Source organism: Arachis ipaensis, chromosome B4 (assembly GCF_059453495.1).
Source record: "Arachis ipaensis isolate K30076 ecotype BB chromosome B4, ASM5945349v1, whole genome shotgun sequence".
Classification (NCBI taxonomy): domain Eukaryota; kingdom Viridiplantae; phylum Streptophyta; class Magnoliopsida; order Fabales; family Fabaceae; genus Arachis; species Arachis ipaensis.
The window spans coordinates 145,374,246-145,478,434 of NC_142439.1; the positions used below are offsets into that span (position 1 = coordinate 145,374,246).

Below are 104,189 nucleotides of genomic sequence, written 5' to 3' on the forward strand. Positions count from 1 at the left end.
TTAGGTTTATAAATTAAAAAAAAAAAGAAAAAAAATAATTTTAAGGGTCAGTTTAAATGAATAATTTAATTAATTTTTTTAAAAAAAATATAAAATATAAAGGTTTGTATTAAAAATAATTTATAAATAAATTATTTTGTATTTGAATTTTTATGATAGAAATACTTATTTTAAAATTATTTTAATAAGAATAATGCTACACGTCTAAATCTTTTTATTATTTATGTCTAATCAAATTAGTCTAATATAACGAAAATCAGTTATGACTAATATTATTCCAAATCTTATTAATAAACTTGACTGAACTTGTTTGTTAAAAGATTTGGATGTGTAATATTATCTATAAAGCACGATACTTTTCTAATTTGTGGTGTCCGTGTGTCATATACATTTTGAACACGACACCCAAATATTATCACCTGGTGTCGAATCTCATTCTTAACATGTATTTTTAAAATAAGTTTAAAAATAGTATATATTAATTATTAAAACAAAAAATATTTTAAATATTTTGTATAGTTAAAAAAATATTAAAAATAATTAAAAATTTAATTTATATTTTAATATTAATAAAAAACTAAAATATCATTATAATTTATCGTGTTGTGTTTCGATATCCATGCATTAGAGCATTACTCATTTAGATAAAAATCAAAATTTTGAGAATAAAAATAATAAAATAATTTTTGAAAATGAAAGAACAAAAATTCTTAAATAATGTTTTAAAAATTAAAAAAAATATATTCAAAAAATTACATCAAATAATATTAGTATAATTTTTCGTAAGTCAAACAAAAAAAAGTTGAAGCTTCCCAAAGTAGTCTTTAATTCTTATCTATCTCACATTGAAAATGAATTTTTTTAATTTTTTTTTAATAATTGAGAGAATAAAGTGTGATTTTTTATTATTAATTTTTTAAATAAGATAAAAATAAATATAAGAGAAAGCAATAAAAAGTTAAAGATTATATTTTACCTTTTAAATTTTTTTTTAACAATTAAAAAGATCTATTATCCACATTCTTTGTATCTATAAAACCACTTGACATCAACACCAATCAAAGTAACTGCATGCATGCAGATGGAGATAATGGCAAACACAACACAGTTAGATGATGAACAACCTTTTCACTTCCCACTTGCAAACTTCAAAGTACTCCCTGATCCTCCAAAGTTCTTCTCTGAAAACCTTCTCTCTTCTCCTTTGCCTACACACTCATTCTTCCAGAACTTCGTCCTCAACGATGGCAACATACAAGAGTATATTCATCCTTACCTCATCAAACCCTCTGATTCCTCTCTTTCTCTCTGCTACCCTTCTCTCTCTGTCTCCTCTCTTTCCATGCACCAAGTCTTCACTCCTGATCTCACTATCTCTTCCTCAACAGGTTTTCATTCCAGCCATGTTATATCTTCCTTCAGTGATCTCAGTGTCACTCTGGAGTTTCCGTCTTCCAACCTCACTTTCTTCCTTGTGAGGGGAAGCCCTTATGTTACTGTTTCTCTGTCTCAATATGGATCTCTTTCTATAACCTCTATCCATAGTATCTCTTATTTTTCTTCAAATGGTTCACTAAAATATACTCTTACCCTTGACAATGGTCAGAAATGGCTTATTTATACTTCTTCACCAACCAAATTTAGTTTCAGCCGTGACATGGATATCGCTTTCTCCAATATTTCTAATGATGGGGTTCCTCTGATGCTTCGGATAGCAATGCTGTCAGATTCAAGCTCAGAAAACGAGGCTGTTCTTGACAGGTACAGCTCTTGTTACCCCCTTTCTGGAGATGCTTTGTTCACTAAGGCATATTGCGTTGAATACAAATGGCAGAAGAAAGGGCTTGGTACTTTGTTGATGTTAGCTCACCCTCTTCATCTTCAGCTTTTGTCTAAAGATGAGGGTAATGTGACTGTTCTTAAACATTTTAAGTATCGAAGCATTGATGGGGACCTTGTCGGTGTTGTTGGAGATTCATGGTTGTTGGAAGCAGAACATGTTCCTGTAACTTGGCACTCTACTAGAGGTGTCAATAAAGACTCCTATGATGAAATCAAACAAGCTCTTTGTAGAGATGTTGGTGCTCTTTGTTCTTCAAAAATAGCTACTCCTTCATTTTACCATTATGGCAAATCGATTGCAAGGGCAGCAAGGTTTGCATTGATAGCTGAGGAAGTTGGTTTTCTTGACTTGATTTCACTTGTTACGAAATTCTTGAAAGAAACCATTCAGCCATGGTTAGATGGGGCTTTTAAAGGGAATAGATTTTTGTATGAAAAGCAATGGGGAGGGCTTATTACTAAACTAGGTTCTGATGATATTGAAGAGGACTTTGAGTTTGGATTTTACAACTATCGTCATTCTCTTCTGGGGTACTTTGTGTATGGAATCGCAGTCCTTGCGAAGATCGATCCGAATTGGGGTAACAAGTATAGGTCAGAATCATATTCACTCATGGAAGATTTCATGAACTTGGGAGGAAAAGATTCAAAATCTAAATATACACGTTTAAGGTGTTTTGATCTGTTCATGTTACACTCTTGGGATTCAGGGCTAGACGATAGTGCTGATGGAAGAGATCAAACGGATAGTGGTGAAGCTGTGAATGCATATTATTCAGCAGCGTTGATGGGTTTGGCATATGATGATGCAAATCTTGTTGCTCTTGGTTCAACTCTTGTATCGTTGGAAATTCATGCTGCTCAAATGTGGCGCCATTTAAAGATGGATGATAGTAAATGTAGTGATGAGTTTACAAAGGAGAATAGGTTAATGGGGATTCTATGGTCTAACAAGAGGGAAAGTAGAACTTGGTTTGCTCCACCGGTTTCAAAAGAGCATAGGCTTGGCATTCATGTTCTTCCAATTCTGCCTATTACGGAGTTCTTGTTTTCCAATGTTGCTTTTGTGAAGGAGGTTGTGGAGTGGACTATGCCTTGTTTGAATAGGGATGGTGTTGAAGAAAAATGGAAGTGGTTGGTTTATGCAATGGAAGGAATTTATGATAATGAAGCTGCATTGAAGAAGATTAGGGAGTTGACAAGTTTTGATGATGAAGGGAACTCATTGAGCAATCTGTTATGGTGGCTGCACAGCAGAAGAGGCCATGGAGATCATCATCAAGTTTCTTGTATTTAAAACAATGTTGGTCCTGTCATTGTTCCTGTGGTTTCAATGTTGAAAACTTAGTATTACTATGTTATTATTTCTTGAATTGCACCCATTAATAGTTTAAGGACTTAGGTTATTCAAATTTAATGATCAAGTCATGCAAATCAGGAGTATATTTTAATTATGCATGCCTTTTAATCTTTGTCAAGATTACTTATGAAGTTTGGAATTTGGATTCTGTATGCATGCTATTCATAGAGTTAGGTTTTTCTTTCAAAATAGACTATAATTATTAAGCATTTCTGAATCTGAACAAATAGATTGAAAACTTGAGAGTTTCCTTTGATTATATTCTTGCTTTGTTTGAATGAAAGTTCAGTAAAGATGCCTAGTGGAGAAAGAGATTCCTATGGTGAATTTATTTCAACACTTTTCAGAAGATGTGGAGGGTCTTAATTCTCAACTCTAAGTGCCTCTACAATAGAATTATATGGAGCATGGTGTACACATTTAGCTATATTGACCAAGATCTTAGAATAGAGTATATGTAACACATTTTGTTCTATGCTGAGAACTGTTTTAGTGTTTTTCATCACAGAATTCCTCTATTCTGTTTTCCATAAGCCTCTGCTATGAATCCACGATAGCAAATTACTAAATGAGTTCCCATCATCAAAACCCTTCAGGCTTCAAATTGTGGAAGAATATTTCTTTCATGCAAATTAGGAGGAAATTTTAGCTATGCAAGCTAAGATTAACTTTGAAGTTTTAAATTTATTGTGTGCTATTCATAGATTTTCTTTTGGTCAGAGTATAATTATTGAGCATTTCTGAAATTGTACAAAGAGATTATTATCTTCTGAGATAAGAACTTGTTTTGTGTAGAAAGTAAGTTTAACAAGGCATCACAAACCTAATGAATCTTAAAAATTTAAGGTTATTTCAAGCTCAATTAACATTTAACTAAGATGTAAGAGAATATATTATTGTACTGCAAATGACTTTTCTCTGACACCAAATTATGCAGCTACTGTATTTTAAGAGCTGAGGGTTTTGTATGCTACGGTTGGTTTTTCTTTCAAATTAGACAGACTATCATTTAAGCATGTCTGAAAATGTACAAAGAGATTATTATCTTTTGAGGTAAGATCTTGTTTGTGCAGAAAATAAATTTAACAAGACAAACACAACCCAATAAAATCTTGATAATTTGTTCATGGTACCTAAAAGCTCAATTAAGATTCAACTAACATGCAAGAGTTCAGGATAATTATACAATATTTTTTTTCTACAACTCATATACAATGAATAGGCAAATATAATATTTTCGGCAAGATTCATTTTTATTCAAATACCACAATTTTATGATAATTATAGTACTACAAAAGATTAGACGATAACCAAAAATTATGATCGGTATGTAAACCTACCTTGTACTATTTGAGAAAGTAGACATTTAAGTAAAGACTTCAAAACGTCATTACATAAAGATGGTTGATCTTGTCTATTAAATAAATTATCATGTATTAATTTTTGACAATGACATAGATTAAAAGTAATATCTTTATTAAAAAGTGTTGTTATATTATTAAAATTGTTATTTTGACTCTGATATAAATTTTTTAATTTGTTTAAAATTTAAATTTTTAACAAAAAATTTATTAGAAAATTATTTTATTTTTTATTATTTTTTATAAATTTTATGATATTATGTTTTTTTTTCATTATCATTTTAATACTTTTTTATTTTAATTTAATAAATTTTACGAGTTGAATTTTTATTTAAAATTTTTAATAATTTATTTTATTTTTGAAAATTTATATTTTAATCTACTAATTCTTATTACTAATTATTCTATTTTTAGTCTAGTAATTATTATTTATTTTTAAATTCCTTGAATAAAAATTTATTGCGAAATTCAAATTTTAAAAAATATTGTTTGTATTAATTTAAGAAATCCAATTTGTGGTTTGAATTAATATTAGTTAGAATTATTAATATAATTATTTCTTCTTTTAGATCTAATTTAGTTGTTGATTCAATCCTATTCATAATTTATATTTTTATTATTAATTTATGTTTTTTAGAAGTTAGAACATATTTTTAGATGTGGCTAAATAAACAACTTAAAAAAAAAAGTTGTTTTTACCATCTTTATACAAGTGGTGTCCATTTGAGAATTATTTGCTTTCTATTTGTCTAAAAGATAATTTACCTATCAGTTTAGTTATTAATTACTTAATTATCTCACTCTTTGATCTAATATAAGGCTAAAACAGTAACTATTCTTCAGATTTCTCTATATTGTAATTTAGTCTTTGATTAAGTCAAATGGGTAATGTTAGGTAGACAAAAAAAACAGGCAGAACTTGCCTTATTTAACATTAATTAATTATCTCAACAATTAATGAATATTAAATAAGGCAAGTTAGGCTGTTTTTGGCTGGTTACCAAACATTTCCAATAAAATAAAATACATGTTAACAAAATCCTTTCATCAAGCAATTTTTAAGATGCCACCAAACTCTTGTAAATATACTCCGATTACCCAGATCTGATTATTGCTAAATATATTAGGGTATTAGTACATAGAAAATCCAAAAGGCTCACTTGAGAGTAATTATAGTAATTAAATTAAAATGAGTCTAAGTTATCTTTTCTGGGTTAAAGAAGAGGAAGAGGCAAAGAGTGATCTTAAAAGTGTTAGTTATTTCACATTCCCTCGTTATATATATAATAATATATTCCTTCTGTGGTACCTAAATTTCAGACTAGAATTCAAAGTCACTGCATGCATGCAGATGCAGATAATGGCAAAGGCAAACACAAGATAGTTAGATGATGAACAACCTTTTCACTTCCCACTAACAAAATCCAAAGTGCTCCCTGACCCTTCAAAGTTCTTCTCTAAAAACCTTCTCGCTTCTCCATTGCCTACAAACTCATTCTTCCAGAACTTTGTCCTCGGCGATGGCAATATTCAAGAGTACATTCACCCTTACCTCATCAAACCCTCTGATTCCTCTCTTTCTCTCTGCTACCCTTCTCTCTCTGTCTCCTCTCATTCCATACACCAAGTCTTCACTCCTGATCTCACTATCTCTTCCTCAACAAGTACTCCTTCCCACCATGTTATATCTTCCTTCAGTGATCTCAGTGTCACTCTCGATTTTCCTGCATCTAATTTCACTTTCTTCCTTGTTAGGGGAAGCCCCTATGTTACTGCTTTTTTGTCCCAGCATGCATCTTTTTCTATAACCTCCATCCATAAAATATCTTCTTTTTCTTCAAAAGCTTCACCAAATAAGTATACTCTTCAGCTTGACAATGGTCAGAAATGGCTTATCTATACTTCTTCACCAACCATATTTAGTTTCAGCTTTGACATGAAACTCACTTTCTCCAACATTTCTTCTTATGAGGCTCCTGTGATGGTTCGGATTGCAGTTATGCCAGATTCAAGCTCAGAAAACGAGGCTGTTCTTGACAGGTACAGCTCTTGCTACCCTCTTTCTGGAGATGCTTTGTTCACTAAGCCATATTGTGTTGAATACAAATGGCAGAAGAATGGGCTTGGTAATTTGTTGATGTTAGCTCATCCTCTCCATCTTCAACTTCTGTCTAAAGATGAGGGTAATGTGACTGTTCTTAAACATTTTAAGTACAGAAGCATTGATGGTGGCCTTGTTGGTGTTGTTGGTGATTCATGGATGTTGGAAGCAGAACATGTTCCTGTAACTTGGCACTCTACTAGAGGTGTCAATCAAGACTACTATGATGAAATCAAACAAGCTCTTTGTAGAGATGTTCGTGCTCTTTGTTCTTCAAAAATAGCTACTACTACATTTTTCTGTTATGGCAAATGGATTGCAAAGGCAGCAAGGCTTGCAATGATAGCTGAGGAAGTTGGTTTTCTTGACTTGATTTCACTCGTTAAGAAATTCTTGAAAGAAACCATTCAGCCATGGTTAGATGGGACTTTTGAAGGGAATGGATTTTTGTATGAAAAGCAATGGGGAGGGCTTATTACTAAACAAGATGCTGATAGTTCAGGAGCAGAAACTGGGTTTGCATTTTACGACATTCATCATGTTCAACTGGGGCACTTTGTGTACGGAATTGCAGTTCTTGCGAAGATTGATCCGAATTGGGGTAAGAAGTATAGGTCAGAAGCATATTCAGTCATGGAAGATTTCATGAACTTGGGAGGAAAAGATTCAAAATCTAAGAATACACGTTTAAGGTGTTTTGATATGTTCATGTTACATTCTTGGGATTCAGGGCTAGAGGAGAGGACTGATGGAAGAGATCAAACGGATAGTGGTGAAGCTGTGAGTGCATATTATTCAGCAGCGTTGATGGGTTTGGCATATAATGATGCAAATCTTGTTGCTATTGGTTCAACTCTTGCTGCATTGGAAATTCATGCTGCTCAAATGTGGTGCCATTTAAAGATGGATGATAGTAAATGTAGTGATGAGTTTACAAAGGAGAATAGGTTAATGGGGATTCTCTGGTCTAACAAGAGGGAAAGTATGACTTGGTTAGCTCCACTGGCTTGGAAAGAGCATAGGCTTGGCAATCATGTTCTTCCAATTCTTCCTATTACGGAGTTCTTGTTTTCCAATGTTGGTTTTGTGAAGGAGGTTGTGGAGTGGACTCTGCCTTGTTTGAATAGGGATGGTGTTGAAGAAAAATGGAAGTGGCTGGTTTATGCAATGGAAGGAATTTATGATAATGAAGATGCATTGAAGAAGATTATGGAGTTGACAAGTTTTGATGATGATGAAGGGAATTCATTGAGCAATCTGTTATGGTGGCTGCACAGCAGAAGAGGCCATGGAGATCATCATCAAGATTCTTGTAATTAAAACAACGTTGGTCCTGTCATTGTTCCTGTGGTTTCAATGTTGAAAACTTACTATTAATGTCTTATTATTTCTTGAATTGCACCCTTTAATAGTTTAAGGACTTAGGTTATTCAAATTTAATGTTCTAAGTGGAACAATATTTCTAGGATGCAAATCAGGAGGATATTTTAGTTATGCAAGTCTTTTAATCTTTCTCAAGATTAACTTTGAAGTTTGAAATTTGGAGTCTGGATGCTATTCATAGAGTTAGGTTTTTCTCTGAAATTAGACTATAATTATTAAGCATTTCTGAATCTGAACAAATAAATTGCAAGGCTTCACTTCATGTTTGTTTGAATGAAAGTTTAGTAAACTGCCTAGTGGAGAAAGAGATTCCTATGGTGAATTTATTTCATCACTTTTCAGAAGATGTGGAGGGTCTTAACTCTTAACTCATAAGTGCTTCTAGAATTGAATTATATGGAGCATGGTATACACATTTAGCTTTATTGACCAAGATCTTAGAATAGAGTATATGTAACACATTTTATTCTATATGCTGATATCTGTTTTTTTTTTTTTTTCATCACAGAATTCCTCTATTCTGTTTTCCATAAGTCTCTGCTATGAATCTACCATAGCAAATTACTAAATGGGTTCCCATCATCAAAACCCTTCAAGCTTCAAATTGGGAAGAATATCTTTTTCATGCAAATTAGGAGGAAATTTTAACTATGCAAGCTAAGATTAACTTTGAAATTTTAAATTTATTTTGTGTCTATTCATAGTTTTTCTTTTTTTAAGTGAGAGTATAATTATTGAGCATTTCTGTAATTGTACAAAGAGATTATTATCCTCTGAGGTAAGAACTTGTTTTGTGTAGAAAATAAGTTTAACAAGGCAAGCACAAACCTAATAAATCTTGAAAATTTAATGTTATTTTATGTTTCAATTAACACACAAATAAGATGTAAATTCCAAATAACTTCTTTTCTAAATTATGCAGTTACTGTATTTTAAGATCTAAGAGAATATATTATTTCAATTTATCAATTTATAGAGGTCCAAAATCAAAACTCAAGCAATTTTAATTGGGATTTAGAGGCATGATCAAATAAGGGATCAGACCGCTCCCGGTGTTCGAACAAGTCATTAATGGTCGGCTTCATTGGTATCCTTTCGATATGCGTTGCGAACACTTTCATTTTTAGCGTCTCATCTTCTCTAGAGAAGCGAAACTCGAACGGATAAAGTGGATGGTCCAACTACATAACTTTTTCTTTTTCATTACTTCTATGGTCATGCCTCGTGGCACGCCAGCACCCTTACTATTGAAATGGTTCGTCAGTAGAGATGAAAACTCCACTACTTAATCCACTAGCGTGGTGCTACTGGATGCTTCTGATCAATAGAACAGTAAGAGGGGGGAATCAAACTTATGATGAGCATCTATTTGAGTCAATCATTTCCAAGATTTAATTCCAGCTTATTCTTATGTAGTAGAAAGGCCTTACAATCTGAAGTTTTACGCTTAGGGAAAGAATTTTTCTTGGTGGATGCAAGACCTGGGACCCCCAGAATTTGTATGAAAGAAGAGCCTACAGGAGTGCCAATCAACCGAGCCACCAGGTTTGAGAATAAGGTGGGATCCCTGGATCTAGTGAAGTAGTACCGTGAGGGAAGGGTGAAAAGAACCCCCATCGGGGAGTGAAATAGAACATGAAACCGTAAGCTCCCAAGCAGTGGGAGGAGCTCAGCCCAGGGCTCTAACCGCGTGCCTGTTGAAGAATGAGCCAGCGACTCATAGGCAATGGCTTGGTCAAGGAAAACCACCGGAGAGAACTATAGGCTTTAGCCCAAAGACAGAGTTAGGGATTTCTTAACAATCTAGTCCCTCCTGAAATAAGACAACACAGGACTAATTCTGCTTCATTCCGTTAAGCTATACCTTGCCTTGAACCAGACCCCGTGCTTGCCCTAGAAATCTTCACTCCTTTCCTTCCCTTCATTCTATAGGGCGAGTGATTTCATATCATCTGTATCGTGCTATTACTCCTCGAGTAAGTTCTTTCAAACCTTCCTCTAAGAAGGAAGCAAGTTGACTTGTAGCAAGCAATTGAATACCTTCGTTAGGGTCAGGGGCGGGCTGGCCATAGGTTCGAATCCTGCCACCTTTCTTGTGGATCATCTTGTGGTTATCGGATGATGGGAATAACAAAGCAGAATTTTTTTTAATAAGCACACACAGCACGAAATGTCAATAATATATGAATTATTTCATTATTCGTTATTTCCGGGTCTTTTCGTTGCATTCACTTACAACAAGAAAGAACCACCAGCGTTTGGTGCAGCACCTGCATTTTGGTGCATTCTTCTTTCTTTCTTTGGTCTTTCTTTCCGTCATATTCCTAATAACTTATCAAATTACAACGTATTAACCGCTAATGCACCTTTCTTTTATCAAATCTCAGGGACATGGTCTAATCATGAGGGTAGTATTTTATCATGGTGTCGGATCCCCGTTTTTATAGATTCCTTCTTTGTTACCGGGACCCCAAAGCTATAATGTCTCAAAACGGATTTACCAAATATTTTCATATTCTTCTCTTATTTGTTATATTTCAAGCATAGTCTCTTCATCCTCACCTAAAGATTTTGGATTCGAGTCTCACTACTAACGTTGAAAAAAAAAAATTATCGATGATTTTAACTAAATATTAATCAAATTCCTTTAATTGTTCCCCCACTATCTCTTTTTTTTCTCTCTCTCTCTTACCTATTTTTCATTTTCAATAAGTAAAACAATGAATAATAATAATTAATATAATCAAATTAAATTTATATTTATAATAAATTTATATAAAAGTACAAACATATTATAATAATTGAATTTTATATTGGTAAAAATTTAATTATTTTATTGTAAAAAATTTAATCAACCTGTTAAAGTATTAGTAGTTTTAGTATAAATTATTCTGCTTAAAAGTAAGCGAAATGATTGAATTAAAATTTTTAAAATTTAATATTGTACAAAAAAATATTATTTAAATATTAAAATTAGTAGTTTTAATATATATATATATATATATATATATATATATATTATTTTAATAATTAATTTTAATGTATATCTAATATGATTATTATAAACAGATGGAGCAATTATTATTACAATTATTCTCTACATACAAGTCATTTTGTCATATAAGTCCATACAAGTCATTTTACTCTAATTCACCTCATGCGCCTCTTAATCTAACTAACTTTTCAATTAGTGCGTGAATATATAACTGTCTTTTTCGAAATGATTTCGTTTCCATTTATAAATTTTCTTAACGTTTTCGATCTACGTTCTCTTCCATCTCTGCGTGTCTCTTCGTTCGTTCTCTATGTTTTTGAAATCAAACTCTAAAATTAGTTTTGAACAGTTATCTCGTTGTTGAAGATAATAAATAATTCAAGTTCAGATTGTCAATTGAACGAGAACTAAGTTGATTATTGTTTTGAATCCAATCAAATGGTTGACGTGTGGTTCGATTCTAGTCAATGTTTTCGTTATTAGTTTATGATTCTATAGGTGAATAATGTTGTTTTTGTTTGTGAAAATTATTGTTCATCGTTGCTGATTTGAATTGAATGTAATGTAAAAGTTTTGCATTAAAAAATTTTTTTCTGTATTTGCAGCAAATTTCAGTGTAACACGAAGATATTTGAGTGTGTTATTTAAGAATTTTCGGTGTATGTGTGTTGATAAGTTCTACATAATTCAAAACTCTTTTTCTTCCTCGTCCTCATCTTTTGTTGCTTCTTCTTTTTCTTTTTCATCATCATCATTATCATCTTCTTTTTTTATTTATCTTTTTTTTTCTTCTTATTTTATCTTCTCAAGTTTCTTCTTATTTTACTCTCTTAACAAGAATAAAAACAAAACAAATCAAACAAAAAAAAAGAAGAAACACATAATGCTACAAAATTACTTGGAAGAGGATGAACTTATATTCATTCAACTAAAAGAAAGAAAGAAAGAAATTAAAAAAAAAAGAAAAAAATGCAGCATTAGAGGAAACATTTTTCTGTATTTGCAGCAAATTTGGGTGTAAAATGAAGATATTTGCGTGCAACACGAAGATATCTGAGTGTATTGTCTAAGAATTTTTGGTGTATGTGTACTGCTAAGTTCTGCATAATTCAAAACTCTTCATTTTTCTCATTCTCATCTTCTGCTACTTCTTCTTCTTTTTTTTTTTCCATCATCATTACCATCTTATTATTTTTTTCTTATTCATCTTTTTTTTTCGTTTTACCTTCTCAAGTCTTTTCTTGTTTTACTCTTTTAACAAAAATAAAAACAAAAAAGTCAAACAAAGAAGAAGAAGAAACATATAATGCTATAAAATTACTTGAAAAATAATGAACTTACATTCATTCAACAAAAAGAAAGAAAGAAATAAGAAAAAAAAGAAGAAAAAATGTAGTATTAGATAAAATATTTTTCTGTATTTGCAGCAAATTTAGGTGTAACACGAAGATATTTGAATGTATTGTTCAAGAATTTTCGGTGTATGTGTGCTGATAAGTTCTGCATAATTCAAACTCTTTCTCTTCCTCCTGATCATCTTCTACTGCTTCGTCTTCTTTTTTTCATCATCATCACCATCTTCTTCTTTTTTTTAATTCATCTTTTCCTTTTTATTTTGCCTTCTCAAGTTTTTTTTTGTTTTACTCTTTTAATAATAATAAAAGCAAAAAAAAAACAAAGAAGAAAAAGAAACACAAAATGTTGTAAAATTACTTGAAAGATGATTAAATTACATTCATTTAACTAAAAGAAAGAAAGAAATAAGAAAAAAAAAAGAAAAAATGCAGCATTAGAGAACATTTTTTTCTGTATTTAGGTATAATACAAAGATATTTGAGTGTATTATTTAAGAATTTTTTGTGTATATGTGCTAATAAGTTCGGCATAATTTAAAACTCTTCATCTTCTTTCTTCTCATCTTCTGTTACTTCTTCATCTTCTTATTTTATATTCTCATAATTTTTTTTGGGAGGACAAAATTAAATAAAAAATATATATAATTTGTAAAATCAATAGAAAGAGGAAGAGAAAAAAAAAATATAACAACAATAATAGTAATAAAAAAACGACAATAAAAATAAAACACGTCAAGAAAAGGGGAAAAAAATATAAAAAAAAAAGAGAAAAAAAAAAAAAAAGGAAGAACACATTATAAAAAGAAAAACAACGTAATTTTGTGTAGCAGTACTAATTGTACTCTTTAAAAAAAAAAAACAAATTTAACCTATCTAATCCATTAAATACTAACTTCTTCAATACGAAAAAGGATTAATTGGTAACGTCCCGTCAAAGAATAAAGGAGTAACTTGTCACGTTCAATCGTTCATCACTAAGCTTTCACCCATCACACACGTATTCACGTAACCATCCACATTAATTATTAATTATCATAATATTATAGGAATATAAATTTTTCAAAATTATGGTCCACTTTATTCTGATAGTATAAGTTATACATGATACAAAAGATTTATAAAATTAAATTATTTTTATAACAAAAGTTGTAGATTGACAAAAGTCTGTAACTAAGAAGACCAAAACATCTATAGATAAAAAATCAAATAATAAAATTTTTAGTTATTATTTTTATATGAAAAAGTTTAATTTTTTATTCATAATTAATTTTAATATTCGTTATCTAAAATTTAAAATAATTTAATGTGTATAATTTTACCTTTAATTAGATAAATGTTAAGTCTGTTGTACAAATAGAAATAATTAATTTTTATACTTGCTATTTAAAAATAATATTTTTTCTCTATGTATATAAAAATATAATTAGATATTAGTATAAAAAAAATTATATTGATAGTTATAAAATTAACTCAAAATTAATTTTTTTTAAACAATTAAATCTTGATTCTAACTTTTAATTATAATATTAGTATTCTTTTCAAATTATATGTAATAAATATTTGAAAGAAGAGAAATAAAAATATAAATTAAAAAGATAAGCGGTAAAAATTTAAAACTAAACAAAAAATTAAAAAATTATATAATAATAATAATAATAATAATAATAATAATAATAATAATAATAATAATAATTTTTATTTGAATTATATTATTTTTTAATTTTATTTTATGTAGAACAGAAAGATAGAAAAAATAGAGAATGAGAAAAATAGAAAGAAAAATAAAGATGAAGAATGAGAGTGAGCGGGAGAATTTGTTAATTTTGGAAGAAAAAAATTTATTTTAATTGTAAAAAAATATTGGATAATATATTTTGATTTGTCAAATTATATTACTAATATAAAATATAAATTATAAATTATATAGAATAAAAATAATAGAGAGAAATAGAAAAATGGAGAGAGATAGATGAGAGAATTTAGGAAGGGAGTTTATTAATTTAAAAAAAAACATTTTTCTCAATTTTAATAAGAGAGTGTCATGTGACACCTTTGATTACTAAATTAGATAGTAATATATGATACATAATATAGGTATATTTCAATTTCAAATTTAATATTTTAATTTTAATTTTAATGCAATTAAAGAATGTCATGTTGCACATTTTAATTGTTAAATTAGTAATCAGTCATTGATATTGATAATTATATATAAAATAGATAGAGTGGTTGAAGGAATGAGAAAAATAGATAAAGAAAGAAGGAGGAAGAAAGAACTCTTTAATTTTAGAGGAAAAAAATTTGATTTCAATTATAATGAGAAAGTGACATGTGGTACATTTTAGTTGTAAAATTAGTAAAAAGGAATGAAGAATTCTTTAGTTTTAGAAAGAAAGATTTAATATCAATTATAATGAGAGAGTGATATGTGACCTATTTTGGTAGTAAATTTAGTAAGGAAAAGAGGAAAATTCCTTAATTTTAAAAGAAAAAATTTGATACTAATTAGTAATTACAATGAAAAAGTGACATCTGCTAGTTGTAAAATTAGTGATAAATCTAAAATATCTTATTTAAATATAATAGAATATATAATTGATTTGTTTAAAGGGTTTACACTTCAAATCCTCAGTCTTCATCGTCTTAGTTTCTCAGCTATAAAAACCAGAGCTTTAACCTCCATACTCATCAAAATAAAAAAATGGATTCAACAAAAGATGAACCTTTCTTGTTCCCAACAACAATGTATGAACGTGATTGCTTTCACCCTTCTAAGTTCTTTTCTGCGAACCTTCTTTCATCTCCATTACCAACTAACTCTTTCTTCCAAAACTTCCTTCTCTGCAATGGCGACAACCCTGAGTACATTCACCCATACCTCATCAAACCCTCAGCTTCCTCTCTTTCTCTCTGCTACCCTTCTCTCTCTGTTCATTCTAATTGCATTTACCAAGACTTCAACCCTGATCTCACTGTTTCTTCCTCAACAAGTTCTGAATCCCACCATGTTATATCTTCCTTCACTGGTCTCAGTGTTACTCTGGATTTTCCTTCTTCCAGTCTTAGTTTCTTTCTTGTTAGGGGATGCCCTTATGTTACTTTCTCTGTCTCTCATCAAACACCATTATTTTCAATAACCACTGTTCACAAATTCTCTTCCTTTACTTCAAATTCCTCACTCACCAAGTATGCCCTCAAGCTTGACAATGGTCAAGCATGGCTTTTGTATGCTTCTTTACCAATCAAGGTTAGTAACAGCTATGAGACTATGATCTCTTTCTCAAAAAAATTTACTTCTCGTGATCATGGGGTTCCTCTGGTAGGGAGGATAGCATTGTTGCCAAATTCAAGTTCAGAACTTGAGGATGTTCTTGACAGGTACAGCACTTGTTACCCTGTATCTGGTGATGCTTTGTTTACTAAGCCATATTGTGTTGAATATAAGTGGGAGAAGAGAGGGTTTGGTAATGGTGATTTGTTAATGTTAGCACACCCTCTCCATCTTCAACTTTTATCCAAGGATGAGGGCAATGTTACTGTTCTTCAAGATTTTAAGTATAGGAGCATTGATGGGGACCTTGTTGGTGTTGTTGGAGATTCATGGTTGCTGAAAGCAGATCATGTTCCTATGAATTGGTATTCTACTAGAGGTGTCAAAGAAGAATCTTTTGATGAAATCAAATCAGCTCTTTCCAAAGATGTTGCTGCTCTTTGTTCTTCTGAGATAACAACAATTTCAGCTTACTATTATGGGAAATTTATTGCAAGGGCAGCAAGGTTGGCTTTGATAGCCGAGGAGATTGGTTTTCTTGAAGTGATCCCATCCGTGAAGAAGTTCTTGCATGAAACAATTCAGCCATGGTTGGATGGGACTTTTGATGACAATGGATTTCTATATGATGCAAATTGGGGTGGAATTGTTACCAAAGAACGTTCATATCAAGATTTTGACTATCATAAATATGGTTGCCACCATTATCATTTAGGATACTTTCTCTATGGAATTGCAGTGCTTGCAAAGATTGATCCATCATGGGGTATGAAGTATAAGCCTCATGCCTATTCTATTATGGCAGATTTCATGAACTTAGGTGGAGAACATGATTTGAACTCAAAGAATTATACGCGTCTAAGGTGTTTTGATCTATACACATTGCATTCTTGGGGTGGAGAGACTTTCCCTGATCAAGGAAGGGAACAAGACAGCACCAGTGAAGCAGTAAATGCTTACTATTCGGCGGCATTGATGGGTGTTGTATATGGTGACAACAATCTTTCTGCCATTGGATCAACTCTTGCATCATTGGAAATTCATGCTGCTAAGATGTGGTGGCATGTGAAAGAGGGTGATAATATGTATGAAGAAGATTTTACTACAGAAAACAAGTTAGTTGGTTATCATTCAGTTAACATGAGAAATAGGAAAATGCGGTATTGTTATACTAGTAAGGAGAGTAAGATTGCACTTCATGTTTTACCCTTGTTGCCTATTTCTGAGTGTTTGTTCTCCAATGTTGATTTTGTTAAGGAGCTTGTGGAATGGACAGAGTCTGGATATGGAGATGGTCCTGCAGATGGAGATGGAGATGGGTGGAAGGGGTTTGTCTATGCACTTGAAGGAATTTATGACAATCAAATTGCTTTGAAGAAGATTAGAAGCTTGAAGTGTTTTGATTGTGGCAACTCATTGAGTAATCTGTTATGGTGGATTCACAGCAGAGATGATGAGGAGAAATTCAATTGTGGTCATGGGAGCCATGAGAATTGACAATGACTTCAATGTTAACATAAGATTAAGCTATGGTAGATTAGATTAGTTGTGTTTTTGCTTGTGTCCTTTACTTAATTACCACTCTTTAAACTTATGGCTTGTTCATTTAGGATTTACCATTGGTATTAATATATTTACTTTTGGGTGAAATCATTTTTTTACTTTTCTGTTAATGACAAGGGCTATTATTGTTATCATCATAAATTCTGCCCAAATCAATATTAAGATGCCAATTTGTCTACTGTATTTTAAGAGCTAAGAGATATTATTTCAATTTATATCTTTTTATAGTTCCAAAATCAAGACTCAAGCCACTTACCAAATATTTTCATACGCTCTCCTATTTTTCATTTTCGATAAGCATTTTTAATGGAGCTTTTAATGCATATTGATAAAATTATTAAACAATTAATGTATCATTCTTGTAAAATTACAAACACATTAATTATAACTTTTTTTTTATATTTTTAATAAAATGACAATTATGATTATTATTGAGATTTTTTTATGACGTACAATTTACATGTTCTATTAATATATAAATTATTAAAATTATTAATTTTGTTTATAAATTCTAATTAATTAATAAATTTAAATTTTATTTATTTTAATTATTTATTTGATATTATAATTCATCTCATAATACTTGTTTTATATGTTATTTTTTTATTTTAAAAATTAACTATATTATAAGTAATATCGAATAACATACCATTTATTCCATCTATAACATACCACTTAATTCTAAATAATTAAAAACAATATCGAATTCAAGTAAAAAATATATAGATAATTATAAGTCATCATAAATTGTGGCTTAATTTTACCTTAACTTTTATGTTGGTTGCTCAGTCAATCTCTAAATTTGTCATTAATAACTTGTTTAGCTATTAAAATTTTTCTAATCATCCCAAAGTTTTTTTTTTGTCTTGATTGTTAAATTGATTGCTAATATTTTATTTAAATATCACTCATTTTTACTTAGAAAATATCTAATCGATCACAAAATCGATGGTATAATAGATTAAAATATATTTTTTACATAACGCATTTGGTTTTTCTATTATAAATGCCAATAATATACATTATGATAGACTGATACTTAATTGAGTGTTTACTCGAAGCAATTATGAGTATCGGTCATTTGAGCCATAGTTCATAATAAAACACTAATAGCATGATACAGTAATAAAATTAGTAAAGATATAATAATTTAGATTAGATCTGCCGATAAATTTAATTATTTTTAGTCGACATATAATTCGAGATGAAATTTGATATGAACTTAAAGGAGTTATTATGGTTTAATCTATCATTTTTAGACATTAAATATTTCAGCCAATTATTATATAATTTATTGTTGAATTGGTTGTTCAAACTTATAAATTCGTCACTAGTCTTAATAGAATGTATTTTTGTCTTTTTAAAAGTAACTAATACAATATTTAAATATTTTAAATTAAAATTAAAATTTTGTTTTCTATAGCTAGTTGATTTAAATTACCTAATTCTAAAGCTCTTAAATAAATAATGACGCAAACATGTAAATATTAGTTGAGAGTTAATATTTATAATTAATATAATAATATATTGGTATCAACGATAGCCTAAACTAAATTAGGTTATATGTATATCTCGTTTACAATTCTATGTAAATCGATTTTATTTATATGTAAATAGCGTAAATCGAATCAATTAGATTTGATTTATATAAAGTTATAAATGAGACATGCATATAATCTAATCCAGTTTAAGATATTGGCGTAATTTTATTTGATTTACCATATATATTGTACCAGTAGTAAATTGAATAAGTCTAATTTGATTTATTACTAGTACATATTATTGATATTTTTTACTTTTAAGTTAATTATTTATTTATTTTTTATTAACTTTAAAACATAAATATCAATAAAAAATATCCATATTTATATTCAAATAAAATAAAAAAAAATCAAAACAAATAAAAATAAAAATTCAACTTTTGTATTTTAGTTCAAATAATTAAAAAAATAAAACAAAAAAGAGAAAGACGCTTATTTTTAATTAATCTTTAAATATATATTTTAAAACTAATTCTCAAAAGTAGTAATTTTATCATTCTAAATTCAAATATAAATTTTTAATATTTAAAATAAACAAACAAATTTAATTTTAAAAAAAATATTTTTGTATTTTAAAAATTAACTAATATTACAGGTTATTTTTTTAAAATTAAATCATATTTTTAATTCAAATTAAATAATTTTAATTTTAAATTATATTTTAGTATTTTAAAATTAACTGTAAAAAGATATTCTTATTTTATTAGTTTTTTTTACCTTTTATTTTTGTTTTTATTATAATAGTTTGATATCAATTTCAAAATAAAATAGTCCAAAATGAAAATAATAAAACCAAAAAATTCTAATCCAAACAAATTTTAAATAAAAAATTATAAAAATATTTTTTATTGCTACAGTTTTTAATTTTAACTCACTATAATTTTAAATAAAAAAATTAATTCTAACTTAAAAAATAGATTTGAGACAAAAAGAACGTAAAATAAATTTTAATGATCTAATATTAAAACACTATTGAATTTAGCCCAAAATAAAATAAAAATTAATAATTTTTTTCTCTCTCTTCTTATTTAAGAACTTTTAAAATTTTAATTGAAAACTTTACTCTTTCTTTTTACCATGGAGTTTTAAACTCCGCACCTAATAGCGTCCCATTCTGACACGTGAGTTATCTTACGTGTACGAATATAATGGTTTAAACGCGATACTATAACTACCCAAAGGAAGAAAGAAAGAAAGAGAGAAAGAAAAAGCGCAAAGTTGAAGTACCAGTATACCATATCACTGATAGAGTAACGATTAAGCTGAACTGAATTAGTTAAGCTTGTAGCTGAGTCAGCAGAGAGTTAGTTACAATCTCTCTCAATTAGATTAGTTACAATTAGTTACGCAGCTATTAGTGAAATCTCTTTTTTTCTCTTCTCTCCACTACCATTCTTCTTCTCTGTTCAATTTGGCACCGATACCTTTCAACCAAACAGGAGAAACTGAAGAAGCAGAAAGGGAAAAAAGAGAAATTTTCAAGGAACTTTTCGATATTGAGGAAATCATTGAAGAACCGTCAGAAAACTGCAACCTGATCCAGAAGGCCTTTTTCTCCAATATTGTACGGTGGACGCTGGAATCCAGGTCGATCCTTGGGGGGAAGGTCCTCCCGTATTTGCTGAGGTCCATCTCCCCGCGAGAATTTTAGTATGGTTCGTAAATTCATAGATCTTAAGTTTTCACCAAGACAACACTATTAGAATATCATAATTAGGAAACAAAATCAAGAAAATATCAAAGAGGATTAGAAAAAAATCAATGTAATTTATTAGGATATTATCCATAACGAGTGTACTCTTGATCTATATTAGTATTATTTTTATTATTCATATTTCTCACCTGTGATTACAAGGTTCTTACCAATATATAGATCAAGAGTACACTCGTTATGGAATAATATCCTAATAAATTACATTGATTTTTTTCTAATCCTCTTTGATATTTTCCTGATTTTGTTTCCTAATTATGATATTCTAATACTCAGCTTGGTTAGAACTTTAGCAAGGGCTTGTCTTAAAACTGTTTTAGTTAGAATGTCAGCCAACTGATCTTCTGATCTCACAAAGGGGAGCTCAATAATGTCATTCTCAATTTTTTCTTTGATAAAGTATTGATCCACCTCAACATGTTTTGTTCTATCATCAGATTTTCTGAAATGCTGATTGCGGCTTTATTGTCACATTTCAACTGACTTGGCAATTGTGGTGGAAACCCAATCTCAGTCATTAATTGTCTTATTCATAATACTTCAGTTATGCCTTTAACGATCCCTCGAAATTCTGCCTCTGCGCTTGAAAGAGCTACAACTTTCTTCTTCTTACTTTTTCAAGTTACCAGGTTGCCTCCAACAAGTGTAAAGTAACCAGCTGTTGATCTTCTATCATTTGGGTTGCCCGCCCAATCTGCGTCAGTGTATGCCTCAACCTTCAAATGACCATTCCTTTTGAAAATGATTCTACTTCATGGAGCTCCCTTCAAATATCGAACTATCTTCATGGCAGCTTCCATATGATCTTCTTGTAGCTTATGCATAAACTGACTTACTATTCCCACAGCATAAGCTATGTCAGGCCGAGTATGTGATAAGTAAATTAGTTTTCCAACTAGTCGTTGGTACCTTTCCTTATCTGCTAGGGTGGCACCTTTTACTATCTTCAACTTGTGATTAACTTGCATGGGCGTATCTATTGATTTGCAATCCACCATTCCTGTTTCTGCCAGAAGGTCCAAAATGTACTTTCTTTGGGAGATAAAGATTCCTTTGCTAGATCGTTGAACCTTTATTCCTAAGAAATATTTTAGTCCTCCCAAATCCTTCATTTCGAAGTCTGTAAATAGGTTCCTTCTTAAATTTGCAATTTCTTCAGCATCACTTCTCGTTATGATCATATCATCCACATAGATTATTAGGCAAGTGATTAAATCTCCTCGTTTTTTCAAAAAAATGGTATGATCAGAGTTGCTTTGCTTGTACCCATACCTTTTTATGGCAACTGTAAATCTTCTAAACCAGGCACGTGAAGATTGTTTAAGCCCATAAAGAGCCTTCTTTAACCGGCAAACTTCATGTTTTCTAAATCCCGTTGAGAAACCTGGAGGAGCATCTATGTACACTTCTTCTTTCAACTCTCCATGCAAGAAAGCATTCTTGACGTCAAATTGATGGAGTAGCCAATCTTCATTTGCTGCTATTGAAAACAACACCCTGATAGTATTAATCTTTGCAACCGGTGAAAAAGTATCAGTGTAGTCGATACCATAGGTCTGTGTATAACCTTTGGCCACCAACCTTGCCTTGTACCGTTCAATAGTACCATCTGCCTTGTGTTTAATGGTGAAAACCCATTTGCACCCGACTGGATTTTTTCCTGTCGGTAGGATACACTTCTCCCAAGTTCCGTTCTTCTCTAGAGCTTCCATTTCTGTATTCATGGCTTTTCGCCATTTAGCTTTCTCATTAGCTTTTCGGACAGTTCTTGGAATGTCTTCTGTTAAGAGTCTGGTGGAAAAAGCCTTTTCAACATCTGCTATTCCTTCTCTAGCCACTCTTATCGGATATCTTGAGTTACGAGGAACATGTTCTGGTGAGTACCGATCAGGAGGCATCCCTCTGTTTCTTCTTGGAGGAAGAGTAAAGGTATTGGGCTCTGGTTCTTCATGTTCCAGTACTATACTGTTATTGTTAGTGGCCTCATTAAAAACAGGGAGTAAATTATCAGGTTGACAATTACTTACCTTTTGTCTGACATTCTCAAGAGGACTCTCACTGGTTGTATGTACCGAGTTGTTTTCTACGTTGAGTGAAGTATGCTCGGTGGCTCCATCTACTTGCTCTGTTTAAACAGTTTCTGGGCAACAAAGATTATTTAGCCAACTTGGTGGTTCATTATTGTTCTCCCCCTGAATGCCATGTTGGCGGCTGAAGTAAAATTCGGATTCTAAAAAATCACAATCCATGGTCACATGAATACGACGAGTGATTGAATTGTAGCACCTATACCCCTTTTAGTGTGTAGCATACCCAACGAAAACACATTTATCTGCACAAGGATCAAGTTTGGTTCTATTGACTTTGGGAATATGGACAAAGACGGAACATCCAAATACTCGAGGTGGTAAGGTTAGAATAGGCGGGATTGTGGTCTGAGTAGCCAAGACTTGCAAGAGTGTTTTGTGGTGGAGAACTTGGGTAGGTAGGCGATTTAGTAAGTAGGCAGAAGTCGCTATAGCTTCAGGCCAAAATTTTTTTTGGAGCTTGTGCATCAAAAAGCATGGCTCGAGTCATCTCAAGTAACTTACGATTTTGTCGCTCAGCCACACCATTTTGTTGGGTGTATTTGGGCAGGAGATTTGATGGATAAGACCATTTTTCATAAAAAAATTGCGCATTGATTGTTTTATAAATTCCCCACCATTATCTGAGCAAAGTACTTGGATTTTTTGTTGAATTGAGTTTGAATCATTTGGTAGAAAGCAAAGAACTTATCAGGTACTTCAAATTTGTGTTTTAAAAAATATACCCAAGTCATGCAAGAAAAATCATCCACAAATAACACAAAATATTAAAAATTATTATGGGAAATAGGAGCTGGACCCCACACATCAGAGTGTATTAGAGAAAATTGGAATTGACTATAATGTTGGTTGGAGGAAAAGAAACTGTGATTTTTTGCACGAATACAAGTTTCACATTTGAGGGGTTCAGTACTACTTGTAAAAAGACTAGGAAATAGTAATTTGAGGTACCCAAATGAAGGATGTCCGAGACGCCTGTGCCATAACCAAAGTTGCCTTGTAACCGTTCCGTAAGCATGACATGACCCTGGTGTGCTACTTCATCAACGTAGTAAAGGCCTTCTCGCTCAGTACCACGCCCAATGATCTCCTTCGTAAGAATGTCTTGTAAAAGACAAAAGGTAGAGTACATGAATACTACACAATTTAGTTCCTTTGTTACTTGCCTAACACACAATAATTTTGATGATAGTGCAGGGACATAGAGACAATTTTTTAATTTCAATTTTTCTGAAATAGTAATGGAGCCTCCTCATTTAACATCAATTAATTCTCCACTAGCTGTTTCAATATGGGCTTTTGAGGGTATAGTCAAGCTGTTAAGATCATGAAGGTCATGAGTCATAGTATCGGTAGCCCCACAATCGAAAATCCATTCATTTATCTTTTTAATTGGATTCTGATTTTGGGTCTCCCCTTTGTATTGAGTCGCGGTCTGGGCTGAGCAGCCAAGGAGTTCGGTAGTCCTTGCCCTTACTGCTGCTGCCGCCTTGCCATCGTGACTTGTTTCCTCTCTTCTGGCCTCGCCACCGGTGACCTCTCGGATGCTCACAGTGGCGGCTCCCTTACTCTGATTTCTTGATGACTTAGGATTGTTTTTCCACAAATCTGGTTAACCCACAGTCTTAATGCAGTTTTCTTTAGTGTGTTTCTTCTTTCTTCTTCCACCAATTTCTTTTCCCATCAGAGTTGCCCATAATGGATAATTATATCCGTTTAGTTTGAAACCAATTGACAAATTGTCAGAATTGGTTTGTGACGATCGCATGCCAAAACTATTGCATGGCATATGTGCAATTTGTAATGTGAATTCGTCAGAATTTTGAATCCCTAGAACCTAACTCTGCTCTGATACCATGTTACCATGGTACAAAGAGTTTCTAAACGAAAAATTATTTAGAAAAGTATTATTTTTATTATTCATATTTCTGTAATTACAAGGTTCTTACCAATATATAGATCAAGAGTACGCTAAGAGTACACTCGTTATGTAATAATATCCTAATAAATTACATTGATTTTTTTCTAATTTTTTTGATATTTTCCTGATTTTGTTTCCTAATTATGATATTCTAATAAACACCAAGAAGAAAGTGCTAATGTCCGATCAATGATTCTCAAATGGACCCTTGAATTAAGCGAAGGAATGCTCAGCGAAATTTTTGACAGAGTAGCCATTGAAGAAGGACATTCTTCTTCTGCTTTGGTTGCTTATAAGAAGATGACTATTGATCAATTTTTGAAAAACAGCAATAAAAGTAGCATAACTTTTGAATTCGGCGTCTTTTGCGAGGATCCGCATAAGAGCCATTGGCGCCGCAGGTAAGCTCTCAAAGGTTCTAACTCAATACCTCTTCCTGTTGTCCAAAATTAACGACGAACACGCTACTATGACCAAGGTCATGACGAATTTGACTACATTGATAGAAAATATCAACAACAAAATTGCTCGAAAATTTATTATTGTCATGGAGTCAACCATCGGTTTCATATCAAAGGAAGAGAAAAAGGAAAAGGTGGACTCCAATGAAGACTTTGAGACGATTGATCGTATTTTCAAGCATATTTATAGATCTATTTGTGTTCTTAGCTATATTCTGTGGGATGAGGTTGTTCCCGAGAAGAATCCGATGGTTAACGAGCCTGGGTTCGAGTAGAGGTCATTCTCGGTCAAATTCTTTTCAATTTGGAAGGAATCAAGAATTCTATTGGAATGAACAATCATACTGATGTCGAATCATGAAGCAACTCAAGAAACTAATTGCTACTGTCTGGGTACTCTTAGCGTACTCTTAATCTATATATTTGGTAAGAACTTTGTAATCACATATGAGAAATATGAATAATAAAAATAATACTTTTTTAAATAATTTTTCGTTTCTTCCTAAACTTTTTGTACCATGGTAACATTTTTTTTAGAAAAGTAATATTTTTATTATTCATATTTCTCATCTGTGATTACAAGGTTCTTACCAATATATAGATCAAGAGTACGCTAAGCGTACACTCGTTATGGAATAATATCATAATAAATTACATTGATTTTTTTCTAATCCTCTTTGATATTTTTCTGATTTTATTTCCTAATTATGATATTCTAATACCTTCAACACCATCTCTATCCAAAGCAGGCATCGTCCATTTCACAACCACCTTCACAAAACTGTTGTTAGAAAATAAGAATTCGGATACCAATGACAAAATCTCAATCCCAAGCCTAAACTCTTTCCACACAAGAGGAGCAAACCATAATCCATGGTCTCTCTTATTAGACCATAAAACCCCAATTAACTTGTTCTCTTTTACAAAGTGTTCTTCATACATATTACTATCTCCTCCTCCATTCACATGTCACCACATTTTAGCTAATTTTAATAACTGATTTTGGTATACAATAACATTTTTAATAGTTTTATCATCAAACAAGTGAAACAACCTATCACTGTGTATGCTAGGTATATATTTGCTATATATGTGAGTATTGGCGAATGGCGAATACAAAATTGTCTTTTCCGGAGATTATATTTTGAAACTTATTAAAAAAATTAATATATTTAATTAATTTATTATCTAATAATTATTAATTATTATTTTTATATAAAAATAAATTTATTTAAGTAGCTATTTTTCTAAGTATGAGTTTAATTTTATTATATTAATAGTGTAAAATATTTTACACAATTAATTAATTCCATCTATTTTTTTAAATTATCATTCATGTTATTAATATAAAAAAAACAGTTATTTTTATTAATGCAAAACTACTTAATTGGATACTACATAATTCAATTGTTCTTTAATTAGAAAAAAGGCTGCAAACTTTAACATCATCATTTTTGTTCCATTATGCAACAATGTCAGTCCTCATAAAGAACCATACATTCAACATTCAACACTCTCAATCACAATAACCTAACCTTAAAAAATTAGTGCAGCCCATCTCATCAACAAAAAAGAAAACAAATATTTTATCCAATGCAACATTGTTTCTCATGACAGGATCCCATTTTTCTATAATCATGTCTGCTGTGAATCCACCACAAGAGATTGCTCAATGTGTTGCCAGCATCAAAACGCTTTAAGCTTCTAATCTTCTCCAATGCAACTTTATTGTTATAAATTCCTTCAAGTGCATACACAAACCCCATCCATCCGTCTCCTACTGTATACAGAGATGGTGACCACTTCACAAGGTCCTTAACAAAATCAACATTGGAGAATAAGAACTCAGTAATAGACAATAAGGGTAAAACATGAAAGCCAATCTTACACTCCCTCTCACTTTGATAACAGCGTATTAGATCAAGTCTATGGTTAGCAGCAAGATAACCAACTAACTTATTGTCTTTTGCAAAATCATCTTCATAGAGATTATCACCCTCTTTCACATGCCACCACATCTTAGCAGCATGAATCTCCAATGATGCAAGAGTTGATCCAATGGAAGCAAGATGCAGGTCACCATAAGCTAGTCCCATCAATGCAGCAGAATAGTAAATATTTACAGCTTCACTGTTGCTGTCTTGTTGCCATCCACGTTCCCAATGACAAAGATCTACATATAAAGGAAGATATAACATGGCGGGAATGAGAACCTGTTGAGGAAGAGATAGTGAGATCAGGTGTGAAGACTTGTTGCATAGAATGAGAGGAGACAGAGAGAGAAGGGTAGCAGAGAGAAAGAGAGGAATCAGAGGGTTTGATGAGGTAAGGATGAATATACTCTTGTATGTTGCCATCGTTGAGGACGAAGTTCTGGAAGAATGAGTTTGTAGACAAAGAAGAAGAGAAAAAAAGGTTTTTAGAGAAGAACTTTGAAGGGTCAGGGAGCACTCTGGAGTTTGTAAGTGGGAAGAGAAAAGGTTGTTCATCATCTAACTGTCTTGTGTTTGCCATTATCTGCATTTGCATGCATGCACTGATTTTGAGTGGTGTTCATGTGAAGTTGTTTTATATATATAATGAGAGAATGTGTAGTGTCCAATAGGAACTCATTCTAATTTTTATTTATAGTTTACGTGTCATAAAAAGTAACTCCACATCAGCTTTTATGTCATTACCAGTAAATAGAAACTCAAAGAATCTCTCTCTTCTCCGTTAGAAGGAACTAATTTTAGTTCTTATTGTGGTTCCATTTAATTATTTAAATTTATAAATTCAAAATAATTTAATATTATAAAATATTAAAATAAATAACTTAAACTTGGTTAGTATTTTAAATTTTATAAATAAAAATAAATAATTCAACTAAAAATTATTTTATAATATGTAAAAATTAAATTTATTTTTTATGTAAAATAAATAATTAATTATGATTTAATATAACAATATAAATAATATTTGATATTAATTTAACATAATTATTTATATTAATTATAATTTAATATAACTAATTATTAAATAATTAATATAAATAATTAATTAAATAGATATATAAGTATTTAATATAATAAATTATTATAATTATTAATAAATTAATAATAATTTAATTATTTAATATATTTTTTATTTTTTTTATTAACTTACCACATAACATAATTTTATTAGTTATTGCAAGTCCCTGTTTAGAGGAATTCTCAATTTTGATCCACGTGAAGAGTTCTCCTTCCCTTTTCACTCCAATGGTAATTGAGTCCCCATATGTCAGAAGAGGGACTCTATTTTTTAGCATTGGAGTTGCTCTTAAGACTTAAAATCAGTTTTTGCCTTTTCCTCTTCTTGACTTCTTCAACACAGAAAAGATAACTTAAACCCATTTTAATTTAATCACTAAAATTATTCTTAACACTACGTTGGTTTCTATGAAAAATGAGTGAAAAGAAAATAAATGAAAAGACAATGAATAAAAAATAATATTTTTTTTTATTTAGTTATCAAAAAAATAGGAAGGAAAGAAAATTTTTGTATAAATCTCACTACTAACAAAATTTTCTTTTCATTGCAAGCAAAAAAATAAAAATAAAAAATGCTATATTTTTATATTTTCAATACAATTCTTAATTATATTATTATTAATAATTATTAATATAAATTTAGTTTTAATATATTATTATCATAAAAATTTATATTTAAATATTATATATATTAGATAAATAATTTAAATCAAATATATAAAATTATAATATTTTTAAAATGTAATAAAATATGAATAAATAAAAATATTTATATTTTATTTTATATTAAAGGTATTAATAAAATTTTATACTATTATAATTTTTTATTTTTATTTTTTTTCTATTCAGATTAAAAAAAATTATTTTTTTTTATCTATTTTCTATTCATTCAAACAACATATAAATAACTTAACTTTTTTTTTTATTTTCTTTCTAACGTCTAAACAAAGTGTAAGTGAACCTGTTTGATTTTTGGATTTAGATTTTCTAAATTTTGAATTTTATTTTTTAGGGTAAAGTATGATTTATTACTATTTATTTTATAGGTGTGATTAAGAGAAAATATGAGAGAAAAAATATTTAATGGTGATTTCACTTTATGGGAAAATAAGAGTATACAGGAATAAATCGTATTTTATTTTTGGAAAATAGTTATTATTTTAATTTATAATTAAAAATTTTTTTGTTTAATATGATTTATTTCGGTGTAATCGTGTATTTTTGGAGACGATAATAATAATTACTATTGTTAAATATGACTTATTTATTGTCTACATTAGTCACTAACAAAATTTTGTGCAGGTTCTTCATTTTCCTCCTCAACGACAAAAGGGAAAGAAAAGAAAAAGAATGTTAGTATTGGCGTAGACAAAACTAGTTAAGAATGATGATTATGTGATACTTGTCACTAAGTGATGATTTTAGTTGATTACTGTTAATCATTATTTCTATGTTATACTCCATTGGTATTTTGGATAGTGTGTAATTTCTATTTCTAGAGGAAGCTATGATTAAGGGAAGTAATGTTAACATTGAGGGAAGTAACACATACTCTAAATGCCATAAAAAAAAAGTGTTCTCAACTCATTTAAATTATTGTTTATTTTTAATTATCTTCTTTTATCATGTTTGTTATTAAGGGAAAGATTGCTGACCTTAATTTGATTTTAGGTTTGGGTTAACCATCAAAAATATCTCCGAATTATTTAAACGCTGACAAAAATATACTCGAATTTTACTATCAACAAAAATGTCTTTAAATAATTTAAAAACACAACAACAATATCCAATAAAAAATATATTTTTAAAACATACTTTAGAGATTGAATTTTGACGCAATTTTTTGCAAGCATGATCACAAAAATAAGATATTATTATACAAAAAAATTGGTGATTTTTCGTTAAGTATATATTTTTTTATAATTTTTTTAACAACTAATAATACTTTTAAAAAATTCCAAAACAATATATACTTAACAAAAAATTATCAAATTTTAAAAAATAATAATATTTTATTTTTTTTAATCATAGATGCAAGAAATTGCATTAAAATTCAATCTTTAATGTATTTTTGAAGAAATACATATTTAATGTTAGTTTTTTTTTTTTTTTTTGCAAGATTATCCAACATAAAATATGTATTTCTCAAACAATACATTAGAGATTGAATTTTGATGCAATTTTGTGCAAGTATGATTAAAAAATGAGATATTATTATTCTTAAAATTTGGTAATTTTTTATTGAGTATATATTTTTTTGTGAAAAAATCACAAAAAAATATATACTTAGAAAAAAATCACTAAATTTTAAGTATAATAATATCTCATTTTTTTAATTATGCTTGTAAAAAATCACGTCAAAAATCAATCTCTAAGGTATTTTTTAAAAATATATATTTACTGTTGAGTATTGTTGTGTTTTTAAATTATTTAAAGACATTTTTGTCGATAGTAAAATTTGAGTGCATTGTTATCAGTGTTTGAATATTTCGGAGACGTTTTTAGTGGTTAACCCTTTGGTTTTTATAAATGATGACAAACATTATTTGAGTTAAAAGCCCAATTATTTGTCTAACGTGTGTGCTGAGTAATGCATGCCCATCTATGTATTACTTCAACCCAAATGAGTGTTGCCTCAGAAACTTAATGTATTATAGCTCCATCATTTAAACTCATTACTTGCTAATGAATAATATATCAGTATATGAACTAAGGGAGAGAGCACCGAATCAAAAGGAAGAAAGAGAAGGATATCTGTCAACAACAAGGACAGCTGTAGTTCTAATAAAGCAACAAGACATAAGGACACTCTCATTTTTCCAAGGACATCAGCAGAACAACATTCAGAATTTGGTGAAGTAAAACACAAAGTTGCAAGAGAACAAAGGTGGTGGTGTAGCTCCTCGAATAGCAGGGATAATGGAACAAAAGAAAAAGGTGATGCAAGCCAAAGAAGAAAGCAAAGCCAAGGACAACAGAGGTGGTGGACGGGTTCCTCAACCAGCAGAGTTAGTGGAGCAAAATGAAAAAAAAGGACTGCATGCCAACAGAGACAGCTCCAACCAGTGACGGATCCAGAAAATTTTGATAGTGGGGTAAAATATAATAATAATAATAATAATAATAATAATAATAATAAAAATATTATGTGTATATAAAAATTAGTTATCAAATTATTTATTAATCATTATGTATTCGTATATAAATATATGTATTGTTTAATTTATTTTTAATATGTATTTTTTATTTTATATATATACAGGTAGTTATTTTCGATGTAAATCTAACATGATTAGTTTTTATAATATCTAATTTTACAAATTAAAACACTAAAATTATCATTTATAAATAGGATAAAGTATATTTTTTATCTTAAAGTTTGACAAAAATTTCAAAAATATCCCTAAGTTTTATTTTGTTTTAATTTTGTCCCAAAAGTTTTCGATTTGCATCAAATATACCCTTGACGGCTAATTTTTAAAAAAATTTAAGATCGATTCAACAACAATTACATAAGAACAACCCCTCAACACAAGCAAATCAAGCATAATTTTCATGCATCATTGTTATATTGGTCTTAAATTTTTTGAAAATTTAGCTTTCAAGGATATATTTGATGCAAATAGAAAATTTTTGGGAGAAAATTGAAACAAAATAAAACTTAGGGGTACTTTTAAAACTTTTGCCAAACTTCAGAGAAAAAAAATATACTTTACCCTTATAAATATATGTCTTTTTATATAGGATAATGCTACATATTCATATTTTTTTGTTAACCAAGTCCAATTAAATTTGTCTAAGACAACAAAAATCAGTTATGACTAATATTATTTTAAGTTTTATTGTTTAACTTGCATGAATAGAGTTAGTTCATAAAAAAACTTGGATGTGTAGTATTTCTTTTACATATATATAAGAAAATACTTATTTAGAAATTTATTTCTTATACAATTAGAAGTCAATTTTTATTGAGATTCATAGTTGAAAAAGTTCTTTCAATTAATGTAGCTGTTACAAAAAAAATTAAAACTAATATGAAAAAAGATAAACAACACTCTTTCGAGTTAATTTCTAAGGAAAAACACAAATTTCATTTAATTTGAGAATTGATCATTCTCATGATATCTAATATGAAATTTTTAAATTACTTATGAAATACCAAAAATTGAGTAAAAAATTATTGTGGGGTCAAATTTAATAATTTAGTGGGGGCAAATAAATATTATTATCATATACTACTCAAAAAAATTTCAAATCATAGTGGGGGCGATTGCCCCCACACTCCAATGCATACATCCGTCCCTGGCTCCAACGAGTAGCTGGTATAAGAAATGGATGATAAATTTAGAAAACTCCAAAATTAATATGATGATGATCACACATTATTAAAATATTTAATTACAAAATTATTAAGTTGAATTTAATGCACATTTGTTGATTAATAATTTTGTCATTATGCAGATTTTATGGATGGGCTTGAAAAAAATTGATCTAGCCCAATGTAATAATAATAATCAACCTTGGTGCAAGAATGATATATAATATATGGCTAAATTATTATAGTTGGGCCAGAACTTTGGTAAACAAGTCCAAAATAAAATATTTGTTGCAAGACCAAAGCTTGGTCCGAAACTAAAATTGGAAGAAAGCAAAGTTTCATGCTTCCCGCGGTTACATTACCCCACTAAGGAATGGAATTCAAAATCATTGAATTTAGTTTAATTGCCTTGGTAACATGAAATAAAAAATGCAAGTGATTTGATGACATTAAATGGGTTTTACACGTTACTAGACAAAAAGCATGGAAAGTTGGTTTTAATTGATTTTAATTGATTTCATTTATTACTACCAAAACTTTTCTTTTCTCTTCTCTCCCTCTTTTCTCTCTTCAGATTCGGTCACATCCATCAGAGGAAGATGGAAGATGGAAGGAAGAACAAACTATCAGACGAAGGAAGAAGAAGCTAGAAGAAAGAAAATGGCTAAGGTGATAATGTCCTTAGCATAAAGAAAATCTACAGTATGGTGTGGCTGAGATCTTTGTGACTAATGGTAAGATGTGGTGAAGAAGTCTCAAGCTCTCCATAACCAAAAATGGAAGAAATCCAACTCGGTCAGAGAAGAAGATCCCTTGGGTATGGCTCATCTCTACTTTTGCTCATCCATAACAGGAGGTAGCTACTGTAGTTACATAGGGAAGAAGCAGAAGAAAGAGCAGATGGAGCTGTCAAGCATCAGGGACTCATCAGGGGTCAGGATTCCTTCTTGGGATGCAAGTCAAGATAAAAGGCCCAGATTGATGAAGCTTGGTGAGAAGGGATGAAAGTGCGGTAATTGCATGTTGGATTTTGCATTCGGTTTTCTCTCATCTCTCTCTGTCCGAACCGGTTTGATTTTTGAAGAAGAATAAGTTGGCTCGATTCAACCATTTCAACCTTAGAGGCTTCCCCTTCTATAATAAGGGTGAACAGCCAAGCCTTGAAGTAAGGAGAAAAGGAGTGAAAGCGTAGAGTTCTTATAGCTACCCAAACTAACAGAAATTCTTCTCCTTCAATGTTTTTCATGTTGTATTTTTCTGTTTAGTTTTGTCTGTCTTGAGTCTCATGGAAAAAGGCAAACAGTGAGATTTGTATGAAAAATTCATAGAGCGGAAAAAAGCAGAGTATACAAAATTAAAAGAAAAAGCCGTAGATGTCCTAGAGGTCCTTTGTACATCTGTGTTGTGTTTCATGATTCTGTGGGAATCCCCTTACAAGTTGGGTTAGCACTTAGCAGTTGAAAGTTTGGTAGGTGACCAAGTCAAGTTCAGGACTGGGGATAGATTGGATACTTCTTTGTGTGATTCTCTCTCTCTTCTACTCCATTTCAGTTTCTGTTGCTAAGGAGACAAAATTGAAAATTATCTCCTAACTGGGTACGAGACAAAGAAAATGTCTCGTGTCTGATTATGAAACAAAACGTAGAAAAATCTCCAGAAGTTAATTTTAAAGGCAGCAAGTATTACTCAGTGAAAAATGGACTAAGATTCAACCCTCCTTCTCTTAGGCACTGATTACCATCAATGGAATAAGCAAAATTGAAGGGCAAACTGAAGACATATAAGAAGTCTCACTCCAACATTTGAAGGCAACAAAAAGAGAACAAATTCAGAGCATCATCAATTCACACTTGAGCTGAATTCTTTTTCTTCTACTAGTGCTTAATTTTTTATTTTTTTTTATGGCTATCTTATGTCATCTTTTGTATTGAGAAAAAAGGTTGAAAATGTGAGGAAAAAAAAAGTCATGAGAGAAAAGGCAAAAGAAGCAAGAAAGATCCACTGAATTTCTGTGTATTTAAGTTGTTGAACTAGGATTAGTTCTCCTTACTAAATTGGGTTAGCACTTGGAGAGTTTGAATATGTTTAGATTCTCCTTTCAAGTTGGGACAGCACTTTGGGTAGCTGAACTTTGGTGAAAAAAGTTTAGTAGTAGATACTAGTTGAATTAGATTGAAATTCAACAGTATTGGTGATTGTGGATTATAGTAGAAATTCCACTATGGTTTGTGGTGGAGACTGAATGTAGAATTCATTGTACTTAGAATCAGAATCAGAATTAGGATACATGCTGGTCTCGTTCTCTTCTTCTGTTTTCTGTTACTTTTCTGCACATAAGACAAAACAAAAAAATGTCCGACATTTCTAACTTCCGCAAAAACAGAACTTGAAATGTTCAATTTTGAGTTAACTTGATTCAACCCCACTTCTCGAGTTATATTAGTACCATGAGAGTTGAGGAAGAGAGAGTGAGATCAGCTTTAAATACCTGGTATATGGAACATGATTCAACACGGCGAGATGGATAGCAGAGAGAAACACAGGAAGCTGATGATTTGCTGAGGTAAGGGTGAATGTACACTGAGTTGTGGCCATCTGCTTCAACAAAGTTGTGGAAGAAAGAATGTGTGGGTAAAGGCGATGAAAGAAGGTCTGAAGAGAAGAATTTGGGAGGGTCACCTTGATAATCCATTGATGGCAACAGAAAAGGTTCATCTTTTTCTCCTGTGAGAGCCATTTTGATAGGAAGAACTTGTTAACTTGAGTGAGAGACTGAGAGTTTTAGATGCAAATGTTTTTTCTAATTATTTATAAGAGTTGTGTTATAATACGATGAATGTCATTGTTGCGTATCCATGGTTTTTTTTATTAGAGAAAACTATGCTGATGCCTCTTTAGAGAAGACAAGGGATAATTTTAGTTACATGTTGGCTTTTAGACTGTGTTATAAGCTTTGGCTTTTGAAGATACAACCAAACCATATGATAGATCGAAAGACTTGATTGCTATATGTTATAGGTGAGGGATACATGTGGAAGCATTTTGGATTTGCATTGACATGTGTTTTGTCTTTTCTATTTTATGGTTAAGTTTAGTTAATATTTGAAGTTATCCATCTGACTATAATAATTTCATCATCTGATTATTTTCATGTGCTAAAGTTCATTAGCTACTTTGGGTAAAAAAAAAAAAAACTACTGCTATACTAGCTAGAGCACTTAGCTCAAAAATTAGAACATGATTTTCAATTTATTGTTCAAAATCCTGATTTTCCTATAAGAGGCTCAACTATCCTCGTTCTCTTTACTCTTATTTTGCCAAGTGATGGAAAAAGGTTTATGCATCTTGTCTATCTTCCTAGTTATCCACTTTTTATAACATTCATATTTGCTATAATGTTGTTATTTCCAATATTTTCTAAATTAGATAGAAACATGTGTTAGCAATTATCAACAAATATATCTCTAAAATTTCAGTTCAAAATTTCAAAGAAAACATCCCCATTTTAAAATGATCAGTATTTCTGATATCCTTTTTCGTAATTTCCTTTTCGAATCTTTGCTGATTTATTTTCACAAGAGTAAACAGAAGCCTTATGTTTTTTTTTCCACATTGAGTAAAGGAAAAGAGGTTACAATATACTAAACTTATACATAGTATCATCACTTTATGATAAAATTGAAATCATCATAAATGGTTGGAAATAAGGCAGTAATGACCGAATAAGTTGCCATCATAATCAAAACTACTTACTACTACCTCTGCTATGAATCCACCAAAGCAAATTACTAAATGAGTTGCCATTACCAAAATGCTTCAAGCTTCTAATCTTCTCCAAAGCACTTTCATTATCATAAACTCCTTCCAATGCATACACAAACCCCTTCCACCCTTCTCCAACACCATCTCTATCCAAAGCAGGCATTGTCCACTGCACAATCTCCTTCACAAAACTCTCATCGGAAAATAAGAATTCAGAAACAGGTATCAATGGTAAAAGCTGAACCGCAAGCCTACACTCTTTCCACAGAGGAGGTGCAAACCATAATCGACTTTCTCTCTTATTAGACCATAGAATCCCAATTAACTTATTCTCTTCTACAAAACCTTTTTCATACATATTACTATCTCCTTCTCCATTTACATGCCACCACATCTTAGCTGCATGAATTTCCAATGCTGCCAGAGTTGATCCTAATATAACAAGTTCTGTATCATTATATGCCAAACCCAACAATGCTGCTGAATAGTATGCATTTATAGCTTCACTTGTGCCCATTTGATTCCTTCCGTCAGCAAATTCGGTTAGTCCTCCGGCCCAAGAGTGCAATTTGTAAAGATCAAAACACCTTAAACGTGTGTAATGATAATGATTCAAAGTTGAATGATAATGTTCAGCCTTTCCTCCTCCTAAGTTCATAAAATCTGACATAATTGAATAGGCTTGAGGCTTGTACTTCTTACCCCATTTTGGATCAATCTTTGCTAGCACTGCAATCCCATAGAGAAAGTATCCCAAATGATAATGGTGATTATTGTAAACTCCAAAGCCAAATTCAGCACCTGGATCAGTCGAACCTTGTTTGGTAACAATTCCGCCCCATTTCTCATCATATAGAAATCCATTGCCATTGAAAGTTCCATTTAGCCATGGATCAATGGTTTCACTCAAGAACTTTTTAACCTTAGCAACCACACCAAGAAAACCAACCTCTTCTCCTATCAAAGCCAACCTTGCTGCCCTTGCTATCAATTTCCCATAAAAGTAAGTTGAAGTAGTTGTTATTGCAGAAGAATCTAGATCCTCAACATCTTTAGAAAGTGCTGATTTGATTTCATCATAGGATTCTTCTTTCAGTCCTCTGTTGGAATGCCAATTCACAGGAACAGGATCAGTTTCCAATAACCATGAATCTCCAACAACACCAACAAGGTCCCCATCAATGCTTCTATACTTAAAATGTTCAAGAACATTCACATTACCCTCATCTTTAGACAGAAGTTGAAGATGGAGAGGGTGAGCTAGCATCAACAAATTGCCAAAACCTTTCTTCTGCCATTTGTATTCAACACAATATGGCTTATTGAACAAAACATCCCCAGAAAGAGGGTAGCAAGAACTGTACTTGTCAAGAACAACCTCGGTTTTTGAACTTGAATCTGGTATAACTGCTATCCGAAGCATCACAGGAGCCCCATCAGAGGAATTATTGGAGAAAGTGAGCTTCAAGTCATGGCTGAAACTAAATTTGATCAGTGAAGAAGTATAGATAAGCCAATTCTGACCATTGCCAAGTTTAAGAGAATACTTGTTGGGTGAACCATTTGAAGAAAAAGAAGAGAAACTGTGTATGGAAGTTATACAAAGAGATTCATTTCGAGACAAAGAAACAGTAACATAAGGGCTTCCCCTAACAAGGAAGAAAGTGAGATTGGAAGAGGGAAAATCAAGAGTGACACTGAGATCACTGAAGGAAGATATTACATGGCGAGAAAGAGAACTTGTTGAGGAAGATATAGTGAGATCAGGTGTGAAGACTTGGTGCATGGAATGAGAGGAGACAGAGAGAGAAGGGTAGCAGATAGAAAGAGAGGAATCAGAGGGTTTGATGAGGTAAGGGTGAATGTACTCTTTATTGTTGCCATCGTTGAGGACGAAGTTCTGGAAGAATGAGTTTGTAGGCAAAGCAGAAGAGAAAAGGTTTTTAGAGAAGAACTTTGAAGGGTCAGGGAGCACTTTGGAGTTTGTGAGTGGGAAGAGAAAAGGTTGTTCATCATCATCTAAGTGTGTTATGTTTGCCATTATCTGCATCTGCATGCATGAAGTGATTTTGAGGAGTGTTGATGTGAAGTGATTTTATATATACAATGAGAGAATGTGAGATAGTTAAGACTTAAGATCACTTTTTGCCTCTTCCTCTTCTTCAGCACAGAAAAGATAACTTAAACCCATTTTAATTTAATGACTATAATTATTCTTAGGTGAGCCTGTTGGATTTCCTATGTAATAGTAGTAGCCTATTACAGTAATTATTACATCTAGAAAATTGTTTGGTGACATCTAGAAAATTGTGTTTTCTGAAAGGGTAAATAGGAAAGGAATCCACTCACATACATAGTCAAACTATGAAAAAATATAGAAAGAATAATAAAGCTAATTTTATGGGGTTTTTTTGTTTGGTGTTTAATTTTGGTTTAAATTATTTTTTATAAAAATTTTAAAATATTTAAAATTTTTTAACTTTTATATTTTTTAATTAAAAATGAATTATTTAACCTATTTTAATAATTAGGCAACATTTTTTAGACATTATAATCAGGGATAGAACCTAATTGAGAGAGTGGAGTCATCCGGCTATGGTTCTCCTAAATTTTTTATAAAAAAATTAATAGTACTTCTTCAAAAATAAAAGATAGTTTAGTTGCTTCAAATAATTATTCGTATTTCGTAACTCTCTATTTCACAAGTAATATTTTTTCTACTTTTGAATTTAAATATAAAAAATTAGGTATTTTTATTTATTTAATTTAATATTATTTTATATTTTATTTTTTATTTAATTTAATTTTTTATATGATAAAAAATTTTAAAATATTTAATAAATATTAATATTATTGTATTTATATAAATTAATAAAAAAATTTTAATAAATATTATAAATTTTTAAAAAATACTATTATAAATTATTTTATATTTTTTATTTTTAAAATTATTTATTTATTATCTTATAATTGGTGACAAATTTAAAAAGTAATTATATTTATAAATTTTATTTAATATAAATATTATTGTTATATTTTTATGTTAAATTTTTGGCTTTCTAAAATTTTATTTCAACCTCTGCCACTTGATCATAACAAACACCAAATAATAATGAGTAATGTTACGTGAATTTTATATTTTATATAAATAAAATATGATTTTATCATCAAATAACTCATCTTTTCATATTTATTACACGTGAGTATTGGTCAATATAAAATTGCCTTTTCGTGAGAATATGATATTTTAAAGTTTATTTAAAAATTTAATATATTTAATTAATTTATTATCTAACTAATTATTATTTTTATATAAAAATAAATTTATATGAGTAATTATTATTTAAGAATGAATTTAATTTTAATTTATTGATAATATAAAATATTTTATACAATTAATCAATTATATTTATTTTAAAAAAATAATTTAAATAATAACTATTTATATTAAAAATAATTTATAAATAAATTATCTTATATTTATTATTTTTAGTTTTAAAATATTTATTTTAAAAAAATATATAATAAAAGTTTTTTATTATTAAAAAAAAATTATTTTTTTAACTCTTCTATAAACACTTAATATGAAGGGACGAATTTTGAATTATACTCCATTGGATAGTGTACTGTTCTACTTCATGATTGAATTGTTCTTTAATTAGAAAAAAAGCTGCAAACTTTAACATCATCATTTTTGTTCAACTATGCAACAATATTATGTAACTCAATGGGATAACTGAACTATAAGTCAGTCCTCATCAAGAACCATACATTCAACATTCAACACACTATCACAATAATCTAAACCTTAAAATATTAGGGCAGCAATGACAGAAGCAATATTGTTTCTCATGACAGGATCCCATTTTTCTATAATCATGTCTGCTGTGAATCCACCACAAGAGATTGCTCAATGTGTTGCCAGCATCAAAACGCTTTAAGCTTCTAATCTTCTCCAATGCAACTTGATTATTATAAATTCCTTCAAGTGCATACACAAAACCCATCCATCCGTCTCCTACTCTATATCCAGATGGTGACCACTTCACAAGGTCCTTAACAAAATCAACATTGGAGAATAAGAACTCAGTAATAGGCAATAAGGGTAACACATGAAGGCCAATCTTACACTCAGTCTCACTATAACAATAGCGCATTTTACAAAGTCTATTTTTCTCAGAAACATAACCAACTAACTTATTTCCTTGAGCAAAATCTTCTTCATACAGATTATCACCCTCTTTCACATGCCACCACATCTTAGCAGCATGAATCTCCAGTGATGCAAGAGTTGATCCAATGGAAGCAAGATGGATGTCACCATAAGCTAGGCCCATCAATGCAGCAGAATAGTAAATATTTACAGCTTCACTGGTGCTGTCTTGTTGCATTTCAGGTTCATATAAATTATTCCATAGCCCTGAAGCCCAAGAGTGCAATTTGTATAGATCGAAACACCTTAGACTTGTATATTTCGAGTTTGATCCTCTTGCCAAGTTCATAAAATTTGCCATAAGTGAGTAGGCTTTAGGCTTATATTTCATTCCCCAAGCTGGATCAATCTTTGCAAGCACTGCAATTCCATAAAGGAAGTACCCAGCACTGTATGCTTCAACACTAATCCTTCCCCATTTTGCATCATATAGAAATCCATTGCCATCAAAAGTGCCATCCAACCATGGCTGAATGGTTTCATGCAAGAACTTCTTCACGGATGGGACCACTTCAAGAAAACCAATCTCCTCGGCTATCAAAGCCAACCTTGCTGCCCTTGCAATAAATTTCCCATAATAGTAAGCTGAAGTTGTTGTTATCTCAGAAGAACAAAGACCAGCTACATCTTTGGAAAGAGCTGATTTGATTTCATCAAAAGATTCTTCTTTGACACCTCCAGTAGAATACCAAGTCACAGGAACATGATCTGCTTTCAGCAACCATGAATCTCCTACAATACCAACAAGGTCCCCATCAATGCTCCTATACCTAAAATCTTCTAGAATAGTAACATTTCCCTCATCCTTGGATAAAAGTTGAAGATGAAGAGGGTGTGCTAACATTAACAAATCACCATTACCAAACCCTCTCTTTTCCCACTTATATTTAACACAATATGGCATAGTAAACAAAGCATCACCAGATACAGGATAACAAGTGCTGTACCTGTCAAGAACATCCTCAAGTTCTGAACTTGAATTTGGCAGCAATGCTATCCTCACTACCAGAGAAACCCCATGATCATGAGAAGTATATTTCTTTGAGAAAGAGATCATAGTCTCATAGCTGTTACCGACCTTGATTGGTAAAGAAGCATACAAAAGCCATGCTTGGCCATTGTCAAGCTTGAGGGCATACTTGGTGAGTGAAGAATTTGAAGTAAAGAAAGAGAATTTGTGAACAGTGGTTATTGAAAATAATGGTGTTTGATCAGAGACAGAGAAAGTAACATAAGGGCATCCCCTAACAAGGAAGAAAGTAAGATCAGAAGAAGGAATATCCAAAGTGACACTAAGATCACTGAAGGAAGATATGACATGATGATGAGAATGAGAACCTCGTTGAGTTTGTTGAGTTGAGGAAGAGATAGTGAGATCAGCTTTGAATACCTGGTATATGGAACCAGAATGAACACGGCGAGATGGATAGCAGAGAGAAACAGAGGAAGCTGATGATTTGATGAGGTAAGGGTGAATGTACACTGGGTTGTTGCCATCTGCTTCAACAAAGTTCTGGAAGAAAGAATGTGTGGGTAAAGGCGATGAAAGAAGGTCTGAAGAGAAGAATTTGGGAGGGTCAACTTGATAATCCATTGACGGGAACAGAAAAGGTTCATCTTTTTCTCCTGTGAGAGCCATTTTGATAGGAAGAACTAGTTAACTTGAGTGAGAGACTGAGAGTTTTAGATGCAAATGTTTTTTCTAACTATTTATAAGAGTTGTGTTATAATACCATGAATGTCATTGTTGCATATCCATGTTTTTTTATTAGAGAAAACTATGCTGATGCCTCTTTAGAGAAGACAAGGGAGCATTTTAGTTACATGTTGGCTTTTAGACTGTGTTATAAGCTTTGGCTTTTGAAGATACAATCAAACCATATGGTAGATCAAAAGAATTGATTGCTATATATCATAGGTAAGGGATACATGTGGAAGCATTTTGGATATGCATTGACATGTGTTTTGTCTTTTCTATTTTATGGTTAAGTTTAATAATATTTGAAGTTATTCATCTGACTATAATAATTTCATCATCTAATTTTTTTCATGTGCTATAGTTCAGTAGCTACTTTGTGTAAAAAAAAAACTGCTATACTAGCCAGAGAACTTAGCTCATTTGTCCTCTAATAAAAGTTGTTGTATTGGTTTTTGGTGCTTCTTGACTTTTTAAAAATTAGAACATGATTTTCAATTTATTGTTCAAAATCCTGGTTTTTCCTATAAGATGCTCAACTATCCACTTTTTTCCACTCTTTACTCTATTTTGCCAAGTGATGGGAAAAGGTTTTTGTATTTTGTCTATCTTCCTAGTTATCCACTTTTTATAACATTCATGTTTGCTATAATGTGGTGATTTCTAATATTTTCTTAATTAGATTGAAACTTGTATTAACAATTATCAACAAATACATCTCTAAAATTTCACCACGAAATTTCAAAATAAACATCCTCATTTTAAAATGATCAATATTTCTGATATCTTTTTTGTAATTTCTTTTTCAAATCTTTGCTGATTTATTTTTCACAAGAGTAAATAGAAGCCTTATGTTTTTTTTCACATTGAGTAATGGAAAAGAGGTTACAATATACAAAACTTATACATAGTATCATCACTTTATGATAAGATTGAAATCATGAGAAATGGATGGCAATAAGGAAGTAATGACCGAATGAGTTGCCATCATAATCAAAACTACTTACTACTACCTCTGCTATGAATCCACCAAAGCAAATTACTAAATGAGTTGCCATTATCAAAATGCTTCAAGCTTCTAATCTTCTCCAAAGCACTTTCATTATCATAAACTCCTTCCAATGCATACACAAATTCCTTCCACCCATCTTCAACACCATTTCTATACAAAGCAGGCATAGTCCATTCTACAACCTTCTTCACAAAACTCTTATAAGAAAATAAGAATTCGGAAACAGGTACCAATGGCATAAGCTGAATCCCAAGCCTACACTCTTTCCACACAGGAGGTGCAAACCGTAATCCACTGTCTCTCTTATTAGACCATAGAACCCCAATTAACTTATTCTCTTTTACAAAATCTTCTTCATACATATTACTATCTCCTTCTCCATTCACATGCCACCACATTTTAGCTGCATGAATTTCCAATGCTGTAAGAGTTGATCCTAATGAAACAAGTTCTGTATCATTATATGCCAAACCCAACAATGCTTCTGAATAGTATGCGTTTATAGCTTCACTTGTGCTCTCTTGATTCCTTCCGTCCGCGAATTTGGTTAGTCCTTCGGCCCAAGAATGCAATTTGTAAAGATCAAAACACCTTAGACGTGTGTAATGATAATGATGATTCAAAGTTGAATGATAATGGTCTGTTTTTCCTCCTCCTAAGTTCATAAAATCTGACATAAGTGAATAGGCTTGAGGCTTGTACTTCTTACCCCATTTTGGATCAATCTTTGCAAGCACTGCAATTCCATAGAGAAAGTATCCCAAATGATAATGGTGATCATTGTAAACTCCAAAGCCAAAATCAGCACCTGAATCAGTAGAACCTTGTTTGGTAATAATTCCACCCCATTTCTCATCATATAGAAATCCATTCCCATTGAAAGTTCCATCTAGCCATGGACCAATGGTTTCACTCAAGAACTTCTTAACCACAGGAATCACATCAAGAAAATCAACTTCTTCAGCTATCAAAGCCAACCTTGTGTGCTATTCATAGATTTTTTTTTAGTCAGAGTATAATTATTTAGCATTTCTGAAATTGTACAAAGAGATTATTATCTTCTGAGGTAAGAACTTGTTTTGTGTAGAAAGTAAGTTTAACAAGGCATCACAAACCTAATAAATCTTACAAATTTAAGGTTATTTCAAGCTCAATTAACATTCAACTAAGATGTAAGAGAATATATTATTGTACTGCAAATGGCTTTTCTCTAACACCAAATTATGCAGCTACTGTATTTTAAGAGCTAAGAGATATTATTTCAATTTATATCTTTTTATAGTTCCAAAATCAAGACTCAAGCCACTTACCAAATATTTTCATAGTCTCTCCTATTTTTCATTTTCGATAAGCATTTTTAATAGAGCTTTTAATGCATATTGATAAAATTATTAAACAATTAATGTATCATTCTTGTAAAATTACAAACACATTAATTATAACTTTTTTTTATATATTTTTAATAAAATGACAATTATTATTGAGATTTTTTTTATGACGTACTATTAGGAATTTACATGTTCTATTAATATATAAATTATTAAAATTATTAATTTTGTTTATAAATTCTAATTAATTAATAAATTTAAATTTTATTTATTTTAATTATTTATTTGATATTATAATTTATCTCATAATACTTGTTTTATATGTTATTTTTTTATTTTAAAAATTAATTATATTATAAGTAATATCGAACAACATACCATTTATTCCATCTATAACATACCACTTAATTCTAAATAATTAAAAATAATATCGAATTTAAGTAAAAAATATATAGACAGTATAAATTATGGCTTAATTTTACATTAACTTTTATGTTGGTTGCTCAGTCAATCTCTAAATTTGTCATTAATAACTTGTTTAGCTATTAAAATTTTTCTAATCATCCCAAAGTTTTTTTTTGTCTTGATTGTTAAATTAATTGCTAATATTTTATTTAAATATCACTCATTTTTACTTAAAAAATATCTAATCGATCACAAAATCGATGGTATAATAGGTTAAAATATATTTTTTACATAACGTATTTGGTTTTTCTATTATAAATGCCAATAATATTTCTATATAAAGTTATAAATGAGACATGCATATAATGTAATCCAGTTTAAGATATTGGCATAATTTTATTTGATTTACCATATATATTGTACCAGTAGTAAATCGAATAAGTCTAATTTGATTTATTACTAGTACATATTATTAACATTTTTTACCTTTAAGTTAATTATTTATTTATTTTTTATTAACTTTAAAACATAAATATCAATAAAAAATACCCATATTTATATTTAAATAAAATATAAAAAAATCAAAACAAATAAAAATAAAAATTCAACTTTTGTATTTTAGTTCAAATAATTAAAAAAATAAAACAAAAAAGAGAAAGACGCTTATTTTTAATTAATCATTAAATATATATTTTAAAACTAATTCTCAAAAGTAGTAATTTTATCATTCTAAATTCAAATATAAATTTTTAATATTTAAAATAAACAAACAAATTTAATTTTAAAAAAATATTTTTGTATTTTAAAAATTAACTAATATTACAGGTTATTTTTTTAAAATTAAATCATATTTAATTCAAATTAAATAATTTTAATTTTAAATTATATCTTAGTATTTTAAAATTAACTGTAAAAAGATATTCTTATTTTATTAGTTTTTTTACCTTTTATTTTTGTTTTTATTATAATAGTTTGATATCAATTTCAAAATAAAATAGTCCAAAATGAAAATAATAAAACAAAAAAAATTCTAATCCAAACAAATTTTAAATAAAAAATTATAAAAATATTTTTTTATTGCTACAGTTTTTAATTTTAACTCACTATAATTTTAAATAAAAAAATTAATTCTAACTTAAAAAATAGATTTGAGACAAAAAGAACGTAAAATAAATTTTAATGATCTAATATTAAAACACTATTGAATTTAGCCCAAAATAAAATAAAAATCAATAAATTTTTTTCTCTCTCTTCTTATTTAAGAACTTTTAAAATTTTAATTGAAAACTTTACTCTTTCTTTTTATCATGGAGTTTTAAAACTCCGCACCTAATAGCGTCCCATTCTGACACGTGAGTTATCTTACGTGCACGAATATAATGGTTTAAACGCGAGACTATAACTACCCAAAGGAAGAAAGAAAGAAAGAGAGAAAGAAAAAGCGCAAAGTTGAAATACCAGTATACCATACCACTGATAGAGTAACGATTAAGCTGAACTGAATTAGTTAAACTTGTAGCTGAGTCAGCAGAGAGTTAGTTACAATCTCTCTCAATTAGATTAGTTACAATTAGTTACGCAGCTATTAGTAAAATCTCTTTTTTTCTCTTCTCTCCACTACCATTCTTCTTCTCTGTTTCAATTTGGTACCGATACCTTTCAACCAAACAGGAGAAGCTGAAGTAGCAGACAGGAAAAAAAGAGAAAATTTCACGGAACTTTTCGATATTAAGGAAATCATTGAAGAACCGTCAGAAAACCGCCACCTGATCCAGAAGGCCTTTTTCTCCAAAATCCAGGTCGATCCTTGGGGGAAGGTCCTCCCGTATTTGCTGAGGTCCATCTCCCCGCTGCTGCGAGAATTTTAGTATGGTTCGTAAATTCATAGATCTTAAGTTTCCACCAAGACAACATTATTAGAATATCATAATTAGGAAACAAAATCAGGAAAATATCAAAGAGGATTAGAAAAAAATCAATGTAATTTATTAGGATATTATTCCATAACGAGTGTACTCTTGATCTATATATTGGTAAGAACCTTTTTTTATTATTCACATTTCTCATCTGTGATTAAAAGGTTCTTACTAATATATAGATCAAGAGTACACTCGTTATGGAATAATATCCTAATAAATTACATTGATTTTTTTCTAATCCTCTTTGATATTTTCCTAATTTTGTTTCCTAATTATGATATTCTAATACTCAGCTTAGTTAGAACTTTAACAAGGGTTGTCTTGAAACTGTTTTAGTTAGAATGTCAGCCAACTGATCTTCTGATCTCACAAAGGGGAGCTCAATAATGTCATTCTCAATTTTTTTTTGATAAAGTATTGATCCACCTCAATATGTTTTGTTCTATCATGTTGTACGGGATTTTCTGAAATGCTGATTGTGGCTTTATTGTCACATTTCAACTGACTTGGCAATTGTGGTGAAAACCCAATCTCAGTCATTAATTGTCTTATTCATAATACTTCAGTTATGCCTTTAAGGATCCCTCGAAATTCTGCCTTTGCGCTTGAAAGAGCTACAACTTTCTGCTTCTTACTTTTTCAAGTTACCAGGTTGCCTCCAACAAGTGTAAAGTAACCAACTGTTGATCTTCTATCATTTGGGTTGCCCACCAATCTGCGTCAGTGTATGCCTCAACCTTCAAATGACCATTCCTTTTGAAAATGATTCTACTTCTTGGAGCTCCCTTCAAATATCGAACTATCTTCATGGCAGCTTCCATATGATCTTCTTGTAGCTTATGCATAAACTGACTTACTATTCCCACAACATAAGTTATGTCAGGCCGAGTATGTGATAAATAAATTAGTTTTCCAACTAGTCGTTGATACCTTTCCTTATCTGGTAAGGTGGCACCTTCTACTATCTTCAACTTGTGATTAACTTGCATGGGCGTATCTATTGGTTTGCAATCCACCATTCCTGTTTCTGCCAGAAGGTCCAAAATGTACTTTTTTTGGGAGATAAAGATTTCTTTGCTGGATCGTTGGACCTCTATTCCTAAGAAATATTTTAGTCCTCCCAAATCCTTCATTTCAAAGTCTGTAAATAGGTTCCTTCTTAAATTTGCAATTTCTTCAGCATCACTTCTCGTTATGATCATATCATCCACATAGATTATTAGGCAAGTGATTAAATCTCCTCGTTTTTTCAAAAAAAGGGTATGATCAGAGTTGCTTTGCTTGTACCCATACCTTTTCATGGCAACTGTAAATCTTCCAAACCAGGCACATGGAGATTGTTTAAGCCCATAAAGAGCCTTCTTTAACCGGCAAACTTCATGTTTTCTAAATCCTGTTGAGAAACCTGGAGGAGCATCCATGTACACTTCTTCTTTCAACTCTCCATGCAAGAAAGCATTCTTGACGTCAAATTGATGGAGTGGTCAATTTTCATTTGCTGCTATTGAAAACAACACCCTGATAGTATTAATCTTTGCAACCGGTGAAAAAGTATCAGTGTAGTCGATACCATAGGTCTGTGTATAACCTTTGGCCACCAACCTTGCCTTGTACCGTTCAATAGTGCCATCTGCCTTGTGTTTAATGGTGAAAAGTGAAAACCCATTTGCACCCGACTGGGTTTTTTCCTGTCGGTAGGATATACTTCTCCCAAGTTCCGTTCTTCTCTAGAGCTTCCATTTCTGTATTCATGGCTTTTCGCCATTTAGCTTTTTCATTAGCTTTTCGGACAGTTCTTGGAATGTCTTCTGTTAAGAGTCTGGTGGAAAAAGCCTTTGCAACATCTGCTATTCCTTTTCTAACCACTCTTATCGGGTATCTTGAGTTACAAGGAACATGTTCTGGTGAGTACCGATCAGGAGGCATCCCTCTGTTTCTTCTTGGAGAAAGAGTAAAGGTATTGGGCTCTGGTTCTTCATGTTCCAGTACTATACTGTTATTGTTAGTGGCCTCATTAAAAACAGGGAGTAAATTATCAGGTTGACAATTACTTACCTTTTGTCTGACATTCTCAAGAGGACTCTCACTGGTTGTATGTACCGAGTTGTTTTCTACGTTGAGTGAAGTATGCTCGGTGGCTCCATCTACTTGCTCTGTTTGAACAGTTTCTGGGCAACAAAGGTTATTTAGCCAACTTGGTGGTTCATTATTGTTCTCCCCCTGAATGCCATGTTGGCGGCCGAAGTAAAATTCGGATTCTAAAAAATCACAATCCATGGTCACATGAATACGACGAGTGATTGGATTGTAACACCTATACCCCTTTTGGTGTGTAGCATACCCAACGAAAACACATTTCTCTGCACAAGGATCAAGTTTGGTTCTATTGGCTTTGGGAATATGGACAAAGATGGAACATCCAAATACTCGAGGTGGTAAGGTTAGAATAGGCGGGATTGTAGTCTGAGTAGCCAAGACTTGCAAGGGTGTTTTGTGGTGGAGAACTTGGGTAGGTAGGCGATTTAGTAAGTAGGCAGAAGTCGCTATAGCTTCAGGCCAAAAAAAAATTTGGAGCTTGTGCATCAAAAAGCATGGCTCGAGTCATCTCAAGTAACTTACGATTTTTCCGCTCAGCCACACCATTTTGTTGGGGTGTATTTGGGTAGGAGATTTGATGGATAAGACTATTTTTCATAAAACAATTGCGCATTGATTGGTTTATAAATTCCCCACCATTATCTGAGCAAAGTACTTGGATTTTCTTGTTGAATTGAGTTTGAATCATTTGGTAGAAAGCAAAGAACTTATCAGGTACTTCAAATTTGTGTTTTAAAAAATATACCAAAGTCATGCGAGAAAAATCATCCACAAATAACACAAAATATTAAAAATTATTATGGGAAATAGGAGCTGGACCCCACACATCAGAGTGTATTAGAGAAAAACTGGAATTGACTATAATGTTGGTTGGAGGAAAAGAAACTCTGTGATTTTTTGCACGAATACAAGTTTTACATTTGAGGGGTTCAGTACTACTTGTAAAAAGACTAGGAAATAGTAATTTGAGGTACCCAAATGAAGGATGCCCGAGACGCCTGTGCCATAACCAAAGTTGCCTTGTAACCGTTCCGTGAGCAAGCATGACATGACCCTGGTGTGCTACTTCATCAACGTAGTAAAGGCCTTCTCGCTCAGTACCACGCCCAATGATCTCCTTCGTAAGAATGTCATGTAAAAGACAAAAGGTAGAGTACATGAGTACCACACAATTTAGTTCCTTTGTTACTTGGCTATCAGACAATAATTTTGATGATAGTGCAGGGACATAGAGACAATTTTTTAATTTCAATTTTTCTGAAATAGTAATGGAGCCTCCTCCTTTAACATCAAATAATTCTCCACTAGCTGTTTCAATATGGGCTTTTGAGGGTATAGTCAAGCTGTTAAAATCATGAAGGTCATGAGTCATGGTATCGGTAGCCCCACAATCGAAAATCCATTCATTTTTTCTTTTTAATTGGATTCTGATTTTGGGTCTCCCCTTTGTATTGAGTCGCGGTCTGGGCTGAGCAGCCAAGGAGTTCGGTAGTCCTTGCCCTTACTGCTGCTGCCGCCTTACCATTGTGACTTGCTTCCTCTCTTCTGGCCTCACCACCGGTGACCTCTCGGATGTTCACAGTGGCGGCTCCCTTACTCTGATTTCTTGATGACTTAGGATTGTTTTTCCATCAGGGTAACCCACAGTCTTAATGCAGTTTTCTTTAGTGTGTTTCTTCTTTCTTCTTCCACCAATTTCTTTTCCCATCAGAGTTGCCCATAATGGATAATTATATCCGTTTAGTTTGAAACCAATTGACAAATTGTCAGAATTGGTTTGTGACGATCGCATGCCAAAACTATTGCATGGCATATGTGCAATTTGTAATGTGAATTCGTCAGAATTTTGAATCCCTATAACCTAACTCTGCTCTGATACCATGTTACCATGGTACACAGAGTTTCTAAACGAAAAATTATTTAAAAAAGTATTATTTTTCTTACCAATATATAGATCAAGAGTACGCTAAGAGTACACTCGTTATGTAATAATATCCTAATAAATTACATTGATTTTTTTATAATTCTTTTTGATATTTTCCTGATTTTGTTTTCTAATTATGATATTCTAATAAATACCAAGAAGAAAGTGCTAAAATCCGATCAATGATTCTCAAATGGACCGTTGAATTAAGCGAAGGAATGCTCAGCGAAATTTTTCTGGAGTTAGAATATGACAGAGTAGCCATTGAAGAAGGACATTCTTCTTCTGCTTTGGTTGCTTATAAGAAGATCAACCATCGAAAATTTATTATTGTCATGGAGTCAACCATCGGTTTCATATCAAAGGAAGAGAAAAAGGAAAAAGGTGGACTCCAATGAAGACTTTGAGACGATTGATCGTGTTTTCAAGCATATTTGTAGATCTATTTGTGTCCTTAGCTATATTTTGTGGGATGAGGTTGTTCCCGAGAAGAATCCGATGGTTAACGGGCCTGGGTTCGGGTAGAGGTCATTCTCAGTCAAATTCTTTTCAATTTGAAAGGAATCAAGAATTCTGTTGGAATGAACAATCATACTGATGTCGAATCATGAAGCAACTCAAGAAACTATTTGCTATTGCCTGGGATGTACTCTTGATCTATATATTTGGTAAGAACCTTGTAATCACATATGAGAAATATGAATAATAAAAATAATACTTTTTTAAATAATTTTTCGTTTCTTCCTAAACTTTTTGTACCATGGTAACATTTTTTTTAGAAAAGTAATATTTTTATTATTCATATTTCTCATCTGTGATTACAAGGTTCTTACCAATATATAGATCAAGAATACGCTAAGAGTACACTCGTTATGGAATAATATTCTAATAAATTACATTATTTTTTTTTTATTCTCTTTGATATTTTCCTAATTTTGTTTCCTAATTATGATATTCTAATACCTTCAACACCATCTCTATCCAAAGCAGGCATAGTCCATTTCACAACCACCTTCACAAAACTGTTGTTAGAAAACAAGAATTCGGATACCAATGGCAAAATCTGAATCCCAAGACTAAACTCTTTCCACACAAGAGGAATAAACCATAATCCACGGTCTCTCTTATTAGACCATAGAACCCTAATTAACTTGTTCTCTTTTACAAAGTGTTCTTCGTACATATTACTATCTCCTCCTTCATTCACATGCCACCACATTTTAGCTAATTTTAATAACTGATTTTAGTATACAAAAAATATTTTTAATAGTTTTATCATCAAACAAGTGAAACAACCTATCACTGTGTATGCTAGGTATATATTTACTATATATGTGAGTATTGGCCAATGGAAAATACAAAATTGTCTTTTCTGGAGAAGATTATATTTTGAAATTTATTAAAAAAATTAATATATTTAATTAATTTATTAACTAATAATTATTAATTATTATTTTTATATAAAAATAAATTTATTTAAATAGTTATTTTTTTAAGAATGAGTTTAATTTTATTATATTAATAGTGTAAAATATTTTACACAATTAATTAATTCCATCTATTTTTTTAAATTATCATTCATGTTATTAATATAAAAAACAGTTATTTTTATTAATGCAAAACTACTTAATTGGATACTACATAATTCAATTGTTCTTTAATTAGAAAAAAGGCTGCAAACTTTAACATCATCATTTTTGTTCCACTATGCAACAATGTCAGTCCTCATAAAGAACCATACATTCAACATTCAACATTCAACACTCTCAATCACAATAATCTAACCTTAAAAAATTAGTGCATTCAACACTCTCAATCACAATAATCTAACCTTAAAAAATTAGTGCAGCCCATCTCATCAACAAAAAAAGAAAACAAATATTTTATCCAATGCAACATTGTTTCTCATGACAGGATCCCATTTTTCTATTGTTAGAATATAATTAGGATCAATTAGGATCATTTAGAATATCTGAATATTTATTATAGGAGATTACGTCTTTATTATTGCAATTCTCTTAGTACCTATAAATACCCTTTTATATTGTATCAATCCAGACAACTTGAATAGACGACTTAAATACAACTCAATAACACACCTTTCAGATTACTCTCTCAGTCTCCTGTTTCTAACATGGTATCAGAGCCAGGTTCTTTTTTTTTCAATGAATATTAGTTCATAGCCCCATTGTTTTTCCTTTCCGGCAGTGTTCTTTGGCCTCCTTTTTTATTCTCTTTTCGACGCTTTGGTTCGTCACCCCCATAACCATCTTGTTCGTCTTGTCTCCGTGATTCCATCGCAACCAGAACCACCGCCATCCGCCGTCAAACGCGCCTCCACGCGCCGCCGAAAGACGCTGCCACGACCAGGTTGCTCTTCCTTCTAGCTTCCACCCGTGCCTCTTTGCTCGCCTTTTTCGACCTGTTTCCGACGCTTTTGTTCGTCACCTCCGGCACCGTTGTGATCCTCTCGTCGCCAGCTTTCCAACTCCGTTACTCTCTCAGTCTCCTGTTTCTAACATCTATAATCACGCCTGCTGTGAATCCACCACAAGAGATTGCTCAATGTGTTGCCAGCATCAAAACGCTTTAAGCTTCTAATCTTGTCCAATGCAACTTGATTGTTATAAATTCCTTCAAGTGCATACACAAACCCCATCCATCCGTCTCCTACTCTATACAGAGATGGTGACCACTTCACAAGCTCCTTAACAAAATCAACATCGGAGAATAAGAACTCAGTAATAGGCAATAAGGGTAAAACATGAAAGCCAATCTTACACTCCCTCTCACTTTGATAATAGCGCATTAGATCAAGTCTATAGTTAGCAGAAAGATAACCAACTAACTTATTTTCTTTTGCAAAATCATCTTCATAGAGATTATCACCCTCTTTCACATGCCACCACATCTTAGCAGCATGAATCTCCAATGATGCAAGAGTTGATCCAATGGAAGCAAGATGCAGGTCACCATAAGCTAGTCCCATCAATGCAGCAGAATAGTAAATATTTACAGCTTCACTGTTGCTGTCTTGTTGCCATCCACTTTCCCAATAACAAAGACCTTCATATAAAGTCCAAGAGTGCAATTTGTACAGATCGAAACACCTAAGACGTGTATATTTCGAGTTTGATCCTCTTGCCAAGTTCATAAAATTTGCCATAAGTGAGTAGGCTTTAGGCTTATATTTCATTCCCGAAGCTGGATCAATCTTTGCAAGCACTGCAATTCCATAAAGGAAGTACCCAGCACTGTATGCTTCAATACTAATCCTTCCCCATTTTGCATCATATAGAAATCCATTGCCATCAAAAGTCCCATCCAACCATGGCTGAATGGTTTCATGCAAGAACTTCTTCACGGATGGGACCACTTCAAGAAAACCAATCTCCTCAGCTATCAAAGCCAACCTTGCTGCCCTTGCAATAAATTTCCCATAATAATAATCTGAAATTGTTGTTATCTCAGAAGAACAAAGACCAGCTACATCTTTGGAAAGAGCTGATTTGATTTCATCAAAAGATTCTTCTTTGACACCTCTAGTAGAATACCAAGTCACAGGAACATGATCTGCTTTCAGCAACCATGAATCTCCAACAACACCAACAAGGTCCCCATCAATGCTCCTATACTTAAAATCTTGAAGAACAGTAACATTACCCTCATCCTTGGATAAAAGTTGAAGATGGAGAGGGTGTGCTAACATTAACAAATCACCATTACCAAACCCTCTCTTCCACTTATATTCAACACAATATGGCTTAGTAAACAAAGCATCACCAGATACAGGATAACAAGTGTTGTACCTGTCAAGATCATCCTCAAGTTCTGAACTTGAATTTGGCAGCAATGCTATCCTCACTACCAGAGAAACCCCATGATCATGAGAAGTATATTTCTTTGAGAAAGAGATCATAGTCTCATAGCTGTTACTAACCTTGATTGGTAAAGAAGCATACAAAAGCCATGCTTGGCCATTGTCAAGCTTGAGGTCATACTTGGTGAGTGAAGAATTTGAAGTAAAGAAAGAGAATTTGTGAACAGTGGTTATTGAAAATAATGGTGTTTGATCAGAGACAGAGAAAGTAACATAAGGGCATCCCCTAACAAGGAAGAAAGTAAGACGAGAAGAAGGAATATCCAAAGTGACACTAAGATCACTGAAGGAAGATATAACATGATGATGAGATTGAGAACCTTGTTGAGTTTGTTGAGTTGAGGAAGAGATAGTGAGATCAGCTTTGAATACCTGGTATATGGAACCAGAATGAACACGGCGAGATGGATAGCAGAGAGAAACAGAGGAAGCTGATGATTTGATGAGGTAAGGGTGAATGTACACTGAGTTGTGGCCATCTGCTTCAACAAAGTTCTGGAAGAAAGAATGTGTGGGTAAAGGCGATGAAAGAAGGTCTGAAGAGAAGAATTTGGGAGGGTCACCTTGATAATCCATTGATGGGAACAGAAAAGGTTCATCTCTTTCTCCTGTGAGAGCCATTTTGATAGGAAGAACTTGTTAACTTGAGTGAGAGACTGAGAGTTTTAGATGCAAATGTTGGTTTTTTTATTAGAGAAAACTATGCTGATGCCTCTTTAGAGAAGACAAGGGATAATTTTAGTTACATGTTGGCTTTTAGACTGTGTTATAAGCTTTGGCTTTTGAAGATACAATCAAACCATATGGTAGATCAAAAGAATTGATTGCTATATATTATAGGTGAGGGATACATGTGGAAGCATTTTGGATTTGCATTGACATGTATTTTGTCTTTTCTATTTTATGGTTAAGTTTAGTTAATATTTGAAGTTACCCATCTGACTATAATAATTTCAAAATCTGATTATTTTCATGTGCTATATAGTTCATTAGCTACTGTGTTTAAAAGAAAATTCTTCCTGAATTTTTAAAAATTAGAACAAGATTTTCAATTTATTGTTCAAAATCCTGGTTTTTCCTATAAGATGCTCCACTATCCTCGTTCTCTTTGCTCTGTTTTGCAAAGTGATGGGAAAAGGTTTATGCATTTTGTCTATCTTCCTAGTTATCCACTTTTTATAACATTCATATTTGCTATAATATTATTTCTAATATTTCCTTAATTAGATTGAAACTTGAATTAGCAATTATCAACAAATACATCTCTAAACTTTCACCACATAATTTCAAAATAAACATCCTCATTTTAAAATTATCAATATTTCTGATATCCTTTTTTGTAACTTCCTTTTCAAATCTTTGCTGATTTATTTTCACAACAGTAAATAGAAGCCTTATTTTTTTTTTTTCTCATTGAGTAAAGGAAAAGAGGTTACAATATACAAAACTTATACATAGTATCATCACTTTATGATAAGATTGAAATCATGATGAATAGTTGACAATAAGGCAGTAATGACCGAATGAGTTGCCATCATAATCAAAACTACTTAGTACTACCTCTGCTATGAATCCACCAAAGCGAATTACTAAATGAGTTGCCATTATCAAAATGCTTCAAACTTCTAATCTTCTCCAAAGCACTTTCATTATCATAAACTCCTTCCAATGCATACACAAATCCCTTCCACCCATCTTCAACACCTTTTCTACCCAAAGCAGGCATAGTCCATTCTACAACCTTCTTCACAAAACTCTTGTAAGAAAATAAGAATTCGGAAACAGGTACCAATGGCATAAGCTGAATCCCAAGCCTACACTCTTTGCGCACAGGAGGTGCAAACCACAATCCACTGTCTCTCTTATTAGACCATAGAACCCCAATTAACTTATTCTTTTTTACAAAATCTTTTTCATACATATTACTATCTCCTTCTCCATTCACATGCCACCACATTTTAGCTGCATGAATTTCCAATGCTGCAAGAGTTGATCCTAATATAACAAGTTCTGTATCATTATATGCCAAACCCAACAATGCTGCTGAATAGTATGCATTTATAGCTTCACTTGTGCTCCCTTGATTCCTGCCGTCCGCAAATTCGGCTAGTCCTCCGGCCCAAGAATGCAATTTGTAAAGATCAAAACACCTTAAACGTGTGTAATGATAATGATTCAAAGTTGAATGATAATGTTCTGCTTTTCCTCCTCCTAAGTTCATAAAATCTGACATAATTGAATAGGCTTGAGGCTTGTACTTCTTACCCCATTTTGGATCAATCTTTGCAAGCACTGCAATTCCATAGAGAAAGTATCCCAAATGATAATGGTGATCATTGTAAACTCCAAAGCCAAAATCAGCACCTGGATCAGTAGAACCTTGTTTGGTAACAATTCCGCCCCATTTCTCATCATATAGAAATCCATTCCCATTGAAAGTTCCATCTAGCCATGGAGTAATGGTTTCATTCAAGAACTTCTTAACCACAGGAATCACATCAAGAAAATCAACTTCTTCAGCTATCAAAGCCAACCTTGCTGCCCTTGCTATCAATTTCCCATAAAAATAAGATGAAGTAGTTGTTATTGCAGAAGAATCTAGATCCTCAACATCTTTAGAAAGAGCTGATTTGATTTCATCATAGGATTCTGCTTTGACACCTCTGTTTGAATGCCAATTCACAGAAACAGGATCAGTTTTCAATAACCATGAATCTCCAATAACACCAACAAGCTCCCCATCAATGCTTCTATACTTAAAATGTTTAAGAATAGACACATTACCCTCACATTTAGACAGAAGTTGAAGGTGGAGAGGGTGAGCTAACATCAACAAATTACCAAAACCTTTATTCTGCCACTTATATTCAACACAATACGGTTTAGTGAACAAAGCATCTCCAGAAAGCGGGCAGCAAGAGCTGTATCTGTCAAGAATAGCCTCGTTTACTGAGCTTGAATCTGACAGTACTGCTATCCGAAGCATCACAGGAGCCCCATCAGAAGAAACATTCGAGAAAGTGATTTTCATGTCATGGCTGAAGCTAAATTTGGGTGGTGAAGAAGTATAGATAAGCCATTTCTGACCATTGTCAAGCTTAAGAGAATACTTAATGGGTGAAGCATTTGAAGAAAAAGAAGAGATTTTATGTATAGAGGTTATAGAAAGAGATTCATGTTGAGACAAAGAAACAGTAACATAAGGGCTTCCCCTGACAAGGAAGAAAGTGAGATTGGAAGAAGGAAAACGAAGAGTGACACTGAGATCACTAAAGGAAGATATAACATGGCGGGAATGAGAACCTGTTGAGGAAGAGATAGTGAGATCAGGTGTGAAGACTTGTTGCATGGAATGAGAGGAGACAGAGAGAGAAGGGTAGCAGAGAGAAAGAGAGGAATCAGAGGGTTTGATGAGGTAAGGATGAATATACTCTTGTATGTTGCCATCGTTGAGGACGAAGTTCTGGAAGAATGAGTTTGTAGGCAAAGCAGAAGAGAAAAGGTTTTTAGAGAAGAACTTTGAAGGGTCAGGGAGCACTTTGGAGTTTGTTAGTGGGAAGAGAAAAGGTTGTTCATCATCTAACTGGGTTGTGTTTGCCATTATCTGCATCTGCATGCATGCAGTGATTTTGAGCGGCGTTGATGTCAAGTGGTTTAATATATATAATGAGAGAATGTGTAGTTAAGACTTAAGATCCCTTTTTGCCTCTTCCTCTTATTGACTTCTTCAACACAGGAAAGATAACAACCCATTTTAGTTCTTGTTGGGCAAAAAAATCTTTTTTCTAAAAAAAAAATTATTTTTTAGTGTATTTGACAAATTTTTAATAGTAGAAGTAAAAACATTAGAAAAATTAAAAAATATAACTTTTTCATATTCTCAACGTGTTGAATATATAAAAAATTTATATTATTATATTATGAAAATCTGTTTTTAAAATTAAGATGATCATCTAAAGACATGAATAAAGAACTACCCATGGTGGTTACTAGCACTTCCATTTTGAATTATAATTCATTGGATAGTGTACTGTTCTACTACATGATTGAATTGTTCTTTAATTAGAAAAAAAGGCTGCAAACTTTAACATTATCTTTTTTGTTCCACTATGAAACAATACTACGTAACTCAATAGGATGACAGATCTATAAGCCAGTCCTCGTCAAGAACCACACATTCAACATTCAACACTCTCAATCACAATAATCTAAACCTTAAAATATTAGAGCAGCACATCTCATCAACAAAAAAGAAAACAAATATTTTATCCAAATGTTAAACCAGAAAATAGATAATCCAAAAGTGATAAGCCTCATCACAATGTATTAACCATAAACATTGAAATCATTGTCAATTCTCAACAGCTGTAACGACAAAAGCAACATTGTTTCTCATGACAGGATCCCATTTTTCTATAATCATGCCTGCTGTGAATCCACCACAAGAGATTGCTCATTGTGTTGCCAGCATCAAAATCCTTTAAGCTTCTAATCTTCTTCAATGCAACTTGATTGTTATAAATTCCTTCAAGTGCATACACAAACCCCATCCATGTGTCTCCTTCATTGTATTCAGATGGTGTCGACTTCACAAGGTCCTTAACAAAATCAACATTGGAGAACAAGAACTCAGTAATAGGCAATAAGGGTAAAACATGAAGGCCAATCTTAATCTCCCTCTCAGTATAACAATTGCGCATTTTACACAGTCTATGGTTAGCTAAAAGAGAACCAACTAACTTATTTTCTTCTGCAAAATAATCTCCATACAGATTATCACCCTCTTTCACATGCCACCACATCTTAGCAGCATGAATCTCCAAGGATGCAAGAGTTGATCCAATGGAAGCAAGATGGATGTCACCATAAGCTAGGCCCATCAATGCAGCAGAATAGTAAATATTTACAGCTTCACTGGTGCTGTCCTGTTGAATCCCAACATCATCACAATGATTCGCTTCACTGGTGCTGTTCTGTTGCATCCCAACATCATCACAATGATTCGATAGGTATGTAGTCCAAGAGTGCAATTTGTACAGATCGAAACACCTTAGACGTGTATATTTTGAGTTTGATTCTCTTCCCAAGTTCATAAAATTTGCCATGAGTGAGTAGGCTTTAGGCTTATATTTCATTCCCCAAGCTGGATCAATCTTTGCAAGCACTGCAATTCCATAAAGGAAGTACCCGGCACTGTGTGCTTCAATATGAATCCTTCCCCATTTTACACCATATTGCAAACCTTTTCCATCGAAGTTCCATCCAACCATTGCTGAATCATTTCATGCAAGAACTCCTTCACAGCTGGGATCACATCAACAAAGCCAACTTCTTCAGCTATTAGAGCCAACCTTGCTGCTTTTGCAATGATTCTCCCATCATAGTAAGCCTCATTTGTTGTTATGCCAAGAGAACCTAGGGCAGCAACATCTTTGGAAAGAGCTGATTTGATTTCATCAAGGAAACGTTGGTTGACACCTCTGATAGAGTGCCAAGTTACAGGAATATGATCTGCTTTCAATGACCATGAATCTCCAACAACACCAACAAGGTTACCATCAATGCTCCTATATTTAAGATCTTCAAGAACAGTAATGTTACCCTTATCCTTGGATAAAAGTTGAAGATGGAGAGGGTGTGCTAACATTAACAAATCACCAAACCCTCTCTTCTCCCACTTATATTCAACACAATACAGCTTAGTAAACGAAGCATCACCAGATACAGGGTAGCAAGTGCTGTACCTGTCAAGAACATGCTCAAGTTGTGAACTTGAATTTGGCAACAATGCTATCCTTACTACCAGAGGAACCCCGCCTCCATCATTACCAGCAGAAGTAATAGCCTTGGAGAAAGAAACAATGTCATTGCTGTAACTAAACTTGATTGGTAAAGAAGCGTATAGAAGCCATGTCTGATCATTGTCAAGCTTAAGTGTATACTTAGTGAATGTATCATTTGAAGTAAAGGAAGAAAATTTGTGCACAGTGGCTATGGAAATTAATGATGTGTGATGGGAGACAGAGAAAGTGACATAAGGGCTTCCCCTAACAAGGAAGAAGGTAAGATCAGAAGGAGTATCCAAAGTGACACTAAGATCAGTGAAGGAAGATATGACATGAGGATGAGAATGAGAACCTTGTTGAGTTTGTTGAGTTGAGGTAGAGATGGTGAGATCAGCTTTGAATACCTGGTATATGTAACGATAATCAGCACGGCGAGATGGATAGCAGAGAGAAACAGAGGAAGCTGATGATTTGATGAGGTAAGGGTGAATGTACACTGGGTTGTTGCCATCTGCTTCAACAAAGTTGTGGAAGAAAGAATGTGTGGGTAAAGGCGATGAAAGAAGGTCTGAAGAGAAGAATTTGGGAGGGTCACGTTGATCATCCGTTGACGGGAACAGAAAGGGTTCATCTTTTTCTCCTGTGAAGGCCATTTTGATAGGAAGAACTTGTTAACTTGAGTGGCCCACAAATGTCTTTTCTAATTATTTATAGGATTTTACCGTTGTGTGCTGTGCCCTAAGCATGCATATATATATATATATATATATATATATATAGGGTTGTTTACCCAACGTTCTCGAATTATTTAAATGCTAATAAAAATGTACTTGAATATTACCATCAATAAAAATATCTTCAAATAATTTAAAAATGCGATAAAAAATGTTCAACAATAAATATATATTTTTAAAATTATATCTTAGAGATTAAATTTTGATGTAATTTTTTGCACGTATAATTATAAAAATGAGATATTATTATCTTTAAAATTTGGTGATTTTTTATTAAGCATATATTTTTTTTGGGCTATGCTAAGTGTAAATCAAAATCAGCCACCAGTATAAAATACATACTAGAATACAAATATACATTAAAAATAAATTAAATCACACATGTATTTATGCACAAATACATTGGTGACTGATTTTAGTGGCTGATTTTGGTGTACAAATAGCATTTCTCATATTTTTTGTAATTTTTTTGTTAATAACTAATAATTCTTTTAAAAAATTACAAACAAATATATACTTAACAAAAAATACCAAATTTTAAAAATAATAATATCTTATTTTTCTAATTATGTTTATAACCAAATCGCATCAAAATTCAATCTCTAATGTATTTTTTGAGAAATACATATTTAATGTTAGTTTTTTGCAAGATTATTTAAAATTAAATATGTATTCCTCAAAAAATATATTAGAGATTGAATTTTGATGTGATTTTTTGCAAGAATAATTAGAAAAATAAGATATTTGGTAATTTTTCGTTAAGTATATATATTTTTTGTAATTTTTTTGTTAACAACCAATAATACTTTTAAAAAATCACAAAAAATATATACTTAGCAAAAAAGTCACCAAATTTTAAGAATAATAATATCACATTTTTCTAATCATGCTTGCAAAAAATTGCATCAAAATTCAATATCTAAGGTATTTTTTGAAAATACATATTTACTGTTGGACATTTTTGTCGCGTTTTTAAATTATTTGAAGACATGCATTTTTTTCAGTGTTTAAATAATTCGGGACCGTTTTTTGTGGTTAACCATATATATATATGCTAAATACCATTTTTACTCTGGCATTTTTTCTGTGAGACATAGCGCACTCTAATCATTCTTAAATCCCATCCAAGCTCTCATCTACTAAAAAGAATAGACAAAACGATCCCTGCAACCAAATAGCAAACGATTACTAGTGTGATGTGTCAGTTTCTTAGGTTGGAAAGACTAAAAACCCCCTCTTAACATCTTTCTTGTTTTTTTTTTTAATCATCCTCCTCTTCTCCTCCATTTTCTTCCTCTTCTTGTGTGTGTTGAACAATCCTCTTCTAGTTCTCTAAATTCTACTAGTATATAAGTAACTGCTATATAGATTCACTGAAAAAGTTACTGCTTATAGGATTTCAAATGGTGCAAAATTCGAAACCAAAATTTCCAACCAAATAATAACAACAACAACAACAATAAAAACAACAAGAGGAAGGCACAAACTCCAGAGACCAAGTTCCAATTCGAGCTCAACTCATGCTCCAAATCCAAGGACCTAAGCGCTGCCATCTTTGTATACGACGACGCCATTTCGACCAACACTCGTATCAATTAAGACCACTTCAATGCCTTACTCTACCTTTGTTCTAATTCCGTCAACAACGCCTCGCTCAAAGACACTGTGTTGCACCACAAATTCTACATTTTCGATCACATGACCAGTCTCGGAATAAATCCCAATGAAGCCACCCTCACCGCAGTTACCATACTTACCGCTACAAAAAGCAATGCCAACCGTGCATTTGAGCTTGCAAAGGCCGTTTAGAATTATGGATTTGTCCTTGAGGATTTTTGACCTTGCTTTGTTTGGATTATGCAAGCTTGGAAATTTCGATAAGGCTTATGAGGTGGAAGAACATGTAAATGGTTCTAGTGTGACGCTCGAGGAACCATAACTCATGGCGCTGCTGAAGGTGAGTGCGAAAAACATAAGTGCAAAGAACAAAAATACAGATAAGGTGTCTGAATATTTGCATAAGCTAAGGAGCTTAGTAAGATGTGTTGGTAAATAATGGCATATGTGATTGAAGAGTGGTTTCACATTGGAAAGGATTCTGAGATTGGTTTGGAGAACTTAGGGCATGTGAAAGAAGGGATTTTGCAAAATGGGGGAGGGTGGCATGGTCAAAGGTGGGTTGGGAAAGGGGATTGGCATGGTCAAAGGTGTGCACGTAATTGCTATCGGGAATGTTCGTGGCAATTTTGGGGTTGATCTAATGGAAGGTGGTTTAGGGCAAGAAGGAGAAGAGGAGGAAGAGAGAACTACAGTGGTAGTGGTAAAGGTGAAACTCAATGATGATGGTGATGGAGATAGAGATGGAGATGGAGATGCGAAGAGAAAAGAGAAGAAGAAGAGGAAGAAAATGGAGGAGAAGAGGAAGAGGATGAAGAAGAAGAGGAAGATGTTAAGAGGGAGTTTTTAGTCTCTCCAACCAACGGAACTGACACCTGACACTAGTAACCGTTTGCTATCCGATTACAGGGGCGTTTTGTTTATAAATATTAAATCGGTACCCAAAAGATTCTGACACTGAAAAAATGATACTTGACTTTTGTTATTGACAAAATAGTCCCTGAAAAATTTTAAAATTTGATATGCGTGTTTTCGAGTTCGCCGGAACACATTTTCGGCTAGCACGAATATGATGTGGCCACCATGATTTGATGACCTAGCAAACCATCCAACCCTAATTTCCCCCCAACTCTATTGAGAATCTTATATTATATAGTTAGTTATATAACTTTTAATTTATGAAAAGTTATAATATTAATGTTTGATACAATTTTTAAAATTAATTTATAATTTTTTAAAAAATTATTTAAGTATTTATGAAAAAGTTAAAATAAAAAAAGTGACTTTTTTTATAATAAAAAGTTTTTTTATCATTTTTTTAAATAAAAATTTTTAAAATAAAAAAATCAAATATAAAATAATTTATTTATAAACTACGTTTAATATAAGTTCTTATGTTTTAATACGGTGATATAAGCCTATATGAATAAAATTGATGTACAAGTTTGGGACTCAAACAGAGGTGGATCGATATTGAGTTATCCTGTTCAACTAAGACTTAACATTATCATCTAAAGACAAGTGAAATTTATGATGACCATCTTCATCATCTTGGATACTTCTATTGTATGCATATTATGTAGAACTAGAATATTACTGTGAAGCTGTGAATGCATATTATGCAGCAGCATGGTATGGGGTACGGTGGCATTTAAATGAGGATCATAGAGATAGCGGAATATGGTTTGTTCCTCATGAGTTTAAAATGTAGGCTTGGAATAATTCATCTTCTACCATTGTTACCGATTTCTGAAGTCTTGTTTGCTAATCTTGGTTTTGTGAAGGAGGTTGTGGAGTGGACTAGTTATGATGTTTGGGAAGGAAGGAAGGCATTTTGTGTATGCATTAGAAGGTGTTTTTGTCAATGAAGTTGCATTGAAGAAGACAAGAAACCTAAGTGTTTTTTTATAGATAGATGTCTCTTGTTACTTTCAATCATAATTTATAAAATCTGTTTTATGGTAAATCTTCTGGTTTTTGATAAAGCATAAACAATAATAAATAATATAATACAAAACAAATGGTATTCTTTAGTAATAACAATTATAATAAAAATTTAACATATTTTGAAATTTATTAAAAATTTAATATATTTAATTAATTTATTATCTAACAATTATTAATTATTATTTTTGTATAAAAATAAATTTATATGAGTAATTATTATTTAAGAATGAGTTTAATTTTAATATATTGATAATGTAAAATATTTTATACAATCAATCAATTACATCTATTTTTTTAAATTATTATTCATATAATTAATATAAAAAATAATTACTTTTACTAATACAGAATTACATAATTGAAGATACGTATAAAATTATTTTATATAACTTTATTAGAAGTTACAAAAAATATTTTATTAAAAGTTACGAAAAATATAACTTTTTCATATTTCCAATGTGTTGAATATATTAATAGCACTTCCATTTTGAATTTTAGTTCATTGGATAGTGTACTGTTCTACTACATGATTCAATTGATCTTTAATTAGAAAAAAGGCTGCAAACTTTAACATCATCTTTTATGTTCAACTATGCAACAATATTATGTATCTCAATAGGATAATAACAGAATAATAAGTCAGTGCTCATCAAGAACCATACATTCAATATTCACCACTCTCAATCACCATAACCTAAACCTTAAAATATTGGGGCAGCACATCTCAACAACATAAAAGAAAACAAATATTTTATCCAAATGTTAAACCAGAAAATAGATAATCCAAAAGTGAAAAGCCTCATCACAATGTATTAACCATAAACATTGAAATCATTGTCAATTCTCAACAGCTGTAACGACAAAAGCAACATTGTTTCTCATGACAGGATCCCATTTTTCTATAATCATGCCTGCTGTGAATCCACCACAAGAGATTGCTCATTGTGTTGCCAACATCAAAACCCTTTAAGCCTCTAATCTTCTTCAATGCAACTTCATTGTTATAAATTCCTTCAAGTGCGTACACAAACCCCATCCACATGTCTAATACACTGTATTCAGATGGTGTCGACTTCACAAGGTCCTTGACAAAATCAACATTGTTGAATAAGAACTCAGTAATTGGCAATAAGGGTAAAACATGAAGGCCAATCTTAATCTCCCTCTCAGTATAACAATTGCGCATTTTATCCAGTCTACTGTTAGCAGAAAGATAACCAACCAACTTATTTTCTTGTGCAAAATCATCTTCATAGAGATTATCACCCTCTTTCACATGCCACCATATCTTAGCAGCATGAATCTCCAACGATGCAAGAGTTGATCCAATGGAAGCAAGATGGATGTCACCATAAGCTAGGCCCATCAACGCAGCAGAATAGTAAATATTTACAGCTTCACTGGTGCTGTCTTGTTCCCCTCCTGAAGCCCAAGAGTGCAATTTGTACAGATCAAAACACCTTAGACGTGTATATTTTGAGTTTGATCCTCTTGCCAAGTTCATAAAATTTGCCATAAGTGAGTAGGCTTTAGGCTTATATTTCATTCCCCAAGCTGGATCAATCTTTGCAAGCACTGCAATTCCATAAAGGAAGTACCCAGCACTGTATGCGTCAATACTAATCTTTCCCAGTTTTGCATCATATCGAAAACTGTAACCATCAGAAGTTCCATCCAACCATGGCTGAATGGTTTCATGCAAGAACATCTTCAGAGTTGGGATCACATCAATAAAGCCAACTTCTTCAGCTATTATAGCCAACCTTGCTGCTCTTGCAATGATTCTCCCATTACGGTAAACATCTTCTGTTAGATAAACCGTACCTAGAGTAACAACATCTTTGGAAAGAGCTGATTTGATTTCATCAAAAAAATGTTGGTTAACACCTCTGATAGAGTACCAAGTCACAGGAACATGATCTGCTTCTAACAACCATGAATTTCCAATAACACCAACAAGTTCCCCATCAATGCTACTATACTTACAATTTTTAAGGATAGTCACATTACCCTCACCTTTAGACAGAAGTTGAAGATGGAGAGGGTGTGCTAACATTAACAAATCACCAAACCCTCTCTTCTCCCACTTATATTCAACACAAAATGTCTTAGTGAAGAAAGCATCACCAGATACAGGGTAACAAGTGCTGTACCGGTCAAGAATATCCTCATTTGCTGAACTTGAATTTGGCAACAATGCTATCCTCACTATCACATTAACCCCATCTCCATCGTCAGTATCAGAAGGAACAGCCTTAGAGAAAGTAATCACGCCATCGCTGTAACTAAACTTGATCGGTGAAGAAGCGTATATAAGCCATGTCTGATCATTGTCAAGTTTAAGTGTATACTTGGTGAATGAATCATTTGAAGTAAAGGAAGAAACTTTGTGCACAGTGGATATGGAAAGTGGTGGTGTGTGATGGGAGACAGAGAGAGTAACAAAAGGGCATCCCCTAACAAGGAAGAAAGTAAGATGAGAAGAAGGAATATCCAAAGTGACACTGAGATCACTGAAGGAAGATATGACATGACAATGAGATTGAGAACCTTGTTGGGTTTGTTGAGTTGAGGGAGAGATAGTGATATCAGCTTTGAATACCTGGTCTATGAATCTTGAATGAACACGGCGAGATGGATAGCAGAGAGAAATAGAGGAAGCTGATGATTCGACGGCGTACGGGTGAATGTACACTGGGAGGCCAGAGTCGCCAACAAAGGGCTGGAAGAAAGAATGTGTGGGTAAAGGTGATGAAAGAAGGTCTGAAGATAAGTATTCGGGAGGATCCCTGTGATAACTCGTTGATGGGAACAGAAAAGGTTCATCTTTTTCTCCTGGGAAAGCCATCTTTGATAGGAAGAACTTGTCAACTTCAGCGACACGCAAATGTCTTTTCTAATTATTTATAAGAGTTGTAATTTATGAAGAATAAATTCATTGTTTTTTGGTAATCAAAAGGTCAAGAATAGAATTATGTCAGACACACAAGAATTTATTGTTAATAAGGTCAGTTGAAAAGTTTTAAAAATAATTTTTTTTTTAATTTTTGACTTATGAAAATTAGTAATATTAATATTAGGTGTAATTTTTAAAATTAAATTGCAGCTTTTTAATAAGTTATTTAAGAGTTTATAGAAAAATTAAAAAAAATGAATTCTCTCATAATATTATTATTTTTTATTATATTTTTATAAAATAAAAAATACAAACACAAAATAATTTATTTATAAACTATTTTTAATATAATCATTTATTGTTTAAACTGTTCCAAACAGAGCCTAAATTGAATTTGTATTGCATTATTTGACTTATTTGGCGTGATAAATATGAATGACCATTTCTTCAATCAAACTATTTTGGGTGGTCCAAAAACTTAATAGTGGATGTGCAAAAATTCTAAGGTTGGACTACATATTTATGAAGCTATGAAAAGAGAATGCTTTGATTTCTTTCTACCATATTATCTATCCAGATTTTATAGAATTCTGTTGGTTCTAGTCCGATTATTTCATTTATTAAATTTTAAGTAAAAATAGAATCTTTTTTTCATTCACTGTATTGACATGAATTAAAAAATGAAATCATGTTTTAAGTCAAATTAGTCACTTTGACTTACCGTCTTTACATAAATTATAAGTAAAAAGGCAGTGGGAACTAGAATGAACAGTGCAGTAGCAATAAATGTCAGAATATTTACTTCTATACTCTCTATGCTTTTTTTCTTTTATTTCCAATAAATAACTCGGGATCTAATCCTATAGAGATAGTAAATCTTTCGTCAGCAAATTCAATGGTCTAAATCACATCTCGATGATATCAAATAGAACCAATATAATATCATGAATAACAATATCTAAGCTAAGCTATCAAATCGATTCATCGTCGAGAATGGAATGTATAAATAGAAAAAGTGTGGTTCGAGAATAATACACAGCAATAACAACAATTTTTCTTTTTTTATATTACTAATATTCTTCTTTTTCTATTTACGTTACTACATATAAATAAATATATGAATTACCTCTATATTGAGTTAATTATATTAATAAATATTAATATACTAAAATCTTCTATTTATACAATTTTATTTTTTTTTATTTATTTTACAACAGGCTTGTGGCATATTAAGAGTTATTTTTTTTTAGTTTGAATGTGTTGGCAAATAAAAGACTTAAACCGATGCCATTTCCAAAGTTTTAATCATAAAGATAGTAATTATGATCTCTACCTTTTCCAAAGCCAAAAAAAGTAACTCAAATTTGATTTGAGCATCCAAAAAGTCACCTCAGTGATGATTCTTAAATATGGTGATATAAGCCTATATGAACAAAATTGATGTGCAAGTTTGGGATTCAGACAGAAGAGGATATATAAGGATATTGCGTTATCTTGTTCAACTAAAGACTTGACATTATCATCTACAGACAAGTGAAATTTATGATGACCATCTTCATCATCTTGGATACTTCCTCTATGGTATGCATATTACATAGAATATTACTGAAGCTGTGAATGCATATTATGGTATGGGGTGGCATTTAAATGGCGATCATATAATGCTGGGCCAACAACAGAGAGAGAGCGGAATATGGTTTGTTTCTAATGAGTTTAAATTGTAGGCTTGGGATAATTCATCTTCTACCATTGTTGCTAGAGCCGGAGCTAAAAAAATTTTTGAGAGGGGACAACACAAAAAATATAAGTTAAGAAGGAAGAAAAATTGAAAATTAAAAAGGAATCAGACTGAAAAATTAGAGACTTAGTATGTACTGAACTCTTGTTTTCTAATGTTGGTTTTGTAAAGGAGGTTGTGGAGTGGACTAGTTATGATGTTTGGGAAGGAAGGAAGGCATTTGTGTATGCATTAGAAGGTGTTTATTTCAATGAAGTTGCATTGAAGAAGATTAGAAACCTAAGTGTTTTTTTATAGATAGATGTCTCTTGTTACTTTGAATCATAATTTAATTATAAAATTTGTTTTATGGTAAATCTTCTGGTGCATAAAAAATAATATAAAACAAATGGTATTCTTTAGTAATAAGAATTATATATGTATCTATATATTTTATTGGTAAGATTTGAAATCACAAAAGAGTGCAAGTAAGCCATCTTTTTAAGGAGAGAAGCCAGGAAGCTATCCATTGTTAAAATAAAATAGAAAAAGAAAAAATATTATTTATTTAGCTCACCAAATCTTAAACTTTGCTTTGAAGGATGAAGCAACATGGTTTGTGACAAATGATCATAAACAATTCGAATGGACAGCTTCATGCATTTGGATTATTTGTGACAGTAAGAAGAAACTGTCACCATTCACCAGTCTCTCCCTCATTTCCCTTTTCAAAAAACAATTAATATCATAAAAAAATACATTTATTTTATATAAGCGTATACAATGGAATCAAGCTAAGTAATCAATAGGGCTGTCAAAATGGGCTAAATCCATCGAGTCAGTCCGTTTACTCGTTTAAATAGGTGGATTTTGTTTCTAAAATTAATCCCGTTTAAATTTCGGACTAAACGAGTTGAGCCCGATTAACCCAAAAAAAATGACGGGTTAAACGGGCTAGCTCGCGGACTAAACGGGTGCTCATTTAAATTTTTTTTACATTTTAAAAAAAAAAAGTAGCACTTTTAACTAATATTTCTTTTATCCGACCTCAAAATCCAATCCATCAACTAAAAAATATTATTTTTTAATAGTTTTTGACCTAAAAGTGGTATTTTTTATCAAAAATATTTTTCAAAAATAAAATAAAATGATAAACAGGTTGGCCCGTTTAACCCATCAAACTGACCATAAATGGTCCAAGCTAAAAAATTTTAGCCGCGAATAAAGTGGGTTTAAACGGGTTAGTCCATTTAACCCACGGGTTTAACGGACCGGACCTAAATAAGTCGAACTAGTCCGTTTGACAGCTCTACTGACTGGTCCAACTAATATAAATAACACTTTAATTAACATTTTCATACTCTACTCGACTTAATCATCTTCAGTATAATTTATTTATTTAATTAATATTGACCAATGAATAAAAGAATTTATGTATTTAATGCCGACCATGCATGGTTCATAATCACAGCTACTCGGTGCAGCATTCCATTCATAGATCTGTTCTATATATTTATTGCAAACACGTTCTTCATCTTATAATAAAATACTTTTAATCAAAGATTTTTATTCCAAACATTTTTTTTATTTTATTATTGTGGTCAACGTACCTGAATAATTTTTTTATGCTTATTGTTAATTCTTTCAAAGTGTGTGTTGTTTCTTTTCCAAATACAATCACTAAATTAAAATGGAAATATTATAATGCATGCAATCATAGTATAGTTATATTCTTAAAAAAAAAAGCAATCATATTATCTATTATTAATATTTATTTCTTTAAAGAATAAATGACCATTTGTATCCATGAGAGATGAAAACGCTGACATTTATACCCATAAAACTCGAAACTAATCTTGTATCTATGATAGATGCTGTCCATGTGACAAAAGTGTCCTGTCTGGATCTGAGCTTGGTTCGTGGGTTTCCGAACCTACGTGGCACTTCCACCCCCCACTCCCAAAAACATATTTGAGCCAACCATTCACCATCATCATCTTCATCTTCTTCACCATCATCCCCATCCATCATTGTCTCTTCCCAGCCACCATAACCTCCATCACCATCACCTCATCACCGCCACAGCCACCTCCCTTCACCACAACCTCCGGCGACAACGACTTTAAATCGAATCAGCAGCAGTAGCGACATTAGCCGCACCAACAGCTTCCCGCAACAACAATGCCATCGAACAACTTGCAAATGTATTGACATAACCCTAATGCAATAATGTCTCAAAATTCTCAATCAACCATGAAAATAGAACGGTAACAATGAGGGTTTTGGAACAAGGACAACTTACTAAAACTTGAAAAGAACAGATGAATGGAGCGGCTGCAGTATTAGCTTCGTTTAAGCACAAACAACCCCACGGCCACAACCACGGCAGCAGCGATTTCAGCACACAAGAGAGGAATCAGAAACAGAGACAAGGCTGAGCAACAAATGGAGACAGTGGTTTCGACGACAACGGCGGCGACTCCCGCTAGTGACGGCAACGAGCTCCCGTGATGATGACGGCGACTGGGTGTGGCGGTGGTGACAGGATCGGCTTTCCCTCTCTCTCTCATCTTCGCGCACTTTCTCTCCCTCTTCGAAGCTCGACAGTGACGCATAGTGAGGCGCGATGGCGGCCCTAGCTCGATGGTGGCTGGACAGTGGCGGAGCACGACGGCTCCTCTTCCCCTTGCGGCGACTCTGGCTCGCGACGCGCGCTCTCTCCCTCGACGTTGGCAACAGCGACAATGTCTCCCTCTTCTTGCGTGGTGGCTCGGCGTCTTGACGGCGGCGGTGGTGCGCGACGGTGGCTGGTGACGGCGCGATACCCTGCCTCTCTCGGATCTCTCGTGCTCTCTCCTCACTCTCTGAATCTCTCGTTTCTCTGCTCTCTTCCTCCTTGCTCTCTTATTTCCTCTGTTAGTGTGTATGTCATGTGTTTTTGTCGCCGGAGGTTGTGGTGAAGGGAGGTGGTTGTGGCGGTGCTGAGGTGATGGTGATGGAGGTTATGGTGGCTGGGAAGAGACAGTGATGAATGAGGATGATGGTGAAGAAGATGAAGATGATGATGGTGAATGGTTGGCTCAGATACGGCTTTGGGGGGGGGGGGTGGGAGTGCCACGTAGGTTCGGAAACCCACGAACCAAGCTCAGATCCAAGCCAGGGCACTTTTGTCACACGGACAGCATCTATCATGGGTACAAGATTAGTTTCGAGCTTTCATGGGTACAAATGTCAGCGTTTTCATCTCTCATGGGTACAAATGGTCATTTATTCTTTCTTTAAATATATTGTTTATAAAAATATTATTTACAAACTGAAAATCAGGTACTAAATTAGTTAATGTATAATTTTATATGTAATATAAATAAGGGGTAAGTATGGTTTTGGTCTCTAACGTTGAGGGTGAAAATCGAAACCGTCCCTCATCTAATTTTCGATTTAGAATCGTCCTTAACGTTTTTTTTTCGTATTAAAATCGTTCTTTTTAATAAAATTTTTTATATTATTCCTAAACTACCTTTATTTTAATAAAAAAGTTATAAAATTAAAAAAAAAACCGTGTTGGGCGCGAGAGGGGAACGCGTCGGGGAGGAGGGGGGAAGGAAAAGGGTATACGAAGGGAGAGGGAGGGAAAGGGGAAAGGGGAAGGGGAAAGGAAGAGGGGGATGGGGACGACCGCGGGAAGAAGAAAGGAAGGGGGAAAGAGGGAGGCGGCGCGGTAGGTATCATTGCCGCCGTCGCCGCCACTGTTGACAGGAGAAGAGAGGGAGATTTGAGAGAGCTGAACGGGAAGAAAACACAGGAAACCTCGCCGCCGCGCCCAGCCCGCTGCGTGCCCCGTCGCATCGCCACCCAGACCGCGTCCAACCTTCACCGCCAGCTGCGCCTCACCGCTGCCCAACTTGCCGTCGCGCCAGCCACCCACGCCAGAGGAGAGAGATCGAACATAGAGAGACGCGAAGAGGGAGAAGGACTCGCGCTGCTGCTTCTTGCCGCCTCGCCGCTGAGGGAAGCCAGCGCCACCGTCGCCGCTGCTCCTCACCGTCTCGCCGTCTTGCCACTGCTCCTCGCCGCTTTTGCTTCTTGCTTCGATCTCTGTTTCTACTTCGTCTTCTGCTTCTTCTGGGTTTGCTTGAGTTTGAGTTTTGGGTTCCTGTTTTCTGAGTTTGAGTTTTGGGTTTGTTTTTTTTTTGAGTTTGAATTTTGGATTCTGAGTTATGGGTTCTGATGATGATGATGATTTTCTGAATTGAGTTCTTGTTTTTTTGAGTTTGAGTTTTGGGTTGTTTTTCTAAGTTTGAGTTCTAGATCTGAGTTCTGGGTTCTGATGATAATGTTGATTTTCTAAGTTTTGGTTGGTGTGATGCAGATGTGATGGAGTATCAGTGGGTAGGGGTGCTGGTGGTGGATTTTGGTTCTGAGTTCTTATGATTCCATTATCCATGGTGGTGGTGGTGGTGGTGTTGATGTTGATGGAGTATCAGTGGGTGGGGGTGCTGGTGGTGGGTTTTGGTTCTGAGTTCTTATGATTCCATTATCCATGGTGGTGGTGGTGGTGGTGGTGTTGGTGTTGGTGTTGGTGGTGGTGGTGGTAGTGGTGGAGGAGGTAATTGTGCTAATAGTGGTGAGGGTATTTTTGTCCGAAAAAATTAAAAGGACGATTTTAATACCAAAAAAGACGTTAAGGACGATTCTAAATCGAAAATTAGATGAGAAACGGTTTCAATTTTCACCCTCAACGTTAGGGACCAATACTATACTTACCCCTATAAATAACTAATTTAATGACTTATTTTCCATGTATATATAACATGTCCTTTTATTTTAGTGACCTTTATTCCAAAAAAAGGTTAGGATCTCTACAAGTACATTGTTACTCAAATAATCCATGAAACTTTCCCATATAGCTTGATTATTATCAATAAGAATAAGAATAAGAATAGAATTAGTAATTTCTTTTAGCTTACAGCTTACTTTCACACATACAAATATCTTCTATTATAAGTATTAACATTCCTTTCAATCAAATTGAAGTTTAAACCATAGTTTATCACATGTGATGTGAGGGATTAGTCTCTAGTCTTTTTTGCTAAACATCATCTTTTGGTGCCTCAAATGACATGTCAATCACTGACTCACTGAGGATGACAAAAAAATGTTATTCCATGGAATTTAGATATAAGAGGAATAGAATGATTAGAATCTCCCAAAGCACGAAATGTACCATTGTTAAATTATAGACATTTATGCGATTTTTAATAAAATTATTTAACATATATACTCAATAATAAATAACATTTACACTTATAATTAATATATTATATCATATTTGATTTAATTATTCATCATCTAAAAAATAAAGATCAAAATTTTTTAAAATGAAGAAATTTATAAAATAAAAAAATAAATATTTAATTATGACTGAATTAATATAATAAAATTTATATATAATAAAAATTATAAATTTAATGATAATTAATCTTTTATTTTATTACTTTATCAATTTTTTTAATTTGAAATTTCATATTTCAAAATGCATACGGACCAAGTTATGCAATACTCAAATAACACTGAGAATTTTATTTTATACAGAGGAACATAATAATTAATCTAAAAAGGGATAACACAGCAAAAACAAAATAAAATCATATGGGTAATGATTAAATTTGTGCTCTCAATAATTTTCATTTTACTTATTTTATTTTTTTACAGAACAAGACAGAAGCTTTTTCATTCCATTAGCCAGTGCATGTGCTTGTGAGTGAGTGGAGGAAGCAGAGAGAGACTGTGTCTTGTGTGAAGGGAGGGACTCCCCACTTTCTTCTCAAAGTCGTCTCCACGTTCTTATTTGTTGCTGTGTCTTCCACTGTTCCCATATTCCGCAAATTAAGCTTCTTTTTTTTTCTTTTTCTTTTCTCCTTTTTTTTCCTTTTCCTGTTGAATTTTGAAAGCTATTGTGGAACTTCCAATACGTTTGAACTAGTCCTTCAAATACCCTTTATTCAGATTTTGGTAAAGTTTTCATCTTTGGTATATGGGTTGTGGCTTGTGCTAGTTTTGGAGATCTGGGTGTGCTGCATTTTGGACTTGAATTTGTGTTCTCAGGTTGTGGAAATTGCAAGTGATAAATCTGGGTCATAATGCTGCTGGGTGCTCCTTCATTTGTCTTCTGCTGCAAATAGAAGAAAAAGGTTTTTTTTTTTTTCCTTTTTTAAATTATTTCTGAGCTACCTTTCTCTTTTCCCATTGTGAATTTCGCTTTACCTTTAGTATTTGTCAGGTTCTGTAGCTTGCAAAAGTTGCAAAAGTTCCCAACTTTGATAAAAGTAGTTCATGGGTATTGACTTTTTGCTGCTAAGCTAAGCTTTTGTTTTTGGGAGTTGGGTCTTAGTGGTTGTTAGAAGTTTTGATTTTGGAAGAAAATTTGAGCATTTTGTGGTAGTAGAATAGTTGATGATGATCTGAAACCTGGAGTTGATGCTTGATCTGGAGTGTTGAATTTGATGGTTATGTGAAAAAAGATTGGAAATTTGTGAGTGTTATTGAAATTTGGAAGATATTGATGGGAGTGTTATAGTAACATAGCACATTTTTGTTGTTGTTGTTGTTGAGGGTAGATTCATAGAAGATATGGCTTCAACTTCTCCTTCTCCAAATGCATCACCTTCTGCAATTCCACCAGAATCTTCTGCTAATCCACCACCACCATCACAACCATCTCCATCTTCTCCTTCTAAGCCAAATCAAACCTCTGACACCCCTGCACCTTCATCTCCTTCTACCCCTTCTTCAGCTTCACCTCCTTCTCCTTCAGTTCCTGTAACCTCTCCTCCTACCCCATCCCTTTCACCTCCACCATCATCTACTACACCTCCACCAACTCCATCCCCTCCTTCACCACCAGATTCTCCACCACCCTCAACACCAGCATCACCTCCACCTTCAGTTGCATCCTCACCACCACCACCAGCTGCCACTGCTGCCCCTCCTCCTGCCAAGACTTCCCCTTCGGTTCCAAGTTCGTCCCCACCGCCTCCCGTAGCCAGTTCCCCTCCACCTCAACCCTCACAGGCACCTCCTAAATCAACTCCACCTCCTTCTCAACCAGTTTCACCATCTCCTCCACCTCCAGCCAATGTGCCAAGGCCAACACCATCCACCCCTACTCCGCCGAAGGGAAAGCCACCAGAGAGTTCTCCTCTGCCGCCTTCGCCTCCTTCACAACATGCATCCCCTCCTTCTGTTTCTAAACCTGCTCCTTCCACTGATGCTCCCCCTCCATCAACATTGCCATCCACTCCTCCTGCACCTCCTTCCAAAGATGTCCCTGCTCCATCCACATTGCCATCAACTCCTCCTTCAGTCCCTTCGGCGTCTTCACCTCCATCGTCTTTGTCTCGTCCCTCTAATAATGGAACAGCAGCGGGGGCTCCAGCCGAGTCCTTACCCTCTTTTCCAACTGAGAAACCCACTGCTAAACCAACTAATGATGGCACCGATAATATAACCTCGAATACCCCATCTTCACATTCAAAAGGGTTAGGTTCTGGAGGAGCTGTGGCCATTGCCGTTATAGCTGGCTTTTTTGTTCTCAGCCTTCTTGTTATGGCTTTGTGGTTTTCAAAGAAAAAGAAGAAAGGAAAGGGACCAAAAGCTGGTTATACTTTGCCTTCACCATTTACCTCGTCTCACAATTCAGGTATTGCGTTTTGCACTTCTATCCCTTAACTATATAAGCTCATGCTGGTTATTACATGTTGTTTGTTGTCAACCTTGATTGTTACATGTGCTCATAGCAGTGTTATTCATGTGTACAAATATGTGATGAGTTCATGTGTTTGTGCTTTTAGTAGTGTCCTTCGTGACTTCCTGTGTAGACATATTTGATGAATTCAGCTGATTATAAATTTGTGTTTGTAGGCAGCTTTATGAACTAGGTAATAATTGAAATGTGTAAAATTTTCATAGAATATATATAATTTTTAGTTTGTGTGTGATGTGCTCCTAGCAGTGTCCTTCATGTGTACACAAATGTGTTACGAATTCAGCTTATTACAATGATTTTAAGTGTGATAATCAATTCTTGCTGGACTTTATTTTGTTCCAAAGAAGTTTGAATTTTAGTTGTATATATTATTTTTAAAGTGGTACTTTGTGAATGGAATATGTTCATAGGAAGCTTTATAAAGTAATTAATAATTGAATTGTGCAAAGTTTTGCTATAATATATACAATCTTTTAAGAAACATTGGTATTCTGTGCTAGGTACATTATTCTTGAGGCCACAATCACCAGCTAACTACTTAGGTAGTGGTTCTGGTGGTGATTTTGTGTATTCACCATCAGAGCCAGGTGCTGTAAGTAGTTCAAGATCATGGTTCACATACGAAGAACTTATCCAAGCTACAGATGGGTTTTCTCCAAAAAATCTATTGGGAGAAGGTGGATTTGGTGCGGTCTACAAAGGTATGCTCTTTGATGGAAGAGTAGTGGCTGTGAAACAGCTTAAAGTTGGTGGCGGGCAAGGGGAACGCGAATTTAGAGCAGAAGTTGAGATTATTAGCCGTGTGCATCATCGCCATCTTGTTTCCCTGGTGGGCTATTGTATATCTGAGCATCAAAGATTGCTTGTCTATGACTATGTTGCTAACAACACACTTCATTACCATCTTCATGGTAAGTAAGATATCTCTGTGATTCAGTAATTCAAATAAGTAAGAAAATGTAATACTTATTAACAACTTATTACAAATTTACAACTTCAAAAGATATATTTTATATCCACTTTGGTTGAACCATGTGAAAATGTCATATATGAAGTCCATTCTTTAGCATGAAAAGTTAAAAACTAATCATACTGTGCTGCTCTCATTATTTATTTAAATATTTTGGGGGTGAACTCAAGAACTCTTGAAAAAAATTATGCATTATATATTTAATGATTTTGCAGCTTGCAAGTAGATACACAAGATTCTTCCCCATATGTATTCATTAATATTTAAGTTAATATTGCATTTGAGTTCTACTCCTCCAATCCGAAGTAGGTTTTTCTAAAAAGTTTCGGTAATCATGCAATTCTAAGTTTATGTTTAATGGGTACCCTCCTATGTAAATTTTGATCTATAGCTTAATGAATAATTTACAACTTTTACAGGTGAAAACAGACCAGTTTTGGATTGGCCTACCAGAGTCAAGGTTGGAGCTGGGGCTGCTCGAGGAATAGCTTACCTACATGAAGACTGTAAGTTTCTTCATTGTTTTTCCTTTTTTTCCATATTTCATCACTATCCACAGTAAATGGGATTTTCTTTGTACTAGGGGTGTCTTTTAGATTTGGAGACATTCTTATAAAATATAAATATTTTTCTTATGACTAATTACATTGAAAGTTTTGAAGGACAAGATTGTATTCTTGTTCATTTTAAATTTAGAGCTACTTGTGTTTTAGTTGTTGATCCTTTTTTTTTTTGCGGCATAATATTTTTTGTATCTTCTTCATCCCTGTTTCTTACTTCATTTTTAATTAATTTATCAGGCCATCCACGCATCATTCATCGGGATATTAAGTCATCAAACATCCTGCTTGACAATAACTTCGAAGCTCAAGTAAGCCACTTTTGAACTCTTGCAACATAATTGGTCAGGGAATAAGCAAGTTTTCATGCTTCATTGCCAGCTTAAATCACATTTACAATCTGACACCTTTTTGGTATGATTTGGCCAACAGGTTTCAGACTTTGGACTTGCAAAATTGGCTCTGGATTCAAATACACATGTTACTACCCGAGTGATGGGAACCTTTGGGTAGGTACATGCGTTTGCGTGTAGCCTCATCAGTGATCTTTCATACCTTGTTGTTTAGGCCTCTTTCTGCTTATGGAATTGCAGGTACATGGCACCAGAGTATGCAACAAGCGGAAAATTGACTGAAAAGTCCGATGTATATTCCTTTGGTGTGGTGCTTTTGGAGCTAATTACCGGTCGGAAGCCTGTAGATGTCTCTCAGCCTATCGGTGACGAAAGCCTGGTTGAATGGGTACTTCCTATATTAGAAACTTAGAATTAACATTGCTTTGCTTATCATTATAACACTTGCATTTATAGAAACCATAGATTCCGAGGTTTTATTTACTTACTAGGCCAACTTATTCCCAGGCTCGGCCTCTGTTGATAGAAGCACTTGATAACGAGGACCTCGAAATCTTGGTGGATCCAAGACTGGAAAAGAACTACAACAGAGATGAAATGTTCCGGATGATTGAGGCTGCTGCAGCCTGTGTTCGCCACTCAGCAATAAAGAGGCCACGGATGAGTCAGGTAATTTGTTATCTTGTTTTCGAAAAGCTCCTCAAGACTATACTTTTCTTAACTTCCAAGTTACTAACCCTGCATGCATCAATTCATACATCACTTCCTAGGTGGTAAGAGCTTTAGATTCCTTAGACGAAAATTCTGATCTCAACAACGGAATCAGACCGGGGCAGAGTTCAGTCTTCGATTCTGCGCAACAATCCGCACAGATCAGAATGTTTAGAAGGATGGCTTTTGGTAGCCAAGATTACAGTTCCAGTTTCTTTAATGAGTCTCAAAGTAGCTGGATGAGTAGAGAGCAACATGACTCAACAACCATGAATAGATCAGGACCTAGGAATATTATTTGAGATGATTATGATGATGATGGTAATTTGATGGTGGCCAGATCCTGTGTTATAACTCTTGTAAATCTCAAAAGTATCATTTTTTTTTTAACCCTTTTTTGTTTCTTTTTGCCAACATGATTTTGCTTGCTATGATGCCTTCTATTCTTTTGTAATTTAGGTCATTTGTTACATAACTACTTGTATTTATAAGAGTTCAATGATTAATGATATAATATAATACCATGTATGATTTGTTGATCAATCTGCAACACCTATTACTATTAGACCTTTGATTTGGCAATTTGAGAGTGAAATAGGGAGAGCAAGGTCAACAAACACCGAGTTATCATTGATTTGACTCTGAATTCTAGACTATATCATGGAAAGAAACCAGAAACAACCATCTGAAGAAAATGCATTATATATACAGCTAGTTTAGATATCCATCACCTCATTATTTTACAAACCATGGATATTTTATATTTGGACTTTTATTTCAGATATTACACACTTATCAACAATTCTAAACATATAAGATTCCGAAACTCTTTAAATATATGGTTTATGAGTTTATCTTTGTATCGATGCCAATTCTTTTTATCCTTTTTTTTGCTTCTTCTGTGTGCTAGTTTCGATCCAAGGACTTTATAGTTAAGAGCAATGCCAATAACCCTTATCGTAGTTTCATGACCTTTCACCAACATATTAGATAGGAAGCATTTTAGGTATACCCGACCTTTTTTTTTTGGAAGTTTGAAATGCCATGTACGAATAGTTTTCTGGTTAATCATTTGTTTTTTAGTGAGCTAGTAATTCACAATGTTATCCTTGTGAAAGCTTTTGAAAGACGAAAACAGAGCAATACACTGGCTGAAACTTTAATGAAAGCCATAAAGATTGTAGCTATTTTTTCTTGTTTTTTCCACCATTATTATTGCAACATGTGTCATCTCATGATTCCTAATTTCCTATTTATTAATGTTCAATAATAAAAGAATAATTTTATATATTTAAATTTTTTTGTTAACCAAATTCAATCAAGTCAGTCTAATATAATAAAAATTAATTATAACTAATATTATTTCAAATTTTATTATTTAACTTAATTACAATTAGTTTATAAAAAAATTTAGATGTGATAATATTACTCATAGTAAAATATTAAAATCCAAAAAATATAATTAAAAAAAGGTTTATTTATTTTATATCTTTAAAACACATATTAAGATTATAAAATTAAAATTTTTTATTATAAATATAAAAAAATTAAATTTTAATGTATTTATTTTGTATTTATTAAATAAAAATATTTAAAATTTTTCACTAATAATAACCTTATCATATGTCTTTATAACATGCATTAACTAAATCCATAAATAAAATACATTATTTTATTACATCTAATTCGGTACTCCACTTTTTTTTTTATGTCATTCTCTACTTCCAATAATTTTATATTTTTTCATAATTCCTGAATTTTAAATTATTTGACATTAATTTTTTTACAATCAATATATTTTTTAGAAAAAAAATATTATTACTGCTCTAAACTTGTGTTACCAGAATTCTCTTAGAAATTAAAATTAACATTTATTTTTTTCAATAAACAATTTCTCTACTTTGGATTAATGCTAATAGAATCACTAAATTTTATAATTACTAATATTCGTTCTATTACATTTATTTTTCTAATTTTTTACAAAAATACACAAAGAATAAAACATTTTTTCTTAATTACTGTATATTACAACAACATCACAAACAATAGTATACTTAAATATTAATATTTCTACCTCTCAAAAAAATAATTTAACTGACTTTCTTTAAAATTTTGGTCTATTTCGACTAATAAAAAAAGGTATAAACTAAAAATTTTGGTTGATCATTTTAGACGACTCTTTTAAAAAAATCTTTCCAAACTAATAATATATTTTATTGATTTCGACTTAGTTTGTAAAATAATTTTATTCTTATATCATATCTTTAAAATAATTTTTATTATGATATAATAATTAATAATATATACTTGATGACCATCATAGACGATTTTACTGTTATTGGTAATATTATTTTTATAATTTAAAATTTAGGAATAATTTTTTTTTAAATAGTCTTTAAAGTATTGTAACTTGTAAAGGAGATATTTTGCAAAGTATTTTATAAATAATTATAAAAATAATAAAATTATCAATAATAATTTACAAATTTAAAGTATAATAGCAAAAAATATAAATAGTAGCCATATGAATGATTAAGTACAGGTATAATAATATTTATAAACGTTACTTTTAAAAATATAAACTAGATAAAAACGATAATATATATAATATAAAAATACATTTAGAAAATTCTAAAAAAATAATATATATAAAATTTATTATTATTAAGAAGTATTATTACCATAAAATGACATAACCGAAACATATATTACAAAATCAAGAGTTTATTTGTCTAAAAAAATAAAAATCAATGGCTTAGTTGGTATGCTCATTTTATCTTTGGTCTATAAGACCATCTCCAGTAGGGAATTCATCTTAGTCTCTATTTATGGCCCATCTGTCATAAAAAGTAACTCCACATCAGCTTTTGCGTCATAAACGGTAAATAGAAACTTAAAGCATCTCTCTCTTCTCTATTAGGAGGAACTAACTGTAGTCTCTATTGTGGTCCCATTTAATTAATTAATTAAAATACTTAAAATTAATGTAATTGATTTTTTTAATAATATTATTTAAATTTATAAATTTAAAAATAATTCACTATTAAAAGATATTAATATTAAATAAATTCATATATAATAATAATACACAATATATAATTCGAAATTACACTAATTTATAGTTTTGTGTTTACAATTGCTAATTTTAGTAATATCGTTAGCATTTTAAATTTTAAAAATAAAAATAACTAACTCAACTAAAAATTATTTTGTAAGGTGTAAAAATTAAATTTATTTTTTAATGTAAGTAAATTTAATTAATTATAATTTAATATAATAATATAAATAATATTCAATATTAATTATGATATAAATAATTAATATAAATTATTAATTAAATAAAAATTTAATTATTTAATCTAATTAATTATTTTTTAAATAATTAATATAAATTATTAATTAAATAAAAATATAATTATTTAATATAATTTTTATTATAATTATTACTAATTTAATTATTATTTCATTATTTAATATAATTATTTAATTATTTCAGATTTTATATTAATATTTTTTTAAAATAACTTGCCAAATGACAAGTTATTATTGGTTAACTTGAGTCCCTGTTTAGAGGGACTTCCTCACCTTGAGACCCGTGCAGGAACTCATTCCTTCTCTCCTCCAATGGTTAGAGTTCCTATGTGTCAGAAAAAAGTGAAAGAGGAACTCACTATTGTAGGTGCTCTAACGTCTTTCTATGAAATAAATAATTAATTTAAAAGAATATTTTTCGTTTCTTTTTCTTTGTACGGACTAGGGGTGGCAAAACGGGTCGAGCCCGTCGGGCCGATCCGCTAAACCCGCTAAAAAAGGCGGGTTGGGCTAGGATTTGGAGCCCGCCAAATTAAAAAAAACCCGCCAAACCCGCACCGCCAAATTGGCGGGTTTCGACGGGGCGGGGCGGGCCGGGCCGGTCCGCCGGGCCGAAGATTTCTATTTTTCTTTTTTTTATTAAATAAAAAAGTGATTACTATTATAAAATTAATAATTATAGAATTTTTTTAAACACTTTTTTTTCATTTTTTATTTTTATTCTTCTTTTAGTTATTAACTTTATTTATTTTATTTTACAATTTCGTATATATGCTCAAATTATGTGACTTATTTTTTAAAATAAAGATGATTCTATTGACAAATATTATTTTGAACAATTTTATTGAAATTAAAAATTAAAAAAATAGTAAAAAAATTATATTATAATTTGACTATTTTTTATTTGTATTTAATTTTTTAATTATTATTTTTTGGTTAATTTTAATAAATTTTATTTTTCAAAAAAAAAAAGAAACGGGCTAGCCCGCCAACCCGCCAATCCGCCAAAAAGTGGAGCGGACTAGCATTTTGAACCCATTTTAATTGGCGGGGCGGGCCGGTCCTCCCCGTTTATGGGGCGGGCTTAGGCGGGTTGGGGCGGGCCGGCCCGCTTTGCCACCCCTAGTACGGACCAACAAAATACATTCTCAACCTATAATAATATTGGCTGGCTCACCCCTTTAAAATCACACATACATATTAAGTCAATCTATCGAACTAAAGAAAATAGTAACATGCTTACCTCTATAAAACCTGCAACATCCTGCCGCAGTTGGAACTCTTTCATGTATTTCTTTTGCGCATATTCACATAATACATATTTTTTTACATCTGAACCGATAATTTTTTTTAGGGATAAGTATGATTTTGGTCCCCAACGTAGGGGCTGAAAATTTTTTTCGTCCCTCGCCTTTTTTTCGCTCTAAAATGGTCCCCAAGGTTTTGGTTTGTTTTAAAATCGTCCTTCGGACGAAAATACCCTTTTCCCTTCACCCCAAAATCAACCACCACCACCACTACCACCACCACCAGAACAGAACCACCGCCACCACCACCACCACCACCACCACCACCACCACCACCACCACCACCACCACATCATCATCATCATCATCATCATCATCAAACTCAGAAGGTGAAGAACAGAATCGCAGAAATTGAAGAACAGAAGCGCAGAAGCAGAACAACAATGGAATCAACCAATGAAACAACAACAACAATAACCAGAAACAAAGAACAACAATGAAATCAAATGAACAACAACAACAAAAGCAGTTACAAGCAGAAGAACAACAACAACAAAAAAAACAAGAACCCATCACTCAACCCAGAACCCATAACACATCATCATCATCAAAACTCAACCCAGAACTTAGAACTCAGCAAAAATAATTGATAAATGAATCAGAAGAACAACCAAAAAAGAACAGAAACTAGAAAAATTGATAATCAAAAACAGAAGCAGCAGAAGGAGAAGGAGAAGGAGAAGGAGAAGGAGAAGGAGAAGAAGGTGGTGGTGGTGTGGTGCGGTGATGCGGCGGGGGTGCGGTGCGGTGGTGCGGCAGAGCGGCGGGGCGGCGGCAGCGAAGAGCGGCGGCGTCCGTGAAGAGCGGCGGGGCGGCGGCGAGGACCCTCCCCCTTCCCCCTCTTCTTCCCGAAACCCCCCCTCCCCCCTCTTCTCCCTTCGTGTTCCCTTCCCCCTTCCTCGAGGAGCAGAGCGGCGGCGGAGCGAAGAGCGGCGGCGACAGCGAAGAGCGGCGGCGGTAATGAAGACCGGTGGCGGCGGCGATGAGAGAAGAAGAAGAAGAAGAAGAAGTGGCGGACGGCGGAGCGGCGGCGGTGCGGCGGCATGGCGTCCCTCTTCTCTCCCCCCTCCACCCTCCACCCCCCCCCCACCTTTCTCGGCCCCCCTCCCCCCCCCCCCCCCCTTTTCTTTCTTTCTCGGCCCCCCCACCCCACCCCACTTCACTTCTGTATCCCCTTTCTTTTTTTATTTTATATTTATTTTATATTTATTTTATTTAAAAAATTTTTTAATAAAGGGTAATTTGGTAATAAAAAAAATAAAATTAGTAAAAAGGACGATTTTAAAACAAACCGAAACCTTGGGGATCATTTTAGAGCAAAAAAAAGGCGAGGGACGAAAAAAATTTTAGCCCCTACGTTGGGACCAAAATCATACTTATCCCTTTTTTTTAATATTAAATCTGAATGACTCTAAATCACGGCATTTCAAACTTTTAAAAAATGACAGAGTATACCTTCCTATTAGATACATAGTCTCAATAGCTTAGCTCCACGAAATATATATATATATATATATACACGGAAGTGTTTCACGTGTGCCATGGTACGGTATTGGAGTTTCAGAACTCCATGTACGATCAAGTTGCTTGTAAAATTTTGTTTTTTAGCAATTTATTGAATTACCAATTCACCCCACATCTAAAATGGAAAAGACTACGTTGGGCAGTTTGTAGCTTTGAGAGAAAAGGCGCGGAGCTGATTGGCGCACGGTGAGTCTCGAAGATACTCCGTGGTTGAATCACGCTTTCAACGCTAATTAACAAAAATTGCGTTTTGTTACATTTAGAATACTGTTATCTATGCTTATTGTAATCGAATTTTTCAATGTTTGTCCTTGTTTCAATCTCATTTTCTTCTTAGCAAGAACAACAACGAACTAATTTAGTCAATTTCTATTTTAACATATATGCTTTTCTATATGAGATGCAGTGTACTTTTGCTAGCATTCCGAAGATAAAAATAACAATCTATCCACTTTAATTTAACTTTTACTTCCATTAAATTTATAAAATGAAAAATAAATTAAACTAGAAAAAGTTTGCGATACAATTTATAAACATCACAATAAGATATGTCAATAAATTAATTACATTAAAAATTAAACTAAAAACAATCCTTTTTATTTAGTTCTTGTTATATATGAAAACTGAATTAAGTACATTAATTTTATTCTTGTTATGTATCAAAAATGAATTATATAACAAAAATAATTTAATAACAAATTTATAATATCCTTAAGGGAGCTACTTAAATAAAGACATTTAAAACGTATTTTTTTAAAGATGTTTTTTAATAATTAAAATTTAATGTATATAATTGATTAAATTATGTTATTTTTGTCAAAATTAGATCAGATAAATTGATTTGGTCGAAAAATCGGTAAACTAAATAAATCTTAAACCGGTCTAAATTATTATTTTTTTATATAAAAAATGACTAAGATACTGCTATTATATATTTTTTTTTGAAATTTTGAGAATCCTAAATCTTAACTCTATGACGACACAGAGAGAAGAAAAGGGTTAGAATTTAAGATTCTCAAAATATAATAATAATAATAATAATAATAATAATAATAATAATAATAATAATAATTTTAGTCATTTTTTATAATAGAGATATTGTAGTCATTTTTATAAAAAAAATATTAATTTAGATCGGTTCAAGATGTAATTCACCAATTTTTTGACCAAATCAATTTATCTGATCTAATTTTGACAAAAATAACACAATTTAATTAATTATATATATTAAATTTTAATTATTAAAAAATAACTTTAAATAAAGATGTTTTAAAATCACCAAAAAAAAATGAGTCACCAAAAAAAAAATAAAGATGTTTTAAACTTCTTTATTTGAGTTGCTTCCTATCCCCAAAACCTTAAAAAACGAAACTGATTTTTCGGAATCATTAATTTTGATATATAACAAAACTAAGTAAAAAAGATTGTGTTTAATCTTTTTTCGTTGAAGTGTTATTTTTTTTTTAATTATTTTTTGCAATATTTTTTCTGTCTCAATTCTGATTTTATAAATTTAATTTCTTTTTTTATTTTGGTCAACTTAGCCATATAAAAAGAACACTTTGTCAACGAATTATAATTCAAATGGCATAATCTTTTCATACTCATTTAAAAGTTGCGAGTCCGAGTCTTTCTATTTTTGGTAAAAAAAAAACCATATTGAGTTATCAAAATATCCCATTTCTTAAAAATAAATTCTGTCCCATAAGTCAATGGATTAACCAACTAGGGAGCTAACTACTAGATCAATCCAACTTAATTAATTTCTTTTCTTTTTATTTTTTGGGTTTTACCTCAATATGTCATTAAACGGCCCATGATTAATCGGACCTCAATGCCATGCCCAGAAGCCTAAGCCATGTGGCTGTTAGGTAGCGTTTGGTAGAGAGATAGAGACTGAAAGATTAAAATTGAGAAACAGAGATTAAGAGATAGAGACAGAAATAAATCTCAGTATTATGTTTGGTACAAAGTGAGAGACAGAAATTAAAACAAGAATGAAACTCTAATTTAATTTGTACAAAAGATAAAATTGAAATTAATTAATTGAAATGAGAGTATTTTAGGTATAAAATGTTATTAAAGTTTCAGTCTCTGTCTCTAAAAATTTCAGTCCCCTGTGTCCTCACTTTTTGGAGGTACTGAAATACTGAAATTTTAGAGACAGAGACAGGAATTTTAGTACTAATCTCTGAGCCAACAAACATGATACTGAGTCTCAGTTTCTCCGTCTCTGTCTCAGTATCCCAAAACAAACGCTACCTTAGCGTGGGTTACAAGTCCCGTCAGTTTACTCAACCAAATTTTGGCCAAATCTGACCTTTAACATTGTGTTAACAGCTCACTTCCACCGCCAGTCGAATCTCCATGCTGCATCCCACCTAACTTGAGTCCACGTTATCAAAGCTTCGCCTCATTTTAGTCAATAAAATTTTTTATATTAAATCTGAACGCATTTAGAAGTTGGAGTTCTGAAACTCCAGTCCCGTATTGTGGCACACGTGAAGCGTTTCCTATACATTATCTTACGAAAAACTTTAGAGAAAATAACATTATTTTCTTTTTTAAGATATATCTATGTAATACTTTTTATTTATAGAAGATACACTTTTATAAAATTAAAATAAATACTTTTTGATCAATTTTACCAAAATTATAGTAATTATAGTATTATACATATCTAGATTAGTAATAATTTGTCAGTTGATAATAATAATAAGAGTTAAGTATGATTTTGATCTCTAAAGTATAGGTCAAAAAAAATTTTTTTTTTAACCTTTTTTTAGATACAAAATCATCCATAAGGTTTAACTTAGTTTTAAAATCGTTCTTACTTTAAGAACCAAAATCGTACATATGTGCGCGATAAAAGCGAAAACAGAGGTGGATCGTAGACAGTTTCTTTTCTTTTTCTCTTTTCCTTTTTCTTCTTTTCTTTCCCCTTCCCAGGAATAGAACACTCTATTTCTCTTATTTATTTATTTTTTATTTTATAAATTTTTTTGTATGGGTAATTTGGTTAAAAATTTTAATATTTAAGTAAAAATGACGATTTTAAAATTTGATTTTAAACTTTAGGAACGATTTTGTATATAAAAAGGAGTTGAAAAAAAAATTTTAATATATATCTTACGGACTAAAATCGTATTTAATCCTAATAATAATAATAATAATAATAATAATAATAATAATAATAATAATAATAATAATAATAATAATAAAAAAAGAAGAAAAAGAAAGAACAATGATATGTATGTGGTAGAGGTTGGTTGGGGAGGAGTGAAGGATAGTGTTGATAACACATCCGCGGATCTTTGTTTAGGCGATGAGGGTTCCAAATTTTTTGGAAAAAAAAAAATAGTAGTTTTATTATATGTAGGATTGATTGTTTAATTGGTTGATATTTTAGTTCTCTAACTTAATTATCTTAGAGTATCAGAATTTAAATTCATATTCAATTATAATAATATATAACATATATTGAATTAATAGATGAAATGGACCTAGATAATTTGGTTTTTTAAATTTCGACTAACTAAAAAACTCAATTAAATAAACATAAAATCATTGTTTTCAAACTCTCGAGTTAACTCGTAAACTCGTACGAGTTTACGAGTTTAGAAATGGAATCGAGTTGACTCGGGTATAGACTCTATCGTGAGTAAACTCGGCTAGACTCGATTAAATTCGGACAAACTCGTGAGTCTAAGACCGAGTTAGTGAGTTTGTGTTTTTCTTCATTTTTGCTCAAAAAACCGTCATTTTGAAACAAAAAAAAAACATTTTTTTTTATTAGGGATACGATAACACTCCCAAAGAATGAAAGAAAACTCACTCACAACTCTCTCATCTGCGTCGTTTCTCTCAAGTCTCACTTTCTCCATGTTCTGCCGCAGTCGCCGTTCCCCGTCGAGCTACTGTTGTTCGACTGCGTCTGTTACCCCTACTCTAATTTGCGCCATTGTCTTTGTGAATTTTACCTATGTTGCCTTCTGCTTTGTATTATTCACATCTCCACTATCCGCAACTCCATCATGCTATCACCGTTTACGAGTTCGACTGCTTCTCCTACAGTCATATCTCTGCTCTGGTTTGCAACGTCGTGAAATCCATGACTATTTGTCACCGTTGTTTTGTGTTGTTGTTGCTCCCTCACCACTGCTGCCTGCTGCACCCTTGTCTTCGATCTACTGTTGCTGGGACTTTGCCCCTTCTTTTTTTCTATATCCTCTATTTTTTGTATGCCTTTTGCCCTTTCTTTGAGCCTTTGCTTCTTGATTTAGTTTTTTTTTTTTTTTTTTTTTAATTTTATTGCTTTTAATTTTAGCCTATTGCTTATCATTTATGTTAGATGGCCAGATGGTTCATCCATTCGTGGTTGATTAGTAATTAATTATTTTGATTAGAGTTAATTTGATTATTTGATATTGTTCAATGTTCAATTAAAGATTTAGTATTACAGATTTAGAATTTTTTATTTTGTGTGTTCTATGTTGTATTTGAATAAGAATAATTATAGAGGATTTGAATATGTATTTTAAAGTATTTGTTATAATGTATGCTATTATTTTAATTTATTATGTGCTTTAAGATTGATATTATTAATTTTGAAAGGTTAGAATTGAGTAAATATATATATATAAAACTTCATAACAGGTGAACTCGTACGAGTCTACGAGTTAACTCGCGAGTCGAGTCTAGGTCAGCTCAACGAGTTTACTTAGACTCGCGAATTGGACAACCTTGCATAAAACCACAAAACTCTTCCAAAATTTCATAAACTTTTTAAATTTTTAATTTTGTAAATTTTTTCTTAACTACTTAACTTAGTATTATTTTATTCTTTATGATTTTTTTGTTAGAATTTTTTTCTAAACAAAGACATTCAAATATTCAACAATTATTGTAATAAATATTTATCATTCTAACTATAATTTTTTTAAATATTTTATGATTTATATATTTCCAATTTTCTACTACTATAATGATGAAAAATTAAAGCTTTTTTTAAAAAAGAAGACTAATATTTTAAGAAGAAAAAATATAACTTTAATAATATCAACTCTAATTGATAGTTTTACAATTCTAATAATTTATGAAAAAAAGTGGGATACAACTTTTAAAATTTTAAAGAGTCAAATTTAATAAAAAGTTTATTTTAATTATTTGCAACAAGATTTTAAAAAATGACTTCAAATTTTGTAATAATACTCTAAATGAAGTTAGACAAACTTATTTTAAGTGGAGTCTATATCAAAATTATTTAGACAGTTATTCTTTATTTGGTATAAAATTTTGCTACTAGTTGATAATGATAGAGATAAAATAATTATGATGCGTACAGAGATAAATCTGAAAAGATAAAGTGACTATTTATTAATTGTAAAAAATTTAATAGATGTAATAAAATTAAAATTTATTTTAATTTTAAAAATAAAATTGAGTCAAATCAATTGTTAGAAATAACTTTAAAATTTTTTTAAATTAGAAAAGAAAACATGTTACTTCTTTTTTTTTACTTCAGTATAAGAAAAAATGTAAGATTCACCGATAATAATGATAATATATATTCACGTATTAACGAGAATATATGTGTAACTGAATTTATTTTTAATATTTATTTTATAAATAAAGGATGGAGTAAGATTCTCATTACGACTGGATATTTTATTTTTGTAGTTAACAATAATAAAGTGAAAATATATTTCTTTTTAGGAAATTTTGAAATAATTAATGAAGTCTTTTGTAGGAAAGATTGCATGAGACAATAGAGATATTTTATTCTCTAGTTTACTAGATAAGCACATCATTTTTGAGACCCTATAAATATGTGGATGCTGGAGGAGTTGTATATCCATCCATATCAACACCACACTACATACGTATCTTTTGCCTTTTCAAATATTTTGTAACATTATTTCAGTTTTCAGTTTCAGTTTCCGTCGAGAAAATGAGAAGAAAGCAATACTCCAACAACGCTATTGCTTTTACTGTGGTTTTGAATTTGATAGTGCTGCTCATCACTCAAATTGGAGGTTCGTATGGCTGCCTTCAACTAGAAAGAGAGGCTCTTCTCAATTTCAAAAGACGTTTGACCTTCTTTGAGCTACCACTCAAGGCGGGAGAGAATCGCCTTCTATCGTGGGAAGGCGATGGTGATTGCTGTGATTGGGAAGACATAGCCTGCGACAATGTCATTGGACATATTGTCATGCTTGATCTCAACGATCTCTGTTTCTTATTTTTTAAAACTGACCATGATTATTATTGCTTCCCAAGTGTGACATTTACTTTGGAAGATGTTAATCCGTATCTCTCACAACTTCAACATTTGATTTACTTAGATCTTTCTGGAGTTGTTTTTATTAATCGGACTCCAACAACATTCCTTGCTTCTATGCAAAGCCTACGCTATCTTTCTCTGCAAGGAGGAGTCTATGACGATTCTTCTTCGCCATTAGTGACCACTATTCCCAGTAGCAGCATTGGAAACCTCACCAACTTACGTACTCTTTATCTCGCAGGTCTCACTCTCACCAACACTACTGACAGTACTTGGCTCGCTCCACTTTCCTCATTACAATACCTTGGCTTGGGTGGTGTGGATCTTTCCCTGGATCTGTTTAAGGTACTTAACACGCTTCCTTCTCTCTTACACTTACACCTACCTGCATGTGGCCTTGGACAAGTGTCTTCATCACTTGTTTCTGATCCGATTTTTCCTCTCACAAATCTCACCCGTCTCCAACTCCTCAACCTTGCATGGAATGGTCTTAATCAAGACTCACCAGTTCTACATGCTTTTCGGAACATCACTTCCATCAAAGTCCTTCGCATCTCAGGCAACCTTCTAAGCTTTGTGCCGCCATGGTTAGCCCAACTTCAAAATCTTGTCAACCTGGATTTGTCTTTCAACAATGTTACGGTCCTTGATCCTTTGAGAAATCTGACCTCCATTAAAGACCTCCAGCTTTCTCATAATTAGAATTTAACTTGGTTGCCTCTATGGTTTGCTCATTTTGATAACCTTCAAGTACTATCCCTTCAAGACTGTGGTCTTTCTGGTGAACTTCCTTCTACTCTTCAGAACAGACTTCCATTAGGTCCCTCGACTTGAGTGAAAACAGTCTGAGTCCAACAATGCCATTGTGGTTGGGGAGGTTTGAAAACCTTGTTAGCTTAGAACTTTCGAGTAATCTGCTTTATGGTTCAGTTCCTTATGCTTTACGAAATTTGACTTCTCTCACACATCTTAGTCTTTCCAACAACACCTTGATCTCACTTCTATTGTGGTTAGGCGAGTTAAAGAGTCTTGTTTATCTAGTTCTTTCTGAGAATAATTTCACTTCAGTGGAAGACGATTTTCTTTCATCAACTTTGAGCAATCTATGTCATCTAGAAGTCTTTGATTTGTCCGAAAGCAATTGTCAAGGGTTTGCTTTCAAAAACAAAGGAACTCTATCTAGCTGTAATAGCTATGCCTTAGAGTACATGAGTTTGAGTGACAATGAATTTGTTGGTCTTTTTTCAAGTTGGTTGGGACAATTTAAAAATTTAAAGTACCTTGATTTGAGGTCAAATTCATTCTCCGGTCCCATTCCTTTTTTCTATTGGAAATTTGACAAAATTGAGTGTGTTAAATCTTGGAAGTAACATTTTAAATGGATCAATACCCCAAAGTCTTGCAAAACTTGTGAATCTACAAAACCTTGATCTTTCTTCTAATTATTTTAGTGGTGAAATTTCTCAAAACTTGGGTCAACTCAAGAGTCTGCAAGGGCCTGATCTTTCTTATAACTACTTGCAAGGCACACTCAATGATTTAATAAATTCATGGCCCCAGCTCATGAGCCTCATGAGCTTGGATCTCTCTTATAATCAAATAATTGGATCCATTCCAGAAAGTCTTCAAGACAAAATGCCAAAATTACACTCCTTGTTTCTTCATGATAACCTTATAAATGGTTCATTGCCGATTTCATTGGGCAAACTTGAATCCTTGTACAGTTTTGATGTTTCTAACAATAAGTTATCAAGCGAAATTCCAAGCACAATTTGGAATCTGTCATCATTGGAGTGGCTGCATTTGAATAATAACAAGTTTCAAGGAAAACTTCCTTCATCCTTGACAAACATGAAAGAATTGACACTGTTAGATCTTGGGTAGAATCAACTAACAGGTGTCATACCTTCTTGGAATGGCAGGATGAGGAGAAACTTTTTACATGGTGGCATCCCTTCAAGTTTCTGTAAAGTTGCTGCATTGCAAATCTTGGACCTTGCTGAAAATAATTTAGTAGGTCCAATTCCTCATTGCGTTGGCAATATTACAGGAATGATTTCAGCATATAATTCATTATCTTTGGGAGAATCAAGTGGGTGGGGCAATGAGGTTGTGAAGCAAGTCATCAAAGGCAGTGAACTTGATTACATTAGAAACTTGAAATATGTAGTCAACTTGGACTTGTCAAACAATTTTTTGTCTGGATCAATTCCTGCCGAAATATCTTCTCTTTCAAGATTGATTGGACTCAATTTGTCCTTCAATGATTTCTTTGGGGAGATTCCTAAGATGATTGGAGACATGAAGTCGTTGGAATCTATTGACTTGTCTCATAATCATCTTTCTTTCTGGTACTATTCCAAAGAGTATGATTGACTTAAATATTTTTTGAGTCACTTGAATTTATCATACAACAACCTTTCAGGACCAATTCCAGATGAAAATCAGTTTCAAGTCTTAAATGATCCACTCAGTTACACTGGTAACCAATATCTCTGTGGAGCTCCACTTCCAAAACATTGTCCTGGTGATGGTCCTCATCATGTTCATGATATAGAAGGCTATAAAAAAGAAGATAGGGAAAATGACAAGCTAGACAGAGTTGTTTTACTCAGTCATAGCTCTTGGCTTTGCAACCGGTTTCTGGGGAATTATTGGGGTCTTGTATTTCAAAAAGAACTGGAGGTATGTTTGCTTTGGATATGTGGACAAGGTAGCTGACAAGATCTATGTTGCAGTTATCTTGAAAGTAGTCATATTGAAGGAAATGATGAAGAGGAAGTAGTCATATTTTTAAGTCTGAAGATTGATTTTCACCATCCTCATTCCTCATCCATGTAGTAGATCTTAATGTTAAATAAGATTGGTGTGCTTCTAGATTATTAAAGCTATGTTTTTAGTGAGATTTGTTTAAAGAAATCATTTTTTTCTTTCTTTTGTTTTATATCAATTACCGCTCACATTTATGGTAAAATTGCAAGTAGGTTTTATATGTTTCTGGTGCTAAAAAATTTAAAGTTGATACGTATTACAATTGCATAATATTAAAGTGAGGTAACTCTGAAAACTAACAACAATCTACTATATATGATTGATAGCAAGTATGAGGAGGATTTTAAGTTTTTAACTTCATCTGGAAATAACAGAATATATATAAATATAACAAGAATCAAGAGAAAATGAATGACAATATTGCTTAGAGAGCTGTGTATAAATCCTTTATTCCTTAAAATTTGTTGAATATCAGTATGCAAAATTATGTGGTTTATTACAGCTACTACTACTACTAATAAATAAAAAGGTAAAATAATTGCATCTGATAATCTTAGTCGATCTGCTACTAAATCCAACTGTAATAATTTCATTTTAAATGGAAACTTGTGAGAAAATTTCAATCATACGTGTAAAATCAAGTTAATTAAATTGTAATTTAAAATAAAAATAAAAAAAGAAGCTAAAATGAAACTAGCATCACAAAGACAAAGAAAGGTGTCTGTAGTGGATACAAATGAACAACCAAAGAGAGCACTCAAAGTATAACCAGCAACCAAAATACCAAATCCAAATACAAAAACATGCCAACAAAAGATAGTATTTCTGGAAATGCCTTATTTGAATTGAGGTGAAACATTCTAATAAGAGGTAAAAACTAGAAAGCAGGCTTCAGAATATTCATGATGTGCCAATGTCACCCATCAAGGTACTTTCACTGCAACCTGTTCTTCAGTTTTGCTACTTTCAATGCAATTGCAACATAAATTCTATCTGCTACCTCATCCACATATCCAAAGCAAGCATACCTCCAATTCTTCTTGAGATACAAAACACCAATAATTCCCCAAAAGCCAGTTGCAAAGCCAACGGCTATGACAGAGTAAAATAATATTTTATCTGACTTGTCATTTTCTCCAACTTCATCTTCAGAGCCTCCACCATGAGGATCTTGATGAGAATCATCACCAGGGCAGATTGTTTTAAGTGGAACTCCACAGAGAAATGGATTGCCAGAGTAAACAAGTGGATCATCAAGAACCTGGAACTGGTTACCTCTTGGAATTGGACCTGAAAAGTTGTTGTTTGACAAGTTCAAGTGGCTAAGAAAAGTTAAACTGGACATGCTACTTGGAATAGCACCAAACAAGTGGTTATGAGAGAAATCAAGAGATTCCAGGGACCTCATATCTCCTATCATTGCAGGTATCTCTCCAGACAGATTATTATAAGACAAATTCAGTCCAAGTAATCCTGAAAGTGAAGATAGTTCTTTAGGAATTGGTCCCTCCAAGCTATTGTTTGACAAGTCCAAGTTGGTTAAAAAAACCAAATTTTTAGTGTAATCAAGCTCTCTTCCCTTGATGACTTGCTTGACATCCTCTTGATTCCATTGCTTGGTGCCATTGAACAGTGCCCCATTTGGAAGGATTTCGGTTTCTGAAACCATTCCTGTAATATTGCCAATGCAATGAGGTATTGGACCTCTTAAATCATTGTTAGCAAGGTCCAATATTTTCAATTTAGCAAATTGGCACAAGTTTGAAGGGACAGTACCATTGAACATGTTTCCCCGCAATCTAAGAATTTGAAGCGTGGGAAATGTGTCATTCTTCCACGAAGATATGGAACCCGATAATTGATTCTCACCAAGATCCAAGATCAGCAGTTTTTTGAAGTTTAAGGACAGTGAAAGTTCTCCATGAAGACTATTCTTGTTCAAATGCAACCACACCAATGATGACATATTCCAGATAGAGTTTGGAATGACACCTGATAAGTTGTTTGATGACAAATCAATTTCTTCTATAAGTCCATCTCTTTGACAATCTGGAATTCTACCAGATAATTTGTTGTTGGAAATATCAATAGCCACCAATGCTTTGAGTTTGCACAATGAAGTTGGAATTGAACCATTTATATGGTTATTATCAAGTGACAAGTACCTCAAACTAGGCATTATCTCACCAAGGTTTTCTGGAATCGATCCATCGATTTGGTTATTGGAGAGAGACAAGGTGCTAAGACTCTTCATTGCAGTCCATCCTTTTAAATAGCTAATTGGTCCTTCCAAAGAGTTAGAAGAAAGATTAAGGGTATACAGATTTTTGAGTTGTCCAAGACTATCTGGAATGTTCCCATACAAATGGTTACTAGCAAGGTTCATAAATTCTGCATTTTCAAGTTTTCCAAGACTCCAAGGAATGACACCAGTAAAGAAGTTGGATGAAAGATCTAGTGTGCCTAGGTTTTCAAGCTTCCCAATACTCCAAGGAATGACACCAGTAAAGAAGTTGGATGAAAGATCTAGTGTGCCTAGGTTTTCAAGCTTCCCAATACTCCAAGGAATAACACCATTAAATAAGTTAGAAGAAAGGTCCAAGCATGTGAGATTCACCAGTTCTCCAAGACTATGTAGAATGGGGCCAGAAAACGAATTTGAGCTGAGATCAAGGTAATTTAAATTTTTAAATTTCCCCAACCAGCTTGGTAACATACCACTGAAGTTGTTATAACTCAAATCTAACACCTCCAAATCATAGTTGTTGCAGCCAGATATATTTGAATTACTGGCAAATACCTCTCCTTGAAGCTTGTATCCAGGCAAATAAAATTCTTTTAAGTGACACATATTTCCCAAAATTGATGCTAGAGAACCCTCCTCTAAACTAGTGATATCATTGCTTTCAAGAGAGAGATGGATAAGACTCTTTAACTCACCTAACCAAATTGGAATTGAAGTGAGTTTGTTATCAGAGAGGTCAAGAACTGTGAGGGATGTCAAATTTCTTAGAGCATACGGAATTGATCCGTGAAGAAAATTGTGTGCAAGGCCTAACTTCACAAGGCTCTTACATTTACTTAACCATGAAGGTACAGAACAGAGATTGGTATTACTAAGATCAAAGACTCTAATGAAGGTCATGTTTTGAAGATTAGGAAAAAACCTATCAGAACATGAATTGGTATTACTATGGTCGGAGTCTCTAATGGTCGCGTTTTGAATATCAGGAAGAAACCGACCAGAAAATCTGTTGTTAGCAAGGAACATACCAACAAGATTATTAAATTTATCCAACCAATGTGGCAGTGAAGTCAAGTTGTTTTCTGAAATGTCAAGAACTTCAATGGAAGTCATGTTTCTGAAAGCATCTAGGATTGGATCTTGGATATCATTGGATGCAATATTAAGGACTTGAACATGTGTTAGATTCGTGAGATTAATTGGAAGAAGAGGAATTGGCATGTTTCCAAGCCCACAATCAAATAGGTGTATCTGAGTCAAAGAAGGAAGCATGTTAAGTACCTGAAACAAATTGTGTGCCATGGAAAGATTAACACGAAAGAATCCAAGGTATTGTAATGATGAAAGTTGAGCAAGCCAACTAAGATCATCAGAATAAGCCCCATAGATGTTATTGATGTGAAGAACACGCAAATTGGTGAGGTTTCCAATACTGCTGGGAATCATGTCTTCAAACTCAGTGCAGAGAGAAAGATATCTAAGTTGTTGCATAGAACCAAGGAGCTTTACCGGACTCGAATAAAGTAAAACTGCACTCAAATCCAAATGGCTCAAGTGTTTTAAGTGCAACAGAGATGGATTCAAGTGTTCAGCATACAAATCAGGTGAAGAGTCAATATAGTTTGGTTCTATATAAGCAGTGTCTTCCCATGAAAGGCATGACACACAACCGCTGTTGAGTTCAATCTTGACAACATGTCCAGTAACATTGTTGCAAGCTATGCCTTCCCACTGGCAGCATTCATGGCCTTCCCATGATGGAAGTATAGGTGGTGAGGATGGATCAAAATCGAAGAAACTTAGAAGGCTATTTTTGAAGGTGAGAAGAGCCTGGCTCTCTTGCTCATTGCTCCCAAATGAAGTTGAGTTTCTGCACAAACATAAGTCAGCAGTTACTGTGAATAGGAGAAGCACTACATATCCAAAGGTATTCAACGATATTCTCATTTTTTAAAGAGGGAGGGCTAAGAGTACACACCAAATATAGGGAATGGAGTTTGCATTTATATCTAGAAGTTTAAAACTAAGTAAAAACTCACATGCAGACATCTTTATACGAAGCCTAAAACTATTGTGGCATTTGCAGGGCTTTTTCTATTTAAATAAAAAAAGGGCCGGCATTGCCGTTCTTCCTCTTAATAGTAATTTGTTAGGTGCCGTTCAACTTGCAAGACTTTGAATCCAATAATCAAATCCCTTTATTCATTTCTGTTTTCTGTTTGCTTGAGTAGTTAGCTTTCAAGATAAGTAGACTTGGTCTATTTGATTTTACCAATCAACTAAGAAAAGAAATAGTATGCTTCCAATGATCGAAGTTGTCTTACTAGACTTTGAATCCTTAATGACCTCTATTCATCTTTGTTTTCTATTTGCTTGAGTAGTTAGCTTTCAAAATCGGTAAACTTATACGAAACTTGATTTTACTAATCTTATTTCTTTATGAATTGTTCATATTTTAAAAATATTTTATTATATTATTAGATAATATTGTTTATTAGTTGAGACATATTTTACTATGAATAATACAATAATCAGAAGCAAACGTATTGTAAAGATGAAAGTTGAGCAACCCGACTAAGATGATCAGAATAAGCCCCATAGATGTTACTGATCTGAAGAACATGCAAATTCGTGGGGTTTCCAATACTGCTGGGAATCATGCCTTTAAAATCAGTCCACAGAGAAAGATATCTAATAAGTTGTTATTGCACAGAACCAAAGAACTTTGTTGGACTCGAACCAAATGAAACTCCACTCAAATCCAAATTAAATGGCTCTACTGTTTCAAATGTAACAGACATGGATTCAATACTGTGAAGGCTTTTTTTGAAGTTTAGAAGAACCTGGCTCTCTGGATCAATGGAGCCCAAACACAGGTCAACAATTATAGATAGTGAATAGGAGAAGGACCAATGGACCATAATTACAACTACAAGTCTACAACACTTCAGACTTTAGAATACCATATTTTTTTTTTGTCACGATTTAAATTAGTAACCTAAAATTGTCTATAGTCATGATTTTTATCTGTAATAATAAAAAAAGGTTGCGATCACAATTTATTTTAAAAACATTATTATAAATGTCTATAGTGAAGGGTGATACTTTTTTTAATAAAATTATTTTAGGTTTTAAGTTACATAAAATTTTTAGTAATTTTGACTAATATAAATATTAAATTATATTTAATAAATAAATTTTATTAATTTATATATATAAACTGTGTTAACTTATGTGTATAAACTTTAATAAATATAAGTATACATTACGTGTTTTATAACTTTTATATGTACAAATCTTTATAAATCTGGTTGTAAACTTTTGTTAGTAAAATACTATTTTAAAATAATAATATTTATTAATCATATAGTATTATTGTTTAAGCTATGTTTTTTTTTTGTCATAATTAAAAAATATGACCTAAAAATATTTATAATTGCTATTCTTTAAAAAATTGTGACTTAAACAGAGTTTATAATTAAATAACAATATAAAAGAATTTATAATCACGATTTTAAAATATAACCTAAAAAATTTATAAAGGAGGGCTAAGAGTACACACCGATAAGGGAATGAAGTTTGCATTTTTTTTTAGACAAAAAAATATTATTATTAAAAAAAAAGAGTTGCTTTAAATAAATAAATATAAGATAATATTATTATCAATTTATAAAATCAGTTTCAATATATTTTAAGAGAAGCTTTTAATTAATACTAGCAAAGAAGCAATTTTATGCAAAATTTGAATTAGGCCTGGATTATAGGGCATGCTATGTCGTTGATGCAATTTAAATTTTTCAAAAGTGATGTAAGAAGGGTAACTGTTAGTTGACATTAGGTTAGTTTATAAATAGAATTTTTGGTACACATTGTAATCAGTTCATTTCTTCTTGAAAAATACTTGAAAACTCAAAAACACTCTCAACCTCCCTAGCATCACAGAGTAAAACTGAAAATTTTAAGTAATTTTTCTGAAGTCTGAACTCAAACTTGTACTTTATTTTCTATTTTTAATCAAAGTTCTTTATTTTTATTTGTTCGTCTTCATCTTCTTCTTCCATTTTTAATTTCTACATTTTACTTTGCCTCCGGCACTTTGCATGTTTTCTTTTTTTTTTTTTTAATTTTACTTTCGAAACTACAATTGAGACCTTGAGACACCCATAAAAGGAGTCGTTTCCGCTCTTTGAATTAAGATTGTGAAACAAAATTCAAAAATTATTAATTTATTTGTTGTTAATAATGGAACCAAAAATCGAGTAAAACAAATTGGCACGCATGGTGGGATATTATCAATAGATTATAGTTTATAAAAAAAATCAGGAGTTTTGAATTTGTATGTGGTTACGCAGTGGTAAGATTGTGTTTTCAGAGACTAAGAAATCAGCATCAGTTGACATGTCAAATACATCTACAGCTTCTTCTTCTACTTCCAATGATGAGACTAGAGAAAATGAGTATGGAAATTCTCCTGTGATTTCAAACGCATAGCCTATCTTACCGTCAACGAGGCATAATGGCATTGGTCATGCCCATCCAAGGTTAAATGCAACTTACATAAATACTGTGGAGTGTAGGGGTGGCAACGGGGCGAGTTTTTGTTCTACCGGACACCGCCCCATCCTACAATAACCTGCATAGAACTTGCCCCGCTTCTACCCATGGGTAGTAAAAAGTTGAACCCTAACCCATTTCCGCGGGTACCTGCCCTGCCCCTACCCGCCCCTATAATTTTAAAATTCAATAAATAAAATTAAATTTCAAAATTTATATAACCATCATCACATACATAATATAAATTAAAATAAAAATTTAAATATGATATATTATTAATTATTTTACATATATTACACATTATATATTAAAATTATTTATATTATATATATACCGGAGAGGGTATCATCTAAACCCGCCCCGCCCCGCCCCGCTCAAGAACCCGACCAGACAAAAACCCGTCCCGCACCCTCCCTGAGCTAGTAGGGGTGAGGTGGGTACTTGCGGGTTTGGGTGGTGTTGCCATCCCTAGTGGGGTAGCCGCCTTATGGCTTGCCACTGGATATATCCCCCTATGGTGACACAAGGATTGCATGTACCTCTTTACTCAACTTTTCAAAAATTTCTTTACCAGAATCTATATAGCATGTCAAATGTATTTATTTCTGGAGTGGCAGGTTCACATATATCACAACAAAATTTTTCACATGCTGTTAATACAGGAAATAACAACACATATAATTCTACTACACCTATTACTACTAGGTAGAAAATTCTAGGCTTGTGTTTCTTAACATGTCAAGAGCAATGCCTGTTAATCAACTAAATCAAACTGTCGGATTTTTAGAAAATATTAGGCAACGGATGGGTGAAAGCTACCATGATCTAGTAAACATGTTAACTCATCAAATGGTGACTGTTTTGAGTCTTTTCTTAGAAAGCACAAATACTAGCATTGAACAGTTAAATAGGCAAGTTAATAGAATTACTACTGTAGTAAATTTAGAAGAAAATGACAACTATGGTTTAGGATCCGATAATGTCAACCAAAATGATGGAGCAATTCCTAATTATGATGTTTATATATCTAGACATGGTCAAAATACTGATAATATGTTAAAAAGACTTAGGCAAAATAATATCAAGAGGTAAGATGTCAATCAAATGATTGAACAAATTCTGAAAAGATTGGGATTTAATGTTGAATTTTCAAATCAACCTCAGTTTATGTCTCATTTTCCTGAATTTATCCAACAAATTGAATTGTCTAAAGGATGGAAGTTTTCTAAGTCATTAACTACATTATCTAGGGAAGATGAAGCGTCAGTAGAGAACATTGCTCGCTACACTGTCGAAATCAACAAAGTGGCATCAAATGAGTATTTAAAGATGAAATTCTTTCCCTCCTCATTGACAAGAAATGCCTTTACATAGTTTTTTAACCTAAAGCCAAATTCAATTCACTCTTGGATTAGAAAAAGACTTTCATAAACAATTTTTTTGTAGTGAATTAAGAATTAATTTAAGTGATTTATTCTCCATCAAACGCAATGTTAAAAAATCAATTGATAAATATTTGGCTAGATTCGAAAACATGAGAAATAGATGCTTTATTCTAGTTCTAGACTCTGAAGTTGTTAAAATGGCTATAAATTGATTAGAATTTGGAATTTGAAAGAAGCTTGTAAATTAATACTATCATGACATGACTCAACTTACTAAAAATGTTAGACAAATTAAACAGTTGAAAGCTGAGAAAGAAGCAAAGTATAAAGAGATGATAAAAGAAAGATTGAATATTCATCAAACATCTCATTAAATAAGTCATATAGAGGTTGATCGAAAAAAAATTTCTGAAGTACAAGATAAATGACTTTTATGCAAATAAGGAGTAATTTTGATTAACAAAAAATGATCTCATCTTCTTTGTTTTTTATTGGCTTTCATTTTTTCTTCATTCTTATCTTTATTTTTTTTTCTCTCTTCTTTTTCTGTTTTTCTATCTCTTTTCTCTTTTTTATTCATCCTAATCTTCTTTGTCTTCTCTTTTTCATTTTTCTGATCTTTTAAATTCCTATTTCTTTTTTATCTTTTGGTTCTAACTATTTTATTTACCTTGTTATGGTTTTATTTTTCAAAAAAAAAAGCATCAAATTTAAAATTATAGACAAAAATAATCTCTCATTAACATTTGGGTGTGTAATTCATAAGTACAAAAACCTAATTGACTTAAAAATTCTGTTAAGTCTATTAGCGCTTGGAATCAAAACTATTAAAATGTTAGTGTGGAGATTTTATACTATTAAAAATTTTATCAAATCTAATTGGCACCTAGAGCTTAACATATGAAAGAAATGACTTCACGAAGTTAAGATTCTGCTACTTCTGAAATTAGAAAAATTGTGTCAATTAACAATGTCAATTAGAATAATGAAAGTGTATGTGTCAAAAACTCTCAACTAAAATGTCAAAGGTTAAAACAAAGGTCAATTGACACACATTTAATGTGCCAAAATTAGAACAAATATCATTTGACACACTTAAAAGCTTCATACAAAAGAATAAACTCCATTGACAGTTTAACTATTAATGTAAAAATTTTATAGGCTTAGAAATTTTGTTAAGTTTATTACTAGTAGGCATTCAATTTGTCAAGCAGATGTGTTCAAAGTGTCAATT

The 104,189-nt window shown here is 32.3% G+C and overlaps 12 protein-coding genes and 1 pseudogene across 14 annotated transcripts; 5 read left to right on the top strand and 8 right to left on the bottom strand.

Annotated features, from left to right (window-relative positions):
* The first annotated feature begins 1,143 nt into the window (after positions 1 to 1,143).
* LOC148569534 (glucan endo-1,3-beta-D-glucosidase-like) lies at positions 1,144 to 3,215 on the top strand. The gene has a single exon (XM_088484812.1). The coding sequence runs from the start codon at positions 1,343 to 1,345 to the stop codon at positions 3,137 to 3,139; it is 1,797 nt and encodes a 598-aa protein (XP_088340938.1). The 5' UTR covers positions 1,144 to 1,342; the 3' UTR covers positions 3,140 to 3,215.
* A 2,537-nt stretch (positions 3,216 to 5,752) lies between these two features.
* On the top strand, positions 5,753 to 7,984 carry LOC110271634 (glucan endo-1,3-beta-D-glucosidase-like). The gene is made up of 3 exons (XM_088485110.1): positions 5,753 to 5,815; positions 5,948 to 6,329; positions 6,408 to 7,984. The coding sequence occupies exons 1-3, from the start codon at positions 5,753 to 5,755 to the stop codon at positions 7,982 to 7,984; spliced, it is 2,022 nt and encodes a 673-aa protein (XP_088341236.1).
* Positions 7,985 to 15,098: 7,114 nt separating this feature from the next.
* Positions 15,099 to 17,374, top strand: LOC107638175 (glucan endo-1,3-beta-D-glucosidase-like). The gene has a single exon (XM_016341344.3). It carries the CDS (start codon positions 15,099 to 15,101, stop codon positions 17,163 to 17,165), a length of 2,067 nt encoding a protein of 688 aa, XP_016196830.1. The 3' UTR covers positions 17,166 to 17,374.
* Positions 17,375 to 26,538: 9,164 nt separating this feature from the next.
* On the bottom strand, positions 26,539 to 27,466 carry LOC107635524 (glucan endo-1,3-beta-D-glucosidase-like). The gene is made up of 2 exons (XM_088485887.1): positions 27,203 to 27,466; positions 26,539 to 27,165 (listed from the first exon to the last, which is right to left on the bottom strand). The coding sequence occupies exons 1-2, from the start codon at positions 27,464 to 27,466 to the stop codon at positions 26,539 to 26,541; spliced, it is 891 nt and encodes a 296-aa protein (XP_088342013.1).
* Positions 27,467 to 36,026: 8,560 nt separating this feature from the next.
* On the bottom strand, positions 36,027 to 38,099 carry LOC148569535 (glucan endo-1,3-beta-D-glucosidase-like). Its single transcript, XM_088485885.1, has one exon. The coding sequence runs from the start codon at positions 38,097 to 38,099 to the stop codon at positions 36,027 to 36,029; it is 2,073 nt and encodes a 690-aa protein (XP_088342011.1).
* A 1,735-nt stretch (positions 38,100 to 39,834) lies between these two features.
* Positions 39,835 to 41,970, bottom strand: LOC107635526 (glucan endo-1,3-beta-D-glucosidase-like). The gene has a single exon (XM_016339011.3). It carries the CDS (start codon positions 41,893 to 41,895, stop codon positions 39,835 to 39,837), a length of 2,061 nt encoding a protein of 686 aa, XP_016194497.1. The 5' UTR covers positions 41,896 to 41,970.
* Positions 41,971 to 42,951: 981 nt separating this feature from the next.
* Positions 42,952 to 55,264, bottom strand: LOC107637388 (glucan endo-1,3-beta-D-glucosidase-like). Its single transcript, XM_088484018.1, has 2 exons — positions 54,051 to 55,264; positions 42,952 to 43,942 (listed from the first exon to the last, which is right to left on the bottom strand). The coding sequence occupies exons 1-2, from the start codon at positions 55,136 to 55,138 to the stop codon at positions 42,952 to 42,954; spliced, it is 2,079 nt and encodes a 692-aa protein (XP_088340144.1). The 5' UTR covers positions 55,139 to 55,264.
* Positions 55,265 to 56,061: 797 nt separating this feature from the next.
* Positions 56,062 to 58,133, bottom strand: LOC107635523 (glucan endo-1,3-beta-D-glucosidase-like). Its single transcript, XM_088485152.1, has one exon. It carries the CDS (start codon positions 58,131 to 58,133, stop codon positions 56,064 to 56,066), a length of 2,070 nt encoding a protein of 689 aa, XP_088341278.1. The 3' UTR covers positions 56,062 to 56,063.
* Positions 58,134 to 58,704: 571 nt separating this feature from the next.
* Positions 58,705 to 60,956, bottom strand: LOC107635525 (glucan endo-1,3-beta-D-glucosidase-like; annotated as a pseudogene). Its single transcript, XR_015881042.1, has 2 exons — positions 60,708 to 60,956; positions 58,705 to 60,362 (listed from the first exon to the last, which is right to left on the bottom strand). The product of XR_015881042.1 is annotated as a glucan endo-1,3-beta-D-glucosidase-like (transcript).
* A 4,365-nt stretch (positions 60,957 to 65,321) lies between these two features.
* LOC107637389 (glucan endo-1,3-beta-D-glucosidase-like) lies at positions 65,322 to 67,460 on the bottom strand. The gene has a single exon (XM_016340809.3). The coding sequence runs from the start codon at positions 67,447 to 67,449 to the stop codon at positions 65,446 to 65,448; it is 2,004 nt and encodes a 667-aa protein (XP_016196295.1). The 5' UTR covers positions 67,450 to 67,460; the 3' UTR covers positions 65,322 to 65,445.
* Positions 67,461 to 74,882: 7,422 nt separating this feature from the next.
* LOC107635527 (proline-rich receptor-like protein kinase PERK8) lies at positions 74,883 to 80,116 on the top strand. Its single transcript, XM_016339012.3, has 9 exons — positions 74,883 to 75,405; positions 75,832 to 76,913; positions 77,480 to 77,890; positions 78,369 to 78,455; positions 78,750 to 78,820; positions 78,942 to 79,018; positions 79,103 to 79,250; positions 79,370 to 79,531; positions 79,633 to 80,116. Exons 2-9 carry the CDS (start codon positions 75,845 to 75,847, stop codon positions 79,873 to 79,875), a joined length of 2,268 nt encoding a protein of 755 aa, XP_016194498.1. The 5' UTR covers positions 74,883 to 75,405; positions 75,832 to 75,844; the 3' UTR covers positions 79,876 to 80,116.
* Positions 80,117 to 91,586: 11,470 nt separating this feature from the next.
* Positions 91,587 to 94,991, top strand: LOC107635528 (receptor-like protein EIX1). 2 transcript variants are annotated; one of them, XM_016339015.3, is made up of 2 exons: positions 91,587 to 92,344; positions 93,922 to 94,991. In XM_016339015.3, the coding sequence occupies exons 1-2, from the start codon at positions 91,667 to 91,669 to the stop codon at positions 93,967 to 93,969; spliced, it is 726 nt and encodes a 241-aa protein (XP_016194501.1). In that variant the 5' UTR covers positions 91,587 to 91,666; the 3' UTR covers positions 93,970 to 94,991. The 2 variants fall into 2 exon arrangements, with proteins under 2 accessions (XP_016194501.1, XP_088339473.1); XM_088483347.1 differs by having other exon boundaries at positions 94,425 to 94,991.
* A 527-nt stretch (positions 94,992 to 95,518) lies between these two features.
* LOC107637390 (uncharacterized) lies at positions 95,519 to 98,963 on the bottom strand. Its single transcript, XM_088485111.1, has 2 exons — positions 96,833 to 98,963; positions 95,519 to 96,763 (listed from the first exon to the last, which is right to left on the bottom strand). The coding sequence occupies exons 1-2, from the start codon at positions 98,961 to 98,963 to the stop codon at positions 95,706 to 95,708; spliced, it is 3,189 nt and encodes a 1,062-aa protein (XP_088341237.1). The 3' UTR covers positions 95,519 to 95,705.
* Between the last annotated feature and the right edge of the window lie 5,226 nt (positions 98,964 to 104,189).

What these genes read in the sequence shown, in the direction of transcription:
- LOC148569534 (XM_088484812.1), top strand. Translation starts at nt 1,343, where the DNA reads ATGCACCAAGTCTTCACTCCTGATCTCACTATCTCTTCCTCAACAGGT.
- LOC110271634 (XM_088485110.1), top strand. Translation starts at nt 5,753, where the DNA reads ATGAGTCTAAGTTATCTTTTCTGGGTTAAAGAAGAGGAAGAGGCAAAG. An exon ending in CAAAGAGTGATCTTAAAAGT is followed by an intron (nt 5,816 to 5,947) that starts GTTAGTTATTTC and finishes AACACAAGATAG; the next exon opens with TTAGATGATGAACAACCTTT. An exon ending in CCTTGTTAGGGGAAGCCCCT is followed by an intron (nt 6,330 to 6,407) that starts ATGTTACTGCTT and finishes TTTCTTCAAAAG; the next exon opens with CTTCACCAAATAAGTATACT.
- LOC107638175 (XM_016341344.3), top strand. Translation starts at nt 15,099, where the DNA reads ATGGATTCAACAAAAGATGAACCTTTCTTGTTCCCAACAACAATGTAT.
- LOC107635524 (XM_088485887.1), bottom strand. Translation starts at nt 27,466, where the DNA reads ATGGCAAACACAAGACAGTTAGATGATGAACAACCTTTTCTCTTCCCA. An exon ending in CCTCTCATTCTATGCAACAA is followed by an intron (nt 27,166 to 27,202) that starts GTCTTCACACCT and finishes CTTCCTCAACAG; the next exon opens with GTTCTCATTCCCGCCATGTT.
- LOC148569535 (XM_088485885.1), bottom strand. Translation starts at nt 38,099, where the DNA reads ATGCAGATGCAGATAATGGCAAACATAACACACTTAGATGATGATGAA.
- LOC107635526 (XM_016339011.3), bottom strand. Translation starts at nt 41,895, where the DNA reads ATGGCTCTCACAGGAGAAAAAGATGAACCTTTTCTGTTCCCGTCAATG.
- LOC107637388 (XM_088484018.1), bottom strand. Translation starts at nt 55,138, where the DNA reads ATGGCTCTCACAGGAGAAAGAGATGAACCTTTTCTGTTCCCATCAATG. An exon ending in TTTATTGCAAGGGCAGCAAG is followed by an intron (nt 43,943 to 54,050) that starts GTTGGCTTTGAT and finishes ATAGCACACAAG; the next exon opens with GTTGGCTTTGATAGCTGAAG.
- LOC107635523 (XM_088485152.1), bottom strand. Translation starts at nt 58,133, where the DNA reads ATGCAGATGCAGATAATGGCAAACACAACCCAGTTAGATGATGAACAA.
- LOC107637389 (XM_016340809.3), bottom strand. Translation starts at nt 67,449, where the DNA reads ATGGCTTTCCCAGGAGAAAAAGATGAACCTTTTCTGTTCCCATCAACG.
- LOC107635527 (XM_016339012.3), top strand. Translation starts at nt 75,845, where the DNA reads ATGGCTTCAACTTCTCCTTCTCCAAATGCATCACCTTCTGCAATTCCA. An exon ending in ACTTCATTACCATCTTCATG is followed by an intron (nt 77,891 to 78,368) that starts GTAAGTAAGATA and finishes CAACTTTTACAG; the next exon opens with GTGAAAACAGACCAGTTTTG. An exon ending in CGAGTGATGGGAACCTTTGG is followed by an intron (nt 79,019 to 79,102) that starts GTAGGTACATGC and finishes ATGGAATTGCAG; the next exon opens with GTACATGGCACCAGAGTATG.
- LOC107635528 (XM_016339015.3), top strand. Translation starts at nt 91,667, where the DNA reads ATGAGAAGAAAGCAATACTCCAACAACGCTATTGCTTTTACTGTGGTT. An exon ending in TTTCCCTGGATCTGTTTAAG is followed by an intron (nt 92,345 to 93,921) that starts GTACTTAACACG and finishes TTGGAATGGCAG; the next exon opens with GATGAGGAGAAACTTTTTAC.
- LOC107637390 (XM_088485111.1), bottom strand. Translation starts at nt 98,963, where the DNA reads ATGAGAATATCGTTGAATACCTTTGGATATGTAGTGCTTCTCCTATTC. An exon ending in TTCCAACAACAAATTATCTG is followed by an intron (nt 96,764 to 96,832) that starts GTAGAATTCCAG and finishes ACAACTTATCAG; the next exon opens with GTGTCATTCCAAACTCTATC.